Source organism: Callionymus lyra, chromosome 15 (genome assembly GCF_982586985.1).
Source record: "Callionymus lyra chromosome 15, fCalLyr1.hap1.1, whole genome shotgun sequence".
Taxonomy (NCBI): Eukaryota; Metazoa; Chordata; class Actinopteri; order Syngnathiformes; family Callionymidae; genus Callionymus; species Callionymus lyra.
Window position 1 is genome coordinate 17,192,397 of NC_141832.1, and position 144,179 is coordinate 17,336,575.

Consider the following 144,179-nt stretch of genomic DNA (forward strand, 5'->3'; position numbering starts at 1 on the left):
AATGACACACAAGCAATATGTTCCCGAGCTTGTGCGTGTCCATTCATGTATGTGGGGGAGAAAACTTTTTTTCACGAAAACACAGCGTTGCCAGACGTGTGATGGCTGGATTATCACTCCAGAGAATCAAAATTAAAACAACAACAAAAAAAACAAATAAAATAAAAAACAAATAGACTCAGGGACTCATTCATTCCTCGGGCTATTAAATTGTACAATTGTGAGTTCAGGGGGCAGGAGTGCAGTAAAAGTATCATGATGTTCTGTTCTATGTTAGTCTTTGTATCCTTTGTCTTTGTTGTTTTTCTTTGATCTATGTTCTTTATCTTTAGACTTAGAATGTTTTATCCTGTTTTCTTTCGCTTTATTTCTCTTTGTTCTTGTTCTTATGTTATTTCGAATTATTTTTTATGAAAAATTGCTGTATTTGCTGTGGATAATTTGGAAAAAAAAAACATTCAAGTCATTATCAATAAAGTTTTACCTTACCTTACCTTACCTTACCTTAAATTAGTTCAAGGAAATGATCATAGACCGGTCCAGATGTGACTGTAAGGTTTTGGTATTTCGGTAAAAGTAAAAAAAAAACGTCAACCATATATTGTAAAATCAGGTTTACGTTGAGGTAATCCATCCATCCATCAGTTTTTAGGTCATTCTACCAGTGAGTCTCAAACCATGCATAGGACGAACCTCAAAATCCAGGCAATATTCCGGGGGATATGACGCTGATCCAAGATCTATGGCCGTGATTTAAGTACCATATGTGTCGGCCTTAGGGGCAGAAGATAAGAACAGACTTCTTTGACACTTTTCGGGTGATACAGGACAGTATTAAGCAGGAGAGTAGGCTGTACAGATGGGTGCTGCTGTGCGCCAGTCAAAAGACAGTTCCCATGCACCATGCCAAGAATTAGGCTGGGCTATACAGTCGATGACCTCATAGCTATGTGGCTTGCGCAGCGCTGCTTCAACAACCTCATCGCAGCAAACCCCTCCAGTTTTGTGGTTTTTTTTCTCGTGACGGATCAAGAAAGCCCAAATGGAGCAAAGAACGTAGAGGTGGGCTGGCAGCGTCCGCACGAGCCCAGAGCCGGCCAAGTGCTTGTGGTCGTCTCGTCGGGTCACCCCTGGTCAGGGTGTAACATCACCCTATCCATCCAGCGTGGCAGGCTTTCGCTCGCTGGCGTCTGCGAGCGACTACATCATAAGAGAGAAAACCCCTCTCTCTCTCCCCCTGACCCGAGACCACACGAGCCCGAAAGCGAGGATGATGCCGAGGGTTGATGTAAAATGTTGGAGCCGCGACAAAAATAACAGCCAATTGTAAGTGGATGTGTAATTACCACGGCAGTCCTGGGCTTTGTAAGAAAGAGGGGAAATGAAAAGTTTACTATGTAAAAGTGCTTCTATTTTAGATCCAAATAATAATTCAACTGTCGTGGATGTTCGGTTGGATGTGAAGCATTCCTGAAACCAACATCACGGACATCGACTTTTTTTCTCAGGATATCGACTGCCGTTTTTTGAAGGGCACCTAATGTGAAAACTCTCCTGACTTATGTTGTAAATGTTGAAGTCGTCCTCTTCAAAATACAGTCGGTCGTTCATCATGACGTTGCTCCGTTTTGAAGTTATTACTTAATAAAGTTCTCTCCCGTCTAAAATCTCGCCAAACGAGATAACGATTTAAATTATACATTCTGATGTCACTCTGGTGCAAGTGTCCTCCCATAGAAACACCCTAAATCAGTTTAGTACCTACATCTACATGTTAATCGTGAAACAAAATATGGTGAGAGTTACTTCTGCCTTTAGGTGTTTTTGTAATGTGTACATCAAGCAGCGAACCCTATTTTTATTATTTGTTTTTAATGTAAAAAACGGGAGTTTAAGGGATGACTTTGAAATTTACATGAGTCCTTGAATGCAACTCGTGTTTTTGTGACCAATCAGAGGAGAGTGGGCGTGGTTTCTTGGACGAGACTTCTTCTGAGCCAAAACAGTGCATTTTAAGTGGGCGGGGCTTAAGCATATCTTCTAATGTAAATATCTTTATTAAATGAGAGTTTTATGCAAAAAGAAACTGATAAGTATAAAAGAAAAAATTTAAGAGACACTTAAATCTGCACATTAGGTGCCCCTTAAGGAAACAAGAAAGTCAGGAAATGAGACATTTGTTGGGACTTGTTACCTTTTTTATACCTTGATGCGAAACGTCTTTTTGAAAACTTTTTTATTAGTGAACAAAACTTCTTGACATAAAACTTAAATAACACTTTGTACCAACATTAAACGTTTATATCAGCAAAAAGACTCTTGTGTCTTTCAACCCAACAGAATGTGTCGGGGTTGTGACAACGACGACCCTGATTGGCTGAATCGTGTCCCATTCCACTTACCAGGTTTTCATTTCATTTCATAATTAGAACTTTTTTTTTTTTTTTGGTAATGTCTCTTAGTCATTTGAATATTTATATCGCATTGTATGGTTAAAATTGTGTTATTTTAGTCAAACACGGTTCATCGAATCAATGGTTTCGTCAATTTGTTAACATAAATGTTAAATGTTTCGTACAAAGTGTCCTTGAATTGCTCAGTTTGATTTCTGATCACTCATTACAAAGATTTTTAAAAAGACGTTTGTGTGACGTCATCATGTAAGAATGAAATGACAGGAACACCAGTCACGTAACAGAGGAGGTTTTTTATGTGAATCATGGAAAAGGTATTGAAACGACTCAGCCAGGTGAGCACTTTATGGGGCCCGTTGATTTAAGTTGAAGTAAGAAAGGGTCGTTCAGACGAAGAGTCAGTGTGTACCAAGTAATATGGATCGGAACAATCGTTCGTCAAAGAGCAGCATTTAAACAAATTTTGTTTAAATTTCTATTACTCAAAAACAGTTTTAGGCATCATTAGCAACATTTTGAAAAGCACTACTTTGGAATCTATCAATGTCAATTAATTGAAATTAAAATTGCTTTTTAACCCAATAAAGATTTCCACCTTAGTAAAAAAAAGAAAACTTAAAAAACATATATTTTTAAAATGTATAAATAAACAAATTTTCTTACATTGCTTTTATTTCCAACAAGATCTTTGTGTTTGAAACGAGTCATGTCAAGATTATCCGAATCTTCCGTCCGAAAAATACAATAGAAACATGTAGACTTGATTCCACATTTGACAGTCAAAGAGCAGCATAAAGAAACTGCTTCGCAGACTTTTGTCTTTTTGTTTTTTCTTGTATATGAATTCAAGAGGTAGTCAACTGATAGTTTTACTGGGTGGGTCTTGCCTGGAATACTTTGTAATTTATTGACTTTTTAATTGAGTTGGGGCCACAGTTGTGGTGTGTAGAAGTCAGGTTTAAACACAACTAACAGCTTTATTGGACAATTGTTATTATGATAAGAACCAATCCACTAAATTAAGTAAGTAAGTAATTTATATTTATAGAGCGCTTTCCTAGACCAGGGTCACAAAGCGCTTAAACAATAAAAAATAAATACTCGAAAAATATATACTAAAAAGAAAACAAGAAAACACAGGTGTCCCAGAAAATCAGGGAAAAGCCTGAAATAAAGTAGTAATAATTTAGTAAAAATTAAGAGAAACGAGTGAGTATCTGTTAAGGTGTGTCAGAAACTGTACAGCAAGTCATCCGGACCAAGATCCTCAATAGATACTGGTGGTTTACTTCATGAACTCTAACAATACGATGCCAAATAACCCTTCTTCGTTTTTCCTAAAATGCATCACGAATCCCTCACCTGTTGGTTATGAATCAGACCCCGATATGTTCCCCCCGGCAGTTTCATTCCACTACGCCTGCATCTCAGTCTTTTTGGGGTAATAAGGACCATCACTTTGACACGCCTAGATTGTTCTGGTCCAAATATGAACTTGATAAAACGGTTGATATACTTTAAACGCTATTATTTATGACAGAAACCGAGACCTCGCCTCCCGAGCGAGTCTATTACGCTGTTGTTTTTCATTATTTGTTAGCGACTAGCGCCGCTGTCAAGCTAGTGATGTAAACCCCGCTACGTTATCTATTGAGCATGTCTGACTTACTGAGCCTTTTCAAAGGGCGTGTGGCAGCATTTATGTCATGCTTACATTACTGTCTCTCTCTTTCTTTTTGCAACATTTCTTCCTCTCCCACTGCGCTGAAATCCGTCCAGCAACCTCCATTCCAGCCAGGATGCTAACCAATCCCAGCTGCTCGCGCGGAGAAGCTAGCAGCCGTAGGCCCACCTAGACACCCCGGGCTTAGGGTTACACCTCAAAACCACAAACCCCTCATCGAAAGGGTTTCAAAAACTATACCATAAAAGTGTTGCGGTTGAATCCCGCTTAAACCCCTTGAGCAAGCAGGTCCTGTCATGCATTATGAATCCATCTACGTTACCATCGGTGAATCTCAGTCGCTTTTTTTCTAACTTGAATGGACTGAGGTTGTTTGCTCTAGTTAAGTCCCGAGTAAGCTTCGAACAAAAGGGATTGCTCAACGGTCCCTGCCAACCAGCAGGGCAGCAAATACCAGATTATCAGGAGCAAAAGGATGCCAAAGCCAGAGACCCAACAGACACTTTCTGATCTAGATATATGTGCCAGCGCGTGGGAAACATGCCTCGGACCGAACCGGTTTGAAAGCTTGAACTTTCGCCGTATATTAGAACTTCCTGAGGTTAGACGGACGTCTTGTCCTTCAGGCTTCATTCATCGACTGACTCCGGAAACGTTTTGGTGAAGAGCTATAAGGGCCAAAAGAAGTAACAGAATCAGAATTTAAATTAAATAAAAAATAAGTTTTAATATGATGGATATTTTGAAAAAAACAACAACAAAAAAACAACAATAAACTGAGGTAATTAAGAGTATAATTATTACATTAAATCTGATAAAATATGTTGCAATATGTAAAGGTTTTATTTTAGATATATTTAATGTGAGATTATCTATATATTTATCAACTATATGTGAATATTTAGGGCAGAATATAATGTTACTTTTTTTTCTTCTCTCTAATTAACTTGAGGGAGAAGAAATACTAAAAAAAAAAAAAGGTTTGGATTTTATCAAGACAAGATCTTTTTTTTATCATTCTTTGAAAAGTTTCACATACAGCAGCAAACAAAAAGAAACACAATAGAACACGAACAGTGTCTTTATAAACTAATAATACTTACTGAATATGATGTGTAAACATGTATATTAAACACTTATATAAATAACTAAATGTAACAATAATACAATAGAAATAATGATCTATGTGGGATATGATATGACAAAAATACAAGAACATTAACCTAAAACATTAATAAATAGATAACAATTAAATTACAGAATTTCAAAAAAGGACTTTGACAATAGAGATTTGTTAATATTTGGTTGGGAATTTCCATGTATTTTTCAGTTTTATAGTTTAAATCGGACTTCATGAAGACAAATTTATTTTTTCTTTAGAATAAAACGAATTATTTCGGAAAAAAAAATCACTTGATATTGAATAACCAGTTTTTCGGGGACACCATGTACTTTTATCTCAACTTTACGGTACTTTATGATTCAAGGGACGCCACTGGCTCCGAGAGCTCCACAACGAAAACCTGGTTTTCCCGAAATCCCGAATAAACGCCTCGGAAAGACTCGAGTGACTCCCACTGAAAAGACAAGACACTCCTTTGTGTAACGTATGGACACGCGTGTGCGAAGACGAGTATGTCGTAGAACGAGCTCCGCGTCACGTAATCCCCTCAGTATCACTTTCATCGCGGCGCATCCCGTCCGCCTCGCTTTCTATAAACTCCTTCATTCAGCCTCTTATCTCGTCCCCCATTTTGTCTCCGACATGACGGACGCTGACATCATTGTTTACATAGCTAGCCTCTCCGTCGCTATCTCACCTGGCAGCGCGCCACTCCCTCCGCTGATGTCACATGGAACCTGATTGTCGGGACGGTTGACCTCCTCGCACACGGGCCACATCGCCCCAGACTCCAGGAGGGGATCCACCCTGCAGCTGCTCCGAAGAGACCCCTTTTTTTTCATCCATCTTTCTCTATCTGGCTCGTCCTCCAGACCATTCATGTGATTGGAACACACACACGTTTTCTTGCCATCGGTTGTCATTTTCGTCTGCTACTGTTTGTTTTCGTAACTCACACGGAGGCAGAGATGCTTGTCAGCGAGAGTGAGATCATCGCTCGGGCATCTCCTGGAGTGAGGCAGCAAGGGGAAGGGGGGGGCAGATTGTTGACGTAAAAGTAGAAAACAAATCAACAGCTAAAGGTGAAAGTCGTTGTCAGTGGAACCTTTTTTTTTTGGTCACTGGAGCTTTTAGGCGTCCATATAGTCATGGACTGGGAGGAAACTTGGAGTGAAATAAACTAACAGCATTAAAGCGACAGTTCACCCAAAATACAAATTTCACTCATTTTCTACTCAACCTCGTGTCGACTAAGGGTTGGGATTAATTTCAGAGTAATCTGTAACGTCTGTAACGTCCCTCTAGTATTGAAGCCTCAACAAGAGAAATAAAAGGTACCGAAAAAAAGGGTCTGTATATTTTAAACGTGTTTGTAGCAGAAGCTAAAATGCTAACATGCTACACAGGCCCCCTGATTTGTCCCATTTCGATATTTCTTTTCATATACAGTACGTGACAAAAAAATAAAGGACGGCCCATTTTTAGGCGGAAATTACTTTTTTAGGGTCGGTAATTATAAATCTTGACTGTATATTTTTGTAGTTATATTCTACACCGACTGTAACGGTGTTGTTCTATTAACAGTAGTAATAGTGGTAGAAGTAGCAATAGCAGCTAGTAGTAGTAGTAGTAGCAGTGGTAAGATTAGTACTAAAGTAGAAGTATTAATAGTGGTAGAAGTTACAATAGCAACAGTGGTAGTAGTAGTAAGATTAGTAGTACAGTACAGGTAGTAATAGTGGTAGAAGTAGCAATAGCAACAGCGGTAGTAACAGTGAGATTAGTAGTAAAGTATAAGTATTACTAGTGGTAGTAGTAGTGAGATTAGTAGTACAGTAGAAGTATTAATAGTGGTAGAAGTAGTGAGATTAGTAGTAAAGTATAAGTGTAAATAGTGGTAGAAGTAGCAATAGCAACAGCGGTAGTACTAGTGAGATTAGTGGTAAAGCAGAAGTATTAATTGTGGTCGAAGTAGCAATAGCAACAGTGGTAGTAGTAGCAAGATTACTAGTACAGTACAAGTAGTAATAGTGGTAGAAGTAGCAATAGCAACAGTGGTAGTAATAGTAAGATTAGTAGTAAAATAGAAGTATTAATAGTGGTAGAAGTAGCAATAGCAACAGCGGTAGTACTAGTGAGATTAGTGGTAAAGTAGAAGTATTAATAGTGGTAGAAGTAGCAATAGCAACAGTGGTAGTAGTAGCAAGATTACTAGTACAGTACAAGTAGTAATAGTGGTAGAAGTAGCAATAGCAACAGCGGTAGTACTAGTGAGATTAGTGGTAAAGTAGAAGTATTAATAGTGGTAGTAGTAGTGAGATTAGTAGTAAAGTATATGTATACTGAATTTCCCCTCGCGGGACTAATAAGGGATTCTAAAAAAAAAAAAAAAAATTAATAGTGGTCGAAGTAGCAATAGCAACAGTGGTAGTAATAGTGAGATTAGTAGTACAGTACAAGTAGTAATAGTGGTAGAAGTAGCAATGACAATACTTAAATAACCTCAACCCTTAGTCGACATGAGGGCGAGTAGAACATGAGTGAAAACTTTAATGCTCGGGAGTGTCGGGGAGTTTGAACGACAGGTTCAGTGCCGGGTTATATTTATCCTGCGAGCACTAAGGAGTGAAAAATAGTCGTAATAATGACAAAATAATCTGATTTACGACCTCGACGTGGCTGCGAGCACACGGTTATCTGGACGTGTCAGTCAAAACGTCGTGTGTCATTGTGAACGCCGTCTGTTGAAGTTGATTAGTGGGCGATGACTGAGCGAAGACGTGAGCAAGAGCCGAAGAATTAGACGAGAAAAACAGGTCAAGCGCCTTTTCTTTTATTTGTCACTGGTGCTTCCAAATGAATGGACTCGGACGTACTTCCACTTGTACACCTTCAGCAAACATCCAGGAAACACAGCTAGCTTTCAGTCAACAGCATTAAACTTGGATTCTATTACGGTTGTTTTTTAATAATTTTACTCAAGAAAAAAGTAGCTTGAATTAAGATTATCAAATGTTTTTCGAGGTTAAATACATTATAAACAATTTAAAAGAGTAAGGTAAAAGTAAGTAAAACGTTAAAAGAAATGAGCAGCTATTAAGAGGAAACATCTTTGTTACGATGAACGCATCACGTTTTTATGAAAAAACTTCTCAATTCTTGCAAAGATAAACTAATGTTTACCTTTATTTAAAACGAGAAAATGTTACTTTCGTCTTTTGTACGACTATTTTTCTTACTTAAGCGTAATTTGAGATAGTGGTGAACGAACGACATTAGCAGATGCTAACGCTAGCCTTAGCTGCAGTTGTGTTTTGTTTTAAATTTTTTATAATCTATTTGGGTGTTTATGTTTGACATACATTTTTAGTTTGGGTTTTTGGCCCTTGATGAAGACGATTTCATGTTTTGTTATTTAGATAATTGTTCAGCATGTTTTGAAGTATTGAGCAGCAAAGATTCTTTACCTTTTTTACTAGTAGCTGTTCAATGCTTTTACTAACCAGTGTTTTTTTTAACCTGGTGGATAAAGTTTCCATAAATGCTCTTGTTTTTACCGCATTTTACGGAATTAAAAATGTGCTTTTAGCTAAAGTTTGAATTATTAATTCTTAGATTTATTTAGAATAAATTCTTGAATTCTTGTCCATGTTCTGCAATTTTATTTAAAGGACTAAATGAAACAGAAAACAGTAAAAAAAAAAAAAAACAGTCAAAATTGGAACATATTACGAGAAAAGTTAAACAATATTGCTGATAAAACAAGTAACACAGAAATTAAATACAAATAAACTAAAACAAAATTAAATACACATTAATGATAAAATGGAATCATTAAAAATTGTAGTAGAGAAATCCATCCATCTATCGATTAAAAATTGTGTTTTTAAATCGATAGATAGATGGATAGATATTGTACAATATGGTAACGTACATGAAAAGAAAATACAAAATAAAAAAATGACTTTACTATCCTATTATATCTGTTTAATTTATGATATATTTTTGAAACATGTTCATGAAAAAAACAACGCAAAGTGAAACAAATAAGAACTTTTCATTAAGAAAGTCTGAGAATAACTCACATCGAACCCAAAGTAGCAAAAAAAAAATGTTTTAACTGGAAAAGTCGGTTCTGCTGGTGAAGTTTCAGGTAAAACGCTGAGTCGGGTAAAGAATTTTCCCCCAAAAAATGGACTAAATTAGCGTAATTGGTGGCGATAGTTTGCCGGTGAATCCGAAGCAGCAGATGTAACCTGATGTGCTGCAGGTGCAGGGGATCGCGGCTGCCTTGCTCAAGGGACGTGGGTGGCAGGGGTGGAAGTGCAGCGGAGATAATCCCCGGCTTTGGCGCTAAGTCCCCTGCACGCCGGGCAGATCAGGGACCGAGGGGAGGAGCCGTGCTACCCCGTGGCAGTCACCGGGCCCACGACCTGATCCACCTGACCGGCCCTGGTAGCCTCGCGGCGCGCGGGCCCCGGGGACTCAGCTTTCAACCTCCATCAGGAGCTGCCAAATATCTTGGGCTAAGTCGGCGTGAGCGGAACCTTAAGCCGGCCGTTGGCGTGACTGTGTCCTGAACTGCCCTTTGCATTAGCTTAGTTCTTAAGAGCCTATTGAGAGCAGATCACTCGCCTTTTTACCTATTATTACGTGAGTTCTTGAGCAACAAGGAAGACACACGGACGCCATTTTGAAAATATTATTTATACTTTTTTTTAATCATAGATGTCGCCAAGTCAGAAAATAATCATTTTGGCCATTTTTTGGCATTGATTCTGACGGATTTTCATAATTTAATTTAATTTTACCCAATATGTATGTAATATATATTTTTCACCTGTATTGTGTAACAACATTTTTGTTTTATATCGCTTTTATTATCCAAAGAAATTCAAGTTTTCTCAACAAAATCTGTGCGTTTGAATTGAGTCGAATCAAATCAGAACATTTTGGTTATATTGCTTTACTTTTCTAATAAATTTAAGTTTTTCCAGATTTTTTTTTTGTTGTATTCTTCAAAAAGAGTTTTAGGTATAGTGAGCACTGTTGCAAAAGCACTTTTTATGCATAAAGAGTAAAGATCTAAACTTGTACATTTGTAAAAATAGAACTTCAAAATGTATTTTTTAAACATAACAAAGTTTGTAGTATATTGCTTTTATTTTATTGCTTTTTAAGTTTTTGACATAAAGAAAAATTATATCCAATGAAATTAGTGTTTCTGTTCATAAAAACCTTCAACATGAAGCTATTTTTTTTCTTGTTTTCTTGTTTCTTGTAAAATTAAATATTTGAAGAAGTTTGTTTTTTATTCCTCACAGTTTTAGGCTTTGTTAGCACAGTTTCAAATCACTTTTTTGGCATCTTTCATTTAATTTTCAATTAATTGAAATTAAAATTGATTTTTACCCAAAAAAGATTGCCACCTTATTAAAAAAAATATGTGAAATTAGTCACATCAAAATCAGGGTTTCTGTCCTAAAAGACATAATTTTTTCGCTTATTTTTTCCAAAGAAATTTGAGGTTTTCTACAAAAAAAATTCTATTAAAGACAGTTTCCAGAACCAAAAGCATCATTTTGGCAATTAAATAGTATCTAAATGTAATTATCAATTTACTTTATAATTGTCCCACAATTCAAGATCTAATTTCATTTTGCAAAAAAATTAGAAAAGTTTTTTCCGACAAAATATGTGTTTTCATAAAGACAGCAGAGTCATCGTTTTTACTCATAATAGATCTATAACATGTAACAACATATTTTGAAATAAAGATTGTTTTTTATTTCCTTTAATATGTTTTTTTTTCTCTTCTCTAACTATAATTTCAAATAAAGTCACAGGTTTCCCTCTGTTTACTTTTATATCATTTTTAATCTTAATGATTTAGCTGTACTTTGTGTCAGGAAAGAAAAATCGTCCTTTCGTCAAAAGAAAAACTTTAAAACTTCTATTTTCATGTTGATCTCTCGGGGGCCGCTTTAAATGAGTTGTAAGGGTCTTATTTAAATACACAAATAGTCACCACGAATATGAAATAGGTTTTGGTGAAGTAGAAAAGTGTAAAAAAAAAAAAAAAGAAGAAGAAAGTTGACCTTTCGATGGCAGGAAGGTTGACGAGCTAATGGCTACAGTTGAAAAGGCCAAATCACTACACGGAATGGAAGCTCCAGCTGTGAAGATGAGCACCAGAGTGACAGATTTGAAGGACAGGCCACGCTTCGAATACCAGAGTGAGGATCAAACACTTTCCCCAAGAACCAAAAAAAAACGTTCCTTGCGTACAACAAGCAACAATGAAAGACACTAACTGGAAAAAAAAAAGTAGATTTCTCTCTAAATGAACTGGGTTCGAGTGGTAAATGTGTCCTGACGACACCGTGGCCTCGTGAAACTGGAGACGCTTGTGAAACAAACAGAGTCAAAGGTTCATTTGTGGTTCTGATTGTCCCGCCCGGTGCCAGGAGAAGTGACGGGCTCTGATGAAGGTGTCCCGGGCGTGGTTCTCATGGCTCTGGAAACCAGAAACATACGCTAATTGTCGCCCGGAATTACGCCTCAAAATCATCGTGAGACAAAGTAAGAGAAAAACTGGCTCAAAGGACACCTGTTGAGGAGTCGGTGGATGGGAGCGCTGAGGAGCGACCACTCTCAGGTGCGTCGTGAAACTTTATCCGGTCGTAATCAGGAGTTCAGTCGCGGCGTCAGACGTCACGGATCAAAAACACACCCACGGACTCTGGCGTCGACTCCCGAGTCATCATCAGTTTTCGGAGACGAACGCACTTTTTTTTTTAGGTGGGTTCATGCACTCGCTTTTAATGTGCCAGACAAAACGTGTTTTTTGTCAGATATAACACATTAAAAAAAATGACTTCCCCTGATATCAGTTTGTCTATAAGATATGACAAAATGATGCATCTTACAGTAATAAAAAATTGTGAAAAAAATGTAAATACAATAAAATAAATGAAAGAACAATAAATGCATTTTTTTTAAATGTATGTGAGATACAACACAATTTTTCCATTAACCTATCGTAATTAAAAATATGAAAAAAATGTGTTTTATTTTCTCAAATGTAAATATTAAAAAATTTGGATAAAATACTGAAAAAGGTTTTGTAGTCTATAATTGACAATTAGTCAAACTAAAATTTAATTTTACTCAATAAATATTTCCAACATAGTAAAAATTCAGGATTTTTTTTTTACATATAATTTTTCATCCAAAAAAAAAAAAAAAAAAATTTTGACGAAATGCTTGTTTTTTATTCTTCAAAGACAGTTTTAGGCATTGTTAGCACTGTTTAAAACAGTTTGGAACTTAAAGACTATCATTTAATCGGAAGTTAAGAAGGGTTGACTATAGAAAATCAGAAGAAAAAGGAACTAAAAAATAAAAATGCTTAGAAAAAACAATAAATTTAAAATAAATTTAAAAAAAGATTCACATTTTGTATGTAAGATATGACAAAAATATGCCATTACACTATCAAAATGAAAATAAGAAAATGGGTTGCATAGTATTTTATCCAATTTTAATCACCAAAAAAATGGATAAAACACTAAAAAACTTCTTTAGCTTCAGTCCGACCTCTTAAAAGCGGCCACATACATACACACAGTGGGCCACATCAGGCCCCAGGGCCAGCAGATGATCATAAAAAAAAGTATTTAAGTTTAACTATGATGATGATTATAATTTTTAATAAATGATTTTAGCTTTAAAAAAAACAATCAAAAAGAACGGTAGGTGAAGAAGAGAGTGCAGACAGGGTCACTCACACCTACAGACAATCATGAGTCACCAATCAACTCTATATTTTTTGGGGAGTGGGAGGAAACCGGAGTTCCAGGATCTAACTGAAGCAATAACAAGGAGAACATTGGAACTTGTTTGCTACAAACTCTAGAGTTTCCTAAAATTGGACTTGAAGCCATTTTTTTTTTCTTCTGGTCTATTGTACTCATCAGAAGTCACACTGTGTTTACGCTGAATCACCGACAGGTTTAACATATTTGGATTAAACAAAAAAGTTGCTTCCAAAGCAAAAAAAAAAACACCTGAAATGAATCATTAAGTGAAAAAACTGCTGCACAAACTCGACTTTAAAGAATACAGCAACAGACAGAAGGTGATATTTCGGGGGTTAAAGTGATCGTCGAGCAACATTTCCAATGAATTAAAATCACTGATGTCGACGCCGAGACCACTTCGTGGACATTTATTTGGCAGCGGGAAGTTCCTGGTCTCCATTTCAAATGCGGAGGAAGACAAAGCCGCCTTTGAAATACAATTACAAGAACTGAGTGTGCAGCATTCGATCGCTCTCCGTTTCAAGACGACGAGCAATTTTCAGGTCTTGTGTTTCCCACTTTTCTACCTACAGGTTCGTTGCGTGTTTGGACAGAGACGCTGAAATAAAAACAAGGTTTATTTACAAATGTTGAACGAGGCGTTGCGCAACCGTGGCTAGTTAGCATTAGCAGTAGATGACGACAAGAGGTTTTGTTTACAGTTATCATTGCATAAAATGTACCATAACTGACTAAATATGAGCTATTTTAGCCATTAAAGATAAAACTAAATAGTAAAGTTAATATAATATATTGTAAAATTGCCAAGAACGTTTAAATTGACTTGGAAGTTCAAGCTAATCCGACATTAACTCGACAATAATCCATGTTTTTAAATCGTTTTCCGACCTGAATATTGACACAAAAGTCTTCTTCTCTCACGGGTCTTTCACCCGACAGCTGCATATGTGACACACCAGCAACATCTCGCCCGTCCTTCGGTGGTGATCGATGGCCGTGCGAGCTCTCGTTGTTCCTCACCCTTCTGTCAGCTCCACGCATCGGGAGACGAAATTCAAGTGCTGCGTGTAAAAAGGAACTTTGAGAGTCGCGGGTCACGAGGTCGACACTTTCCCTGACCGGTAGAATTCTTGGTGTGGGAAGAGTGATAGTGACTGATGGCGACTACAGTAGTGCTGCGACTGTTGGAATACATTGAAATTTAATGTATATAAAGTAAAATATTTCATGTTAATCCTTGTTTTCTTTGGCGCACAATTTAATCTAAAACTATTTTTGTCATATATGCCTATGAAACTATACTATGTTTTATCAATAAAAGTAACATTTTTTTGACAAAAATCAACAAAAATTCCCTCACAATCTTCATATTTTACCCTGTAACGCTTCCATGTTGCCGTATTCAAAAGATACAGTTAATTTATTTAACGCCACAAATGACCAGGGCTGGGTATTGATCCAAAATCTTCAATACTGACACCTTCACTTCTCTACTGGTTTTTAAACAACGCTTTTTCCGATCATTTCTTTTAAAAAATACATTTATGTTCCACAAATCTTGAGTGAATTTTTGTTTTTTTCTTGGTAACTTTCCATTCCATGCCGTGTTAGTAGAGTAAAAAAAATAAGATTTCTGGTGTAAAACAAGTGACAGATTCATCTAATGTTCATTGCTATTGTCACTAATCCGTTTTTCTTTTCCGAAAACTCCAAACATTATAAAATTTTGATCACGTATTTTGTTCAGAGCCACAAAGAACCGAAGTTCGATACCAAGCCCTACCGGTGACATCACTGAAACCGGGGCAGGATCCAAGGTCAGAAGCAGGGATACCCCCAAAAAATGTATTTGGTCTTTCTTTGGTAGAAAGAGAGGGACATAGTGTATCTTGCTGTCTGTACCGGAAATAGAAAAAATGGTAGACAATTTGGAAATCAAGAATGGGAAAAATTAAAAAGTCAACTGACGTAAGATCGTCATTCACACTGAAGGTCGTGTCCCGGTAAAAACAACGTAAAGTCGGTTTAAGCTTGAAGCGGATCTAAATTGTTCCATTCTGGCCCGGATAGACGAGCTGGAAAAGTGAAATGCAACTTGTAATGTAGGGTAGTATTTACACTTTTACCTTGTAACACACAATAGAAAAGGTCACCTTTCAACTGCAATGTTTAAATTTTAAACCTTTTTTAAGACGTCAATAACAACTGAACATCACATCTTGATGACTCGTGACTCATTTGCCCCGATAAAGTTTTTCGTATTTTTTTCGGTGCTAAATGTTCCTTCTTGTGGTCATTTAAGTTTTGTAATGCTTTGTCCCTTTACCTTAACTTTCTTTGTGGTACTAAAAAAGGAGGAATTGCATGAAATTAGTTTTTATAGAAACCACAGGCTCACAGCTAAACGGTTCAAATGCAGATTGAAGCCGATTTTTTTCAACAGTAAGATAGAAGTCGTGTTCATGGCCGTGTCAGACAAGTTACCACCTTCTTCCTAAATTCACTGGACACCTCACGTCTCTATTAGGAACCTCTTCAGGGGGAAAAAAAATCCTTTGTTTGACTCCGCGTTGACCTTTGACTTCGCCTTTCTTTCCCACAGAGAAGAAATTAGGGTCATCGTTGAGGAAAAACACACATTTTACAGTTTTTAAAATAAAACAAAAATGTCATTTTTTCAGGCTGAATTTGTACTCTAGTGAAAAACAAAATGGGTTGTGATCATTTTCCGTGTCCCGGACAGATATTGGCCTCACAGCCAGTCGGCAAAAGTTCAAATGTGGTGTTTAGCAGGCTGGGAGTGACGCTCTAACTGCGAGGGGGCACAGGCCGGGGTGTTTGAGGTGGTCTCTCCGCTGAAATTCTGAGCCCAGGAGTGAAACAGCCTGTCAGGCTGTGATGTACGACGTAGCGAGGGCCGGCGTTTTTTTCTTGAGCTCGGGTTCGTCCTTCGTCCTACACCGGCTCAGGCTCACGGCCAGGAAGTCCACTTTCATTCCCTCACACTGAAGACATTTTTCGGGGGGTAGAGGGGGGGGGAGAATTCTTAAAGTTTTCATTCCACTGACAGCTAATGATGACTTTGCACATTTCCCTCATTGAACGCTCACCCTCGCTCGCGCCTCACCCTCCTTTTTTCCCTTTTGTTCCGAGCTCCGCGGCCAAAGTTAAAATGTCCGTCAGTGACCGCAGCGGCTACGGTTTCAGAATCCTACCACCAGAAATCACAACTGACTGGGGTAATTATTTTCACTTGTACAGCAAGTGACTTGGACTGAGTCCACCCCGTTACTATATCACTTTCAAAGATCTTAAAACGTCAGACATCGGGATCAGGCATCAGCGCGGGGAGAAGGGAAGATCTTAAATCTTTCTGTTGGAACTAAATCTGGGTGTAAATCTACTAAAAAACAGTGAAAAGGGAGTTGGTAATGGTCTCATGTCTGGATTGGAGACTTCCAGTTTCCCATCGATGTCATGCTATCCTTAGCAGGGTCTGCAAGAAAGTAGTTCTAGTTGAAGGGGTTGAAGGCACCGGTTGTACTGTATGTCGGTGAAGAACTGTGAAGGTAAATAAGGAATAAGAAGATGGTCATTCATTCGTGGACTTCTCATCCGATTGACCTCTGACTGGAAACCTCTGACCCTACCTTAATGGTGACCACTTTAAAACTCTGTTAAAGCAGGTCACCTCAACTATAAGATCCCTAATAAACATCAACGAAGACTATATATGTTTGGTTTGACAAAGTCGTGTCTCTAGTTCAACGCTGCAAAAAAATGGACCAAAAAAAGTTTCCTTCAACTGATAAAAAATCTGTAAACTCAAAGAAATGGTGTCACAACACTATCTGGAGTTTATAATCCATCTGTTTGCATCGTTTAGACTATTGTAACAGTTTATTTTCGTGTCTAAACAAGAAGGAGCTGTTTCACCTGCAGTTAATACAAAACTCTGCAGTGAGAATTCTGACCTGCTCTAGTAGGAGAACTCACATTTGCCTGATCCTTAAAACTCTTCACTGGCTGCCAGTTTCTTTCATGATCCATTTTAAAATTCTGGTTCTTACTTTCAGAACTACTCATGGTCAGACTCCTCCTTACATCAGTGATCTGATCCAGACTTACACCACAACTCGGGCTCTGAGGTCTGTGGATCAGAATCTACTGATGGTTCCTGAACACGCTTCAGGACCAGAGGAGAGAAATCCTTCCAGGCTGTTGCTCCTAAGCTTTGAAATTATCTTCCTCTTCTCTGTGTTTGATGATCTACTGACTCCTTCAAGAAACATCTTGAGACCTTTTTATTTGTGCAGGATTTTTCCTAATTTTGTGTTTGTCTTATGTTGTCTTGACCTTTTAAAGTATATATCTTAACTGTGTATTGCTTTTGATTGTTCGAGCTCTTTGTGACCCTGGTCTAGAAAGGTGCTTTACAAATAACTACTACTTACTTACTTACTATATGTATCGAAGGATATAAATCCTTCGTTTCGTTAAAGTAAATCTTCATTGAATTTTCTCCAACGATCCGTACGTATACCGGTCACACTGCAACAATCGAATAAAACAAAGAAAAAAGGGATTGTTCTGTCAGATGGAATATTCAGGGTGTGTACTCTACGAGGCGGGAGCAGATCGGACCACAGTACAATAGCGGAATCATTTAAAACAGGGCTCCCTAAAATGTCTTTGCAACCCACAGACCTTTTGACGGGGTCAAGAGGCACAAGAGAATGTTCCATCCACAATACTGGTCGGAGACCATTGAAGTGAGTCCCCACCCCCCCCCCCCCCCCCCCCCGACCCCAATTGTACATAACTAGATTTGGGATACCTCCTGCAAGGTGTCCATTATTAACTTCTCCATGCAAATAGATATTCCACTTCCACCATTTCCCCCCCCCCGTCCCCCGCTCATTACTGCCGACATGATCTACCCCCCTCCCTTCAAAACTCTCCCACACCCCCTTGTCCCAGCCCCACGCCTCGACACTGCCTCTCCGCATTGATGCTGATAATTACCAATGAATGGATCGGCAGATTCCCATGGATGTCAGTGGAAGCCTTTGGCCTGTTCTGGCTCAGCCCCGCATCCCTGCCCACCCCGGACCACCTCCTCCCCCCCCCCACACTCGTCCTCTTATGCCCATGCATTTCTCAATGGGGATTAAGTGTAGTGCGAAAGACTCGGGGTGCTTGCCCACTTTTCGAAAGAACTCCACTTCCTCATCTGGGCCACCTTTTGCCAATCCTGACCATGAATAAAAACCGCGAGTGTTTTCACAGAAGCCGCGACCACAACGTCACTATCAATTTGTGTCGATAAAAAAGTCCTCAGGTGGGGAAAATGTGACCAGTGGAAGGTAAATTCCGTGAGGCGTTACTACGTCTTTTCCGAGTGTGGAAAAAACGGTCAAAAAAAAGGGGGAAAAAACAACTATTTCGTGGATCGACGTCATGGTCGCTGAAAAATAAGCCCACGCACCTTCAGCAAACGCCAGAGGTAACCGATACCCCAGCGAGCGTTTCATCCGAGCTCAAAAGGGGCCCCCGGGGGCCAGCTCGCCCGCAAAGGGATCGGCGTCGAGTCAGAAATCAGACACTTTGAAAGTAACCGACACGGACGAGAAACAGACGTAAGAGAAGCAGGAATCGTCCGCCGCGATGAAGACACCGGCAGTCGTGACTTCTGAACGCAAAATGTTACATTCGACGGGGAAATCTTTTCCAAAAAAAAAGGGCCCTGCGGTGAGTGTGTAATTTTTCCTTCCGACGCAACTTCAATTTGTGGACGTGGTTTTGGACGGGGCTTGAAAAGGACTGTGTATGTGTGTGTGTGTGTGTGTGTGTGTGTGGAACCAAAGAGGTTTTTGGCTTCACGCGACTTGTCCGCCTCACTTCAAATTCTCCTTATTAATGACAAATCCAAAGGGGATTTTTAGCCAATTGTGTTTGATATCCAAGTGCACAACAGGTACTGTAACGGTCTTGAACGCACACCAGCGCGATGACTGGCATTTATTAGCCTCGGTCGCAGGTGTTAATAGATGGAATTAGACAGACTTACGGGAACAAATAATCTTTATTCAATCTATTTGTTTTGGACACACAACCTCACATTCAGGAGAACAATGGGGGAATAAGTTCGCCCCAAGTTCTGGTACCGAGGCCCGGAATGAAGCTAGCAATTCTGCGTATGAAAATAAATGATTGACGACTTTAACGACTTATCGGTTAGGAAATAAAAATCGGATAAATGTGTTCCAGGACGGAGTCCAGTTCGTCTTAATCGTTGAAAAGCGAACTTGTGCGAGAGAGTCTTGAGTTGCCACTCAAAAGTCGCCGTAAAGTCGGAGGCGCCATGACAACCCGACAACACCGCGCTAGCCATTGTGTTGGCTTTACTTTGCTTCTCCCTTATTTGTCTTTTATTTGCAGGTTTTTCCCTAGAAAAATGGAAAGAAATTAGAAGAGAAATATGAAAAAACTTGCTACCGTTCTTTTAGGGTTTATATTGAAAATGATTGAAATACGATTTTTATTCAATAAAATAATGCTCAATAAATGTACAATTTTATCGTAGCGTTGAAATGTCAAATAATACTGGTATTATATTCTTATTAAATATATTTAAAAACCAGATTTCTGATTTATTATGACTTTTTTTTTGTGGAATATTCTTTCTTTTTTGGTTGACGACCCCTCACGACACTCAGTATATAATAAATTGCAAAACTCTGCCTTAAAACATCTTTTTCCTAGTTCTAAAGAAAGTTTTTAAGAAAAGTGCCGACAAGAAACCATAAAAAAATCATCTGTTTCTCGTCCCAACATCTTCTGAAATGATACCCGAAAAAAATCACTTTTTATTATTCACCTAACAGACATACGGACACGATGATCGCATAATCTCCTCGGGAGAATTTAAAACAATAACACATAATTCCCTTCACAATCAAACAAAGTAACTTGTTTTCTTTGTTTCTTTGTTGCTCCAGAAACTCCGCGAATCCTCTTGGCGACTTGAGATGATTTTTTGGATTTTACTTTTCGCTATTAGCGGCTCAAGTCGTCAGTCTCGGTATCATTCAACGTGTGCTTGAATATCGAGTCCTGTGTTTGCCCAAAATGTTTTTTCGTCGTGTCTTAATGTTTACGGGTAACGGAGGCCTTGGATCTGGTCGTATCTAGATAGATCCAGAGGGAAAGGACACCCTGGAAAGCTTCGACATGTTTTTTTTTTAAGATTCTGGCCTTGATTAAAAAAAGAAAGAATCGGACTAAAGCAGAGAACGAGAAACATCTTCCAGTGATTTCTTGAACCCTTTTTTTTTTTTTTACACGGAATGTTTGTGGCTTGACAGTTCTTGTAAAAAGTTTTCACTGCGACCGAAAAAAAAAAAAAAAAAGTCTCGTAAAAAAAAACCGTGAAACGCGACACGCCGTGACCGTCGTCCGTTTCCTTCCACCTCTATCGTTTCTCATTATCATCGACCAGGACCACATCGCGGAACCGGTGCCAAGTCCTGCCCCCCCCGGCCGCCCACCGGGTCCAACTCCTGTCGTCACGGCAACACAGCATCCAGGAACAGAGGGAGGGGAGGGAGGGAGTGTTGGTGATGTGTTACAAGAGGGGGGGGGGGTTTGCTTATGATGTCATCCCGTGGCACGGAGGGGGCCAATCAAACCCTGAGAAAATTATGTCACCTTTTGTTAAGCCGCTCCATTCACGGCTATAGAAGTGCAGTGAATTGAGAGCGGCGGAGGTCATTTTCCCCGGCGCTGTGGATGTGTGTGAGAAAAAGCGGCGGAGAAAAAAAAAAAAAAACGGGGGGCGCTGGTGGTGGTGGGAAGGGGGGGGGCGGCAGAGGCAAGCAGGGAAGAGCATTGTGGCCATGCTAATGTTTTTGACCGTAAGTAAAGCCATAAAGATGTCATGAGGCTTCGACTTCCAAAACATCGGCGACGGGGCCTTTTCCGCCCCCTGATTCTTTTACAGATTGAGATGACTTTACCCCCTCAACCCCACACCACCCCGCCACCACCACCCCACTACCCTAACACCCCCCCGAAATCAAATCTGAGTCCAACTTTGCGCCGCTTTTTAACAGCTTGTCACAAGACTGTCAGGCTGAAACGTGGAACCCAGTGAAGTTTTTCTTTTTACCGGCATGAAAAAAAGAAAAAGTAGAGCTAAAGAAAACAATAAAAAAAAAAAACTGCTTGTGCAATAATCACCCCCCCGAGGAGCCTTCACGACCCACAATCCATCTCACATATCCACACCCTCACTGGGAAGCTGCTTTTGTTTTCTATTGAGTCAAAGTACAGCTGGAACTAACAGACCATAAGTCACGGCTGAATTATCAAACCACTTCAAACTGGAGGGGGAAAATACACATTTTTTTATGTACTTGAGGAATCAATCTGCGCCCAAAACATCCGGATTTACGTTACATTCCAAACTTTAATCCGACTGATCCCGTTGACAGATATCGAATCTCGTATTAAAATGTCGACCATTTCATCGTCGGTAATTACCACCTCGCGCAGAAAGTGTTTGTTGTTTGGTTCCCATGGCGACCGAGTGAATCACAATGTTTCTGCAGTAGCTGTTGGGATAGCCAAAATATTTGGGACTTGGCACAAAAAAACAACATGAAAAAAAAGGCTCAGTGGAGTTCGAAATGTACTGAATCGTGACATTTTTTTTTTTTTAACTTTTAATTTATCTAAAGATCACAAGAAAGTTGTTAATGGAAACACTAAAATAAAAAAAATAAAAATGTGAAGAATCTGAGTTAAAATAAATATTAATAGCTAGTCAGACAATGGGAATGCATAGGGTGATAAGCATGGGACACCCTGGACAGGTAGCCAGTCTATTGGATGGATGAAAAATCAACCAATTTTACTACAAACACAGTATTGGCACCTTAAGTAAAAAATGTACAATACATACACAAAAAATCCCACATAGTTTAAAATCAAATATACATTTATTTACTTTATAAACCGACAGAGTAAATTCCAGAATTCCTAAAGCTCGGAATGTTTTGCGTCGCAAGTAAGAAACTATAATTGTGTTTTTTTATTCTGCAAGTTCTGAACGGAGCAGCAGTTAGAGGCCATACAAGTGACTTCAAAACCTTCCAAAAAAACAGATGGAACTTCAAGAACATTGTCAAAAAAGGACCAAGGTTAAGAAGCTCTTAAGTTCTACGATCGTATTGAAAGTGCTCTTAAGAACGCTGTATAAGAAGGATGTGTTTCCCAGAGTCATTCTTAGCTTAAGAAGATCTTTCACAAAGAAGGAAATGTAAGAGAAATTAAAACCATGATCAGTCAATGATCAAATCTGGGAAACCTGGCAATCACCATTAAAATTGTATTTAAACACCTTCGTCCGTTTTTGAGTTATTTTGGTCAAAGGATCAAAAACATCCTTGCTGTCATAATGTTGCATTTAATCTTTGTTTGATGAATAATGTTCTTACAAGAAATATCTTAAGGAATAAAAGTAATTGATTTTGGAAGCGCTTTTGGGTCTTTTGATTCTGATTTTCGTAACAGGTTTGTTGCGTTAGAAACAACATGCCAAGTCAAAATTCAGGTTGTTTTACTGCGACAATCAGTTTAACGCGTGAAGTTAGATGATTGAGAAGTGAGTTTTACGTGAGCCAAAATTTTATACAACTATCAACAAAATAAATATGCATTTGCTGGAGTTTAATCCCAGCTACCTAGGGAAAGAGACAAGGGCAACCATTGTGATGTCGATCACATCTCAGGTCCCCTAGAAAGACATTTGTCGGAGAGATTTGAGCTTCAATTTCGTTCACGCAGCTTTCTAAAAAAGACATTTTGACAAGTGTCATGTGACACAAAATCGCTGAATTGTCAAATCTTGACCACAAGTCAAAACCTTGTGTCGCTTTAGCTTCTACGGGAAGGATCAAAAGCAGATGTCAAACACCGAAACCAGCTTTAAATTAGACTAAAATAAACACAAATTCACTTGGACAGCAACGTTTTTTTTTATTTTTTATCATCATTGAGTCGCCAACAAGGACAGATCAGCAACACAACCTCGATGTCACACTGGATGTTTGTCAAAGTGTGCGTCCAACACTCTGGAGTTAGCGCCGTCAGCGGCTCGCGCTGGAACGAACCGCTGGTCCAGGATCCAAAAAGAGAGATTTGGGGATTATCCCTAAAAGAAACAAAAACACAGGAAATTATTAAAACCTGGTGTTGGAAGAAGAAAAGGAGAACAAATATGGCATAGTTCGTGGTTATAAATAGAAGTGGAAAATAAAAAGTTATTTAGTCTAAATCAAACAAGAAAATAAACAAAACGTTATGGAACAAAGTTTCCGTGCAATAAATCGAATTATTCATTTTATTACCAACTTTTATTTTCATAGTAAACAGTTCATTAATATTTATAAAGGGTTAGCTCACTTGCTAACGTTGGTAGCTTTATTAACAAGTACTTATATTTAAGAGGGTTATTACGTTTTTATTAAGTTGACACGGATTCTGTTACACATGTTTTTATGTCACCATAATAAAAATATAAACTATTAAATTTGATTTTAATTTATTAGTCCCTCAAGGGGAAATTTTAGTTAGCATCAGGGAAAACAAGAATACAATAAGCAAAGCACACACACACAAAAAAAGATTGAATACATTCTTAAATAAGAATACAATATAAATGAATTCTAGATTTAAAGACTTGTTAAAATCACAAATATACAAATTGTACAATATTTACAACAGTACCTGTTGTTATTTTCTGTTGCAGTTTTTGTTCTGGAGTCTCACGGCAAAGTATTTGGAAATGTTTAACAAAGACTTTGTTAATACCTTAAAATATATAAAGTTTATGCATGTAAAGTTTACGTGAAAAAAACACGATATTAGAATTTTCTCAGAATAAAGTTAAAAGCTTCACTCTACACCCCGAAACGCATGAAAATCAGTTTTTTTTCGATTACATTTTAATTTAAGGTAAAGGAAATAACTTAGCTAATCGATAACAGTAAGAGATAATTAAATGTTTAATTTTTATTACTGACTTTTGTATTTTATTGTAAAAAGTTAATCAACAAAGTTTTTTCTTATGCTCTTCGTACTTCAGGCATGATGGAAATGATTGAAATCATCGTCTCCGATCCCGTAAAGCAAGGTGTGGGAAAATCTATTTCCTCAGGGGCCGCATTGTATACTGCGACCTTCGTAAGGGGCCGTCAAGCAAAAAGAAAGAACGAAGAAAAAGAAAGAAAAAAAAAAGAATAAATAAAAGGAAATTCGAATTCAAATTTAAATATGTATTTCATTTAAGATTGTAAAAAAATAAGAAGGAAATTCATTATATTTTTTAAATTTTAAATTTAGTGTATCAAACACATTTTGTAATATTTCATATAATACAATTTTTAAAATGTGATAGAAAAGCTCTTTATTTTTCTGAAAATGAAAAAACCATTACGAATAAAAAGATTTAGGAGAGATTTTTATTTATTTTAATTTTATTTCTTCTCCCCTAAGATCTTTAACAAGTTACATGTAGAGCTGTACACGTAATAAAATAGTTAAAATAGCACCACATTTAAAAAAAGGTTAGTTTTATAGTAGTATTTTGGGGCCATAAATTTACAGAAAAAAAAAAAAAATCAAACCTTCAATGAACTCACTGGAACCAGATAAGAAATCAAATGTTGGAAGATTAAACTTGCAAATCAGTGTTTCATAACATCCTGCGGTGAGGTCATGCAGGTAGGTGGTATTACAAGTCATTTTGACACAATGGTTGCCATGGCGGCGATGTGTGTGTGTGTGTGTGTGGGGGGGGGGGGGGGGGGTGTCTATCTCCATGCCTTCGGGACAACGAGTCAGTGAAGACGTGAGCCATCATGAGAACCTCTTCTGATCATTAGCCTTGTTTAGCTAACCTCGCTAGTTAGCCTTGTCGAGCTAACCTCGCTAACCTCGCCGTCCGTGGTCATCTTGAACCTCGCGAAGCGTTTTTTATTCCCTCGCTCTCTTCTTCCCACGTTCCTGCTCCGGCTTGGAGAAGATCCAGCGACGGCAACATTCAGATCCAGGTTCAAACCTGTCTCTCCGTCTGCCTGTCGGGGCCTGAGACCCGTCGCCCCGTATCTGCCTCATCAGCACATCTACTGTACTTGTCTGCTGGCACCCGGAACATAAGTCCACTCATGCCGGGGGGTCAAACATACCGGACCCCCCCCATAGACGTGAACACAGTGCCGCTCATTCAGGCGAGCGGCCGCCAGTCATCGCCCCCCCCACCCCGCCCCACGTTAATGGACGCCGCGGTGGGTCATCAAAGCATATCTGGGCTCGTTTGAAGTGATATCTCGGCGAACATTCTTCGGTTACACACATTAAAAAAGTTGCCGTCGACGATCGGTGTTGTCGGTGAAGCAGGTAATCCTCACCGAACGTCTTGACAGGATCCGCTTTCAAAGGTGTCGTCCTCACGGGTCGGAGCTGAGGAGGGTCTGGAAGATAAGAAAGTGACATCTTTGTTACTTTATTGATCATAAATACATGTACGAACAATCAAATCAATACATAAAGACATACATATGAGTGTCTTATTCACAGATAAAGGTTTATAAGACATTAGAAGTTTTTCTGATCCCAGAATTACAAATTTAAACCACAATTCAAGATACTGTTCAATACTTCATGAGGGACGTCCGAGGCATTCTCTTGTCAGAGTGCGTTCTTGGGCTACTCTGAGATTTTTGCATTGTAGAAATAAACGAAATACTTGAGTGATTTATTATTGTTTTTAATTAAAATTAAACAGCTGATATTAAAAAAAAAAGAAATACAATTTGTGTGATGTTTAAAAAAAAATATATATATATATATATATATATATATATATATATATACACGTTTTTTAATTGTTAATACAGAATTATTTTAAACTGAACAAGAAAAACATCATTGACAGAAAATAATACTAATTTATCTACAGAGAAAACAAAACAAAAAAACATAAATAAATCACAGAAAACAACATTGATTCATGTATTTATTTTTAAATACTAGTGAATCTACCAGAATGACAGATTAATGTACTAGGAAAATAAATCAATTGATAATTCTACCATAAATATCATTGATTAATGAACATGAAACGAAAATAATACAATTGATTAATCTACCGAATTAAATTATATTTGGATAAATAAATAAAAATGATGTTGATTAATCTTCGGAGAAAATAGAGAAAATCCAATAATCCCCAAAAATGACTTTGATTAATGTACAGGAAAAATATAAAAATAAAAAATCAAATAATCTACAAAAATTATATCAATTCATTTACCAGGAAAAAAAAAGTGGATTAATTTACCAAAATAAAATTGATGAATCAGCCATAAACTATAAAATAAATCCCCCCCCCCAAAAAAAACGAGAAATTTACTGAAAAAAACAAACAAATTAGATCAATGAATTTACTTAGTAAAACCAAAAAATAACATAAAAAAATATATAATTTATTTATATACTTGAAAACATCCATTTTATTCAGGAAACTACGTTGATTATTCTACATTGGGGAAAAAAACAACTGATTAATCTACATGAAAATATAAAAATAAAACAAAAAATTATATCAATTCCTTTATTAGGAAAATAAAAACAAAACAAAACATGGATTAATTTACTAAAATAAAAATGATGACTCAACTACATACCAGAAAATCTACCAGAAAATTAGATCGATCAATTTACTGAAAGAAAGAAAAAGAAACAAAATTTATACTGATTAATAAGCAAAAAAAAAAAACATTGAATAATCTACAATAAATGAAAAAAAGAAGGTTATTACGGAAAGATACATTGAATAACAATGTAATAAAGCTGTTGCAACCAACAGAAAAAAAGAGGTTGTTGGTTCACTTCTTAGTCTAATTCTTTCCTTTGCTTTGGTGAACTCACGATTATTTTTTATACCGAACAAAAGCCAAAAAAAAGTGTGGCTGGATTTTGATGATAAAAGTCTTCTTGAGACACTTTTTAAAAACTTGAAAACCACTTTGAAGGAAAGTTTTTAATGATCCAAAACAAAACAAAGTTTTTAGTTATTGCTTCCTTGTTAAAAAAGACTATTTGTATTAAAAAAAATGAAACAGATCATCAGTGAAATCGAGCCAGTCGTCGGTTCATTATCAAGTGAAACGTCAAATATAATCGAATTCGACAAACGGATGGAATTCTCAGTAGCAACTAAATTCCAAAATAGCTCCGTCCCTCGTCATGAATCAAGTTTTATTCGTCTTTAACAAGCAGAAGTTTCCTCTCGCAGTCGACTTGAAAGGTCGTCAGGTGCAAATCGATACGAGGACGGAGGCGGCGGCGACTCCTGGTTTAATACCAAAGTTATGAGCTGGATCAGCGACAGCTCGAAATCTGTCTTCATTCATTTTAAAGAAGTCGCTCGCGGAGTCTCACCGTCCCAGACCTTGTCGCCGTGGCGACCGACCCACTGTTTCCGAGTAACACGGGCTGAATTTAAGAACTCTTGTTTCGGGGCTTGAAAGAATCCAAGAGTGAAGGGGAAAACAGCAATAACAAGACGACGGAGAGAGAAACCCAACACCCGGCCAATTGCTTCCCAGAGGTTCTGAAAAAAATGATTCTTTCTTTCCTTCGCCTTTTTTTAAATACATTCACCTTTCCTTCTGTTCAATCCCTTCTTTTTTCTCGCTCCAGTGAGGGATTTATCAGGGTCATGTTTACGGGGAGTCAAGATGGAGGTCGGTCCGGTCGAGATTAGCGCCGTCGGTTAGCGGCTCGTATAAGACGCTCCTTTGTGTCCAGATTACTTCTTTATGAAATACTCGCCTGATGAGTTCTACGCCGAGGGGATCCCAACATCGTGACACAAGAAGAAGGCCTACTTTTTATTTGTATTTTACCGTCGCGTCATACATACGCTATGCTAGCTCCGAGTTAGCATTAGGAGCGGCCGTTCTGACGTACATTTTGTACAATGTTCCCTTGTTTGTGTATTTAGGAGAACAAAATGTACCTATTTAAACATCCATCAGGTTTTTATTGCCGTAACTCAACTTAAAATACCACAAAAATGAGCTTTAACGTAGGGATGGTACCGGCTAAATACGTAAACCTTCTTTTCAACTTCAAAAATATACTGTATTATTACCTCTGCCAAGGAGGTTAGGTGACATTTATGTTTATCAGCATGTCTGTCTTTTAGCTAAATAAAAATAAAATATGTATTTAATATATTTTCATAAACAATGGGACAGCAAGGACAAACACAACAAAGGAAACATTTCATTTCAATGTCGCCTTTTTGACCCTTATGTCTCAATCTTTTTACTGTGTTTTACTCTAATGCTATTTGCATTAATAAGTAAAATGTACTTAGTCTTGTATAACATTGTTGTTACTACTCTGTTTTTGTCGGTGTCATTTTTAAATTAGTTTTTTTTTAACGAAAAGCATCGTGACACCAAACTTAAGACAACAGAAAGCAAAGCCCATGATTATGTCATCATGGACGCCGCTCTCGTAACCTCTTGTTCGCCCAGATTGTAGACGAGGGGAGAACTTTATAGTAATACCTTCAGAATTACTGCTTCTTGGAGAAAAGACTTCAACACTTGAAACATGTGAATGACTTTTCACTTGAGTTACCCTTTGAAAAAAAAAACTAAACTAAAACAGTAATTAGTGAAATGAGCTCTTTGGCAGAGGTACGCAATGCCAAAGTGCGTTTCTGTTAACATGCACTTTTGAATAAAATAAATGTCAGTGCCGTCTTACAAAACAGTTTTGAATATGTTTTAAAAACAGCCCAATACTAGTCCACAAAGAATTTTTAACCCCAACCGAACCCAAAAAAAATCCTTTAATAATTTGCAAGTAAAAACATTGTTTCACAACACTATCGTAATATTCAACAGCGCTGTAAAAAAATAAATCTTGTTGTCTGAGGATGAGAGGATACAGTCAACTCCAGCAGCTTCAGCAACAACAACAAAAAATCCTCTTTCTATACAGTATCACAATATATCGTCAGAATCATGCCAAAACACACCCCGAACCAAAACAGCACATACCTTAGCCAAGGAGCAAATATCACTTGACTCATTCTTTAGCAAAGAAACGTTCAAATGTATAAAAAAAACCCTCATGATTCCCGATTGTCCTTTTTTCTTTATCCTCCTATTTTGAACTACTACAGCTAAAGGGGCGTAGCTTGCGCAACCTAGCATCGCAAACAACTACAATTGGAGTTTTAAGGAAACCATCCAAACTGATACAAATGAAAATTGTGAGGGTTTTGTTTTGCCCGATGGCAAGCATTTAAGGAACAATAAAAATTCTGCGAGATCCTGGCAATGACTGAGGACGAGAGGATACAGTCAACTCCAACAGCTTTGAAGCTGATGTTTGGACATATTTTAGTTTCGAAACAACTGAAAACAGTAACAACTTCGTCAAAAGTCATGTGGTCTGTAAATTCTGTAACACCAGAGTACTCGCAATACTACGAAAATATCCTTGTTACTACAGTACCAAAATATAGTTGACACCGTACTGCGATACCTATAGTATCGCCAGACTCTTGCCAATACACAGCAATGTAGTCTCTTCTTTTATCTGCTTAAAAAAAACACAGAGAAAATAAAAAGACAATTGCTAAACGGTTACAGGGCGGGAGGTCGCAGTTCAACCGGCAACTTTTCTGCCTCCGACAGTGATTCTGGCGACCGAGGACAAATGCGAGTCGAGATGTTGCAACACACGATCGTGCTTACTCATGCTTGTGTTGTGGTTCTCTCCTCCGGCCAGTGAAAATCACATAATAAACCACATCCAGCTTAAAAATAAGCAACCGGGTCTCCACGCTGCAGGGCGAGAGAGAGAGAGAGAGAGAGAAAAAAAAAAGAAATCTTGAGGGATTAGAACGTGTTTCTGTGCTTCTGGATGATTTCAATTATTCAATATCATTTCTGATGGTCCATTAGTCGAAGATAAAGCTCCGATTATGAGGGACGCGTAAACAAAAAACGTTTTTGTTCCAGATGTGTCGTACATACCCGTGTGTAAATAAAAAAAGCGGTACTTTCATGTTCCTGAAATCACTGTTTTGGTGAAGGTGGGGATCAGTAGCGTACGTGTTGCATTCTGCCTCGTGCGACCGCACAACAATTCCAACACCTTTTTTTTCTTCGTTGAGTCATCGGCGCTAACAAAAGAAAAAGGCCTCGGCGGCGGCGAGTGAAAGCAAATAATTGCTGCTTCTAAACATCCTTTTTTTTTTTTTTTCGCAGACACACACACACACACACACCAGTCCGGGACACTGGCACAAGCTTGCGCAAGCGGCTCGGTCATGTGAAACGACTCACTTCGCTCAGCAAATCAGATTACATCTGCGAGGTCTGCGAGTACACACACATTTAGAGCTCAACACAACTCTTAATCAGATTTCAACGACGGTCGGTGAAAGTGCAAACACCCCCCCCCCCCCCCCACCCCCCTTAATGTGAAGAAGAAGAAGAAGAAGAAGCAAAAAAAAAAACGGGTAATAAAAGCGAAAGGTAACGCGCGGAGATTGTGCTTAATAAGTGGAAAACAAAATGATTTCTTTGTCAAAGTAAATTACAGAAAGCTGTGATAAGCCTTTCGCTGGCTGCTGTTTGGCAGCTCGGCCCAGGAATGAGCACATGTGGAAACATGCTTTTAGTGTGTTTGGCAGGAATGCAAATGATAAATCATTCGCAATTTATTCTGTGCACTGATGTGTGTGTGTGTGTGTGTGTGTGTGTGCCGGAACAATTATATAATTATCTTTTTTTTTCTACTGTTGCTTCTTAATTATCGTATGGCTCAGACCAGCCGTTTGTCTGTATGTATGTGGCCCTCATGAGGTGAAAGATCAAGTAGAAACTAAATGTTATATTTTGTGTTTATTTCTTTTATTCTTGACTAGTTTCTAAATATTTCCTTTTAGTACTTATTTTGGGGAGTATTTATCGCCCCTCAAAAAGATTGATGGGAATAAACACATTGTGAGAAAGTAAAAAAAAAAAAAGTTATATAATATACAATAAAAAAAGAAACACATTCAGCATATGTGGCTTGATTTTATAATTGTATTTATGTGGCCCTCATGAAAAGACCATGTAGAAACTAACAAATTTATTCAGATTTATTTCTTTTATTCATTTTATTTTAGTACTTTTGTCATTTTTGGAAGTATTTATTTCACATCCAAAAAAAATTGTAAATTTGCGTATATATTTTATATATGTGGTTCATATGAGTTCAAAAATTATGTATGAACTAACAATTTGTCTCTATTAGTCTCTAAATATTACTTTAGGGTTTTTGTTCATTCATTTAATGACTTTTGTTACTTTGGGGATTATACATTTATTTGTGTCAAATATGTAGAAAACAATTATATTTTGGATTTATTTATTATTATTCATTATGAGTCACTAAATACAACATGTTTTTTTTTTTCATTTTTTGGAACATTTTTTGCCCCAACATCCTCATTTTAACATATTTAGCTTGATTTTTAAACTTTTTGCTCATTTACAATAGGTTTTATAAACGTTTACATTAGAATAGGTCCAAATAGAAAAGGAAAACATTAAGCAACAATAGCATAGTGACATTTTTCATTAGCAGTTTTGATGCTAATATGAAGTTACAACTGTTTGGTAAAACATATTCCAAAGTTACCTGAAATGGTCGACTTTATCAACATGTTTTGTTTTTGAGGAACCAAAATATCTCTAATAGAAACCATATCCCAAACACAATATTTCTATTTAAAATCAAAGTTAGCATCATTAGCTACTACTTTAAACTCGCTAACCAGTTATCTTAAATTGAATTAGCATCACATTAGCTACATTTTTAGCCTGCATGGCTTTCACAATGGCGTGAGTTTTATTATTAATAATTGGAACTTCATGGACAGTCAGTGTGTAAAATGTGGCCCCTGAGGAAAACGTAACCGCCCACCACTGGTGTAGCTGCAACCGGAGAAAGTATAGTTAATTTTAAAGACAGTTTTAAGTACTTAAAGACGGAACTTGTCGGTAACTTTCGAGTCACCGCGCAACTCTGGTCGGGTCTTAATCAGATCCAGAGAATTGGAGGAAGTACAAGTCCACGAGATCGACTCTAGGCTCCGCGCTGCTAATCAGAAAAGCTTTCAATTACATCAACATGTCCCTCTGGCGCAATCAACAAGCCAGTATTATTTATCTTCAGAGCTTCGGGAACCAAGTTTAAATTAATTCCCCCCTCCGAAAAAAAACAAATATTCCTCAATCCACTTGTTGCCCCGGAGGAGGTCAGCGCGTGGAAACGAGTGGGTGGCAGGAAGTGGAGACGCCGGTGCCTACGATGGAGCGCCAGGAGTCTTTCAGCCGACTTCACTGGAGCGGGTCGGTCTTTCTGCGCCGTGACATGCGAGAGGACGAGCGGTGGCATCATGGCGGGGTTGAGGGGTTGGGGGATTGGGGGGGGCAGACGTACCACACCCCGGGGATCGATTGCACCCGAAACGTTCCGATAAGAGGGAACTCTCCGGAGCTCTAGTTTCGTTCAGGAAGGGCTCACTCATCCCTCGGATCTACTGCCACACCTGGTGGAGGTCAGCGGAGGATCCAGGGGGCTCGGGACAAGAGGGTCTTTGATTGCTGTGAGGCCACCATCGACCTTCAGACGTTCATTCCAAAACTACTACGGGATAACGGAAATATTCGGGATCAGTGAGTTACGTCGTTATCTATATTTCGGACTTAATTTCACGTCAAAATTGCCCGAAAACATGGCAACATGGAAGAACAATTCCTCCAAGAGCCATAAGAACTTAAGGGAAATATTTGGGATTAGCGAGTTACGACGTTATCTATATTTCGGACTAAATTTCACGTCAAAATTTTGGCGTTTGGGGGAAACATTTCTGGGCAAAACAGGCCCAGTCCATAGACAAAAACCCTTCCTCTGGAAAACATGGCAACATGGCAGAACAATTCCTCCAAGAGCCATGAAAACTTAACGGAACAGAAAAGAGAAAAGCCGATCAGTACCTTAATCTATATCTATAAATGACTTTTGATTCAGATTTTTGGGCTCAAAATGACCGCCATGAACTGCGCTAACTCCTTTATTATAAGTGCTACAATAGTGTGATTAGGCAAATTTTCCAAGGAAGGTTTTAACTAAACTAACGTACTGAACTAGCTCGAATATAAAGCGAGTTTCAGCCTTTAAGAGTCCGAAAGTCCTCCGACATTTTTCGGCCTTCTTAAAGCCCATGGCGGATTTTGCACCGTCTTTTGGAATCTGGCATGTTCAGCCGAAGAATGACGCTGACACAATCCAAGTCCATTGAAGCATGTTTAATGGACAATAAAAGTAGTTAAAAGTAAATTTCATGGCCTTTGCATTTTCCTTTAAAATATTTTCGTTAAAGAAATCCCCGGGCAACACCGGGTACTTCGGGCTAGTGCTTTACAGTACATGTTCCATGCAAAAATGCATGACCGCATGTCCAAAACACACAACATAAACTAGAGCCTCCTCGATTGCCAAATTCCACATGGAAAAAAGGAAGTTAGCAAACATCAATTTCATTATTTGCCGCTTGTTTTTATAAGATGCCGTTTGTTCTTTCCACTGTCAATGAATTCAACTTTATTTCAAATGAATCTGAATACTTTTTTTTGTCATTGTGATTAAAACAAACTTTATTAGTTTAAAAATAAAACTAGTAAAATGTGAAACAAAATAAAAAGATCGTAAAGGGGCTTAGGATAAAATATTGGTTTATACATACAGAAATTGTCATATTGTTCTTTCAGTATTATTTCTTAAGTATTTTTTAAGATATGTACGAGTACTTGAGACAAGTTTTGGGGGCGTGTTTGTCATGATTAGGGTATCAGATAAAGTTTAAAACTTCCCCATCTTCACTTCTAAACGATAGGAACTGGCGTATTCCCAAGACATCATAACATCACGTACAATATGGTTCCTCGAGCTAGCATGTGGCTACGTCCTTCTATTCGAGGACGCTCGTCTCCTTGTATGGATCTATAAACATCCCTCAGGTTTGGACGATGCGGTCTCAAGCTTATGGTTTTTTGCACCATGAAACGACAAGATGTTAGAAGTAACGGTTAGATACCGAAGTGCGTCTTAATCCGAATATACGATTTTTTTTTTTAATGACTGGAGTCCAATCAAAGTAACCAGAAGCAGCGAAATGTTAGTGTGAAGGTAAACAGCTTCTCCCATGGTGGGCCTGTACCCTACACAGAGCGAGCACATGTTTCCCATTGTGGTTAAAAGGGAAGGGGGATTAAAGCGCAGTACGGCTAGAGCTGCAGTCATACACCCCATGGTGGGATCAGAGTACTCTCGGGTCTTTCAATAGTGCTGATGCAGTTGGAAGGAGCCGGTGCGAGGGGAGAAGCCCCGGCCAGATCTAACAGATGGGTTTTTGAGACCCCGGCGTGTTACCCCCGATGACAGAATAGTTCGACTCACCCAAACATTGGACGGGAAAGGATTATGAAAAGGTGTTGAAACTGAAAGTTTATTTTTGTCCCCCCCCCCCCCCCCCCCGATTTCTGTCTGGCTTTACCCGAAAAAAAGACCCCAGGCAGTGGGCTATATTAAGGGGTCACATCGGGCACATTCAGGTACCACAGGGGACAGGAGTAGGTGAAGCAAGAAACTGTGACTGTGCAGCCAATTAAAGGGCATTTTTTTTGTAAAAGGCTAATAATTAACGGACATTGGGGCAGATATGCATAGTGGAGCATATCTGAGCTAACCAAGAAAACTGCCAATTAACCAACACCCCATGAAGCCAGCTGTGACTGACACAAGTGAACAGTTTCCATCTGCGGGCGGGTAAAAAAAAAAAGAAAAAAAGAATCCTGCTCAAGTGGTTGTAAAAGCACTTTGGTCCTTGACAAGTTTAAATCAAACCACAATGTAGAATAAATCATTTCAACATGTCTAACGAAGCTAATCTTAATTTTGGCTACGGCTAAACTAACAGAAGGTTTAGCGAATCTAAATTGTCTACAAGGGAAACTAAAAAATGGCGAAGCTAATCCAAACTTGTGCACGTGTAAGCTAACAAAGAGTAAAACAAATCTAAACTTGTCTACCGTTAAGCTAACAAATGGTAAATTGAATTCAAACTTGTCTACGGGTAAGCTAACAATTGGTAAAGTATATCTTAACTTGTTCATGGGTAAGTTAACAAAAGAGTAAAATAAATCTAGGATAAGATAACGAAGGGTAAAATGAATCTAAACTTGCTTATGGGTAAGCTAACAACGGGTAAAACAATGAAGAGTAAGCTAACAAAGGCTAAAACAAATCTAAACTTGTTGTAAGTTTGATCTAACAAAGGGTAAAGTAGATCTTAACTTGTTCATGGGTAAGTTAAAATAAGAGTAGAACAAATCTGGGGTAAGCTAACAAAGGGTAAAACAAATCTAGGGTAAGATAACGAAGGGTAAAACAAATCTAAACTTCCTTATGGGTAAGCTAACAAAGGCTAAAACAAATCTAAACTTGTCCACGGGTATGCTATGACAGGCTGAAGCTAATTCAAACTTGTCTAAATGTAAGCTAACAAAGGGTAAAACAAATCTAAACTTGTCCACGGGTATGCTATGACAGGCTGAAGCTAATTCAAACTTGTCTAAATGTAAGCTAACAAAGGGTAAAACAAATCTAAACTTGTCCACGGGTATGCTATGAAAGGGTGAAGCTAATTCAAACTTGTCTAAGTGTAAGCTAACAAAGGGTAAAACAAATCTAGGGTAAGCTAACAAAGTGTAAAACAAATCTAGGGTAAGATAACGAAGGTTAAGTAACTTTAAACTTGTCTACGGGTAAGCTAACACCGGTCAAACAAATTTAGGGTAATATAACAAAGGGTAAAGCTAATTCAAAGTTTTCTAAAAGAAATCTAAAAATGGGTAAAGCTAATCCAAATTGTGTATGGGTTAGCTAACAATGTTCAAAGCTAATCTAAACTGGTCTACGGGGGAGCTAACGAAAGGTAAAGGTAATCAAAAAGCTTGTATGAATTGTGTTTTATTTATTTCTAAAAAATGTAAGTGGTTTCCTAATCAAATGTATCTTTAGAATCTTAAATTTAAATATTGCAGCAGAGACTTTGGGCATTATGGGAAATATATAGTTATGGACAAGTTTTTTTTTCTCACCACATTTGATGAAAACATTGACAACATACTAGCTGTTATCACATTCATTACTTCAAAACAAAAGCATATGAATCTTCAATCAGTTCAACACAATTAGGAACTTCTTCACGGACGGACTGTAAAAAAAGTTATCAGTATTTAGCAGTTAGCATGTAAAACTAGCAGCGTCAGGTTGTGGCGTTTTCCGTTTGACCCACAGATTCAACATTTGTGTGACATTTAAAAGTTTGGATTTTTACAATTTTCAGCAGGGCCACGAGGGGCCCCAGAGCAAGACTTTGGACATGTCTAGATAAAGGTTATGCTATGCATATCAAGCTCTGTCTCGGACAATGGTGTATGCTAGCATAGACATTTACGCTAACTTCCTTTTTTCCATGTGGAATTTGGCAATCGAGGAGGCCCTAGTTGACCACGAATTTCAAGTGCGGCCCATTAATAGCCGTTACGATGTGTCTGGACACATTTTTAATATAGTCTTTGTAACAGTCACAACTCAAAACATGCTTAACTATTTTCTTATAATATATTTTTGTCTATTATGACTCCACTACCTCTCTTAAACTTTATTTAGTCATAATCAAGACAGAAAAAGTATCAACCGTCCATTCTAAAACTGTTAAGAGACCAAAAAGTAATCCCTAAGCTATCCTGGCCTGTATTTAAAGACAATATATTACACATCATATTTGTTTCTTGTGACATTTAACCAGTGCAAACACCTGCAAGTGTGCGTGAATGCATCACCAACGCATACAAACAAACTCGCGATGAAAAGCAGTGCGAATCCACGAATGCAAATGTCAGGGTGGAAAAGTTCGGGATCAGGAGAGCATGGAAGCTAAGCCGGCCCAGGATTAAGAGTGGGCAAATATCATCAGTAATAAACAAATGACTAACAGTCTGCATCTACAAACCCTCCAGGCTTTGTTTGACCTCAACTGGGTTTGGATCTAATCCCAGAAGTTATCAGCCACCGCTAAGGAACATGCTTATGAGGGACAAAAATTACGAGCCGGGGATCATTGTCGGGGGCCATTAAACTATCGTAAGACATGGTGATGATTTGAATTTATTTTAACGTTTAATATAATCCAAGATAAACCCCGAGATGCGTATTTTCATCATCTCTTAAAGTTCATATAAAATCAACCAGGTTTTGTCCACAAGTTCCACAACAGGCTTTGTGGGATTGACCACAGTTACTCATAGAACTGGAGTTACATACAGGTAACCAGGGTGCACATTCACTACACATTTTCACTTAAAATACATGCAGATTTTATTTTATTTTACTTTTTTTTTTTTAATGTCTACAGCAGAGACCACATGTGGCCCTATAACTGTAAAATGAATCATATAGAAATCGTTCTAAAAGTTATAAATAATTTTTCAAGATACATTTGCAACTAATTAAACACTTAATTAATTTGAGTTTTCTTGCTGTTTTTTCTAGATTTCTTCAAAATATAGTTATTTATATATATTTAGGCTACTCGGTCCTCCATTAAATATTATTTTAGGTAATAAAGTGAATAAATTAAAAAACTAACTAAAAGGCCCGGGGGCCAAATCCGGCCTGCCAAGTCAATTAAAGTGGTCCTGCCAGAGGGTTTGCTTAAAGTAGATTAAAGTGAATTAACCTATGAAGAGGTTCAGGTGTTTAAGACAATGTCTACAACTATTATATAATTAGGTATAATGAGAGACTATAGAAGTTTAACTGATTTTTGAAGTGATTTATTTTTTTCAGAAAGTATAACAAACACAAAAGTAAGTTTGATTAATCCAACCTCCGAAAATGATCATCAGAGTATGGCTCGAAAAAAAAAAGTGCTTCGTCTTTCCGTGACAAGTTTTTGGTACCAACGTGGTCCAAACTTGATAATACGGAATTCTTCTAAAGAAAAACTGAAGAAAAGTCAGTGAACCCTCGGATGGATTTGTTACTCGTTCTTTTCCCCTGTAAATTATAAACCATTGGTTCTTATAGGAGCCGTCTCGCCTGCAATTGATAGAGAACTCTGACCTGCTCTAGTAGAAGAACTCACATTTCTCCAATCCTTAAAACTCTGGCTGCCAGTTTCTTTCAGGATCAATTTTAAAATTCTGGTTTTTACTTTCAGATCTATTCATGGTCAAACTCCTCCTTACATCTGTGATCTGATCCAGCCTTACACCCCAGCTCAGGCTCTCAGGTCTGTGGATCAGAATCTACTGATGGTTCCTGAACACGGTTCAGGACCAGAGGAGAGAAATCCTTCCAGACTGTTGCTCCTAAACTTTGAAACGATCTTCCTCTTCTCTGTGTTTGATGATCTACTGACTCCTTCAAGAAACATCTTAAGACACCTTTATTCTTGCAGGGCTTTTCCTTCATTCTCTGAGACTCCTGTGTATGCCTTAGTGTTATCTTGACCTTTCAAGTATATATTTTATTAAGCATTGTTTTGATTGTTTAAGCGCTTTGTGACCCTGGTCTGGACAAGGGCTCTACAAATATAAATGACTTGCTTATTTACTTATTCCGTAAGAAAAACCGCTTATAGAAATTTCTAAGCTTGTACATTTGAATTGATCTTGTAAAGTATTTTGTTCAGATCCCACGACTTCCATCTGGAGCAACTAAAAGACTTCTCGTCTCTACAATTTGTTTCATGGCATCAGATAAGACGCTTCTCTAGGCCCACGACTCGAGAGGATCCCCCCAAGTGGGTCAAGAACGCGGGCCTCTGTTTCTGTTTGTACGCTAAGAGACTTCCCTCTGCCCTAATCCACCTATTTTGTTCTGCTCCGCCGTTCATATTCAAGGTGGTAAAAAGGGCGAGACGGCAATGTTTTGCCTTCTTAGTCCGTCTGGGCTCACATTGTTTTGCCTGCTGAGCGCGGAGATTCACCGAGCGTCGAGGGGGTGTTGCTTTAGCCCCGGAGAATGTCTCCGGCCCGCCACAAAGCCAATCGAGGTGGGGGGGGTTGCAGCTGAGAGCTTTATCAACAAAATAACTCTTTCAATGTGAGCTCTGCGTGGTCTCGGGGGCTCTCAGGGTCGCCCAACGCTGGCTGGGACGTGTACCGGACCCTCCTAAAAAATCCCCCCGGCCTACATGAGTGACTCCGTCTCAAAGACCCCCACACGCCAGAGGTGGGAGCCAAAAAAGCAGGACTCGAGACCACCTGCTCACCCAACTAAATTGGACGGAACAAAAAAAAAAGAAGAGGGAAGAAATGGAAGTCGGCGTTCTCCAACTGTGATATCCGCGGACAAAGAAGAACAAATTGAATTTCTGTCCGATGGCACCCGAACGTCAAGACCCAGGCACTAGATCCCACTCTGAGGTGTTTGTTTTGCTCGTAAGGTTACATCCGTTCCCACACCGCGACCGTCAGCCTTTCATCTCGCTTTTCTTTTGTGCACTCTCTCCTTCCATTTGTTGCAGAATTGACTGTTATTATTCCAAACAGCATTATCTTTATTAATGCCACAGGTCTCAGCCCCCCCGAGCACTCCCCAGGAGCCGGAGGGGGGGGCGGGGGCCCAATCTCCGGAAGATAAAAGCGCAGTGGAGTGGCTGAATTTTCGAGTCGGGGGCCCCGGCCTTCATCCCAGAGAGAGAGAGAGCTGTAGCTTTAATCTTGGCACTTTGTTGCCAAAGCTTTCTACATGTCTATCAATACTCACTTCAGGATTGACCAAAACAAGCAATAAAACACCCATAAAGAGAATCAACCGAGCTACTTCTAACGAAAACACACACAAAAAATGTTTTTTTTCTGCAGCGTCTCTCGGAGTCGAGGCCCCCCCCCCCCCCCCCACGAAGTTCGGTCGTGCATGGCGAGTTATTTTAAAGACGGTGTGGAGAGCTGACGTGTGGCCGGGGGCCGGGCCGGGGCGGCCACTGGGGTCTCGGCTTAGTGCCTCAAGCCAGCTCGCTCCAGTGGTCACACAGCATCAGCTCCTGGCCCGAGCCCGGACACTGATTTATGGGACAAGGTGGGGGGGGGGGGGATTACCGTCAAACCAGCCGTGAGGACCACCCAGTCGGTGGCACAGAGGGACGGGGGCCGCATGAAAATACATTAGAAATATCGCCGTATATTAATCTATGTAGAGGCACGTGTGCTCCCTTGACTGGGTACAAAAAAAAGTACACTTATTTTTTGGGCTTACTTTTGGCGTTCATGGCTCTGATGACACAATTATATTTTGATAGTTTACGTCATCTGCTCTGGATCGGAAAATATATTGGGATTCCTACCAAAATAAGCAGAAGAGAACCTTCAGAAATGTCTAAATAAGTTATTATTATCACCTGTTAACCTCTTGTTAATGGGGTAAGGGTTGGTCACGTGTCTGGAAATGGTATCCATGTTGTTCTTCCTGTCATGTGACATGTTCGATCATCGAATACCAAAAAAAAACTCAATTCAATTTAAATGTGATATTGTTGACGATGCAAGAAACAGGGTATTTTAGGGGATAACCATCTGGATATAGACACTTTTTAAAGGGATTTGTCACTCTTTGGTGCAGAAGCTTTGAACAGTGTTACCCAGTGTTTGCGTTGTGTAAAACAGAGCGACATTATATGGATAATAATGGGGGGGGAGGTCATATTAAAATTATTTAAGAAAATACTTTAAAGTAGTTTGAATAATTCATAAAATGACAATAAAATTCCCCTAAACCTTTGAAATATGTGTATAAATTGGTAAATGAATAAATGTCTAAATCAAAATATATTGGAAAAATAAATACAAATATAAAAACATTATTCAGAGGATGCTTTAGAAAAAGAAATAAAGTAGAAAATATATGCTATAGATGTAGTTTATTTACTTCTTACATCACAGAGTTTTTGGAGATCAAAAAACAAGTATCCTAAGAACCTGCATTTTTTTAGCCTATGAAATGAAAACAAAGTAGGTTAAAGATGAATTAAAGATAGTTAAGAAATATGGAGAAGAAAGATGAAGCTACTAGAATAGTACCCGAAGAAAAGCCTTACAAAACCCTGTCATTGCACTGACGTCAGGTTTTTTCCTCAGATTTGAACTTTTTTAGTAAAAGACGACTTTAGCATCACAAACGAGATTAACGATAATTAAATTGAAGTTTAACATTTCAACGTCGGGGTAAGCATCTTAGCGCTAATTCAATGTCCTTAAAATTACTGTGTGTGTAGGTATTTAACCGTTGTGTGTACAGTGTACTCTATCAACGACTGAGGATAAATTAAAGTACACAGCTGGAGACGATGGAACCCTTAAGAACCGATGTTGACCAACATCAAAGGTCCAAACAGGAAGTGTTAAACCAACATCTCCATTATTTCGAGGGGTTTGAACAGGAAGCCGAAAACGATCAGTAACGACATTATAATAGCGACGAATAACAACGACCTCACGTCACGTTGAAAGAGCTTCGTGATCCTCGTCCTCATTAACCATCTCGAGATTCCCCTCAATCGCTTCATGCTGACTCGTCTTTTTTTCTTTTTGTAACGTTACATAAAGCATGATTAAAGAGCGACGGCTCGTGCAATTATCCATCCCCGCCTCATCAAAACATTTCCATGGCGTTACGTGAAAAACCAGAAGTTCGGAGAGAGAGAAGCTCTGGCTCCGATCTTCGCCGCTCATTTTTTTTTTTTCAAAAAACGACTCGAATCACAATATTTAATCGTTTCCACTCATTCTTCCCTTTCGAAAATCCGACATTTCCCACAGATGGACCCGCGGTGCGAGGTAATGACAAATCGGACACGGTGCATTCCTTGGACAAACACTGGCTTCATGAGCGGAGACAGGTAAGCAAACACTCACCTGCCCTGAGCTAATAATGTGTGCAGAGAACACACAAGCACACACTCGCCCGTCGATATGCTGGGACAACGTTGCGAATTAAAGCACACACACAAAAAAAGACAGAAGTAGAGGCTAAAAAAAAAAAACATGTGACTTTTAGTATAAGGGTCTAATGTAATGGTTAGATCATTAAAATGTGACCAATTGTGATGCTAAATGTAATAACCTTTCATCAAAATCCATCTTCTTTCTATTAAATTCAGAACGTTTTTTCTCTGTTTTTGGACTTATAATCGCTAACTTTAGCTCGGTTAATTTGAAAGACTAGCATCTTCTAGGCTCACTCACCTTAAACATGCTATTGCCAGATTTAGTTTGATATTTTACTGTACATTATAATTGTACAAATTTTTGTGCCTAAGGATGAGCGTTTTTAAGATGAACCCAAATGCTACTTTAGCACCTGAAGAAGAGCTATTCAAGATGTAGTTAAGAAAGTCTTAAGGCTAAGTACGTTTGCTTTCCTATTATTTTTGTATTTTAATTTTCATTAAAATTGTCTATTGAAAGTTTTTGATAGTGTTTTTGTTTCTTCTTCATGGATGCGAAATCTAGCAAAATTACTTGTTTTTGTCCAAAAATTTGCGAACACGCAACCTCATCAAAATCCACTTGCTTTCTTTTAAAGATTTTTCTTGGCTTTTGGAAATTGTTGCTAACATTTACCTTTTCTTTTTTGGTTAATGTGGAACACTAGCCTCTGCACAAGTTTTTCAAAAAAACAAAAAAGTTTTTGAAAAAGTTTAAGACATAACTCGTGAAAACTTTTCTGTCATATAACCTTTTTTTTTTTCCTAGATGCTAAATTTATCATCCGTGTTTGTCCTTTGTTATCTAATACGCAACCTCATATCAAAATCCATCTTCTTTCGGTCAAATCCCCCCCAAAAATATTTTGGTAATTTTTTTTATAATTACTGAAATATATTTTTTCTCATCTGATCTTTAACGTTCTCAATGCTTAGAATATCAATTCATCTGTATTGATTTACATTTTTCCACAACAACAACAAAAAAAATGAAACAAAACTTCTGAAAACTGTTCTGTGACAATGTCTTTTCTTCTTGAATGCTAAATCTAGAATAATTTTGTAGAGAACAATCAAAATCAACCAGTTTTATCTAACATTTCAAAAGGTTTTTAGGTTTTTTCTTTGCTTTTGGAAATTTTCAAAACAATATAATAAATATCTATTTCTTGTCTTAAACACTAACCATCCTAATAGCTCAGTATATAAATTAATTAACTTTTTTTTTCTCCCGTCGGGCCACCTAAAATGACTTGGCACGGCCAGATTTGGCCCCAGGACCATGAATTTAATGTGTGACATATACAAAGAAAAAAAAGGCAATTTCTATTTTTTTATTCTAGTTAAAGTTTCATATTAATCACCATAAAAAATGTGGTAAAATAAACTAAAATTAATGGTGAAACCTTTTCTTTCTTGTGACAATGTTGTTGCTTTTTTCCACCACACTTTCCGACCACGTGACTCCCGTCAGCTCGGACGTGCAGCATTATATAAAAAAAAGAAAAAAGAGGGAGCAGTCCTGGCAGCGGACGCTCGACAGAAAACAAATTCTTGCCCTAAAACCATGGAGATGAGTCAACAGCCTGCCGGGGAAAAAAAGCTCCGGCAGAGTCTGACACGCTGTAGTTAACAATTCATGGCTGTATCCGGCTCCCAAATGATGGAGCAAACACGGAGTCAAAAGGGCCCCGAGGGTCCGAGGCGGGGGGGCATCACCCTGGAGTGACATCCTGCCAGATGCACACTGGTCGATAAAACAACAGAAGTCAAGGCCCGTGTTTACTTTTACAGGAAGTGATTCTTTACTGGAGCCTTTTCAAGGAAAGTTTGATTTACTGAGTTAAAGATTCAAATCATGAGGCTGAGGTTTACGACAGTTGAATCTATGAATCTGAGCGTGTTCATTCGGTTTTATTCGTTTGGTTTTCATCATATCTTTGTGGAATTAAACCAAAAATAAGATAAGATGACAAAAGGTTTATCAGATTAAAACTATTGTCAATCAATATCTAATAAAAAATAGGGCCGATAATGTTTTCGTGTCATTTATGTTTGTATTTTTTTTATTTTTTTTATTTTATTGATTTCATAAATTGAAAAAAACTTTATTCTTCCTACTTTTGGGAAATTCAAGTGGCAGAAATAAATAAAATAAAACACAAATTAACATGAAATAAAGACACAATAAACATATTAATAATAAACAATAGTAGTAATAATTACAAATAATAATAATATTAATAAACAATAATACAAAAAATATAAAATTAATTATTTAAAAAACAAGAATACAAAGAATATATAAACATATTAATTTAGAAATAAACAATAATAATAATAAAAATAAAATAATATATAAAAAATATTTAAAAAACAATAATAAGTCTTAATTATTAATCAATTACTTTGAACATTTAAATAAATATTTGTTATTGTTTCCTGTTCTATGAAAGTATATCAGTGACATCAAAATATTGATAATGGTTTAATTTAACTTTTCAAATGGTGATTGGTTGCTTTTTTAAGCATTGACTTTATTTTGAATCATTTAATTCATTATTATCATCATTTTTTTTTTAAATTATTATTATTTATTGAAGAAATTAGAAAATCTTAATAATGAATGGATTTTTCTTTACCACATATATTTTAATATGTTGAATTTAAAAAGCTCCTTCTAAAAAATGTACTGAATTAATGAAATGTATTTATAAATTATTGAAATAAGAATATCAAACTCTACTTGTAGAAAAAAGTTTTCATTTTTCCTCCACAAAATCTTTTTCCGGAAACTGAAGAATCATTTTTCAAATACACATTTTCCAATACATTTCCATGTATATCTTTACCACAAATTATAAGTTCTTTAATAACATTTGAAATAACTACATGCTCAAAAACTCTACTCTTAAAAAACATTTTCTTGTGTTTGAATATATAATAATGTGACGATTTATGTTGAAGATCAATAGATACATTTTAATGACAAAGATAAATATAAAATAAAGATTAAATTGAAATTTTTCAGCTTTTTTCGCTAATAATAATAAAAACGTGCTGTACAGAAGAAACAATGGAGGAGTTACAAACTACAGACGAATGGTGAACAATTCCTGAAAAAAAGCTGATTCTTTTAGTAATAAGTTGATAAAAAGCACATTTATGTCAACGGTCTTCTTGTCAGTCGAGAACCAGGATGTTTGTTTGTCGACCAAACACTTTTCTAAAGTGTCCGCTCAGAAGGTGAACTCAGGAGAACCGCGATCGTCTGCCAACGAGTTAAACAAAGCGGAGCGTTGATGTCGATTCAAGGTATTTACGACGAGAGCAAGAGTCGTGTGAATTAGCGTCGCAGTAAAAGTACTAATGACGCTGCGTGTAGCAACCAGTTTGTCACATACTGTGTTTTACTACTTCGTTTGGTGAAGTAGAGACACAAGAGTAAAAGTACTAGGATCGTTTTAACCTTCGAACATTCCTTGAGTTCAATTATCGATGAACACGCTTCAGTCAAAAGCTGCTGAAACTGCAGGCAAGCATGTGACCTCAAGCTGCGCTCTCATTGGCTCCCTCGATATACCGCCTGATCACATTGGTTTGAGAAAGACATGCTTTACGATCTCATTTGACCAACTCTTGTAAAGTCTGTATCGACGTGATTGATAATCTGTATGGACTCACATGTTCCAGATTGTCGGCCCCATAAAATGACTCAGTGGACCTGATTTGGCCCCCGGACCCTGACAATCAAATTGCTACATATAAAATGACTTTAAAGAGAAATAATATAATTATAATTTCCTAGATGTGAATCATAAACGTGTAAAAAAAAGAAGTAAAATGACCAAAAGAACAAAGTGCAAATAAAAGAACAAAGTGCAAGGGATGACAAAGTGCAAACATAAAGAACATAGATCATAGGAAATAACGCAAAGAAAAGGATATAAAGATTAACGTAGAATAACATAATCCTCTTACCCTTAAAAAACTAAATGACAGAAGGACACCATGTGATATAAAGTTATCAAAGTACTTAAATACAAAAACTAAACAGTGTACAAGTATTTATATAAAAATAAAAGTACAAAATAAAAAATAAATGTTTTGTAGTTTTCCTACAACTTTTGCACTTTTTCAAATCACTGTTAATAGAGTAACGTTAAATATATTAAATATAAAGTTTCTCAATATTAATGAAAAAAAATCTTGTACTTATAATATTAATGATCTTTTTTTTCCTTTGGATGTATTTTGATGATTGAAATACAAAAAAGCATGAACTAGTAATTCACCATAAATAACAATAAAAGCACAAAATAGAAGAATTGCACACGACCACTTTTCTAATTTTATTACGACATCACGAGATCTACAAAAATACTATCCGAGGGCCAAATCCCCCCCTGCCTTAAGCTGACGTGAATACAAAGAAACAAGATGTTTTTTTAATAACTATAAAACACAATGTACGTAAAGTAAAATAATAGAAACATCCTCAATATTAATAATAAAAAATGTGATCAAAAAAACGTTTATTTATTATTTGGATCAACTACAACTATAATAACAAAAAAAAGAATACATTTTGAAAATGAGGTTGGAAAAGTCGCATGGTGTTAGAAAATTGTCTACCAGTTTTGTAGTTTTTTTTTATGACCCTAACGAGGGCCACAGCAACACATTTAAAGGGCCACATTTGGCCCTTGGGTCGCACTGGAAGAAAATTGGCTTCAAAACAAGCGTCTGGATAGTTCTGAGTCGAGAGGTTCTTGTTTCAATCCGACCTGACATCAGAAAAAAAAAAAAAAAAAACTAGAAAAATATGGCTGCATATACTCACAGTCAGAGAAGTTCAAGGTTGACATCTCCAGGAACGAAGATCCCATCACTGCGGAGAGAAAGAAACGAGCAAAACATCAGTTCATACGCCGACGACTACTGTATTTATTATCGTGTTTCTCCTTCTGCTTAAACTTTTCACTTCACATTTGCTCAGCTGGGCTCATTTGGGGAAAAAAAAAAACGAGCGAGAGCGTGTAACACGAGGTACAAATGGAAAAAATGGATCAAAAACCCTCAAAACCCGCAAGGACCCGCTTCCAAAAAGCACTGACCACTTAAGTGTGGAGCGCCCGGAGAAGAATGGGTTCAGAGACAGAAATAACAGCGAGGTTTGGATTTCATCGACGTCACGCGACACAAGTGAGGAACCGCAAAGTGTTTGGAAGTGTGAAAGTCTAGTTATCCGGATTCTGAGGGTATTAAGCGTCACATCGTCTGCGTACGGAGGGAGTGTCGGCGCTAGCGTCCAGCTACTGGTCGACGCTCGCGCTGACGTCGGAGCCGGAGTGCGTAAACCCAAGCACTGAATAATGTTCCTTCTTTATTGGGACTTGGACGTGTCTCTGAAGTAATCCACCCAACAAATCTCAAAAGTAAAAAATAAAAAAGAGCCAAAAATAGCCGAGAGTCATTTCTCGAAAAGGTGTGTCATTTTGGGGGGTGGGTGTGGGGGGGTTCGGAACCAACTCTTGGCTCCTTGCTTTGTTTCTAAATTTAGAGTCTTTTAGACGAAAATAAAAAAAAAATGGATTCCAGCCGTCGGGACTGGAAGTTTCCCCAGTTATGACCTCAGCGCTCCGGGGCCGGCGTCACTCGTGACGAAACCGTATAAAAGAGGAGGAAAACAAAAATACTCCTGGTATTTAAGCAGCAGAAGTGGATGTTGCGACAAGAGGGATGGTTATAGTTTTTCGGGGGCCACATGTGACCCTTTGTCTGTGTTCATTTGGCCTTCATGAAGTCACATTTCATGTAGTTATACACTTTTATTTTACTTTTAATTCATGAAAAGTCGCTAAATACGACTATAGGGTTTTTGTTTTAGTCCCTTTATTAGTATTTATTGCTCCTGAAAAATGTTTAGTTATATAAAATACAAAAAATATCTAAATTTCAGGCATATTTAGCTTGTTTTTGTGGTTGTGAATGTGTACATTAGAAAAGCTCCAAATAGGAAGTTAAATCACTGAGTCAGAGTAGCATAGCTACATCAACATTAGCAGTATTGTTGCTAATACCAAGTTAGCTAAACTGTTTGGTAAAGAAACAATAGGTGACACAAAATGAACGACTTCATAGTAAGTAAGTAAGTAAGTAATTTTTATTTATATAGCGCTTTTCCAGACCAGGGTCACAAAGCGCTTAAACAATCAAAACAATATTCAATAAAGTATATACTTTAAAGGTCAAGATAAAACTGATAACACAACAGGAGTTCCAGAAAATCAAGGAATAGACTAGTTTTGTTGTTTGTTTCTTTGTTTTATTTCCAAATATCACTAAAATAACTAAATAACTCATGTCCTAAACAACATTTATTTTTAAAATCAAAGTTAGCTTCACCAGCTACATCTGATATTAACTACTTTAAACTCGCCAACCAGTTAGCTTAAGTTGAATTAGCATCATATCATCAATACGCTACATTTAGCCTGTATGGATTTCTAATCTGTGTATGTTTTACTATCAATAATTATAATAAAACTATTATCAATTTAATGAACATCTATCGTTATTAGTATCGTTGGTAGTACAGAGTTAGCTTAAGTGTTTGGTTAGTAAACAATATCAAAGTGATTATATTAGTAAAAGGTTTGACTTCATTAACTAATTTTCTTTTTTACTACCCAAATATCACTAAAATAATCCATATTCTTAACAACATATCTCTTTAACATCGACGTTAGCTTCATTAGCTGCATCTAGACTCGCCAACCAGTTAGCCTAAGTTGAATTAGCATTATATCATCAATTTGCTACATTTAGCCTGTTTTACTATCACTAGTTGGGATTGGAACTCCTGTGTTGTTCTCAGTATTATCTTGATCTTTAAAGTATGTACTTTTTTGAGTATTGTTTTGATTGTTTTAGCGCTTTGTGACCCTGGTCTCGAAAAGCGCTATATAAATAAATATTACTTACTTACTTACTTAAAAGATATGTAAAAAGAAAACAAATATGTTTGTTATTTTAAGTTATTCTATATCTTTTTTGCATATGTCGCTTGATTTTTGCTACTATATTATTGCTTGACAATCCCTCACTATACAAAATGTGGCCCCTGAGACTTCGCAGCTTCTCGTCTTCAGCGGCGTTGAAATGTTTACTCAGCAGTGATGTGTGTGGCAGGGGCCCCGGGGCCGGCGTGAGCGAGCGCCACAGCAGAAGCGTATATGTATACACGTATGTAGCGAACACGAGTGTAAACACGGCCACGCCGGGGATTATACACGGCGCTCCGAGGAAGTCGGCGACACGTCGCCGCGGACGCTTCTTGTCACGGAGGTCTGAGTGACGGCTCGTCATCGCCGTCCAAACATCTGCAGGTGAGGAGGGACCCACAGGTGGAGGGATTACATCCAGACGCCTCGCAGCACAATACCACACATTCTCGCGCACACAAGTACACAAAGCACTTCCTCTCCTGCTGTCAATCTCTCCGGAGGAATTTCGAAAACAACCTTTTTCCAGGTAACAAATTAAAATGGCCGCCAAACATGATCCATATTTATGTGTCTAAAATTAAGATATATTTGTATGTTCCATATATTTTTTTTTACATAAAGTAAGTAATATAACTATTAAATACATTTATGAATATTTATTAATAATATATTTATTATATAGTAAAATAGGTTCAAATCATTCATGGTTTTTACGCTTTTTAATATATATATTGTGATTAAAACACAGTTTATTTCAGGTAATTAAACAATTTATTTTCTTTTAAATAATTTCATTTAATAATTTCTATATTTAAAAATTACTTTTATTTATTTATTTTAATAAGCGAATATTGTTATTATATTGTAAAATAAATTAAAGTCTTAAAACAGTCGGCATGATTTAAATTCTGAATATAACCGCAGAAAAACATTGACAAATAATAATCCAAAAACAATAATACAGAGTTTTTCAACCACAGATTCATTGTAATCCTTGAAAAAATGTGTCTTAAAAAGTAATAAATACTCAATCAACCCCTTTAAATATATAATAATAATAAATAATGGCGATAATAATACATTTAACTTTTTCTCATATTGGGCTTTTCTTGACCATATTATATATATATATATATATATATCATAGACCTCCCAGTAAAAAACATGGATCCCTTGGTAAAAAGTAAATAATATAAAGTTTATTTAAATGTATTTATTTAACTGACGTACAAACAGGTGACTCAGAAATCAGTCGTGTAAAAATTCTATCACACAACAAGTCAAACGTGCCTAAATATTGTATATAAAACAAAACTGTAACAGGAAGTACGAGTCATCAAACTTCCTGCCAAATCATTTCTACTCTTCTTGAAAGTAAAATTGTCGTAAACAACGACCTACTTCCTCAACATGGAGGGAAAAAAAACCAACCAGTCCTTTTTTTTTTTGCATCTTAAGTTTCTATTTTAAAAGTACAAAACATGTTGTGGTCTTGTTCACGAGTGAGGGAAGCGTTCCAGATTCACGAGACAAGCTAAGTTTAAATGCTAATTTCTAACATAACGTAAACCAAAAAATTGAAGGTTTTTAGATGAGAACTAGAAATAAAAACATGAACTCACTGGAGTCGACTCACACATGCCGACATGAACTAAATCAACTCAGTACCTGCCGTCTCAAGCCCCAACCCGTAGGTGTGGGGGGGGGGGGCTTCATTTCCCATATTTTTCCATGCCGTTAATAAAAATAGACATTTGCACCGTTTCAAAAGGTTTTGTTGGAATTCGGGGAGCACTTGGAAATCCATGGCTTTACGAGCGCTCCAAACTTTCCCACAGAATTCCCCGACGTTTTCCTTTTTCCACGCGCTGGACCCGCGTCCGTCGAGTAGTAAGTAAGTAGCACTCCATTAAGGACGGGAGGGAAGTGAACCTGCACACGTTACACCCATTTCCATGTGGTTCCCACAGATTTTTCCCGTTTCAAAACGATGGAAGCTGGAGCATGTTTTCGGGGGAATTCAACCCGAGTTGGTTAGCCAAAGGTGTGTGTAGCTAGTTAGCAGAAGGTCAGCGCGGTGAGGTATTAGTCGACTGTTTGCTCTCCTCACGGGTTTGTTTGAGAGTTTGAACGAGCGACGTGCGAAAACCCGTTGATAAACAGGACGCGGCCGTCGCTTTGTTTGCTCGAGAGCACCCGAAAAGGAATTGACACGACGAATCCGTCAAACCCGCATTCCTGCTGTCAATCAAACTTGGCTACCTGTTCCACCAGAAGCGACGGACAGGAAGAGGCGGTTTACAGGTGCATGATGGGAAGACTTCCGTCAGGGTTTATGGTAAATGTTTATCTGGCCCCAACAATGTAAACTAATAAACTACAATTGAAAGTAAAACTACTATAAAGTTCAATGACAACAAAGTTTATTACCTATAAATATTCTTCCTGTTCATGATTTCTTTGAAATTATTAAGACAAATGTTTTTTTTTTTAATTATATTTAGTATTTATCTTTCTAATACATTTCAAAACGTTTATTAAAAATGGAAAAATGTATCCCTTTCTCGTTTTATGCTTAAAAATATAAACATTTAATAAAGCATTAAGTTAGTCGTATTTATTGTTTAAAATCTCTACAAAAAAAGTAATTTCTGACATTTACTAATATTTAAAACACATTTTAAATTATATAGATTCTTTTTTAACATTTGCTTTCAGTTTAACTACATATTAAACATATTATACATACATATTGTCTTGGTGTTTAAATGACCTAAAAAAAAAGAAGTAAATATTTATATTTATTATAATATATAGATGTACACAATTGGTGTATAATTGTTTTTTTAATTGTGAAAAAAGGGTTTAAAAAACACCTTTATAATATGGTATTTTAAAACAATTGAACACTTTTTGTTCAGTAAAATTTTATTTATTTATCAATAAAAAATTAAAATATATATTTAACGAACATTACATCATTCATATGTATTATTTAACATTGGAATCTCAATATATATATATATATATATATATATATATATATATTTATTTTAAAAAGTTACTAATCAATGAGTCAATTCAATTGCTTTAAGTTTATCTTATTTTTAATTAATGATCAATGAAAATTAAAATATATATTTAACAAGACATTGCTAATTAAAATGTTTACAGTTTTGCTATGTATTGACTTGATGTTTAAATATTTACAAATATTTCTTGACATATATTTTCCTTCATTAATTGTGGAAAAATGGCACAAAAAACTAGTTTATAGTCTAGTTAGTTAAATCAACTGATAACTTGATCATACACTTTCACGTTATCATATTTCTATTGATTCGTTGATGAAAAATAAAACATTTAAAGTAGCATCGCTTTATTTTGGTTTGCATGTCAATATAAAGTTTTCCTAACATTTAATACTCATATTTGTACATCTTTTATTTTCTCCAACCTGTGCTCACGGTTTACCTTCTTATGCATTATCTTGATTTTTAAATAATTTAAAAATACAATAAAACCGAAAAAAAAGGATTTTGTTTTTTAGACGTAATATTAACAGTTTTTGTCCCAAAATACTTTCTATATATTTGATATTTTTTACATATTTTTGGAATTGTGTTAAATGATTGTTATGATGTTATTTATTATTGTAGACTGACAACAACAGATACATCTAGAGTAAGTCACCATAATATTACTCTTTGAAAGTACAAAAACAAGTTATTTATTGAAATCCATCCATCCATCCATCCATATACCGAGTTTAATATACATTTTTACATTAGTTTTCTGTGTCAGCAGCTGAGATGTCAGTCTTATCTCCGCATGTATTAATAAGCCAGTAAAACTCAAACCAACCCACCGGGAAAACCACTTTTTTCTCAACTCTAAAAGCTCTGGCTTGTTTTTGTTTTTCCAACTTTTCATCCAAAAAACCTTCAACAACATCATAATTCCTCAGGTTTCTTTTCTCCTAAACTGGATTTTACGATGTTTTCCACGAGCGTGCACTTATGCAACCCCTAAAAATAAAAGAATAGGATCCAGAAGTAACACCGTCGAGGAGGAAATCCATCAAGAGAGACAGATGAAAAGGAGGAGAGGCACCGTCGCCCTCATATCAGGGGAGTCCCTTTTCGGGAGAACGGGATGTGATTTGTATGTGTGTTTTTGAAGAGGGGTGCTCATAAACAGGCATGAAAGGGGGCCCCCTCTCTTCGGCCCACCAGCCGAGATGCGCTCCGGCGAGGCCGGCCCTTTTGTTTTCTCCGGTGCACAAAAAACCTTAATAAAAGATAGACTCTCTTGATGTGAGCGAACGATGCCATTACATTTGTGTCGGGGGGGGGGGGGAGGTGAGAAAAAAGGCTTCAGTAGCGATTGAAGTGATTTAGTTGCAAATCCTGTTTTTGGGGGAATAACGGTAGAGAATGGGGCGGCAACACGCGAGGTTCTATAGCGGCAGAAAAAAAAGTTGCTCTGGATGAGGTGCCGCCGTCGCCGCCGCTAAAACAAAAGGCCGCGGCCGCATTCCGGCGTCACGTGACCCGGGTCAATGTGTTGTGGTGCGCGTGGGGTCGGGAAGTTCAGCAAACTTCCCACGATGCCACGGGAACTCACTTAAAAAACTGGAGAGGGCTTTTCACAAAAGGCAGGTGTTCCTTAAGTGGAGCGGAGGAAAAAAAAAAAAAAAAAGAATTTGAATTTCTGCCTGTCAATCAAGTGTCTGTTGAAAACATTGTTTGAATTAAATTGATTTGATGAGCCAAGACTTATTTTTAAATGATTATTATGAAAAACTGACCATGACTGACTAACAGAACCCATTTTTTTCCCACCACAAAACCCTCTAGTGATTATGATCCAAAACTGCACATTACCGGGTACACGACGGTTACAAGCCACGACTACACGTGTAAAAAAAAAAGAAATGTAATAGTTAAATGTAGAAAATATTTTTACAAACTGGCAAAAATAAACTAACCTTAGCGGCAAGAAAAACAACATTAATGCTTGTGTTGTAAGTAAGTCATTTTTATTTGTATAGCGCTTTTCCAGACCAGGGTCACAAAGCGCTTAAACAATAAAAACAATATTCAATAAAGTATATACTTTAAAGGTCAAGATAACACTGATAACACAACAGGAGTTCCAGAAAATCAAGGAAAAGTCTGAACAAATAAAAACGTCTTAAGATGTTTCTTAGTTGTTGTTGTCTCAGGGTCAAGGTGACCCGGTAGCCTGGAAAACAAATGACCCAGAGACAACACAACAGATACCTCGGACACATTTGTTTCCGGGCCTTTGGGTCACCCTGACCCCGAGATGGGCCACAAGGGTTAAGTGCATGAAAGAAAACGCCGAATCAGCGAGAAACTCCAGGCCGACAATATGCAACAAGATGAACTGCGTTCATAGTTTTCTTTAAAAACTAATTTTCTTTTTAAAATATGTTTTTTAAATATACAAAACATTTTAACAACAATTACAGTTACAACTTGTAAATTTGGAGAAAATACTAGAGGCGAGAGAGATACTTTGTATATATATACTATATATATATATATATATATACACATATATATAAATATATTGCGATACTGTAGTAACAGATATATTTGTAGTATTGTCAACTACCTGAGAGACCACATGACTCTTGAAGTTGAAGTTGAAACTACTTTCATTTGTTTTGAAACCAAAATATGTCCAAACATCAGCTTTAAAAGCTTCTGGAGTCACTGTATCCTCTCGTCCTCAGTCCTCACCGAGATCACTCAGGATTTCATCATTTCTTATTTCTTTAGCTACAGGGGATGTAACGACTGCTGCCATCAACAAAAAAAATGGTGTGAATATTTGCATGCAAATACGTTATTAAAAAAAAAAAATCCCATAAAAGAAATCAATAAAATTTTAATATAATTTGAAAAATAAAAGGTTTTTTTTAAATTAATATAGTGCTGTGGAATATATCGATACAGTCAATATATCGGCAAATCAATATTTTCTAACACCACTAAAAAATAAGTTTTCCATATAACAGCCAATACAACTATTAACACCTTTGAAACAGTAATACTCAATACAATAGAGATAAAAGATATTATTTTTCTTCTTATTTATTAATTTTAAATGGTTATTATTATTATATTAGTAATCCTGTAGCCATTAGCTCACTATTCTTAATAAACAATATAATTAAACATTTTGGACGAAATATATTCTTCAAATTACAGATATATATATATATATATATATATATATATATTCTTGCTAATAAATATCTCCTGAAGAGGCTGAAGTAAAAATGTTTGTGTGTTTATTATGTTTATTGTGGATACAAACTATACGAATAATGTCAGTTTATATAAAGGGTTCTATGTGACCTGAAGAAAGTCTCCTGCGCAGCAGAGCAGGCGATGAAGTGGACAATGACGCGGTGCTCGGCCCGTCATGCTGCTGCTGCTGCTGTGTTTGTTTGCAACCTAATAGGCATGAGAACACGACGGCGTCAACAAAAGGGTCGGAGCCAAACAAAACCACTTGTTGTGAGCCAGAACTGGCCGGTTCTGGTTCCGGACGCTGCTCTCGATGGTACCGATGAGAATATTCGGTACCACTGGGCCCGACATGAGATGATCATGCGAGCGATGAGGAGCCGCTCAACGTTCTTGTTGGGAAACTAAAAATGTTATTTTAAGCGATGACTCAACGTCTAGATATGTCTCAAGGATTAACCAGGTCATGTGAAGCGTAAAGATTCTTGTCTTTGGCTAAATAAACTTTTGAACTAAACTTTATTGAAATTTTTTGATCGACAATTGGATTACGAAAAACTCCAACTTCCTGTTCGCCGAAGTTGGCTTAAGATAAATAAAGTCGTTAAACACATTCCTTGTTGGACCCGAGACAGAAATTAATCCATGAATGAATCACTGAAAGTTTGATCGACATAGAAAAACATATACAATCAAATAGTCTTAATCTTTTGATTGACATGTGAACTCTAAATCATAATCCGTTTAGAACAAATTGATAAACATCAACATGTTTTTATCTCCTTCATTTCTCAACTATATAAACATACTTTTGATACAATGGTGACCCAGAGAGTAATATTATTTAGCCCTGTGGAGTAATACTGTGGTGACTCACAGAGTAATACTAGGGAGCTTTGTGAAGTAATACTATGGTGACTTACAGAGTTATATTATAGAGCTTTGTGGAGTAACACTATGGTGACTTAAAGTAATACTATGTAAGTCACCATATTATTACTCCACAAAGCTTCATAGTATTACTTTAAGTCACCAAATATTACTCAGCCAAGATCCATAGTATTACTCTGTAAGTCACCATAGTATTACTCTGTAAGTCACCATATTATTACTCCACAAAGCTTCAGAGTAATACTATGGTGACTTACAGAGTAATACTATGAAGCTTTGTGGAGTAATACTATGGTGACTTACAGAGTAATACTATGGAGCTTTTTTGGAGTAATACTATGGAGCTTGGCTGAGTAATAATATGGTGACTTACGGAGTAATACTATGAAGCTTTGTGGAGTAATACTATGGTGACTTACAGAGTAATACTATGGCGACTCACAGAGTAATACTATGGTGACTCACAGAGTAATACTATAAAGCTTTGTGGAGTAATAATATGGTGACTTACAGAGTAATACTATGGTGACTCAGAGTAATACTATGGAGCTTTTTTGGAGTAATACTATGGAGCTTGGCTGAGTAATACTATGGTGACTTACAGAGTAATACTATGGTGACTTACAGAGTAATACTATAGAGCTTTGTGGAGTAATACTATGGTAACTTACATAGTAATACTATGGAGCTTTGTGGAGTAATACTATGGTGATTTACAGAGTAATAGTACAGTACTTTGTGAAGTAATACTGTGTAGCCTTGTGGAGTAATATGAGGGTGACTCGTGGAGCGGCTTTGTAGTTTTGACAGAATTTTCAGCGCCGTTTACCACAAAAAAAAAAGCTAAAGTCTTACAGTCCAAAAAATACAGTAAATAAAGTGATTTGATGCATCTTTGATAGTGACTTACAGAGTAATACTATGGTGACTTACTCTAGATGTATCTGTTGTTGTCAGTCTACAATAATAAATAACTTGTCGGATTTGCTGTAATGGTGTATTGGAGACCGAACCCTCTAGTGGTTATCAGGCAAAACTGCATGTTACCGGTTACACGACGGTCACCAGCCTGGACTACACGCGTCTAAATAAATGTAATCGTCGCGAGTACTAATGGATACAGAGGAGACGGGAGCACATTTTCAAGTGTCTTTGAAAACTACAAAAACACGACCAGAACCTCAGTCCCACGTGACCATGATGTCACGGGTCTGGCTCCTGCCGCAGATAAGATTGAGAGACTTCATCTGCAGCTACAAAGACGGCTTCAGTCTCGACGCTATCGAGTCCATCTCCGCAGCACATGTGGGCCGACTTGGACTCCAGGTCATCGGGGCCCTGTAGGAACTGAAACCAGATCCGGTTCTCCTCGGAACACTCTGATACAATAACAACAAGAAAAAAAAAAAAAAAACAGTCGCAGCACGTTTCCGAGGTGACCCTCCTTACACAATCACTTCACTCTCGGTCCAACCGGTTGGTGGCGAAATCACTGCTCGTCGCCATGGAGACGCCCAGGTGTCGCTCGCGAGCCAACGGGGGGGGAAGGATCGGGAGGCGCTCGCTAATCCTTCTTCATACCACCGTGTGTCAATAATCAGGAATGTACTGTCTAAACTAGAGCATTGTTACGCTGCCAAGAGAAGAAGAAAAAAAAAAAAAATCCCATGTAAGAAGCGACGGCGCCCGCGGACACCAGCGTCTCCGCGAGGAACGACCGTGGCAGGAAATTGACGCTTTGATTTCCTTACGAGCGGCTTTCGATCGTCAATTGAGAAACTCTTCTGTCAAACAATGTCCGGGGGCTTTGAAGTCTATGATCAAGTGCATCGTTTACAGAAAAAAAAACCTTCTTATTTCAGGTGGTTGTTTTTTTTTACACAACAACAAAGCTTTTTGTTCACTTAGTGAAGCCAAACATGACGATCCATCGACACCAACAGTAGTTTCTCAACGACGTTTGAAACATCCAACTTTGAATGAAAGTACAAAGAAAAAAATCTTATTACTATTGTTCATTAAACAACCAATATAAGGGTATTTTAAAATTCAATTTAACAAAGAAAATGGGTGTTAAATGGTTAAAATACATCAATGGAAATCATTTTTCAAAGATACAAAAAAATGGTTTAGTTTAGTGTCATGGAGATTTAGTTATGTATATATATTTAAAACATTTTTTTAAACTGGTTTTTTTTTTAACATATTTGTTAGAAATGTATTTTTTTGTTTCATTTTGTGTGTGTTTTATGCAGGGTTTTTAATCTTTTTTTTTTAGAGACCGGTTCCATCTTTACTATATAATCAAAACTATATTATATTATATATAGATATTTTAAATTATATTTGGTACTATTCATAAATCACCAATATAAATTAAATGTTCAAGTTTAATTTTTTTAATTTTTTTTTTTTAATGGTTTTTAAAGGTTAATAAAATGAAAATGTTTATATAAAAAATAGTTTTTGTATAATAAATCTAGATGTCACTTCATTAAAGTGCATTAGTGCAACATTAATGTATTTATTAATGAATGATTTCATTAATATAATGTCGATAAAGTGCATTTATAATTTACAGTCATTGAGATTTAGATAAAAACTCTAGGATAAGTAGAAAAGCACAATGACGATTCATACCTCCACCAAGGAGCTCACAAGAAAAAAAACATGGTGAAAAAGAGCAAAACTTCCATAGAGGGGGAAAGAAAAAAAAAGAAACACACTTAAAAAAATTAATCCGATCAGGAATCCAACATGCTTCTCTTTAGGTGTGCGATCCTTAACCACTAGATCACTAGTGACATTAGCGTGTTAGCATGCTACAGGTGTCAGAACAAAAACACTATATAGCAATTCCAGACTGACATCCGATTAACAAAAAATACAAGGTAAAAATATAATTGCCCATTTTCTAAAGTCAAGTTTTGCGATACAACGTTTTGCAAAGTAACGTTTTGCGATGTAAAGTTTTGCGACATCGATTTTGCGAAGTCAAGTTAAGGTAAGTTATGCAAAGTCAGGTTTTTCAACGTTGATTTTTGTGATATAAAGTTATGCTACGTAAAGTTACGAGACGTAAAGTTTTGCGATATAAAGTTTTGCGACGTAAAGTTATGCGACATAAAGTTATGCGACGTAAAGTTATGCGACGTAAAGTTATGCGTCGTAAAGTTATCAGACGTAAAGTTTTGCGATGTAAAGTTTTGGGACGTCAATTTTGCGAAGTCAAGCTAAGTTAAGTTATGCGAAGTCAAGTTTTTCAAGGTTTATTTTTGCGAGATAAATTTTTGCGACGTAAAGTTATGAGACCTAAAGTTTTGCGAAGTCAACTTTTGCGAAGTAATCTTTTGCGACGTCATCTTTTGCGACGTCATCTTTTGCGACGTCAAGTTTTGTGAGTTCTGAATCAACATTAAACCAAATTTCGAGAACGTCATGGATCATCAGTTATTTTGCCACAAGACTCCGGAACCTCCTTGGCAGACGTAACTATTGTCGGGGTTCATTCACCAGGAATGCAGCCTAACCTAAAATTAGCCCGAAAGTCTTCAGAAGTTCATCTATATGGAGTCATCCAGCACCTGGACATTCTTCCTGCGACCGCAGTCGATCGTCTAAGACGAGCAGACATGACTAGTCGAGACAATAGCTCGACTGTATCCCCCCTCCTTTACTTGCTCATCTTCTGCCTGCTGTGGTGGTCGAGCGAGCGAGCGAGCGGATGTGGCCGCGGTGGCGGGAACAACGTGGAACCATCCGTTGCTTAAAAGTCCTCCGGTGGAGTTCTACCCGCAGACTCTTCCCTTTCGCAGATCTGTCCCCGCAACAATACGAATCTTTGTCGAGCATCTTTAAACTTTATCGTCCGTGACAGGACAGGCTCCTGGGCTGAGGCTCCTCTAATAAACTCCAGGTACGCCAGGAGAGAAGCCAGTTCTGTTCCTCCATCTTTTTTGTTTTATATCGACCAGTAGAAACGCGTGATACTCAACAGCAAACCAAAGATGCGGCTCAAGAACCACCTAGAAATGTTCGTTAACAATGTATTTGATTTGATTATTATTGATGGTACTTCAAAATATCAGTATGTAGTATCATGTAAAAGATATTCTTTTTGAGATTTAAAAATATATATATGCTATTGTGTTAATTTAACAAGTGAATCAATTAACCATGTATGTATTTCCCCTCAAGATAATATTGGGTCATTAAATAAGTATATATATTTTTTAAATAAACTGTATTTCTATCTTTTTTTTTTACAGATCAACATCATATTTATTTATTTATAAGTAAGGTAAGGTAAGGTAAAACTTTATTGATCCCTCAGGAGGTTTTGTTTTTCCAGTAGCCAGCAATTTTTCATAAACAATAAAAAATAATACATAAAAAATAAGAAAAGAACATAAGAGGAAGAACAAGATGACACAATCTAAGTATAAAGATAAAGACAAAAAGTAGGGGTGAAACAAATGCTTACATTTTTGAAATACTCAATGACAAAGAAACAAAAAATATTTTTGGATTTGAAGTTGTATTTTAGATATTTTTAGGTATTTAGATCAAGTTTCGTGAAGTGAAGTTGGGTTATGCCAAGTCAAGTTTTTCAACGTCAATTTTTGCGACGTGAAGTTTTGCAAAGGCAAGTTTTTAGGTATTTTTTGTTTTTTTTTCCCTGAAATAATTCTTTACTATATTCATAAGAAAATACAAACGATATGACACACGTTTTTATGTTTAATTATTAATTAATTTCTGTTAATAAACACTGAAAAAAAGGTTTTATTTGTGTCTTAATTTCCTACTTGTGTTGTGAACTCAAACTTTTCTTTTATCTCTGGAAAACCAGTCGACCATTAATTATCAATACGAAATGTCATTTTAATTTTGAAATGTAAATATATCCAATAAGATGATACAAAGATTACATTTGTAAAGTATTTGAAAGCTGCAGCTCTATTTCTAATGTAAATAAAATATAATAGTTCGCTTTCAAAGAGTCACAACTGGATCACACTTTTTTAAAATCCATATTGCATTTGATGGTTTTGTCAGTAAGGATTTTTGGCAATTTTAAGGCTGGTCTTAACCATTTCTTTTGGTTTGATGGCCCTTCACAGGATATAATGAGACCCTCTGGGGAATTAAATAGCTCTTCCCTTTACAGCAGAAAGAAGTGATGGTGATGATGGTGATCACAACTTGAACTGTTGTAGTGTATTATGGGATAAACGGTAGAAACCGAGAAGCAACACCAGTTCACTGCGTCTTTTCTTGGTTTTTTGATGATGCATTTGTGTCTAAAATGCAAAACACGGGATACGCGGCACGTATTCTGCGTCAAAACTTCCCGAGATATAATTTACAACTGACCTAAAAAAAACTTTATTGACAAAGCAGACAAAGCGTACTTTTTGGCATCCTTTGAAAATATTTCTCTTGAAGTTTTGGGATACCGTACACACATTTTTGGGCACGGTTTCAAAGTACCAGTTCAGGACTGGTATCATATGTACCCAGCTTCGAGGTCAAACTTCTTTTGTTAAGAAATATCTTAAGAACTATCTTGAGAACTCTCTTGGGAACTATCTTGAGAACTACCTTGACAACTACCCTGACAACTATCTTGACAACTATCTTGACAACTATCTTGACAACTATCCTGACAACTATCCTGACAACTATCCTGACAACTATCCTGACAACTATCCTGACAACTATCCTGACAACTATCTTGACAACTATCCTGACAACTATCCTGACAACTATCCTGACAACTATCCTGACAACTATCCTGACAACTATCCTGACAACTATCCTGACAACTATCCTGACAACTACCTTGACATTTACCTTGACAACTACCTTGACAACTATCCTGGCAACTATCCTGGCAACTATCCTGACAACTATCCTGACAACTACCTTGACAACTATCCTGACAACTATCCTGACAACTATCCTGACAACTATCCTGACAACTACCTTGACAACTACCTTGACAACTACCTTGACAACTATCTTGACAACTATCCTGACAACTATCCTGACAACTACCTTGACAACTACCTTGACAACTACCTTGACAACTATCTTGACAACTATCTTGACAACTATCTTGACAACTATCCTGACAACTATCCTGACAACTATCCTGACCACTACCTTGACAACTACCTTGACAACTACCTTGACAACTACCTTGGGAACTATCCTGGGAACTATCCTGGGAACTATCCTGGGAACTATCCTGGGAACTATCCTGGGAACTATCCTAGGAACTATCTTGAGAACTATCCTGAGAACTATCCTGGGAACTATCTTGGGAACTATCCTGAGAGCTATCTTGCGAAATATCCTGAAAAATATCCTCAGAATTATCCTTGGAACTATCTTGAGAAGAACTATCTTAAGAAATATCTTAAGAAATATCTTAAGAACACCAAAATCTGAGCTCAAGAAAAAGATAAGCCAATGTGGGACGAGGCGTCGCATTCTCGGGACAGACGGGGGTCGCACTTGACCCTCAACTTGATCGCACTCCGTCTGAACTTGACCTCCCGGTCACCCCCGCGCCTCCCGCGCTCGCGACGAAACGCCTCGTAGCGAAGGATTTGACCCCAGACTCGAAGAACTTGCCTCTCATTACTTGGCAAGTGCTCACTCGTCTTCATGTCACGGCTCTAATTGCTCTCGCTGCGTGGGTTGGGAGTCTGCTGTTCATTGTTGGCCTTGCTAGTGTGTGTGTGTGTGTGTGTGTCACGGTGAGCCTGCAGCAATAACAACAACACACACACACACACATGTCTTTACTCGCCGCAACCTATCATTATCGCTGTCACGTAGCCACCTTCGCATCAGGCCTCGCAAGCCCCGACAACCATCGACACACACACCTGGAGGGCTAAACACTTAGTTCCCAGTATTGTGCTGTGTAAACACACACACACACACACACACACACACACACACACACACACACACACACACACACACACACACACACACACACACACACACACACACACACACACACACACACACACACACACACACACACACACACACACACACACACACACGATGAAGCTGTGCCCCTCCTCGAATCTGTACGTCTCACTTTTCTCCGCGACCACAAAAAGTGGCGTTGAATTATTTCGTCGTCGGGCGAGACAGAAAGTTCGAAAAAATATATATATTAAAAGATTATTATTTTCCCGTCACCCTAAGGGGTGTCGATAAAGTTTCGAATCTCACCGAGTCGGCGAGAGACAATCTCAGTCTACTCGCCGCTAGCTTAAACATCCTCATCTTTATTTACTCGCTTGAAAGAACACTGAATAAACAGCGTCAAAAAAAACACCCGAGTCCAGGCCTGACCTTTACACGAGCTTCACTGTGACAAATCGCACCAAAAAAAAAAAGAATAGATTTTTTTTTTTTTAAAACAACCTCTCAGGGACGTTTCATGCCAACAAGTGAATACACGACGCTAATCTGGGAAACAATAGCCCCAAGATTTCAACAGAAAGAGAAAAGGATGAGTTTTTTCTTCCTGGTCTTGAGAGGTGTGCGACATCCGAAACCCACAGGCTCAGACGGTGAAGTGGAAAATCGTGAAAAGTGACGAGTCAAACTCTAAAATTAAAAAGGTAGATTAAGGAGGATGTGAAGTAACGCAAGGACTTTTTTTTGACGTGTTTGAACAAAGAGACGGAAGACGTCAGTGTCTCACAATCATGTGGAACGATGAGTCGGAATTAAAGACTGGATGGTCGATAAAAAACAGATGTTTGATTGACAGGATCGGGTCCAGGAAATGGTTGACAACAGGAGAAAAAGGAAATGCCAGGGGTGTTAATTTGGATTTCTTAAATTAAGACTAAACCAACCAAAACAACTTGTCCGTGTTGAAAATAGCCTCAAAAGAATAAATGAAACAGTTAATCTAAAAAAAAAAACATATTTTATTTCAATCATGTCTAAAGTTTTGCAAACTTTCTAAATCAATATATATTTTAAAAAGTCAAAAACAAAAGACTTTTGCAACAAATAACTTTACTATGGGGTTGTCACGATGGAAAATACTTTCGATTTTCCAGGAAATAGTTCAATAACACAAGGATTAAAAAAACCAAAACCTAAAATGCAAAATAAATATTTGTACAACAAGAAAAATGGCAAAAAATAACCAAGGTTTCAATATGTAATGATTACCAGAATCAAATTTTAAAAAATAAATAAAAAACTATTTCCTCAGGGGTCACATTATAGCGGGAAAGGGGCCGTCACGCCAAAAGAGAGGAGCCAAAAGCCTAGATATGATGAAAAATTCGAAAAAAAAAATAATAATAATAATTAAAAAGAGCTAAATATGCCAATGAAGACTTTATGAACCTTTCCTAAAAAATATGATTTAATATTCGCTCAAATTATTTCAAGCGGCAATTAATATATTTTTTAAAAGGCATTAAAAAAGAGGAAAAACAAAAAAATTAATAATGGCAAAATATGCCAATAAAAGCTTTATGAATCTTTCCTCAAATTTATGATTCAATTTTCACTGAAATTATTTTGAGGAGCGATAAATATTTTTCTTAAAAAGACAGAAAAAAATTAGGAAAACCAAAGCAATAAAAAAAAGAGATAAATATGCCAATGAAAACTTTATGAACCTTACCTCAAAAATATGATTTTAATATTCGCTCAAATTGTTTTGAGGAGCGATAAATATTTTTCTTAAAAAGACAGAAAAAAAATAAAGGAAAATTTTGCTTATGAACTTTGTATTTTCAAGTTTGACACATTAATAAATACTAAATAAAATCCTTAGCCGACAGAACAACGTACAGTCAACGGGCTGCACTTTTCTTCAATCAAACCCATAAGTCTTTGAATATAAACAGACTTTTATACTGAACTCAATGGAGTTGATGTTGCAAGATCTTGACCCACTGATGCGTCCAATCCATTGTTTACCGTTATCATGCGACGTTTATAAATGACCTCATCAAACAGCGCGGGGTGGGGGGAGGTGACGGGGGTTTCTGGGCAACATCACTGGCCCAGAAACCCGTCTCTCTCTCTGCCTCATTACCATACGACAATAAACAAGTCGAACGACCCCCAAACACACACGAACAACTCCCGCTCAACTCAATCTCGGTCACGTTTGCGATGGTTTAACGAAAAGCTTTATTTTCTTTATCTGCCTTTCCAAACTTTTGAAACATGTTTTCCCAGTAAGAACCGGGGGGAAAGATCTGGCCCCGGGGTCGGGGGGGGGGGGGGGGGGTAGGTTCAGACATGATGGAACAAGGCACATGCAGGTACAGTGTTACCATCTGTGGCCTGACTCCTGCAGAAGAAATGCACCCTCACCTCACCCCACTCTCTCTCTCCATCCGAATGTGAGGCGTCAGAATGAAAGAGTCCTTGTCTGAGCGTCTAATCCTGCAGCGATTAGTCAACGCGTCGCCATCAATGGCTCCACGAACTGGCCACGCCCCCTCTGACTCGCACAGGTGTCCGCTCGGGTCCGACGCGTTTCAAAAACTTTCTAACAGGAACAAACTTTTTACCTTTATTTACCTAAGTTGGTCAAGTTAGTCAAGTTTTTTTTTGTGTTTTTTTGCCACCATGTCGTCGAAGTAGTGACTCGGTGATGTAAGGGTTCAATAAAACTGTAATAACCAGGTGTGTGTGTTTGGAGCACAAGGCCGTAAAACTTAATAATGTTCCTGAAGAAATCCGTTAGAAATATGACGCGTCTTATCTGAGACTTTGCTCCCTTTTATTATTAAGTTCATTCTTTAAACAAAAAACTGTTTTACGAACCTCTTATTAATCAGGATGAATCCGTTTTTATTTTTTGTAACTTGTGATCGATGTGTGGAACAAAACATTGTTTAAAACTTGTTATTCATCGTTTGAGACGATCGAAAAGTAGGAAATCCTTCAATGCACAAATATAACTGTCGTTATTTCACATTTTGTTCTTGTTGTTATTGCCTTTTTTTTAAATTAAAAATCAACTTGATTCATAAATATGAAATTTGTCTTATTTCATTGTTTTCACCTGTGATGAGTGAAAAAGCATATATAATAAATAAAAAAGCCACATTAATGTAGATATTATTTTTTATATGAACTGTTGAATTTGCAAAATCTTTTTGTTCATTCAAATGAAAGGGATTCATGTAAATTAAAAATAAATTTACTAGTTTTTCATTGAAAAGTAATCGACCTGTGATTAACCTGGTTAATCGCATTAGAGCACTAATAACTAGTGAATATATATATATTTGGGGTGTGTATTGGCAGGAATCTGGTGATAAAGGAGCAACGACAAGATACATTGCAATACTGCAGTAACAAGTATATATTTGTAGTATTGTCGAGTACTTGACTCTGGTGTTGCAGAATTTACAGACCACATGACTCTTGACAAAGTTGTAACTGCTTTCATTTGTTTTGAAACCAAAATATGTCCAAACATCAGCTTTAATAGCTGCTGGAGTCCACTGTATCCTCTCATCCTCAGTCATTGCAGGATTTCAGTGCTCCTTCAGCTGCGGATGATGTAAAAACTGCCGGAATTTAGCTGTCGGTTAAGTTGAATTACAACTCAAAAATAAATATATTCATGATAATTTGTTAATTAAAATGTAGCATAAAAGCAATATGATGAAAATAAAGTATTATTTGGAAGCCAAAAAAACAACAACGAATACAGTGATGTCGAATAGCGATGCAGTATCACAATGTATCAACATTTTCACCACAGTGCTACGATCCCACAGGATTTCCATGTTCCTTTAGCCGCGGAGGTCGTGACGACTGCTGCCACCTAGCGGCCGGGAGGTTTGATGGCAAAATAAAAATTAACTATTCAAACTATATTTTGAATATTTGCATGTTAATTATACTTGTAAAAAAAATGTGTTAATTTTTATAAACTATTAAATAACTATGATAAAAATTGCTTGAGCAACAGGAAGTGAACTTCGACCCCGCCGACTGACTACTGTACTTCCTCCAGATCCGTGGCGAGGAATCACTTAGCGTTCACCCCGAGAGACCTCATGGAATAGGGGGGATTCGAATAACAATAGCAGGAAGGGGGGGAGGTGCTTCTTGAGGAAGACCACAATCTTGCCAGCCTGGCGGCTCGTCTGGGGGTGTGGTGGGGGGTTCAGACCTCCGAAAGGGTCCACAGGGTGAGAAGAACACATGGTTCGAGTTTGGGTCGGCGCTGCACTGGGAGGAAAGAGAGGCCTGGTAGCAGGAACCCTCCAATTCTCACTTCCTGCTTCTGCGAGGAAACACGATCCCGGTTGCCCGCCGTTCCTCGGCCCGACACAGAGGCGCTTCAGTGTTTGTTCGGGCCGGGGCGGCACGAGGGATCGCATGCTGTCGCACCGGGCGCCCGTCAACGGAGCCCACCTGTCAGCGCCGCCCGGATGCTGCCTCAGCACCTCACTGTGGCCTGATGGTTTAAAGATGCAACCGACCCATGTAGAGAAACACCATCGATATGTGGAGATGGTCCATTTGTTTTCTCTTAATAAACTCTAATATATTTGCATTTTTAATGTATACATTTATAGTTCAGTCACAGACTTATTCACCCGCACTGCAGGAAGGAGAGATTCCGCAACTTTCTGCGATAAACATATCATGTTTAAATAAGTGTTTTTATATCCTGCCGCCATTTCTGTACCGTGTTGCACTTCAGGTACTATCGTTTATTTTTTAAATATATGTACTTTACACTTTTTCATTAACTAATGTGAATGTATTTGTCTTTTTTGTAAATGTTATGCTAGGAGAACTCACATTTTCTACTGTAGGAAGAATAAAGGAATCATTTATTAAGGTAAATTACATTTTTTCTTATATTACTTTTTTACCAACTCCATTGACAAATTCTATAAACAAAGTTTCAGGTCGCAATTTTACCAAAATAATCTTGTTTCCTGAATACGAAAATGTAATAAAGTAAAATCACAAATAACTATAGTAGGAATTTCCCAAATGTGGATCCAAAATAATAAAAAAAAGAAATTGTGAAATTCCTGTGAAATCACTTGTGCTTTTAGTTTTTTACATTTTTGTATTTAGGATTTTCAATTGAAAGAAGATTATTTTGGTAAAATAGAATGTGTCAATGGAATTAGTAAAAAGTCATAGTACATAAGAAAAAAGGTAATTTTTTAAACCTCAATTTTATTACACTTGGTTTGGAGGTCAAATTTTCAAAATTATTCAGTGTCTATTTGTCATTCAAATGTATTTCTTGTGGGATTTTTTCTTACTTAGTTTTTAATTTGTGGGCGACTGATTCCATGTGGTAAAATCATCTCTCGTCAGTGTTGGTGTTTTCCTTCTTGTACAAGTTCTTGGAATTTTTTTTATTATTTTTTAGCCTTAATATAACCTTTTATAATGTGTATATTTTTCTAATTATAGCGCAAATTTACCTCATGTAATGCTTATGTGTATACATTTGCATTGTTACATATTTATTGAGTAAAATCCATATCAATACCAACCATTTTTTTTTATAATTATATCAGCAAAATGTTTTATTTATGCACATTTGTAATAGTAATATAATGTAGAAATGAAATAGTAAGTATTTTTTATTTATAGATGGCCTTTCTAGACCAGGGTCTCAAAGCGCTTTAAAATAGTTGGATCTTTTTTCCGAATAACAATATCCTTTGAATAACTAAATAACTAATAAAGAATCGGTTTAATAGCGCCCCCACATGGCTTCTTTGGTAACGTGACACATGCTGCCGATGATATCATCGATCGATAAGAGCCACAGAAGGTACGCGGTGACATACGGGGTGGGGCTTTAATTATAGGATGTAGCAACATCTCAATTACCTACGGAGTCAAATCAATGTCACATCCCAGCGGAGAGAACTCCGGTTGACCTCGCCAGCCTTCGCTTGTTCGGCGGGAGATGAGTCATGTCGTGATCACAGGTTAGTGTAGGTAAACATTCTCGTGACACCCGTGAACAACAGGTTCATTAGTTTACTCGCCCACGCCGTGTCCGGGTCACTAATGGAACTCTTGAACAAGTGAAGAATTATTCCATTTTAAAATTAATTAAACGGTAGAAAAAGTTGTTGCGTTGTCTGTGACAACCTTAGCAAACATTTCTCTTGATAAAAAAAAACGGGTGAGATCAAAGTCGACAGACGTGCAAGTTCTGGCAAGATTGTCAAATATTAATAATAAATAAACAAGATTAAAGGAGGCACAAGTACGTTACTTTCTATCAGTCTTGATAAGTACCTTTGAGGTTTGTTGCAGATCAACGGACGCACTCAATCTTTTTAGAAAGCTAGCTCTCCGTTTTGCTATTTACACGTAAATAAACAAGTTAAAATACCCTCAATATCCGTTTGTAACTGCAAAATAAAAAGCTGACAAATATAGATTCACTTTGTTGTATGTTTTTAGCAAGCTAATCTGTTGACATAAAGCCATCTTACTGGCTAGCATAGAAGCTAACAGGCTAACTAAAGTTCCAAAGCCTAAATTCTACTGAGTTACTTAAACATATGCAAGTATGTGTTAATATGTGTTAAACAATAATTTAAAAGTATCAAAACTGTACTGCCATCTCTCATCGTACTGGTAAGCACAGAAGCCAACTGTCTAACCTAGTACTTTACTTTGCTATCTCTTGATATCCAGCCATCGTATTAGTTAGCTTAGAGGCTAACTAGTCGTCAGACACCTTAACACTACTAAGAAACATAAACATATCTGAATATCTAATAAATAAAGCATCAATCTAGTGACTTAAACTATTAATACTGTAATTTTCCATCCATTGAGATTCAGAAATTGTACTGGTTAGCATATAAACAAATAGGGTGACTAGCGGCCAGAAGCCTTATTACTACTGAGAAACGAATACAACAGAGTATTTTTTAAAAGCATAAATGTAGCAAACTTAAAATATGAATATTGTACTTTGCCATCTCCTGAGATTCAGCCATCAAACTGGTTAGCACAGAAGAAACCTAGCTAACTAGCTATCAAAAGCCTTAATACTACTGAGGAACAAATATATCTGAGTATTAAAAAATAAGCAATAATGTAGCACACTTAAAGATGAATACTGTACTTTCTATCTCTTGATATCCATCGATCGTACTGGTTAGCACAGAAGCTAACCGGCTAACTAGCGATCAAAAAGCCTTAATACTTCTGGGAAACATAAATATATTTGAGTATTAAATTTGAAAAAACACTTCAGATATTAATACTTTACCAGCGATCGTACTGATAAGCACAGAAGCTAACCGGCTAATAACGTTAGTGAGTATTTTTGTAGTAGGTAGGTAGGAAGGTAGGTAGAACTTTATTGATTGAGTTGTTTTTTTCCAATTAGCCACAGCAATACAGCACTTATTCATGAAAATAAATACAAATAAAAGAACAAGAACAAAAAGTAATAAAGAGAAACAAAGTACTCTTAAAGATACAGAGTAGCTCGTGGATGTCGACGTGAGCGCGGCGGACAAGCCGACTTTTGTCGCAACAGTCGAGGGGCAGCGTTCTGCGCGGTAAAAAGAACACGATAAAAGACTTAGTTCCGAGATGGTTACTAATCCTCCGACAAACACTGCAGCCACTTCTGCGTGAACCTTCCCACACCGGGTTCTGGTCCGGAGCCAGTCGATTCAGAACCTCGCCCTCGTTCTCCCTCGTCTCCATTTCACCCCGACTGTACCTTCCTTGTGTCTCCGAACAAGACGGAGCATGTTGACGGTAAAACTCTTGGGGGGGTGAAGCGGATTGGAAGATTAAATTTATTTTGAATTCCTTCACCTTAATGTGGTAATTAACCTCCCTCTCCTCCCTCCTTCTCCTCACCCCTCCTTCTCCTCTCTGCAGAAGAACATCTGAAATGTATCTTTTCTTCACAGTCGCGTTAATGTGGACATTTAAAAACAAAACATTGTTACAAGATCATGAAAAAGGCAACTTTTGAAGGTTTCGTTATTTAATTCTATTAATTCTTATTCATTAGGCGTCGACGCAAGTCGTTTCTTATCTTAAGTAATCGTACTAAGTAGATCAGATGTTTTTTTTTTCCCCTCCTTCATCCGTGACAAAGGTTAAGAATGCCAAGTTCAACAGCGAAAACACGAGGATCTGATTGTGACGTGGAAAATCTGCCGACTAAGTAGTTTGCGTAACAAAAACAACCGCAAATAACTTTAAGTACTTTAGTTTTTTTTAAGGCTTCTCATTTGATTTTTTACTCTTTTTTTTTTTTAATAATGTTTCGCAACGACACCGACTATTAACATATAAAAAATCTTAAACACATAAACCAAGCGAGTGGCAAAAAATTGTTTAAGTTTGTTATTGATTTAAAGTGTATTTGTGAATGTAAAAATATGAGATTCAAAATCATTAAAATACTCAATTCCTTCATCTGTTAATTTTATGTGGAATTTACAGTCTTATTTCAGTACATATCATATCAACTATCAACCGTAATATACAGTGAGAAAACATATTTCTTGTTTTAATTATGGATGTCAAATTATGCGATTAATCGCAATTAATTAAATAACTTTTAATAGATCTGATGTTTTGTTTTTATTTTCATTATCTCTCTCTTTTTTCTTTTTTTTTTCTATTTAGACAAAACACAGCGGAACAAATGTGTTTGTGGTAACCCTTGTGCCAACTCTGGTTCAAAGTGACCTGAATCCCCGAAGACAAATGTGTTTGTGGAATCGCTTGTGCCATCTCTGGGTCAAGGTGACCCAAAGGCCCGAAAATAAATTTGTTTGTGGTATCCCTTGAGCTATCTCAGTGTCAAGGGGACCAGAAAGCCCAAAAACAAATGTTTTTCTTGCATCCCTTGTGCTCTCTATGGGTCAAGGTGACCAGAAGGCCCGGGAAAACAAATGTGTTTGTGGTATACCTTGTGTTGTCTCCGGGTCATGCTGAACGACCTCCACCACTGCATATGTATTTATAGAAGCCAGGAAGGTCGTTCACACACAACATAACACATTTGTTTTTCAGGCCTTCGAGTCATCTTGACCCAGAGATAACACAAGGGTTAAAAAGTAAGTAAGTAAGTAAGTAATATTTATTTATATAGCGCTTTTCGAGACCAGGGTCACAAAGCACATAAACAATCAAAACAATACTCAAAAAAGTACATACTTTAAAGATCAAGATAATACTGAGAACAACACAGGAAATTATGAAAAAGCTTTTTTCTCTTATCTATTAATCTTTTTAATCTGCCACAATGGTGAATTCAAACAGGGTTGAGGGATTTTCTCAGACTTTTGTGGGCGAGATTAAAATGTAGATTAATTAGATCGATTAATCGCAGATCATGATCAATTAATCGATTCATTTAATCTCTTGACCGGAGTCATTTTTAACACGTTATTATCTGGAAGACATTTCTTTGAATTAACTTTTTTCTTCTGCAACTTTCTAATCTCTTATTTTCAGGTTGTGAAAGAAGTGTTCTGTAGCCAGCTCTCCAAAAAAAAAAAAAAAAAAAAAAAACGCTCACCATGACTAAGCACAAGAGGGACCGGTATAATGTATAAGCTTACATGGACCGCCTGTGCCAGCCGCGCCATTTGCCAGAACGCCGAGCCAGCACCGACCGGGGTCTCTTATAATAAGGCTTGGATTTATAGGTGTGGCGCCTTGTGTCCGATATCTTGTTACATTTCTTTTTTCACGCTAAAGAAGAATCCAAGACTTCGCCTGTAAACACCTTCGATTTAATTTCATCCGAAAAAAAAAAAAAAAAGGTGATACGTTTCTTTTTCCACCGACGGAGAGAAGTCTGGATCCGCCTTTGATTTTCAATCTGCCTTTGATTTCCAGGCTTATCGCTCCGTCTCTTTTATCTCGTATTTAATAACAAGAAGGTGCAATTAAGCGACATTCTTTTGGGCTGTTTTTAATTCGGTCGAACAAGACGAAAATGGCCTCCTGACTCCAGGGAAATTCCAGCCGGGGATGACAGGAGCTGCGAGGGGATCGTGGGGGGGGGTTTGTAGGGGGGGTGTCTATGAAAGCCGAGCTTCTTCTGACAGATTGGTGCAGACACCGGGAAACTCTACACACTGTTTATTTGACCGCGTTTTCCGCACGTATGTATCGTGTTATGGAACCGCAAGTGTCGGGAGAGGAGTCGGGAATAAAAAAAGGACTCGACAATAGTCCAGCTGTTTTGCCGGCTGATTTATGCGCGGCGAGGGGGGGGGAATTTGGTCGAGGCCGCGGTGAACACATGTATGTGTGTTGTGTATATAAGACGTACACAACACAAACGTGGACACACACACAAATGCACACGATCGTGAATCATTTGTCGCCTTCTGAACAAGAATTTTGTTTGGATTTCTGTCCGTTTCTTTTGACATACTGTATAGTATCGGCGAAGACTGAGGATGAGAGGATACAGTCAACGCTAATATTTTATATATAGTTTCTTTTTTTCATTTTCTTTGTTAACTGCTCGGATTATTTAAATATCCCTAATGTGGCTAGTATAAAAGGTACATATATATGTCTAAAATAAAAGCAAACAACTTCTAAGGGTGCTTAGAAAAAAATCGAAGTGGCTAGGTTTTCCGCGATACTGTATCGATAATTTATTTTTTATCCATTTTTGGCTTGCAAATTATATATATATTTTTTTACTATATTATTTTATTAACTATAGTTATTTAATGGTTCAAAGTTTGATAAAATGTGTGTAAAAGCTAAAGGAAAATTTAAATCCAGCAAAATCCCGGCGGTGACTGTGGACGAGAGGATACAGTCGAGATTTTACAGCTGATGTTTGGACATATTGTGGTTTGAGAACAAATGAAAGTAGTTACGACTTTGTCAAGAGTCATGTGATCTGTAAATTCTGCAACACCAGTCAAGTACTTACAATACTACAAATATCTACTACAGATACTACAGTATCACTACATATCATATCGTGATATGTATCGTATCACCAGATTCTTGACAATACACACTTGTATTTAGGTGATTTCCGGTTTATATTTTATGTATATATTATTCATTAAAAAAAAGGTATATATTTTTTTTTTAAATGTCCAGTATCTTCATTTTTTTGTTTAAGAAAAAAATAAAGGACAACAAATTCAGTGAAGTCATCTCTAACCTATGAACCTTAAAATAATGTTATTAAAATTATGAAGTATTTTAGCAACTCAGTGACTCTAACAAAAACTTTTAGCCATTTAACTTCATGCTGAATTTAAAAAATGAAAATTTGTGTTTCTTTCTTTTATTTATTTTAAGCAGCAGCACTTGGAGGTGATACAAGACCATGAGCAATTCTTCAAAACCTTCCTGGAACCAGATGGTATATATATATATATATATATATATATATATATATATATATGATACTTAAAAGAACAACAATTAGATTTTTTTATTTTACGAGGTCCAGATACTATTTTTTAGATCATTTGTTTCACAATACAGACAATTATATCCTTGCAATATAAAATTTGCTTTTACAGATTATTTATTTATATTTCTGAGCGTAGAGAAGGGAAATCTGTAGAATAAATTGTCTTTTCAACATGTTTTTTTCAGAGATTTCCGTGTTTTTGTAGGCGTTACTGTTTTTAGTTTCATCATATTTAGATTTTTCTCATTATTAAGGTATTTTTCTTTAAATTATTGAAACCATTTCAGTGGAATTATCAGTTTTTAAGCTTAAAATAATACATTAGTGAAAAGTACAATAAAAAAAAAAAATCTCCACATTCATTTTACAGTAGATTTTTCACATTTGCGGAGCAGATGTCATGACGGTCGCATGTAACGTCTCTCAGAACAAACTGGAACAGACGTGTCGGGGTCAAGAAAACACGAGGACGGTTTTGTTTTCTAAACATGGCGCCGCACAGGCACCTATGATTGACACGTGACGCCCGTTTATAGAAATAAAAGAATGGAAATGTGTGCGAGACGACGCCGGGAGACGTCAAGACCACCCATGTTTGCTCATATATATAAAAAAAAAAAGAAAAAAAAAAAAAAAAGGTCCAATCACGTATCATAGATCAGACTGTTTACGAGACAACCTGTAAAGACCAGAGGCTCGACCACATGTTTTACTGCGCGGCTTGAATAATCACGTACAAGTAAAACAAACAGCTACAGAAAAAAGGGATGTTTAGCAAAAGAGCTCAAGGATCCAAACGCTGCGGTAATAAGTGTTCATTAGTTTTAATGGCCGAGCTCCTGCAGCAAGTCAAATGAAGACCAGAAGACCAACATCCCGCCAAACTAAATAAACCCCCGACCTCCGACTCACTCCAAATACTTTTTTCGAGGCGCAGGTACGAGGGGGGAGGGGCCGACATTTGCGGGGTCCAAGAATTGATGGGGGGGTGGAGCTTCATTTGCATACGGAAGGAAAATAAAAAGATATTCCAAAATTGGATTTTTAGCTTTCATTAGCATAATGTAGCTGTTTAACTCCATGTTTTGACGCATAAAACTACATATTTACATGTTCATTGAACCTTATATCAGACCTGATTAAAGTAAATCTGTCAATACGATACTTATCACAGGAGCAACGATACAATATATTACGATACTGTAGTAACAAGGATAAATTTGTAGTATTGTTCAACTACTTGACTCTGGTGTTGCAGAATTTACAGACCAAATTACTGTTGACGAAGTCCTAACTGCTTTCATTTTGTTTTGAAACCAAAATATGTCCAAACGTCGGCTGTAAAAGAGTCGACTGTATCCTCTCGTCCACAGTCACCGCAAGGATCTCACTGGATTTCAATTTTCCTTTAGCTTTAACACACTTTATAGTGTACTATAGTGAAAAAAATATATATATTTGCAAGTCAAAAAATATCAATACAGTATCATGGAAAACAACATTGCGATATATCGCCATATTCGATTTTTTTTTTATTCATTTTATATTAGACATATATATATATATATATACAGACATTTATACTGTAGTAGCCACATGTGGCTATTTAAATAGATATTTAAATAGTCAAAGCAGTTCACAAAAATAATAAAATTAATAATAATTTAAAGTGCACACACTACAGTACTACACAGTAGGTTAAGGGAATACATTATATCATTCAACTTTAAATACAACTTGTTAAAAAAAACCTTTTTGTCTTTTTCTCTTTTTTTTTGCATTCGTTGCTCAACATTAAATACAAGGAAAGAAAATATTTATTCTTCAGTTTAAATACTTTATTATTGTTTTCATTGATACGCGGATCTGGCCGAGCCGAGAATTCGTCCGGTCAAAGAGGTACAAGTCTTTGGTGGTGTTGAGTAAACCTGGAGGTGCCTCAGGGTACTGTCCTTGTCTCCCTGGTGTTTATTGTGTAAACATGTGATTGTGTTAGTGGTTGTTGGGGAAATCAATGACACAGATCAGATAAGCTACAGAGAAGTGGGAAACTTCGCACCATAGAGTTGTTCCCGCTCGCCTTCTACGAAAAATTCCAAAAAATGAGAAAGAAAATCACCAAATACTATCCTACTTTATTCGCCTTTTTTTTCCCAACCAAACTGCGACACCATGTTATAACCACTAGCAACTGGTAATGAAACTTATTGAGTTATCTTGTTAGAAACTAACCCAGTGGTGAGCGATTTGATTTTCTCAAAGGCCACATATCATACAGTGACCGTTGTGAGGGGCCGTCAAGCAAAGTTAAAGGAGCGAGAAAGTATAAAATCAAATAATAAAAATCAAGCTTAATATGATACAATTTCCATTTTATAACATTTTTGTTTTGGTTATATTCACTTAAATCTGATTGAGGTTCAAATAATTCTGACAAAAATGACAAAAGTCCTAAAACAATAATCGTATATTCCTATTAAAGACTAGTTATGAATAATTTCTACATGAACTTTGACCTCATAAGGGCCAAATATAAACAAAGGGCCACACTTCGCCCAGGTCTGAATCAGCCTTTTTTTTTTTCCAAAAGAAAAGCAACAGAAAAAAACACATGAAAAAGTAAAAAAAACTAAATCCCCATAGTAATATTTAACAACTTTTAATGAATAATAAAATAAATACAAATAAATGATAGTTTCTACATGAACTTTGACCTCATGAGGGCCACATAAAAAAGGGCCACATGTGGCTTTGCCCGAGTCCCGTTATTTTCAAAAGTAATAAAAAACCGCTTGAAAAAGTCAAAAAATAAAAACCCTTTAGTCACATTTAAAGACTAGTAATGAAATAAAAATGCCCTTATGAGGGCCAAATAAATACAAAGAGCCACACTTTGCATCTGTCTGAATTAGCCTGTTTCTTTTTAAAGAAAAGTTTAAAAACCAGCACGAAAAAGTCAAAAACCAAAGTGAAAAATAGATCATTTGCTTGAGTTCAAAGGCTAAAAAGGGAGTTCAGTGAACTGTTGGATTTAATAACATATAAAGAATCTCTAATGGGCCAGAAGTTCTGTTTTTGGAGTCGTGTGGCTCCATTAGGCAGCTGCTGGTGCTTCTGGCACTCATTTGGTGGCAACATCTTGAGTCCACCTGAGTGGTCCAGATGCCCCCCCCACGCACCCCCCCGACACCGACCTGAACATAAACACCGCTCAGGTCTGCTTGAGAAAAACGAGCCCCCGTTTATTTTTGGACACGTCTGGGTCCGAGACGCGACCACAGAAGCGGTGGAGACCAGAGACCGGACGGTCCAGATATACAGGATCGACCCGAGCCTCGGACGACCTGTGACGTCAGAGAACCGAGGCAAACAAGCCTAAGTGCCCGGCGGCGGTTCTGGCCGCGGGGCGGCAAAAGTGGCGCGAGGGTGCGATGCCGGGGGAATTTGAAGAATGTTTCCCTGTGACAACTCTGGCAAAAAACACAAGTTCATGAAAGTATTGCGGGAGCAAAGTTCCTCCTTTTCGCTGCACCTTCCTCCTGCCGTATCGCCCTCGATCGGAGGTTTTACGGCTTAATAACGACAGCAACCCAGACATGGTGAAGTCGTCTTTATGGCCCTCGCAGCTTCTTTATTACCTGGACTAACGTCACCCTTTTACTGTCGGACTCAGGTGCAGCGTAACGTAGTAATCGTGGTTGACATGATAGCGTTTGATCTCACGTTTCATTTGACTTTGATGGTCATTGTAATGCAGCAAATCTGTGGGACACCCTGGAAAGGTGGCGAGTAGATCAGCCAACTAATACAGATAGTGGACTTTCGATGCAAGTTTAGTTGTCAGTATTGTTTTATTTTTCCGGCAGAATTTTTTTTCATTTTATATTTCTCCCTTTTTTTTTGGAATCAGGAATTTTTTTAATTTAATTTTTTTTACAAAAATACTGATAAATGACGTAAAAGGCATCAGTTGCATTATAATATGACATTTAAATTGAATACAGATCAATCCCTTTATGATCCAAACATTTAAAAGATCATCTAAATATATTGTTTAATAATAATAATATAACAAAGTTTATAAAAAACAGAAAAAAAGAAAGAATTACCAGATTATTGAATATAAAAAAAATATACATTGATCCATCAAAATATTATTGAACAATTTGCTTTAAAGCAAAAGTGTTTTTCGAATTTTATTTCTAGTATTTTTATTAACATTTTCTTGCAAATATTTTACATTTATTTAACAATAAAACAAGTATAATTGTATCCAAAATGTAATGCAATATAAATATCATTTTATATTTATATATACTTATAAAAAAAGGAGATTCTAATGAAGGAAACATCATTTAAAACTAACCCTTTTTAAAATCAATTAAAAACATCTGTATTATAATTGCAACAAAAAAAAATGTAATGACTGCAAATGTCATAATGGTACAAACAAAGTTATATACAAATACAATAAAAAATGATTAAAAAGAAGATGCTTATGAAGGAAAACTACATTGTGAAATTAACATGGTATAAAAAAATATAAATAGTGATAATATTTGCACACAGTACTTTATATTTTATTGTCAAGCTGCAGTCAGGAAGTGTCATTTTTTCAAACTGTAAATAAAAAAGTGGGAGGTACTCATTACCGCACCCGTCTTACTTATGGTGCCAACAAAAACGGTGACTTCCCACGATGCCTTTCTACACACTGCTATATTAAGTGACGCTGAGAAGTCCCTACAACAATGTGTTCAAACCCTACATCTGGGTCGCTTTGTGAGAAGCGATCGACGGCTGGGCGGCAAAGCATTAAGGGGGGGGGGGTGTTCAGCTCACCGTTACATAGAGGGATGTCGAGAGGGATTGCGTATTAAAAAAAAAGGAGGAACATTACAACGCAGATTTACTTTATAGACGTTTTTTCGGAATGGACGCAATAAACGAGACACCACGATGTTTGTCAACGTAAAAAACTGAAAATAATAATATATATATAAAAAACTAGTACGAAACTACCCTTTGGTTTCATGGAGTCACGACTAGAGGGACGTTAAACTCCAGTCAGGTGATTAACAAAGACACACACACACACACACACTAACACACACACACACACACACACAGCTAATGAAGACCATGCTAGCTCGTGACGCCTGTTTACACTCGGCTCCCGAAACGCCGGCCCTGCAGCTCCGTCCGTCGACGAGGCGATGGTTTTCGGAAACAAGGAAGGAGGACGTGCCGATTATTTGAGTTCCCTTGAGCAAAGGTTATAGAAGTCAAACAAAAAGAGTGAAGAAAAGTTCATTGTTGGATCCTCCAGGAACATATTTGCAGAAGCAGCGTCGCCTTAAGATAATGTTTAGATTATTAGAACCTGTTTCCTCGCGGGCGGTTGGATCGAGATAATCGAGCGGCGGCGGCTCCTGCGTTTGATGCGTCTGTGAATGAGTGACGGAGGCTTTTTATTGGACGAGGAAACGACATCGTGGTCCGGGGATGAAGGTGGAGGTGTCATGGTGGGGGGAGGGGGGGGTATCATAGGGAAGAAGAGACAGACGTCTGGAAGAAGAAACTCATCCAGAAAGGTTTTGTAAACAAAAATGGGAACACACAGGAGTATCTTTACACACCACACACACACACACACACACTGAGGTGGAACTCATCCTCACTGCCAACGTCGTGTGTGTGCGAGTGTCTTTTATGAAAAATATGTATTTATACTCCCATTTTTTTGCAGTTTTCCACATTTATAAAGTCTTTTTTTAATCAAAAAAATGTGTTTTAGTCAATATAATATACGCATGATTCTTATAAAGAGAATATTTTTGTCAATGTTTTCCCCATATATATCATATATATAACACATTTGTCTTTTCTAGATACTCAAGGTCACTATAGTGATACATTAAAACACATTAAGACAGAAAAGCAGTGTTAAGAGTATCAATTTAATCAGGTTTATATATCTATGTATAATTTTTTCTATAGATATTTATATACAATTGTATATTCATTTGCTTTTACTGATAAAACGGTTTATTTTATTCATATCTTTTCTGTACATATTGTATTTAAGATTTGTTTTTCAGCATATTTATATGTATGAGGAGTATTTTAACAAGTATATTTAGTCATATTCAGTGCAAAAAAACAGTCATTGGGGTAATGATTATTAAAGAATAAAATACAATTACATATATATATAAACCGGTATATATATATATATATATATAAATTTGTTTTATAATTATTTCATTTGCATAATTTATGATTTATAATTCAATGAGGTGTGTAAAATATATATACTGTGTATAAAAATTTTACATGTCCTCCGCAATGAAATCCAGCGAGAGCCCGGCGAGGACTGAGGACGAGAGGATACAGTCGACACCAGCCACTTTTAAAGCTGATGTTTGGACCCATTTTGGCTTTCAAATATACAAGTGTATTGAATCATATCTACTAATCAAGAATAATAAATTAAATTTAAAACAAACTCATCAGAAACATAGTCGGACCTCGTGAGGGCCACAGAAACACAATCAAAGGTCGCACTTTGCTGCAGTCGTACTGTCAACATTTTTTAAATTATATTTTCAATGATAAATTGTCAATTATATGCATTTAATCTCGTTTTTTTTTGCGTTTAAATACTGAATTTCCTACATTTTTCATACTTCTTCTTTTACATCTTCTGCACTTAATTGCAGAAACAAATTAAATATTAATGATGTTTAACTTCACTTTTATTGCACGTTTTTATTAGTTTCAAACCTCTAAATAAAAATCGCACCATCAAAACGTGTATTTAGACGCCAAGATTTAAACATCTCGCGTCACTTCTCGTCCACAAAAGTCGAAAACACACACCGACGACGGTCCGAGTCAAAGTTGAGTGTGTTCTCCCCTCGACGTGGACAAAGAGCGAGGCGGTGAATGATTAACAGTAACAGTAGGAAGAAGTCAAACAGCCCATGAGACGCCGAGATAGAGACTCCGAGCTGCTCCACCTTCACTGAGTCACCGGCTCTACCTGCCCGGGCCGTTCCTTCGCAGATTGAGGCAATAAAAGCGACGAAAACATGGATCCAGTTCCTCTTGAGAAACACGTCAGACTTTTACTTCCCTATAGATGACCAGGAAAGTGTTGAAATAGATAGATTAGATAGATACCTTTGTTGGTGAGGCTGATGTTTGTACACAGTCCTTGCAAAATAGAAAGTTTTGATTTCAGAAGTTTTTTTATTTCTTTAAATCAATTTTACATCCTCATTATTACAGAAGCTTCTTTACAATAAGAGGTAAAACTGCAGGCAAGCATGTGACCACAGACTCCTCCATTATTGGTTTATCACAGATTTATGTTCAAGATTAGTTCTAGGATAAAGATAAATAATGACAATACATTTTGTTGGCTATTTTTAATATAAATAACAATGACGCCACTAAATTCCAGAGATTTTTTTTTTTTTTTTTTAACCGCAAAATGTCTTTAAAGAGTTTTTTTGTTGGCTGTCGTTTTTTTTAATTTTTCAATAAAAAAATGAAGTCGCTGGTTTTAAGTAACAGGTGCTAAAACCTCCGGATAAGCATGTGATCCGAGAGTATTATCGGAGAATAAATAATAAACATCTTTTTACCAAAAGAATGCGGATACTCTACAAGGACCATAGAGTTTCTTTCGTAAGGCTACAGAACTTTTCCTTAAAAGATCTATAAAAGTTTGTTTACCTTTTTTCCTTAATCCTAAATGTACGAGTTTGCTTGTTTACTTTTCAAGGTGCTTAAACAACAGGCAAGCATGTGACCTAAAAAAAAAGTATATTGGCATGTTCCAGAATTTTTTTCAAGATGAGTTACAAATGTACTTTTAAAATACAGTACATGTTGTTGCTATTCTAAAATACTTAAGAGTTCCCTTCAAGATGCCACAGAACTCCAGAGATTTTTTTTTTACCTTTAGTAGATTATAAAAGTAGATTTTTTTTGTCATAATCATATATGCGCTTGTTTACATTTAGCTAAAACTACAGGCAAGCATGTGACCCGAGTCTCCTTTATTATTGGCATCTTTTAGGGTTTTTCTCATGGTGCAAAAAAGTTTTTTTTGGTCATTTATTTACCAAAATACAGGGAATTATGTTGCTACTCTAGAAGAACCTTAGTTACCTCTGCAATGAAAAGTAGGGTTTTTTAGTTGTCCTTTTTCCCCCCTGATATCATAAATGTAAAGGTTAGCTTGTTTACATTTAGACGTGCTAAAAGTACAGGCAAGCATGTGACCCGAGTCTCCAATTGTATTGGTAAAGGATTTTTCTTAGTTCCAAGTGTCAAAAAAACTATTACTTCACTTTAGAAGGACCTTAAAATGACTATCATAACACCAGAGAACTCCAGAGATTATTTATTTTACCTTTACATTTCTATAAAAGATCTTGTGTTGTTGTTTTTTTCATAACCATTAGCACCAGAAAGTCATTTCACGACCATGTGTGACCGACCACCGCCAACAGGACCAGAGAGATGTGCGGCAGGAGATTGAAGCATATCAAGCCGAGACAACCTGCACGGAAGAATGAACAGTGGATATGCCCATCCCATAATCTCCGGCTGACAGGGCGAACAGAAGTGAAGGCACTCGCTGAAAGAAAGTTGGCCGACGCTCAACTATGTGTACACACACACACACACACACACCAGCGGAAGCACAACTTTTCAAACAGAACATTCTGAGAAACTTGTATTTGTTGATTCAATTATACAAACAACGATGAACACGTTTGCGAGATGTCGGAATATCTACGAGATTTAGCACAAGTGGAGCTAGCTAGTTAGCTGCCCCACCGGTTTCTTCACCTGAACCTCTCGGTTCAAACACCCAGAGGAGGGGCCTGACAAGAAAAGAAAAAAACAACTCAAGTATTGCTGAGCGTATTTTAAAGTAGGAGCGAGTCTTATAATCATGTTATTAAAGTGAACAAAATAAAGATGCCAGAGAGCGGTTGGTTTTTATGGAAGTTCAATGGGAGTTGATGTGCACGACACGTGCACGCTCTCACAAACACGGTGACTTTGATCTTCAAAAGAGAGTCGAGATGGAATGAGGGCCAATAAGAAGATAATAATCTCACTTCACGTCCATTATTGCCCCGCGGATCACAAGAGTGACCTCCACGTGCGGAGGAGCGACACGACAAGGGACGCTCAGCGCGGTACCACAGTGCCACCCAGTGGACGAGGAGCATCACGACTATCTCAACCGTTTGAAGAGTCAGTTACGATTTGATCGTTCTTTTCGTTTTCTTTATTTTGTCATCAAAGTCTGGAAAAAACAGTGAACGTCCAACATGTCATTTTTTTTAAATATTATGTAATTCTTAATGTTTTAAGACATTGTTTTACTCAAATTACTATTAACTTTCCTTTAGAATCCTTTTTTTTTTTTCATTGGAGAGTATATACATTTTAAATAGAATTCTTGTAACCATCATGACTTATATTATTATATATGGCATATTTGCTGGTAGTTTTATTTTGATATTTCGAACTTTCGTTCAATAATTAAAACACAACCTTGACTCAAACCCTGGCTAAAAAAGTGACACTTTTTATGAGATGTAATAAAATGATAATTTACAATGACGTTATTCATGTTAGTTTCAGGAGTTTACTGGGTTTGTTTTTTTTAGGAATACAGAAAATAACTAAATCATTTCAGGCCAGAAAAGACAGAAATACATAATTAAATTATTTAAAATCTAAAGAAAGTATTTATTTTTAATAGGTAAACTACAAATGAAGAGAAAAAAAGACATGGTAATGTATTATAAACACAAATATTGTGATTATAATTGAAGTCAAAATAAATCATTTTGAATCTATAAGAGTCGAAATTGTGTTCCAAAAAATAAGTTACGAATAAAACAGTCTTCAGTTTTTAATTTTACTAAAAAAACAAAACACCTTTAAGTCATATATACAAGTAAGGATAATCTCAACACAAAAAGGGACTTTTTCATGGTCAATCCTGACCTCTAGTGGCGACTTGAGAAAATCACACTCCAACTGAGGTGTATTTTTTTTTTTTATAGGAAAACAAATTTTGTGTGCATCTCACTTTCAAATTAATCTATACAACAACTTTTTTGAATAGCAAACAATGCAACAATGTAGCTTTTAGTCCAGAACAACAAAAGACAAATAAACAAAGAATATTGTCTTACCCGATTGTCTTTGCTCTATCTTTAATAGATAGAATAAAATAGATTAAGATTAAGATAAGAGACAGAGATAGACTGCAAAGGATTTCAAAAGAAAAACAAACTTAATATTAACGTCATTGTAAGAATGTATAGAAAAGAAATCAAACATTTTGATTTAAAAGAAATTGTAGAAAAATTATAAAGGAGAAAGTTGCAACATTATTTATAATAAAAGACACATAAAAGTTTGATATGATCAAAACATTGACTGTGTTATGCATTTTTTAATGTATTATATTATAACAGATATAACGGTATATATATTTTTTGTACTTTAAAGCCGGGTATCATTAAATAATATTGTTCCCTTAACTATACTGGTTTGAACAAAAAAAACGGTAAAAAATGGAATAATAATGACTTATTATAGTCATTATTTGTAAAAACGTTTATTTTTAGGTATGTTGTGTTTATATTTATACGGTTTTAAAACTATGTATTGACCTTTACGACAGACAGACAGACAGACAGACAGACAGTTTATTGATCCCTCAATAACAACACCTCAATTATATTGTTTCGTTTTTCTCTAATACATTTTTCACCCAATTAAAATGTTGAGAAAATGTAATTAATCTTAAAATGAATCATCATCATTTTCTATTAACTATTTTACAAGAAGATCATTAATTATTTTCAATTGTGATCTTGCGAATTAGCGCTATATGCGCCTTTGTGGCCAAACAAAGAAATACATCCAAAATGATCCGGTATGCTATTGCACGTTTTAACCACTAGAGGGGAGGAGAGTATTATAAAAAAAAATCCTCATCTATACCGTTATTTTTCCATCTTATGGGATCGTGGGGGTTAAACCTAAACCTTGAGGCATCTTCTTCAAATAATCACCTATTTTTCTTGAAGCAAACTTGAGACATCTTAAAGCGTCGCTCACACAGACTCTCTCGCCTTAGTTGTGTCGTGAAGCCTGGTGGTCTGGCGTGTCCTGGTGGAGTCACACAGGAAGATTTCACGCTGCTCTTCACACCGAAAATGTCGCCTTTATCCTCCTGACTAAGAAGGAAAGAAAAGCAAAGAGGCGTGAAAGAAGTGGACGGAAGGAGAAAAGACCTGATTCTGAATGAGGTTTTAGCTTGTGTAGGTGCGACAGGCTGAGAAGACGGCGACGTTTCAATGGCGACCCACACCCCATAATAAGAGAAGGCTGCGGTTTTGGGGGGAAAGGATAAAAAAAAAGTTGCAATTCTCCATCAAAAAGAGCTTTAATCTTATTTTGTAAACAAATAAAAATGGTGGCAAGTGTCAAAAGAGGTTGCAATTTCACTGGTCTGACACTAGAGGGAGCCGGAAACAATGTTTTCCATCGTGCTGCTTCATTATAGTGCTGGTTTGGTTGTTGCTTTAAATATATATATATATATATATACACACTTATAATGAATAACTTAATCACTTTTTAACGTTTTATTTATTTTTCTAGTTCATAAATCATTATACTGATACTGATCTTAATTCGTTTTTAGAATTGTTTTAGTTTATTAATTTAACAACTTTGAAATGTTTTACTATGTAATATAATCGTAATTAATTATATAGGGATTATATAAATAAATATTTGTAAACTTTTTCTAAATTGTATTTTTTTGTAGTTCATAATTATACTGGGTTTTATTTTGATTATATATATATATACATATATAATTTTTATTTTAATTATTACAATAACATTAAAATGTTTACGTATCCAATATAATCTTAGTTATTTTTAGTTTATTCATTCATTCATTCATTGTCTACTGCTTTATCCCTGGGTTGGGGTCATGGGAGACTGGAGCCTATCCAAGTATCATAGGGCGAGAAGCAGGGGACACCCTGGACAGGACGGCACTCTGTCGAGGGCACACAAAGACAGACAACCATTCACACACACTCTCATACTTTAAGGTCAATTTTCGCAAAGTTCTCCATATGTTTTTCTCGGCCTGGAATTGAACCAGCAACCTTCTTGCTGTGGGGTGACCGCGCTAACCCCTGCGCCCCTATTTTTAGTTTATAATTATACTATTTTTTTTTAAATTTATATTTCTTTATTTGAATTAGTATAATAACTTTCAAATGTTTCGTTTATATTTTAATATTAATAAGATTTGCGATGCCATCAATATTAATTTGTTTTTAAATTGTGTTATTTAGTTTATAATTATACTGTATTTTAAAAATAAATATTTACTTTTATTTTTTTCAATAATAAATTAACCTAGATAATTGTGTAATAAAATGTAAATTTGTAAAATGTGTTTTTTAGTTTATAATTATACTGTATTTTTTAAGTGAATATTTACAGTTATTTGTTTATACTATTAATATTAACTTTAAAATGTTTTAATATGTAATAAAATGTGAATTCTTTGTTAAAGTGTTTTTATTGTATACTTTTTTCTTTTTTTTAATCAATATTTGTTTGTATTTATTTTAATTATTAATAATAACTTGTGATGTATTTTTACTATGTGATAAAATGTAAATTTGTTATTAAAATTATTGTTTTAGTTCATAATATTCTGTATTTTTTCAAGTAAATAACTACTTGTATTTATTTAAATTATTAATAATTACTGACATTTGTCGCCATGCACTTTCTTCTTAAGATGATTAAAAAATAGCGTTTATAATATACGCTCGTGTTTACCCCTCCTTTAAGCCCCGCCTCCATCTAAGGTCGCATCACTACAGTCTAGAGCCATAAATAAAAAAAGTATTTTAAGGCCACACAGGAAGTGGCAACGATCCAGGAAGAAAGTAGAAAAAAAAAGCTAATTAGTCTGAAAGCATCGTCTGCATCACTTACAGTCTGGAGATTTCCACTCGCACATATTCCAAAGTGTGGGAACCGATGGAGCAAAATTGAGAAATGGAATGAAAATCACTAAAAGTATTCAGTGAAAAAAAAAAAAAAGCTTTTCATTCTCACATAAACACATACACCTCGAAACAAAGGTGCCATTTTACTCAGGAAGGGTCAGCAGTTCTCTCCATCAGACAGAGGCTTGTTCTTGGTCAGAGGCTGCTGCCCAATCTCAGCCTGAACCCCCCCCCAACATTGCCCCCCTCTGGCCCCCGTCGGGGCCCCCACCACCCCGGAGACAAGCTCCCCATTGTTCCTGCGACTACTAATAAATGACAGTTCTGCTGCTCCACGATCGGAGGCCCTTCATGAACCTCCGATCCTGCATCTGTTGACGCTGATGATGTCATCCATCAGCTGCTACCGAGTCAAAAATAATAATATTTTCACATCCAGACTGAGGTCAGCAGAGGGTCACGCACCCCCAAGCACCCCCCCCCCCCCAGACACATGGTGCCGTCACTGGTGTGGATTCTGGATGCAGAGGCAGCGAGGGAAAAAGTTTGGAAACCATAAATCACCCGCCGACTTGAGCTCATAAACACGCCATTAACACGCTTCACCGCAGCAACGCGATCTGTTTACCTTCGCCGGCGAGGACGGCAGGTATTAGCACGCCACGGGAGAGACGTCCACTTCCTTGTCCGAAGCTGCCGGAAAAATCCTCGCGTCTCTCTTTATTTATGTCTACTTCCTGAAATATTTAAACTATTTAAATGTAATATGTCAAATTAAACAATAATTTATTTACTTTTATAAGTATTGTTTACACTGCAATTATGCGATTTGTCTTAATTTATTTATTGGTTAAACATTTTAAATAATATGTTTTAATCTTAATTATTTGGGGGAATTTATCAAGAATTTGTTAATTTTATTATAAAAAATTACAGAATTTTGACATAAATATACAGTTTTATTTAAATATAAACGTATTGATTAAATTCTAAATAAGTTTGAAGGTAATATAATGATCATTTAAGGGGGATTTCTTGAAAATGATTTGTAGAAACATATATACATTTATAAATATAAAGTTTAATACATTTACATTATGAAATTTGTTAAATAATAACTTTGAAATGTTTTACAATTTATTATCTTAATATTATCTTTGATTTTTTTGATAAATATTGGGGAAAAAAAATGTTTTTAGGGTTTTTTGTTATTTTTAACTTTTAAATATATTGACTTATTTATTTAAATGAATAATGATAACCTAACCATTTTATCATGTAATATATTCTTAATTATTTGGAGGGAATATTGCGATACTTATTCGTATTATTCTTTAAACCAAAAACCCTGTATGTGACAAAAAAAATGGCTATAAAATTATAATTTATATCCAACAACATAAAGGAGACAGGAAAAAGACACAAACAGACTTGAACTTGAACCAGATATGACTTTAAGTATAGATTTAAAGAATATGCCACGTAAAGCACCAGTGAAACGGCTATGAAAGCAACAGTGGGAGCTAACACTAATAGCTAATTGTTAGCTTAAAAGACAAAAAAACAGACGCATAGAAGTTAAGACACAAACTAGCAACCACATTTGAGTTCAAGCCTAGACTCATAAGTTGGCTGAAGCAAAAATGGAATGGCCATTAAAGAAACAGTAGGAGCTAAAGCTACCAGCTAATTGTTAGCATACAGAACAAAAACAGACTCAAACTAGCAACCAGATTTTAGTAACAGTATAGACTTAACTAAAGCACTTGTGAAACGGCCATGAAATCAACAGTGGGAGTTAAAGCTACTAATTAATTGTTAGCATACAGGACAAAACCCCCAAAAGACAAACTACCAACAATAATTATATTTAAGATATAAACTCATAATAATATACGATAACTAAAGCAACACTGAAAGCTAAAGCTGCAAGCTAGTATTTAGCTAAGAAGACAAAAATGGAAAGTTTTTAGTTGAAAGCAACAGTGGGAGCTAACGCTAACTGTTAGCATACAGGACAAAAACCCCAAAAGACAAACTACCAACAACAATTATATTTAAGATAAACTCATAATAATATACGATAACTTAAGTAACAGTGAAAGCTAAAGCCTTACGCTAGTAGTTAGCTAAGAAGACAAAAACGGACAGTTGAAAGCAACAGTGGGAACTAACGCTACTAGCTAGCAGTCAGCTAAGAAGAGGAAAACGGACAGTTGAAAGCAACAGTGGTAGCTAACTCTACTAGCTAACTGTTAGCATACAGGAAAAAAAAACCAAAAGACCCAAACTACCAACAATAATTTTATTTAAGGTATAGACTCATAATAATATACTAAAGCAAGAGCGAAGGCTAATGCTAGCAGTTAGCTAAGAAGAGGAAAACGGACAGTGGAAAGCAACAGTGGGAGCTAACGCTACTAGCTAGCAGTTAGCTAAGAAGACAAAAACGGACAGTTGAAAGCAACAGTGGGAGCTAACGCTACTAGCTAGCAGTTAGCTAAGACAAAAACGGACAGTTGAAAGCAACAGTGGGAACTAACGCTACTAGCTAGCAGTCAGCTAAGAAGAGGAAAACGGACAGTTGAAAGCAACAGTGGGAGCTAACGCTACTAGCTAGCAGTTAGCTAAGAAGACAAAAACGGACAGTTGAAAGCAACAGTGGGAGCTAACGCTACTAGCTAGCAGTTAGCTAAGAAGACAAAAACGGACAGTTGAAAGCAACAGTGGGAGCTAACGCTACTAGCGAGCAGTTAGCTAAGAAGACAAAAACGGACAGTTGAAAGCAACAGTGGGAGCTAACGCTACTAGCTAGCAGTTGGCTAAGAAGACAAAAACGGACAGTTGAAAGCAACAGTGGGAGCTAACGCTACTAGCTAGCAGTTAGCCTACTGGGCAGAAACAGAAGTAAACTATTCAAGACTTGAAAAACTAGACTATTAATAGCTTAATTGGTTGATGGAAGTTGAGTTGAGATGCCCATGAGCAAGACTCCGAGAGCTGACCTCAAAGGTAAGACAGGTAGAGACACAAACAGGTGAGACGCTATAAAATGATCAAAGGAACACATTTAATAATAAATAAAAAAAGTGTCGACCATTACTGCGATGAATCCGAAGGTTTTATGGAAGCAAGTCGCCCGTCATGAGAAAGTTCTAAGTTGTTAAGTGACCCTGGTGTGTAAATGTCTCCGTGCTGTGGTTAACCACAAGCGTATCACATGACCAGACCTGCCGGCACGAATCCACATCCACCGGAGAGAGAGAGAGAGAGAGAGAGAATTCCAGCGTTCCCACTTTCTGGCTAAAGTGCCCAGACATAAACAGAAAAACAGAAAAATAAACGTCGCCTTTGATGTCGGGGCGGGCGTGCGGGTGGGTGGGCGTGCGGCTCGCTGACACAGCACACACTGCTGATGTTGGGGCGAGCGACAGAGAAAGAGAGGGAGAAAAAAAAAAAGGGTCACGACACCGACAATAGCGCGAGAAGGAAGACGAGGCAGAAGTTGTGAGATGGAGAAGAAGAAGAAAAAAAAAACCCGGCCGGGCGTTTGTTTGGTCACAGACGCACAAAGTCCGTCTTTGTCCGCCTCCCAGGGTGCCCTGATAAAGGAATTCTTGTGTGTCGGGGGGCTCTGACCGAGTTTATTTGACACTTCAGCCCCTTTTGTCCGGCAAGTGTCCCACCGTCAATGCTGGCCATGAGAGTCACTTGGCATTAGACAGAGGGTTCCTCTTCAGCCGGAGAAAGGGGGTCTTGTTTGGAGATGGGTCTTAATGGCGGGGGTGTTTGTGTGTGTGGGGGGGGGGGGGGGGGGCGAGGAGGGGGTCTGTGTTCTACTCTGTATATGAACTTATACTGGAGCTCTGTGTCCTCAACAATGAGGGATTTATTTTTCCAAATTTGAGGGACGACAACAGCAACTGGACGGAGGAAAGTAAACGTTGCCAACCTCTGGGTGTATTTCGGTGACCCTTGTGAGGTCAAATCTCTGGCAGAAACTCACCATTATTTTTGGATTTATTTAGTTTATTGATCACTAGTTGAATTATAAATAGAAATAAACATACAAGTAAAAAATATATAGTTGTTTTATGGCTTTTACCCTCCAATTTTGCTTTTTTTTAAAAATTATTAAACGATTTTAAATGAATATAAAACATTTTTTTGTGCGTTTTTGTTCGTATTTTTATCGAATGTATGTCTTTTAAAGTAACAGTTATTTGAATAAAAAAAATTATATTTTTTAAATATTTACCTTTTATTTCACTCCTTTTATTCTGGACTACCACAACCAAAAATAAATAAATAAATAAAATGTTGACGATAAAAGATTCTTATATATATATTTTTAGTTAGTATTTCTTTTGTTTGTTTTTTTAGTTCGACCCCTCAGAACACTCACAAAGTATGTCATGGATTCTAATCTAGTATTAACTGGATTCAAACGAGTGTCCAGGTTGTTTATAAACCTCAGCTGCGCCGTTTACGTGAGTCCGTGAAGGCACCATTGTGACTTCACGGACAGGTGTATCACCGGGACAGGTAGATCCAAAGACGATAAGATGGAGGGAGGTGACAGGTGTTGCTGACTATAACGGTAACTTAGCTCATTTATAATACTTAAGAATTAAAAAACGCATTTTGAATTAAAAACAAATATAACAAACCTGGTGAAGAAGGAGGAGCAACGATGGATCTCATAGTATTCCTCGAGTCGATCCGTTAGAAGATCCAAGGCGATCACTTTTGTTTGTAAAGTTTCCTCGGCGGGACATCCCATAAAAAAACATCATCCAGGTCCAGACTTGATAAATCCATCAGCCATCTTCACGGTGATCCTCGTCCAAGTGGAAATAAACTCCTCCACGTGTGTTCGTTTCATCCACCTGAGGGGTCCAGCGTTTTTTTCTTCTTCCGCCATTCGATCAATAAATACGATCCGAGTTGAAAAGTAGGTCCAGAAAGTATCTTTTTTTTTTTTTAAATAAAGTTTAATCCAGAAGATACGGTGTAAAGATGCTCCGGGTTCTGATCCTCGGTGTCTGCAGCGATGTTGCTCCGTGGAGCTCCTCAGCCGCACTGAGCCATAGTTACTCTTTCACAGCAGCACATGCGGCGCTCAGGCGACGTAGGGGCGCGCGTTGCATCCTGGGAGTTGCAGTTTGTTGTCTATATGACGTTTAAACCGAACGTAAAAGTTTTAAAACTGGAGCGTATTACCATTGTTATTGTTTTTAAAGTTGTTAATGTGGCGACACGAGCACGGATAGAGTATTATTTATGTAATTTATGTGTTCAACAACGCCACCCTGGGAATTTCACCCAGAGGATATTAATATAAAGTTCAGCACATAGGTTCATTCGTGGGAAGGAGCAGAGACAGTAATTCAGAAAGAATATTTATTATTTCTATATATTAATTTACCACAACAATAAAACAGTGCTGGTTACGACTACCCTTGCTCAGGGCTGACACCTACGGTGAGAGATGCCCGACGAAAAGGGGGGATCCCTGGGAACACTACAAACAAAACCCACGTGCAAAAGAAAGGGGGGAAACACCACCACCGGGACACCAATCCGACACCGCAGTACGGCAGCTCCTGAGCAGATAGAGAGTGAAACGTTAACAATGAGTGACGACAATGACGAACAAAATACAAATGAATATACTTTAACTGTAAAACTAAACAAATGACAAATCAATAAAACATAGAATGATCAAAATAATCACACGGAAAGAAACAGACAGAATTGAAATAAACGTAAACAAAAATGAACACAAGAACTCAAGAGTCCGGGGTGAACTGCGACACCGAGCCTCAGTCCGCTGTCGCTCGCTCGACTTAGTGCGATTAGCCAATCACACACACGCACAGTCGGCCGTCGGGACACAGAGGTGGTCGGGAGGGGCGAATCGTTGCCACCCGATCCGTCCCAGCAGTTCCGGGTGAAGTTTAAATAAAACAACCCAAGACAAAACAGCAGTGAAATAAGCGGGTGGTCTTAGCGGAGGCTGCGCTAAGTGACCTAGGGGGATCAATAAAAGCAGAGTTAAAAATAAACTAAAAAACCGGAGGAGGAAAGCTCCATATGTGCTAATCACCTAGCCACATAGCGATCAAAACATTCCTGGGGAGCACGGCACGAAACGGCGTCACCCACTTCGTAAAGAAGTTGCAGAGGGGAAGCAACACGCAGCCAAGCACACCCAGAGAGGAATCTATCAAAAGGATCAATGAGCTTACCACAGAGCTGGACAGAACACCACGAGAGAACCACAGTCGTCGCTAACACCCTACCTCTGACCCCGGAAGCGGAAGCGTAGGTGATTGAGGTGGGAACTCAGCCTCCAGCCATTCAGAGCGAGGGAGAAGTGTGCGCACCGCCTCCTTTTAACCAGCAGGCTAAGACGGGATTGGCTGGAATGCCAACAACCTCGCCCTGCTACAATCTCCCCCCAACAATTGAATCGTCGGCCCGACGATGGAATAACCGGACACAATGACCGAGTTTACTGCCACGGTCTAAACAGTGCAGCAACAGAGTTAAAAACTGAGTTGGAAGGACTAGTAGATCCTTGTTCAGGGTCTGCTAACGGCCGTGGAAGATGGTGAACATTAGAGTGCTGACCCGCAGTTGACCTCACTGTACGGCGCACAGTTTCTCTGCCGACCGAAGGGAGAAGACGGGGCCTGTCCACCATAGGATCAGGGTGCACAGAGGTTGAAGGTTTACCTCTGGGGCTAGTATGGATTGGAGCTCCAGCCTGGACAGAAATGGGTGAAAAGCTCTCGGTCCTTAAAACCAGCCAGTCACATTCAGATGAAAGTTCATCTTCTGACTGAATTGACTCGGGCGGAGATGGAGAGGGAACAGCGGGAGGTACACACGCAGGATCGACACCAACTACGGCTTTTAACAAGGAACGATGGACCTGCCTGGTTCTATCTGCATCATCTTTTGGGGCGATGGTGTATACCGAGCCCCCTTCTTTCGGTACCCTCAAGACAAGGTGTATGACAGACGACCACTGATCTTGGATCTTGTGGCGGCCCCGCACACCAAGCTCCCGCAACCAAACGAACTGGCCCTCCTTCAGAGGAGCATGCCGGACATGTTGATCATGATTTCTCTTACGGCGCTCCGCGGCCACCTTTAATCGGTCACGGGCCCCCTCAAATGCCATCTGCAGTCGGGTTTGATGCTCCTGAACCTACTCATGAATATAACCTCCCACGGGGGTCTCAACCCGACCTAGGAGAAAGTCAAGAGGGAGCCTGGGCTCCTGGCCAAACATTAACAAGAATGGGGACTCACCAGTGGCTTGATGTGGTGTGGTGTTATAGGCATACAAGACCTGGGGTAGACATGAGCTCCAGTCATGTTTCCGAGACACTGGCAAAGTACGCAGAAGATCATGGAGTGTTCGGTTGAACCGCTCACACTGACCATTTCCTGCTGGATGGTATGGAGTGGTGCGAGATTTTTCAATGCCAAAAAACTCACACAGTTGTTTTATAATGGTGCTCTCGAAACTACGTCCCTGATCCGAATGTATCCGAGCGGGTACCCCAAACCTGGAAAACCACTCAGTCACCAGGACCTGGGCAACAGTAGTTGCCCTTTGGTCACGGGTAGGGACCGCCCAGGTATATTTACTGAATACATCAGTCATCACCAGGATGTCTTCGAAACCATTACGGCTTGGCTCGAGGAGAGTAAAATCAATAGCTAAAATTTCATTAGGCCGAGAAGCCATCAAGTGGCCCATGAAACTACGAGCGGCCGGCTTACAAACTTTTGCTACCTGACACCTTTCACATGCCTGACACCACTGTTCCACCTCAGCTGTCATACCTGGCCAGTAGCAACGCCTGCGCAAAAGTTCCAAAGTCCTCTCAATGCCCTGATGACCATGACCCTGATGAACCTCAGTGAGGACCTCCTTTTTTAAAACAGCAGGTAACAACAACTGCAGCATCACCTCCGCCCCATCTGGTCTAAAAAGTTGCCGATAAACTAAGCCGTCCCTCTCTGTCAGACGATCCCATTGACGGAGTAACACTAAAGCAGCAGCGGACATCTGCCTCCACTCCTCATTATTGGGTCATCTTTGACACCTCCAGAAGGCCAATACTTCCTGGATAACTGGGTCAGTAGCCTGGAGGGTAGCAATATCAGACGGCGAACGATGAGGTAAGGCTGCAGCTACCGACTGGGTGGCTACAATTTTGCCGCATTGTAGCGCTTGCTGCAAGGGCTCAGGTAGCCGGGTGCCACGAACCATAGTATGCAGGTCTGGTGGCTCCGGTGTGTTCTGGTGGGAGAGGGCGTCAGCATTCTTATTACTTTTTCCTGACCGATACTTTATTTCGAAGTTGAACGAGGCCAGCTGAGCTGCCCACCGCTGCTCCGTGGCCCCCAACTTGGCAGAGGACAAGTGGCTCAAGGGATTGTTGTCGGTGTAAACTACACACTGGTGACCCAACAAATACTCCCTAAACTTTTCAGTCATGGCCCACTTGAGAGCCAAGAACTCCAGCTTCACGGAGCTATAGTTCTCAATCCACGGCTTGCATAAGCTATTGGTCTAACCACATCATTTTGTCGTTGGGACAGAACAGCACCTAGGCCACCATAGCTGGCGTCCACTTCCAAGATAAATGGAAGGGAGAAGTCTGCATAGGCCAACACTGGTGAGGAGATTAATTTGGCCTTCAGTGACTCGAAGCTAGTGTGACATTCGTCGGACCAATGGGATGCAATGCTGTTGCTGGCCGTTTTGGGCTTGGCACCCGCCAGCTCTGCCACCAACTTGTGCAGAGGTGCAGCCAACTTTGCAAAACCGTCCACAAAGCGACGGTAGTAACTGGAAAAACCGAGAAAGGAGCGAAGCCCCGATACGGTAGTAGGGGGTGGCCAGCGGGCGACCGCTTCAATCTTGCTCGGGTCTGTGGAGACACCCTGATCAGAAATAACGTGCCCCAAATACCGCACTTCCTGTTGGAAAAAGGCACACTTTCCAAGTTTCACCTTCAGTCCTTCATGGTGCAAACGCTCCAGTACCAACCTCAACCTCTCTAGATGTTGTTCAATGGTAGAGGAGAAAACTACAATGTCATCTAGGTAGAGCAGCAGGGACTGACACTGCTGGTCACCAAAAATGCGCTGCATCAAGCGTTGAAAAGTGCTAGGTGCGTTGCAAAGCCCGAATGGCATACGATTCCACTCAAAAAGGCCAAAGGGTGTGCAAAAAGCAGTTTTGGCACGATCAGGCTCCGCTACAGGGACCTGATTGTAGCCACTTGCCAGGTCCAACGTGGAAAACCAACGGGCTCCACTAAGGGCGTCTAAAGACTCGTCAATGCGTGGCAGTGGAAATGCATCCTTCTGGGTTTTACTGTTAAGGAGCCTATAGTCGACACACATACGGAGGCTGCCATCTTTCTTTTTAACTAGCACAATCGGGGAAGCATAGGGGCTGCTGCTCTCTGGTCCTTGACTACCTCGTACTCAGATGGGGGAATGCGGCGATAGCGCTGCCGTACTGGAACCTCATCCAGTAGGGGGATCTCATGGGCGATCAGGTCAGTACATCCTAGGTCTCCATCATGGGCAGAGAAGACTGATGAAAACTGACCCAGGAGGGCCCTCACCTGACCTTGCGCTTCTGCCGGAAGATGACCAAACTCCAATTCAGCCATCTGATCACGCACTGGGAAGGAAACAGACTGAGAAGAAACTGTGGCCACCGCAGACGGAACCTCAGTCACACCATTAAACTTGTTGTTTTAAGTAGAAAGTTAAAATTCAATGAGAAAATAATATAAAAAAAAAAAAAAAACGAAATAACTTCATAGTTTCAGAAAAAACGTATCATATAAATAAATAATCAGATACAAAACGAACAGTTTTTATGAAATGTACTATAAAAAAAACATTTGAAAAGTATTGTGAAAAAAATATTCATAACAAAACGTATTTATTCTTTTACTATAAAGTTGTTTTAAAGGTTGTTCTATTTTATGTTTACTTAATAAAGTTGGAATATGAAGAAAGAAAGGAAAAAACAACAATTAAAAGCAAAAAACAATAAATAACATGATTTATTAAAAAAATTTAAAAAAAAGAATTTTGGATTAATAGACTTTTAAATAATACGAATATTATCAGATACAAAATGACCAGTTTTTATTAAATATAATATTTGAAAAGTGTTGGAAATATATATTATATACTGTATATGTAAAATAAAATAATAAACAATGTCCCCAATTGTATTTAATTATCGTACGAAAAAATGTGAACTAAAGCAAATTTTAAAAACCTTTATTGCGAATATCATAAAAACAACAGTATTTATTTGCAGTGTATTGTACGAATAAAGTATAATATACTTTTTTTTAATTTGTGTTTAGTGCATTCTTAAAAATTATATCCATAACAAAATAAAGATAATGAAGTAAAGATAATCAAGGGAGAGGAATTTAAAACACGGTTATTAAAAAACGCCTCTTGATTGATTAATTATTGATAATTGTTCTTCTTTGTCTTTGAATCTGGGTCAAGTCATAAAACCACATTTAAATAATTCCTAATAAGATGATATAATGGTCATATGTACACATTTAAAGCGATATATTTCAAATGTTTGCTCTAATTTAAACTACAATGAGGTGTAAATAAACGATGAAACGTTCTCAGGGACGTGACGATGGTTCTCATGGTGTTTACATTGGTTATTATGTCAGAACCTCGCGTGTGATGAAGACGCTGCCGTCGCTGCTCAAGTGTCAGCTCGCTGCGAGGGTTGCGTGTGAGCCGGGTGTGAGCGGCGCGAGTGAGTAATAATGATCATCCGTCTCCTACGTCGACACAGAAGAGGTCGGTGCCTTGAATCACCTTCCCATGAATGAATCTCTTGTCTGTCTTACCTCACTTTCATGTTCTAACCACCTCCAGGCTTGCTTGTATTTCTGGAGCCATTCCTGCCCGGGGAGGCGCAAGACCCGGAGTGGATCGCCTGGAAAAGAGCGGAGCAAAACATGCTTTTAGTGTATTTGTTGTTGTTGTTGTCTCTTCACTGAATATAAACAAGTCTTTCATGTTCTTTTCAATATCTTTTTTTTTTTACATTTTACCTGAATGATAAAGTTGAAATATTATTAGGGAAAAGAAAGAAAAAAGTAAACAGTTTTGGAACAAAATTGAATATTTTAAGAATATTCTGGGGAAAATAATCTATAGAAATACAAATATAAATGTTTATTATCAGATACAAAACAATACATTTTCCATTTTTCTCTTCACTGAATATTGTGACATTTGCCTGTTTTGTTTATATAAAAAAAATGGCATTTTTCATTCAATGAAGTGTGATTTTTTTTGTTAATTAAGTTGAAATTCTAGATAGAAAAGAAAGAAAATAATAATGTATCAAAAATATTTTAGCAACAAAACAGAATAAATATTTCTGGTAACAAAGATTCTTGTGAATACATATAAATGAAGTTTATTGTGAGACACAAAATGACCAGCAACGAGGTATTTTTCTATTTGTCTATTTACTCAATTAAATGCAATTAAATATCTTGTTCTTTCTTCATCAGTGACAAAATTTAAGTGGAACGTGTTGTTTGTTTTATAAATTAAAGAAAGAAAAACATAACATTAAAAACAACAAACAAACATGATAGCTAGACAGACAGACGTGACTTATATCAGATACAAAATGAACAAAAATTAGATATTGGTCTCTTCACTGAATAATAACAATATTTTCACGTTTTTTGTTTGAAGATCTTATTCAATATCTATGTTGTTTTTTTCTGTATCATTGTGACCAAATCTCTACAAAGTATATGAAAACGCCATTTAAATCAAGCAGTACATTTGAAAAAAATATATAAAATTTAAATGATTATTATTATGTATATTATAAACAAAAAACAAAATAAGATGACACTTTGGGAAAAAAGAGTGTTTTAAAACATTTTCCGGACTTAAATAAATTATATAAATGTATATAAAAATGACAAGTTTATTATCAGATACAAAATACTCCAACTACTACTAAATGTTCTATTTGTCCCATCGTTGACTATTAACAATACTCGTTTGCGTTGCATTCAAATAACAAAAAATATTATAAACAACAAACAAAATAACAGGATCGTTTATCTTTATTATTAATTTATTATTATTTTTACAAGTATTTATTGTTCAATATTATTTATATTTATAATGGTTTTGTTATTATTTTTAGTGTGTTACTGTAGGTCTTGTTGTGTTTTCATTGTAATCACTGTTTTATGAGCTACTGTGAAAACCTAAATGTATAACTTGAATATAAGTAACAAAATTACTATCAGATACAAAATCATCAATTAAGATAATATATAAAAAATATTCATTCATTCATTCATTTTCTACCTCTTTATCCCTTCCCGGGGTCGCGGGGAGACTGGAGCCTATCCCAGTATCATAGGGCGAGAGGCAGGGGACACCCTGGACAGGGCGCCACAAAGACAGACAACCATTCACACACACACTCATACCTTTCTACAATGTCCCAAAGTTCTCCATAAACCTCTGTATAAAAAAATATTATCTTTAATTAAAATCAAAACATATATACATATAACAAATATTAAGAAAAACAACGGCAGCTTCTTCATTCCAATATTTTAAATTATATTCAAAATATTTTAACATCAACACACCTCAGCGATCCGAGCGACGTGATCCGGGCTCCGTGTTTCCCCTCCCGCCCCATCTGGCGCTCCTCCAGCTCCTGCAGCACCTGAATTGCACGCGATTCTGTCAATTGCAGGTACTTGACGTGTTCTCTGGTGCGTCGTCGCTCAAGAGTCGCTGCAGGTTCACAGCGTTGCGTGACTAGAGCCGAGCAGGAAAACACAAAGACATTGTTTTGGGTGATCACTGACCCCCTTTAAAGTAACTCCGCCGCATTCCTGTCTCGCATTCCTCAGCCACCGCTGCATGTGAAGACTTTGTTTTTTTCTTTCCTTTTCGGGGGAAAAAAAAAAAAGGAAAGAAAGAAAAAGTACTGTACGATTGTTCCTTTGTAGTTTCCACTCGTTACGTCTCACATGAGAGGGAAATTCAAGATACTTTCTTTTTTTTACCACTTTCCGAGTCATCAACATAGATTTTTTTTAAATCAAAAATGTTCTTTTTGTTTCAGCGTGTTGGTAAAAATTGGGCGTTTTCCAAAAAATAACTATTTTATAATAACTAAAGTTTTTTTTGTTGTTACCATCTTTAAAAAAAATAGTTTCAAACTCTCAACAATAATTTTAAAAAAATTTAACAAAAATTATTACATTTTGCAGCTGCAATTTTCTATAAATACTTGGTTCCAATCCAGTTCTTGGTGTATCGACTAAAGTTCTCATCTAAAAAAACAAAACAAAACAAAAAGTTTGATGAATATTTAAGTTCTTAAGAGAGAAAGAATTATGTCAAAACCTCATAATACATTTTATACAAATATTTTTTTATTAAAAAAAAACATATTTCACCTCATTACCTCATTTAGCCTATCCCAGCTAGTTAGGGTGAGAGGCAGGGGACGCCATAAACACGTCGCCAGCCTCTCCCAGAGTCACACAACCATTAATACACACAATATATCTATATTGTGTATTTTATCATGTTTAAAAAATTTGAGTTTAAATCTCTCAACAATCATTTCAAAAAAATTCAACAAAAATGATTACATTTTATGGGTTAAAAGCAGCTGAAATGTGCTATAAATACTTAGATATTATATAATAATAATATATATATTTTTTCAAAATATATCAAAAAATTTCTTTTTGTTTCACAGTCTGTTGGTAAAATGGGGCGTTTTCAAATGGGCCAGGAAAAAAAACATTTATAATTTTGTCGTGAAGTTTTGTTTTTTTATGTTATTATAATCTTAAAAAAAAATGTTTCAATTTCTCAACAATAATTTAAATATTTTTAAACAAAAATCATTACATTTTGCAGCTGAAATTTGCTATAAATACTTGCTACCAATCCAGTTCTTGGTGTATCGACTACAGTTTTCTCAGCTAAAAAACAAAAATAATAAAAACAACAACCAAAAAACAAAGTTCGGTAAATAATTAAATTCTTAAGAGAGAAAGAATTATGTCAAAACCTCATAATAAATTTTATACAAATATTTTTTTTATAAAAAAAACAACATATTTAACCATTTAGCCTATCCCAGCTACTTAGGGTGAGAGGCAGGGGACACCATAAACAGGTCGCCAGCCTCTCCCAGAGTCACACAACCATTAATAAGCACAATATATCTATATTTTCTATATAATAATATTAAAAAGAAAAAAATAGTTTAAATCTCTCAACAATAATTTCTAAAATTTTCAACAAAAATGATTACATTTTATGGGTTAAAAGCAGCTGAAATTTGCTATAAATACAGCTTGAGATCATCGTCACTGCTTTGAATCCAGTTCTTGGTGTATTGACTAAAGTTTTCTCAGCTAAAAAACAATAAATAAAAAACGATTAAAAAAATCCCCCCAAAAATCCCTTTTTCAAAAATGTTTCCATAAATCTTTGTAAAAAACATTTCCAAAAACCTAAAAACAAAAACAATTCCAAAAACTTTTCAAAAAAGGTTTCTAAAACATTTTCCAAAATGTTTTCTAAAAACCTTTTCCAAAAACATATCCATAAAAATTTCCTAAAACTTTTCAAAAACATTTTCACAACCACGCAAGCCAAAAGCTTCTCGTGTTGCATCATGGGTAAAACTCATGTTCAAAAGCTCAATTGGTGATTACAACCGCTGAAACACAAGGCAACACAATTTTTTTTAAAGTGTATCGTACGAAGCTAAAAATCCACTCGTAAACGCTCTCATTATTTACCATCCAGATCTAATATTTGCCGACGTTGACCTCTGCGCTCGACGTCCAGGACAATGGAGTCACTCATATGTGTGTGTGTGTGGAGAGCGATTAAGACCTGAGAGGACGTTCATTACCGGTTGTGTGGACACACAAGAGGAGCTTCGCTTGTTTGAGCGTCGCTTCTATCTTCAACACAAGGCTCCATTCAACTCCAGCAACAAATGTTTCCTTATGTGCTCCGGCTAAAGACAGATGAGACGCAGAGACGCTCACACCAAAAACCCCTCTGTGGTGTGTAGTGTGTGACAGGTGTGTGTGTGTGTGTGTGTGACATCATGGAAGTGAAAATAGTGTTTGAGTGATTATTGGCTTGACCCTTGTTTTAAGAACCTGCCACAGTCCGTTTCCTCTCCTGGTTTTTCTTTTTCCCACCTTTTCACGAGCGGTGTTGCTTTAACGCCTCAGACTTAATCTGGTATTTTTGTCAATGAAAAATGTTGTATTTTGAAGGTTAAATGAAGGACACGTACAGCTTCAAGGTCACTGCTTCATTAACCTGGTCAGTAAAAACATTTCTCAGGTGAAGAACATGTAAAATAAGTAAAAATGACCATAATGGAAAAAAAAAAACACTTAAAAAAGAACATTCTTAGGAGAGAAGATTCTAAACATGACTTACATGAAGGTCAGGTTTGATTATCTTTGTGTTTTTTGCAAACAAAACATTAAATTAATGAACACATTTTTTTTGTTTTTATTTAAAAGCCCAATGAAATCAATAGAAATGTTCTTAACCCTTGTGCAGCCTCTAGGTCAAGGCTCTCTGTTAAAAACTTTAACGAAAAAGTTTTCAAAAATCTTTACAAAAACGTTTCTACAACATTTTCAATCCCGTTTTCAAGCCTTTTCCAAGTATTTAATTTTTTTTAATATGAATCTTTCAAAGACGTTCCCAAAAACATTTCCCAACACTTTCAAAAAAGTTTTCCATTAAACAATTCCAGGAACCTTTCAAAAAACTTTTACAAAGACATTTCCTGAAATGTTTTCAAAAACTTTTACAAAAACCTTTCCCACAAAGCTTCTCGAAACCAAAAATCTATCCAAAAACTTTTCCATCAAACCTTTCCAAAAACAATTCTAAAACCTTTCAGCCACTTCCAAATACCTTTTCTGAAATTCTTTCCCAAATACTTTTACAAAACGCTTTCTGAAGCCTCCTCAATAAAGATTTCTAAAATCTTTTACAAAGCCTTTTTACGAAAACTTCGCAAACATTTTCAAACCCCTTTCCAAAAACCTTAAAAAACTCTTCCAAAAGAATTTCCAAACACCTTTCTAGAACTTTTTCAAAAACCTTTGCAAAAACAATTCCTTTCAAAATATGATTCCAAAGACCTTTCCTGAAATGTTTTCAAAAACTTTTCCAAAACTCTTTCTAAAAACCTTCCGCATAGAGCTTTCCAAAAACCTTTCCCCAAAACTTTCCAATTAAACAGCTTTTTCAAAAGCATTAACGAATACTTTTCCAGAAAAAAATCCAAATACCTTTCTAGAACTTTTGCAAAAACATTTCCAAAAACATTTTCTCTTAAGCCTTTTCAAAATATTTTCCCAAAAACCTTTCCAAAAACGTTTTAACCACCTTTCCAAAAGCATTTTTAATAAGCATTCCAAAACTTTTACAAAAACCTTAACAAAAACTTTCCATTAAACCTTTCCAATAACAATTCCTGAAATGTTTTTAAAAAACTTTTCCAATGCTTTTCCAAAACACTTTCTAAAAACCTTTTCCATAGAGCTTTCCAAAAACTTTTCCCAAAAACCTTTCAAAAGGTTTGATTCCAACTTACTCAATGTCATTTATAGTTTAAGTATTTATTCACAGACCAAGACATCCAGAAGTCCAAAGTTACATTTTTTGGCAAATTATTAGTTTTAATAATGTTGTTAAACATTCCTTAAAGATTTCGATGCAATGACGTCCCGACCAAATCCAATGTTCCCATGTCATTAATAGTCAAAGCATTTATTCCCAGATCACACACCCACACACACAGGAGCTGCCCAAGGAACAAAACAACGAAAGACACTTAATATGTCAAGAAATCACTTAACAAAGTGAACAATCCACACTCTAATTGCTTTCTTAACAACTGCGGTGTCACGTTCCCTTTATCGAGTCGGCCGATCTTCAAGATTGCGTGTGGTTGTCACCAGGGAAACGCCCCAGTTGTCCCTCGTTCACCTGCTCTCACGTCCAACTGTGTCACGTCTGTTTACTTACACACACTTTTCCCCACTCCAGCTGAATATCTGAACTCTCCACTTGAACTCGTGACTCACTCCTCACACACTCGCCCGTCGAACTGGAGGGAAGTTTGTTTGGACAGATTACACACATGCACACACACACATGCACACACATGCACACACATGCACACACCTATTTAATAATCAATCATTTTGTCACAACAAAATGTGCCAAATATAATTCTAAATGAAAAAATAAGAATATTTTCAACTACAGAAGACCTGATTTATTCACATCCATTACACACACCACCCTTTCCATATTCTGGATATTACAAAGACACAGTTTTTTTCCCCATTTAAAAATATATCCTTATTATGATACTTTTTGTGTTTAAAAATCTCAAGTTTTGATCTCTGAAGAATATGAGCGATGCATATTAATTTTCACAGACTGCGTCCCTTTCCTATTCTGTATATTACAAAGACACCGTTTCTTTTGTTTTTAAGCCACGCATAGGGTAATCTGTTTTATACCCCAAGTATAATTTATCCTTTTTTTTTTTTACACACCACTATGTGCTCACATTCTGGATATTACAAAGACACTGTTACTTTAGATGACATCACAAACATGACAATTTGCAAACCCTGGAAGGAGCCAAGGTCCCAAGCAGTTCCAACATAATTTCATATAATTTATGTGCGTTTTGTGGTTTGTTATATAGAGCCAATTAAGAACCCCATAACATACAATGCATCAATAACTAGTTGATAATTTTGTTGAATTTAGAGTTAAATGAAAGAGACTATTAAACCTATGCTATACTGGCTAGCTTAGCTAGTTGATAACATAACAATTTGTCAGTTATACTTTTAAGACAAACTGTAAACATTATAGCAGATAAAAGGTGTTCAGTTTTGGTTAATTCCAGTATTTACTACTCAAGCTTAAAAGTAAACAAAAGTTATGAAATATTTTTATTATTTTTTTATTAATTTAAAGAAAACATTTGATAATTGATTATGTTTGTGGTCATGAAAGCTTAATGAGCTGTGTTGACCCCGACTAGCTTGGACTCACATATCAACATTAACATTCCTAAGTATAGCGTTTTTTTGGTTGTTGTATTTTAATTTTTGATCACAATTGTCTGCAAAAATATCAAGAAATATTTAATATAAGTGTAAGTTCTTTCTATATTAGTAGATCATTTCACCACATTTTTACCATTTTTAAAATTAAAATAATAAACAATTTTCTTCAGTTTTACACGTATATAAAGAGTAACACAATATAAGTATTACTTATTTCTTCATTAGTGGATCATTTCACCACATTATCGCAATTTTTCAAGTGAAAGCGATTGAATGTAGTTTGTACACTTATAAATCCCATAATTTATAATAAAACACAGATTATAATAAATGATTATGTTTATTTAAAAATAAACCTTAATTATATACATATATTAAATATATAATATAAATTAAATATTTTATACAAGCAGAAAATGAAAGGGAAATAAAATGCTATGGTTGTAGATTCTGCTGCTCAAAGGTGAAAATAAAAGATCTACGTGTTCGTTTCAGATCCACCAATAAACCGTGTGTGTGTGTGAGTGTGTGTGAGAGTGTGTGTGAGTGTGTTTGTGTGTGTCGGCAGCTGGGAGTGTGTCAGGGCTATGCGTGACTAGGAGAAATACACCTGTCTCTGGGCTCAGGTGAAGAGGGGGAGTCTGCACGCACGGGCCTGTCGACGAACAATGATCTCTATTGTACCTGTCGACGCTCTCAGGAGAGGAAGCCCAGTGTGTGCAGAGCTCGCTCGCCCACTCTCCCTCTCTCTCTGCGCTCACACACATCACACGACACACACCGTCAAATTATTTATAGTACACATATCGCGCTGACCGCAGGCGCCCTGGGCTAAATCCCAATAACGCTGCCTTTTACACGCAAGCTGTCAATCACAGCGGGTGATTGACGGACGCGACAGCCAATCGGAGAGAGAGAGAGAGAGGCCGAACACCAAAGAACAAAAACATACTTTATTAAAGTATGATTGGAAATTATTGTTAATAAATGACTTAAATAGAAGATCAGTTACATTAAATCAATGTATTAGTTTGTTTGTTTTTTAAAACTATAAAGAGTTGTGGTGATGGCTGCTCAAATGCTAATGCTAATGCTAACATTGGAAATCACAGGAGCTAGCTTGGTAGCAACAACGAAAATAAAGTTGAAATGATCTAGTTTAAATCCCAGTGAGGTAACTAGTGCGAGATGTATAAATAGTATACATATATATACAAAAAATAAAGTATTGTGTATAGTAGAATGATTCAATGTATTATGTAAATATTTGTTTCAAAAGTAATGAAATATGTTACAAAATAACAATATACGGTAGTGTGGACAACATATTGAACTGATCAAATATTTATAGATCTAATCAAATTTATATTAAAAAAAAAATGTATTTGATTACTTTTAAGAGATGTGGTGATGACTGCTCAAATGCTAATGCTAACATTGAAAATCACAGGAGCTAGCTTTGTAGCAACAACGAAAATAAAGCTAAAAGTATTTGGTTTAAATCCCACTAAGGTAACTAGTGTAGAATTTTAAAGAATTTTAAAACATAACAAATTGCACAATAAATACAATTTATACATAATATACACAATTATACAATAAACAAAGTATTGAGTATAGTAGAATGATGTAATGTATAGTAGAATTTTTTTTTTAAGTAATGAAACATATTATAAAATAACAAATATTTTATAGATCTAATTCAATTTTATACATACAAAAATAAAATCGATATAATATATTAAATTAGGATCTAAAACTATATTTGATTCTTTTAAGAGTTGTGGTGATGGCTGCTCAAATGCTAATGCTAATGCTAACATTGAAAATCACAGGAGCTAGCTTGATAGTAACAACGAAAATAGTGTTTAAAGTATTTGGTTTGAAGATGCTTTAAAATATATATGAATATATATATTTTCCAGCTAGAATTATGTCGAAAACCGAGTTACTTGACATATAACTTTCTTAATACGGGTTAATCAATAACTACATGCTATTTTGCTAACAGCTACATGATAACAGACTTAAGAATGAAGTGGAGATTTATTTATTCTTCTTCTAGTGTAAAATTAAGTCCAAGATCATAACCATTAATATTTGTTTCTAATTGTAATTATCGATAAACTTACACATCGCAATGTTTCTTTTAAGATAATGTATCAATATTCAGCTGCAATCTATCAATTTTAGTTTTCAAAAAAAGGTAATTTTTTTATTTAGTTTTTGGCTTTCAAATCATGATTTATTTTTATTGTAGTTATTTTACCGATTCTATTTCAATTAAGTGTCTAAAATAAGTTTAAAAAAATTAGAGAAAAAAGGTGTAATTAACAAGGAAATATTCATGACATTTATCCATTTTTGTGTTTAAATTTAATTCCGGCCGCTAAATGGCATCAGTTTTAACGTAGTCTGCAGCTAGGACGTAATGATGACTGAGGACGAGAGGATACAGTGGACTCAAGCAGCTTTTAAAGCTGATGTTTGGACATATTTTGGTTTGAAAACAAATGAAAGCAGTTACGACTTCGTCAAGAGTCATGTGGTCTGTAAATTCTGCTACACCAGAGTCAAGTACTCGACAATACTACAAATATATCCCTGTTACTACAGTATCACGATGTATCGTATCGTTGCCCCTGTATCGTGATATGTATCGTATCACCACGTTCTTACCAATACACAAATACAATGTCAAACTATATTGGGTAAGTCAGTAAAAGGTACTTCGGTTAAAAATACCAATAGTCAAGTACTCGACAAGATACCAGAGTCAAGTACTCATCAATACTATAAATATACCCTTGTTACCACAGTAGCGCGATATATCGTATCATTGCCACTGTATCATAATATGTATCGCCACATTCATACCAATACACACATCTAATGTCAAATGTCAGTAAAAGGTACTCCGGTTAAAAATACTAATAGTTTTCTTCGTCTCTTAACTTCGTGATAAACCTTCAGAACATCCGACAAATTTGTTGAGCAATTACATGAAAATAAGTTGTCGGAAAAAACAGCTCAACATCTGCCTTTATAACTTTTTTTTTCTTTAGTTCTGGGCTTCATTAAGTACAAGTACCCCCCCCCCCTCCCCAAACACCCCTCCTCAGTATCTACAAAAACTCCAGCTGTTTCCCAGATGCTTGTATTTTCGGAGCCACAAAGATAAAAGAATTCCAAATATCTAGACGTTTTCACATGAATATCAGCCATAGTTTGGTTATCTACCCGTGATAAATTCCTCCTGTGTGTGTGTGTGTGTGTGTGTGTGTGTGTGTGTGTGTGTGTGTGTGTGTGTGTGTGTGTGTGTGTGTGTGTGTGTGTGTGTGTGTGTGTGTGTGTGCGCTCGCTGACTAACGCAACACAGTCTTCATAAAGGTAGTATTGTTAAGTTGCGTGCGAAGCTCATGCTCTCGGCTTTGCGTCTCCACCCACTCTTGTAAACCACGGCCTTTTTTTTCCCTCTCTGTTTTCCCTCCTACACCTTCCCCTTTCTTTTTGTTACAGGTAAACATTTGATGTCCGCACGCAATCCCCGGAGAGTCTCCTCCCCTTGTTCTCTGCTGGCTTCTCTGGCTGCTGTTCAGAGTTACTCACACACTCACACACACACACACACACTCACACACACACACACACCGCCTTTCCCTTCTCATTCTTCTGACATTCCAGTCCAGACTGACTCAGCACCTGCTTCCTTATGTGCGACTGATTCTGATTTATTGAAATATTTAAACATCTTTTCATTGGAATTTAAACCATTTCTCATTCAAGAATTATTTTTGTTTAATTTACCTCTTTTTTTGTTTGTTTTCTATCATATTTATTTTTTAATGAATAGTACTGCAAGAACTATTTGCAACATATACACATCTGCAAAACTATCAATAAAATTCATGGTTTTGGTTCTACATGTGTATAAAACTAAATACTCAGCTCAGACACTGGACAATAAATGCTTTTTTATACATATTTTCATTTAGTTTATCTCATTTTTCTTTTTTTTTCCCCTTTTTATTACATTTTAATTACTTCTTTTTTTTAGATTTTGAATCAATACAATACTTATTTTAAATTGTGCAAATACCAAATTATTAATTATTTATTTAGTTTGGTTTACCTCTCTTTGTGTTTTTTCTTTTTTTTTACATAACAAAATACAACTTTATCTCTAGATTTTTAAGTGTTTGTTGTATTTTGATTTTTTTCTTATCAAAAGTTTCTGCAAACATCTGCCAAGATATCAATAATAATGTTAATTGTTTAGTTTTTACATGTATATAAAGTTAGTTTATCTCTTTTTTTGTTTGTTTTCCATCCTATTTATTTTTTAAATTAAAAGCACTGGAAGAACTATTTTAATTTTTTTTAACATTTGCAACATATACATTGAAAACATCTGCAAAACTATAAAATTAATGGTTTTGGTTCTACATGTGTATAAAACTAAATACTCAGCTCAGACACTGGACAATAAATACTATTTTTTTATACATATTTCCATTTAGTTTATCTCATTTTTTCGTTTTTATTACATTTTAATTGATTTGTTTTTCTTCTAGATTTTGAAACTACACAAGACTTATTTAAAATTGTTATCACACATTCTGCAAATACCAAATTATTAATTATTGTTTTTTGCTTTTTGAGATACGAGAAGAGAAAGCTTGTTTTGGACAATTTTAGATTAATTTACCTCTTTTTGTGTTTGATTTCTTTTACGTAACAAGTACTATTTTATCTCTAGATTTTTAATCATACAAAGGTTTGTTGTATTTTGCCATTTTTTTCATCAACGGTTGCAAACATGTGCTAAGATATCTATTATAATTTTAATTATTTTGGTTTTACATGTACATAAAGTTAGTTTATCTCTTTTTTGTTTGTTTTCCATCCTATTTTTTTTTTTTTTTAAATTAAAAGTACTGCAAGAACGATTTTACATTTGCAACATATACACACAATTGGCTGCAAACATATGCAGAAAATATCAATAAAAAGAACTGTATATAAAACTAAATAGTCAGCTAAGATACTGGATACTTGTGTATATTTTTTCTAAATTATAACTTGTTTTTGCATGGAAGTATGTCAGTGCCATCAGAATATTGAATGGTTGAATTAATATTTAAAATATGGAAAGGTTGAATACGTATTATATATTTGAAATATTAAATTCAACCATTCAATATTCTGATGGAACGGATATACTTCCATATACAACATCGGATTATTAATTATTGTTTTTTGCTGAGATATGAGAAAAGAAAGCTTTTTTTGGACAATTTTACTTCAATTTACCTCCTTTTTGTTTGTTTAACTTCTTTTTTTTTCATTACAAGTACTACTTTATCTCTAGATGTTTAACCAATACAAGAGTTTGTTGTATTTTCAACAAGTATCATAAAAAGGTTCTGCAAACATCTGCTACAATATAAATAAAAAATAATTGTTTTGGTTTTACATGTATATAAAGCTTTCTTTTTTGTTTGTTTATCATTCTTTTTTAGTATTAAAAGTACAGTTTAAAAATGTTAACCTATAGAAGAAGTAATAGTTTGATTTTTGATCACAATTTTCTTCAAACATCTGCTAAAATACCAATAAAAATAATAATAATTGTTTTGTAAATAGTCAGCTTACTTGGCAAGAGATATTTATATTACAATTCCTTTTTTTATTTCTACATTTTTAACCTATACACAAATTTGTTGTATTTCTTTTACTTAAAAAAAGCTAATAAGAAAATATTGCTACTTTTTATTTAATTTTGAGGCTACTGTCATTTAAAATAATTTAAAAGTAATTGCAAATACATAATCTTGCTCAAAATTACAAAAGCAGTTCATATAGAGAGAGTTCTTGTGAATACATCCGATTGTCTCCTCGACCCAGCTACACAGGGTGAGAGCCAGGAGGTAACTCCATTATAAGCGATACATTTTTTTAAAATGTAGCCATGAGTGTGATGATGCTATTAGGCTAGCTTCAGTTCTCTTTCATTCGTCCCGAGGCTCAGATCGGAGCCGATTCATCAGGTTTCACATGATTTATGTTTAAGAAAAGGTCAAATTATGACTTAAAGGCTATTAAAATAACACGGCGTGTACATTGTAGGTTCCCTCGTGTGTCAACGTATAAAAAGAATGTCACTCACAAGTTATGACTCACGTCCTAATCGTTTAAACCAACAATCTTTTTTTTATCTGCTTTTGTCTGCAAAATAAATTTGACTATAGATGATGTGATGAGCTCATGACCAGCACTTCCTGGTCCTGTTCGACTGGTGTCACGACTCCTATCATCACCTCCTTCATGCGTGGGTTGTGCGAGCGAGTCACTGAACACAAAATACTAAAATAATCCATCAAAATATATCAATAAAGTAAACGTAATATTGTTAGAGTTAAAAATTGAAAATTAAAAAAAAATGCTTGGGGGAGGTCTGCCCCGGATAAGTGCTTTCTTTTCCAATACTACTTGCTTTCACCAGAGGTTGGCAGTTTCATTTCCTATATACTGGGACTGTTTTTGAGGGTCTAAAATGAATGTGAAGATGCTTTAAATGGGAGAAAAATAAGCTACAAACAAATAAAACAATTCCAAAACTTTTTCCGTACTCCAATAATTTTATGTAAATTAAAATGATTTGTGAAGTATTAAATATCTTGAAAAATAATTGGATATAAAAGCCACTTTTTTATGTATGCGTTTCATTTTTCTTTCTTTTTTATGTTTTTACTTTCATTGTAATTTTGAAACAGCTGCATCCGACCCAGGTCACCTTAAAAAAATCTCTCTTCATACCCCATAACCAAATATGCATTGAAAATGACACTTTTACCTTTTACAAAAATACATCTCTGACTTTTGTTTTTGTTTGGAAATGTTGCAAGAATTAAATTAAAGGAAACATGTCACATAAGAACACAAACAAACATATATTAAATTTATAAATCTATATAAAATCTATATATATATTTTTCTTTCTACGTGAATAATTGTTTTATTTATTAAATAATAATTAATGATTTAAATAAAAATAAACAATCAAATATTTGGAAGATTTTTTGTGACATTTTTTAATAGTTTAAATAGAATTAATTAAAACATTTTTTTTAAGTTTTACAGCCGAGCGGCGTCTAGAAACAAATTATTTATGAATAATAAAATGAGTCAACAAAGTAAATTAAATATAACCAGAAAATAAAAATACAACAACCGGGGTAAAGAACTGCTATCGTTTATGTTAGAAAAAGAAAAGATGATTCATATAATTTTTCTTCTTTTGATTATTACTGTCTGGAAGGTGCTTAGTTTTTTTAAAAAAAAAAAAGGTATTTTCTCTGTATTAACGTAAGCCTGGAACTCTTTCCACTTGAAGAAAGTCGTTGAAGTCAAGTTTACTGCAAAAGAACAACAATTGTAAACTATAAAAAACAAGTAAAACACAAACTCTATGATTAATTTTGACTGTTTTTATCCTTACCATGAATATAATGTCGACATTAAAGGTCGTCATCGACTGCCATCCTCGCCGTACGGACAGAAAATTATTTCAATACCTACATTGTTGTGTCTCTTGGGATAATTAACGACCACGACTCGCTTTCACCGCCGACGGCCCAATTAGCGGCGGCGAAGCGCTTTATGCTAATGCTGGGCGACTGTACCGGCGGCCGGTGCGCGGCTATGTTAGATGAACATTACACTTGTTGTCCCTACAACAAGTTACCTATTGTTGCACTTGTGCTCTGGAAAAGCCATTCAAACAAGATAATCTGTCTGTGTCCCGTCAATGCACTCCACTGTTGCCCCCCCCCCCCCGGCCCGCCCCCCTCGCGTTTGGACTCCAGACAAAGGGCCCGTTTGATTGGGGGAATATGAAACAATCGTGAGTCGGAGGGATGAACGCCCGTGAAGTCTCAGCTGATAAGGTCAGAGCATGTTTTGCCTGCAACCTGACGCGAGGCTTAAGTCGGGATCATCTGGCTCCCCTGTCGTCGGGGACAATCGCTTTGTTGTCGTCGGGAGCCGGAGGACGTCCCGGATAGAAGGTGTGACAGTTGGGTCAGAGCTATGAATGAGACGCTTTGTCCTGAGCAAAGGTGTGCTTGGAAACACATTTACAAGCCGCTGAGAGAAGATCTATGCGAACGACACGTTCGCTCGTGGCTTCTTTAGTCATTCGATTCACTTTATCGACAAGACGCTCTTGACCCGTCACTGAAGGAGATTAATGCCATCCTGAACGACTCGTTTCTAGAGTTATGACTGTGTAACTATAGACAAATGTTGAGTTTTTTATTGAGCGACATGATCACTTTATAAAGGCCTGTCAATCATTCTGCATCAGAGATCGTATAGAATATAACGATAATATAAAATGTGTTAACTGACACTGCAACAAAAGGGAACAGAAGTATTTTTTCCTGGAGGAATATTACAAAAAAAACGTCCAAAAATACATTGATTATTGATTTTTTTTCAATAATTAAATAATAAGGATTGTGATAAACAGATAGAAATAAATGATAAAATACAACTTTTAAAGAAAAGTGTAATAATACCGCAAACATTACTTTTTTACGTTTATCACCGTGATTTGAAAAAAAAAAAAAAAAAAAAAAGACTTCTGCTTTATAGAGATTTTTTTATTTAATAAATAAATAAAAACATATAAAAATGTGTTAACGTAGTTATTCAATTTAAATCAAACTACTGAATTATAATGATTATGAATTAAAAATATAAATGTTAAAAAAAAATGTTAAGGTTTTGTGGTAAAAAAAAGAAGGAAATACAGTGTAATAGTAACACAAAAAATTCAATGGATTTTATGTACCATATTAAAAGAAAAAGGTAAATAAATACTTCTGATTTCTGGAGAAGACAATATTTGTTCTTAGGAATATTACACCAAAAAATGAAATTATATTACAATTAAATTAAAGAATTAAATAATATTATACATTTAAGATAAAAAGAAATTCTCAGCATTGATTGAGTTGTGTTGACAAAAATAGATACATTACAGGTAATGAAGGAAATTGTAATAATACAGAAAAGCTATAAATGTTTTATGTGCAACATATTTAGAAAAATGATTACTTAATGGAGAAATTAAATTCTGCCAAGTTTTCGCAGAAAAAAATAAAATAAAACAATATAACATTTTTTTTTTAAAAGTAAAATTACATATAAATTACAACAATTAAAGAAAAATGTATCAATACCACAAACCTTAAAAAGCTTTTATGCGCCATAAAAACAGCTCTTGCATCCATCCATCTATCATCTACGTATCTATCTATCGATCCATCTACGCATCGATCTATCAATCTATCTATCTATCTACCTATTTTCCCATCTACCCATCTATCTATATACCTATCATTCTATGTATCCATCTATCTATGTATCCATCTATCTATCCATCCATCTATGTGTCCATCTATCCATCTATCTATATACGTATCATTCTATGTATCCATCTATCTACGTATACATCTATCTATTCATCTATCTACCTATTTTCCCATCCACCCATCCATCTATCCATCTACCTATTTTCCCATCCACCCATCTATCTACCCATCTATCTATCTATATACGTATCACTCTATCTATCCATCAATCTACGGATCCACCTATCTATCCATCTATCTATGTGTCCATCTATCCATCTACGTATCTATCTATCTATCCATCTATCTACGGATCCACCTATCTATCCATCTATCTATCTACGTATCTATCTATCAATTTATCTATGTGTCCATCTATCCATCTATCTATCTACGTATCTATGTATCTATCCATCTATCTACGGATCCACCTATCTATCTATCTATCTATCTATCTATCTATCTATCTATCTATCTATGTATCTGTTTCTATCCATCCATCTAAGTATCTATTAACGTATCCATCTATGTATCTATCTACGTATTCTTCCATCCATCTATGTATCCAACCATCCATCTACGTATCCATCCGTCCATCCATCTATGTAAATAAATATATAACATTATAAGGGGGCGGGGATGAATATGGGTTTACAGTTAAGTTGTCACTAACACAAATGATTGTACCATATAGGAAACTACTAACTTGAATTTCAGCTGCTAAAAAACATACTTTATATAGAAAGAAGGCGTTGAGGTTCATATCTTCACCACTATATGTGACCAGATTGTACAACTTCTGGTCACATCAAAATCTTTCAGAATGAAAAAAAAAAAATCACTGTGGCTTCTTTCTTTTTCCACCACACAACTTCTCTTGGATGCACACATAGCATTTACGCTAACTGCCTCATGATTGTGTGTCAGTTCCTCTGTGATCGTGTCAAGAAGCTATTTGTAAATTCCAGCTAATGATGGGTTTGGAAAACAACCGCGGCGGCGTCGCACGCTCGAGCACAAAGTGGAATGACACAGCAAAAGTGTGAAAGTGTGTTTACATTAAACGCATGTCTATAGAAGTGTATTGATCGGCATATTCTTTGATATTATAGGTAGTTTTACGTAAACTAAAAAAGAGACATGTTTATAACGGTTACTCTTTGAAAATGTCCTTCGTGGACTTGCTAAAATACAAGTCTTTTTTTTAATTACTTAATTGTTGTTATGTCACCCTCATGAAATGAAAAAAGAAACATTAGTTTCATTGTCACATAACATTTGCTCTAAGATTAGATCCACAAGAATTTTGCAAAAGTATCATAACACAACATTGTGTCATCGGCGTATAAATCCAACATAAGTGATTCACCAAGTGAATAACTAGTCAGAAAGTTTGTGCAGAACCTAAAAAAACTGTAATAATTCATCATAAAATGTACAATAAGTTGCTTTATGAGAACAAAAAGTCAGATAAATAAAGGTTTTTCCGTCACTTGATGAGTTCATAAGGAGCCATAAAGATTTTATATAGTGACAGTGGTATGCTGAGGTTCAGTTTTTTTTTTTTTTTTTTTTAACTCGACGCACACTCATTTAACAGGGAGCTAGCGTGACAACAGAGGCAGGTTAATGTGTTTCCCCTGCAGACATGGCCTGTGAAATACGACTGAGTGACTGCTGCCTGCAGGCATCGACACAAGGTCCCTGCTCGAGCGTTCACTTGGTTTTCTTTAGAAAGTCCTTCGGTGAGACGATCGTTTTACGGGGATTATCTGGTCTTTGTCTCAAAGTGGTTCGGAGCTTTTAGCGTGATTTGACACACTTACGTGTGCGTGTCAGCGCACAAATTGAGAAGGTGTAGTTGTATCAATCGACAAGTACGTGTAGATCCCAGAAGCCAAGTACCTGATCTTGGGAATCGTTACGGACGTTTAATCCGATAATAGAGGCTGTCATTCGCGAGCAATGTTTGCGTTAGTTATTGCAGGTGTGTAATCTCTCACATTAGCTTCCTATTCATTTGGATCTAATTTCAAACACTGACACTAATGGTTGTTTATATCAACAATGTACAGTACGATCGCTAAAGACGAGCTAGCAACATCGATAGCTTGTTCTTCAAAACGTATTTCAAAACAAAATAACTTTACTGAACAAGGTAAATGTCGCTCAGATAACCTCTTGAAAATGAAGCTAGCTAGCTGGTTGTTTATATCAACAATGTACAGTACGATCGCTAAAGACGAGCTAGCAGCATCGATAGCTTGTTCTTCAAAAAGTATTTCAAAACAAAATAACTTTACTGAACAAGGTAAATGTCGCTCAGAGAACCTCTTGAAAATGAAGCTAGCTTAGGCTTTAGTACCATTAAGTGTCTATACATTGATGATGCCACAATTCATTATGGGATACATTTACTGCTTAGCAAATCCTGCACGGCCCAGTCCTCCCCCGCTATACATTTATATGGCTAATGTAAGTATGGTAGGTAAGAATATTATGAATCTAGACTGAACAAGTTCATGTCTTGAGAAGTGACGTGAAGGCCTCCTGCCACTAGAGAGCAGTGTCTCTGATTTAGCAAACAAGTAGTACTAGAGTTAATAATGCCATGAATTTTCATTTATTTTTTATGGTTTTGGTTTCCAAAAATTATACTAAAATGTAGTTTTGCCATATGACGGTAAAAGCGAATACGTTTTTCCCAGTGACCTTGGGAAGGGGTAAAGGGGCGCTATTTTAAACCCACCAGTCAATAGTTTAGTCCTGTATAGAACATAAATTCTGTCCATGTATGTGTTGGTTTTTGTCACTCAAAATGGTCCCTAAATAAAGTGTAAAAAAATCAAGATGCTATATAAAGAAACATAGAAATGTTTGGTGTTTATATACTATATTAAATAGGGGTGTGTATTGGAAAGAATAGATATGATGAGTATCGCGATACAATATATAACGATACTGTAGTAACAAGGATACATTTGTAGTACTGTCGAGTCTGGTGTTGTAAAATTTACAGACCACTTGACTCTTGACGAAGTCGTGACTACTTTCATTTGTTTTGAAACCAAAATATGTCCAAACATCAGCTGCTGGAGTTGAATGTATCCTCTTGTCCACAGTCATCACTAGAATTTCAATGTTCCTTTAGTTGCGGACGTAATGACCGTTGCCATCTAGCGGCTGGACGTTGAATTACAAAAAAAAAGAACAAATGCTGTAAAATATTGAATCATTTCATTTTATAAAAAAATATTTAAATATAAACTTTAAAATAACAAAAAAAATGTATATGATTTGAAAGCAAACATATATGTTTGATACAGAGCTGTTAAATATCAATACGGTATCGTAAAAAATACATTGCGATGTTTAATGGTATGTTGTTTCACCACTAGTATTTACAAGCTAACTTGTTTGTTTAATTTCATTTTACAAACTTTTATTAAAATATAAACAATAGAAAGAACTTAACAAACAAAATATGATTTGAAGGCAAAAAATAAAAATCTTTACAGTTCCGTGTAACAAAAGATAATATCGCGATACATCGATATTTTCTCACGCTCCTAAAAATGAAAAAATCTCATAAATTATTTGATACTGTCTTATATAATTTTTATTATTGTTATAAGAATATTTTTCTACATCATTCCTTGGATTCTTTTGTGCTGACGATCACTTCAAACACTGAGAAACAATCGCACACTCAAGTTGTCGATGTCATCAGACGAGCAGCGACACAAAGTCCAGAGTCTACTGCCAACACAGCGACGGTTCAAACACTCGGAGCTAATTACCGGGAGTCGACGACCCGAGGTCCGTCCGGGGTCAAAGGGCGCTGGAAGGGACTTGACAGGAGGAACAACAAAAAAATATTTATTTGAACAACCATCTCCTAGAGTGACGCGTTTGTGCGTTTATGTTGCTATAAGCGGCTTATACGTCGACACGACATACATGTGCACTCAGGCACGTCTGTTATGTCTGCAGGTTAACGTTTACGAGTGTAGGTGTGAGGTTGACGCGAGCCCTTTGTTGGTGTGCGGCCCGGGTTCGCCCCAGGTTCGCCCCGGGGCCTCCTCCGCGGTGCGAGATAACCTGCCGCTTTGAAAACAAGAAAAGCCGCTCTGGCTTTTCTTGCAGGTTTTATTTATTTTTTTTGGTGTTGGCTTTGAGCGAGCGCTCGTCTGGCACTCGGACAAGATCCCGCCCCCGAAAGCGAAGATTAATGACAGCTAGTCACGGAAGGGTTTTTACCGGGAAGAAGAGATGGGGATGATGGGGGGGGGAAAGGGAAGTGGTCATGTGACTTCTCTCTGATCAGCACTCTGGCGGAGGAAGGTGTGGGGGAGGCTAATTACGCACATGTTTAGCTAAGGTCTAGACGTCAACTCCCTGCTGCTGCGGTTAAAGCCTCATATTTGACACTTGAATGTGTACCTGGAAAATCCGTCAATACATTATGACCAGCTATTTAAATTAGACCACGTTCTGCTGTGTAAATTGAGAGGCCCCCGGGGCCACAAGCAGACCACCGACCCTATATTAGATCTCTTGAGGTCAGTGACGACTGTTAAACTGTTGAAATGTTTCTGATAAATATCCAACAATTGTATTTCTACTTCACCTTTGATACTAGTTTAAGTCCTTTGTTTGTCATTTTCATTAGAAAAATAACTTTTGCCATCATTTGATAATTGTTTGATTTTAGTTGAAAATCTTTAATCAAAATAAAAAATGAATGTTTGGTTATGGTTGATTATGTTTAAATAGATTTGATTTCCGGCGAAAATAGTTTGTTTTAAGATGAAAATTGTTTGATTGCAGTTGAAAATTGTTCGATTATAGTTGAAAATTGTTTTCAGGCGAAAATTGTTTGTTTAAAGTTGAAAATTGTTTGATTTCAGGGGAAAATTGTTTGATTTCAGTTGAAAATTGTTTGATTTCAGGCGAAAATAGTTTGTTTTAAGTTGAAAATGGTTTGATTTTAGTTGAAAAAATGTTTGATTAAACTTGCCAATTGTTTCATTAAATCTGAGTATTGTTAGATTTAGGTTGAAAATTGTTCATTTTTAGTTGAAAATAGTTTGAATAGTGTTAGGTGACAACAAACATGATACAAACTGACAAGATGAGATTGAAATTATTTCTTAACTCCTTCTGTCGTTCCACTCGACGACTCCTTACAACCATCAAAATAAACAATTTAATCGTCTCCTGCTTTACTGGGTCAGCAATTATAAAAAGCAACTCACGGAAGGACAAATATCTTGTTCTGCTCCAAGTCAAGGGGTCAGAGGTGGACACGGATCGGCACTAGCATTAGTCCAGAGCATCAAACACTCATCATTTTAAGCCTTTATTTCAAAAGAACTGTGGAGAAAAACCAGGGTTACGTCACTTTTAGTTCAAAAAAGTAGTCGATGCTTCCCATCCAAACCAAAAAATGCTCTGCTCGAGGGCAGACACGGGTCATTGTGAACTCATTTTCTTGTTGCCTGACCACAGAGAACATGACCTCATCTCTTCTAAAAGTCCCGGAGAAACCAAACTCTTTGTACGCCAAAGAAGGGAGAAAAAAAAGATGAGCTGACAGAACCAAAGTAAATTCAGAGAGAAGAAAAAGGGAAACGCAGTTACATGTCGAATTCTCCACAACAGAGGAAAGTCTTCAGTGACATGTGGCAGATTTAAATCGACTTTAACTATTAACATCATGGGATGCAGTTGGATTCACAAACATCTGCAATTAACGTGTCAAACTCAACGACCTTCGGCCAAATCTGAACCGCCAAGACTTTTTATGTTGCCCACTGGACGGTTGGCTCAAAATCAAAGTAGATTCATGTTCATGTGGTTGACCTATTGAGAGGTGTTTAAGATAAGATAAAGAACATCAACGATCATAGAGACACTTCCAATAAGAGTCAAGTAGAAAAGATCGAGCTTTTAAGAATGAAAAGACAAATCATACTCATAGTTCCTGTCTGTACTTACTAGTTTTGGCTGCGACCAAGTTGGCTAACAGATTTAGGCCCATTGTGTTATTGAGTTGGACGCCCTCGTGCTAAAACTATCAGCTGAAAGTGGAAGCGTGGTACCATGTCACTGAAGCAAGGGTGCCATAGCGAGCAATGCCATCCGTGCTGTAGTATCTACAGATGTCACTTGATTGACCAAATTATTGGGACAATAAACCGGGACATTTTATTTGACCAGTACGTCTCAGGTGTGAGATTTTGTACTCCTTTTCTGCACAACAATCTTGCTGTCCATGCTGGTACATATCAGCTCATACTGGAGATTGTGTATTTTGTCAGATTGTGTTTTAATTTGGAAATGTACCAGATCCTATTGATCTCACTTTTAGCTGGAAAGATCTACTTTTTTTCTATCGCAAATCGGTCAGCCGGGGGAATTCTAACCAAGCGCCGCAACACTGACCTGCTAGCTTATTTTGTGCAAACACTCTTATGCCTCCTCAACTGAGTGGTAAGCACTACATTGTTCGCTGGAATAAGTCTCTACAACACTGAAATGTACTGTATTTTTCGCACTATAAGGCGCACTTAAAAGCCTTTAATTTTCTCCAAAAATGACTTATAAGCCGGAGCGCCTAACATATGAACATTACCTGGTGGGTGACTTGTCTACAAACACTTTCATGACTCTGCGCCGACTGAGCCGAGACGCGGGGTGGGATTACGTCATTGCGTCATCACGGGGTGGGATTTACGACGCACGTCACATCCTGGCGGATGGCTATTGAGTGATAATAATGCCACCGGTTTGAGCGAGTGTGTCTTGGTTGATGTACACTCAAAATCACTCTGCTGCGCGCTCAACATGTCATACACGTGTGCTCTAGCTGTCATACACGCGCTCAACTTCACTGCTGCGCGCTCAACCAGTCATACACGTGCGTTCAACATGTCATACGTGCACTCTAGCTGTCATACACGCGCTCAACTTCTCTGCTGCGCGCTCAACATTTGTCCGCTCACTACACCAGTCTGAAAACAGAGCTATGCTTGGGGTATCAATAGATGAGTTTTGTGGCACGGCGCTAAAGTAACTTAAAACTCTACTCCATCTGGTTTCCTTGTTTGGAACTCTGACTATGACCTGGATGAATGAGAACCTACACGGATATACTTGAGGTACAGTTTGAGGCAAAGCCTGTATGACCCTGTGAAACAAATATCTTATTCCAGAATAATCTCCACATTGGTGCCTGACAATGCTTTGCACAGTGGATTCAAATTAGATCCAAAAATCTAACACATGTTTCTCTGAACCTGTGATCACCCTCACACCTGCCAACGAGAGAGCAGGGTGAGAGTGTGGGTGGCAGTGGGAGAGAGAAAAGCAGGATGGGGTTGCTGTTGTTGGCACACCGGTAACAGAACTGCAGGCAGGGGGAATGTGTGGCGAGTGGGAGGTGGATTAAAGAGAATAAATATTATTCTGCTATGGGATTTTTTGCTTGAGTCTCTGTAATACAGAGCATTTAAAGTCCTACGTTATGTTGCGGGAACAACTGCCACGGTGATGTACAACATCTCAAGATGCATTTACTCCAGTATCTTTAAAGGAATACCTGGATAACTAAAATGACAATTCAAACGTGTTGTTAAAAGTGATTTAAAAGTATTTCATCACTGCAACTTGGGGGCTGGTAGGGAATCCCCCCGATACTGATGTAATTGGTGCAGTGAGTGGCAGTTTTCATCGCCCCTTTTAAGGGGTCAGTAATTCTTTCATTGTACGTTTAAGTCAACTCAGTGCAAAGATCGCACTTAAGCCAATGGCCCCAGGTAAAGTGCCGATGAAAATGACATGATTGTAACCTGACCCAGGTTATTATTAAGTAAGTAAGTAAGTAATTAATTTATATTTATATAGCGCTTTTCCAGACCAGGGTCACAAAGCGCTTAAACAATCAAAACAATACTCACTAAAATATATACTTTAAAGGTCAAGAAAAAACTGAGAACAAATTCCAGAAAAGTTCCAGAAAATCAAGGAAAAGCCTGCACAAATAAAAATGTCTTAAGATGTTTCTTGAAGAAGTTAGTATTAATACGTTTCCAGTCTTGATTGACATTATTTTACCAATATTTTAATCCAAACTTTAGGTCATCAAATACATGCTGTCCAGCATTCTGTAAAGGTTGCCACCAACAACGGCAAAATAATTCATCCCCACAAATAGAGAGACAGTCTTGGAAAAAACAGTCTTCTGCCAACTTGAAAATATTCCTTTTTACATGATCCAAGGTTCTGGAGATGTGGTAATGCAAAGCAGACTCACATTCCTCCGCAGAAGAAACTACAGATAAACTATTGTTGTTCCTCGTGCAGCAAAGACACTCTGCAATCAAGTGGTTTTGGAAAGACATGCCCCTCTACCCCTAATAGACACTTTTGCGTAAACAGTGTGGCTATAGGGGTCAGGAGACAATCACTCCGCAATGTCTCTATGTTTATTCAATAGCATTCTGGGTAGGATGTTCAGCGTGTGAAAGATTACGTTAACCACAAAACCACCGTTGTCAAAATGCCACCTATGTTGGTACTTAATCAACCTCCTGCCATGTCCACTATAAGCAACGCAGAGGTCTCTAACCTCATGCCCTCCGTGGCACCTTTGCCCCTTGGACTGGCCCCATTCATCTGGCCACCCCTTTTTGGACCAGGAGAGCTGAAGGCCCTCTTTGTACCTAGTCCCTGGGAGATATTAACCCCCTGTCTCCGTGCTCCCGCAAAACAAAGGAAGCACTTACTAACCGCTAAAGCCTTAACAAACAGTGCCTTTCAAATGAACCCTGCTCCATGCGGTGCACAGGGATTGGTAAACACAAAAGACCAAAAACATTCGCTTGTTTTGGTAAATAACAAAAACACGGGGTGATGTACTTGGATCTTATTGAGGGCACCAAGGGTTTTATTAAGTCCAAGGTGGTGTTGTTAATGCTAGTAGAATCTCAGCCAACAGTACTTACGATACCAGACAGCCGGAACAACTTGCATTACTCTTCTACTATATAGTTGTCAGGAGGTGGTTGAACATAAGGTCAACAAACCCTAAAATTGATAGAGGAGCAGCAGGAAATTCTGCCTCGAAAGCAGTAAAACAATCACACGATTATTGCGTGATCTTTAAACCACACCGACAAAGGGTGTCAAGAATGTGGCCATTGTGCTACCAGAATAGATGGCCTGACCCCGAACTACACACTTGCATTGTATTTGCGTGTTAACTTAAAAGTTTGAATGCCAAAGACATCAATATTGTGTAGACAACAAATATACAAGTAAGGGGCCCCCCCCGACCGCACTTAGCCAGGCTCTAAAACAACTCCTGTGGACAAAGAAGAATTGATTCTATCAAAGAGAGGCATTAAAGTGACAGATGATAACATCTTCCAATTGTTTTACCCAACCTTAGACCGAGCCTGTAGGCCAACCGTTCACAGGCCAAGTGATACTGGGAAGACTAAAGCTATCTCAAATCACAGCAATCACCATTGCCATTTTTCTGCCAATGAATGACTCTTTTGTCTGCGGAGGTATGAGATCCATATCTACCATTTTGGCATTTTTGCACGTCACTAATCAGAAGCAGATGAGCAGACAAGTCGTGCTTTACACAGTATGTGTGGGTAGCGTATGGAGACGACTCGGGCATCAATCATTTCTACCTTACTTGGTGCATCTCTTCCGAGAGCCTTTTGATCGGCGGTGGGACGAGGTACTACAAACATGCCTAAAGGTGAACTGTAAAACAAATATGTGCTGCAGATCATGACTAGGATATGCGTGCTGCGTGTTTGCTCGCTCTGTCCTTAGGTCATGCATTTGCAGAGTAAAACTTGACAAGCTTCCAAAAAAGCAGCTGCTTAGACATATTTGCTGATGTGTTCAGATTCTCAAGTGATTTGGCCTTTTGGTAAACGGTAATCTCAGCGGGGAAGAACAAACAAAACATGAACTGCTCTTGAAAGTAAAGTCGTATTAAACCCATAATTGCCGAAAAGCACTTGTAATGGAACGTTTTCAACGACATCCACAGAACAAACTAATAAACAATGTGGAAAGGGCAGGGCATTGAATTGTCCTGACAATACCTCTTATCTAAGTTTAAGTTGATCAAAAATAGTTGTTATTCTACTCTTTGTCACCTACTTACTACTGTTCGGTCACCTACCAGGTCGTCCTTAATCCCTAGCTTGTTTAGCCATTGTGTTGGCAACTACAGACAATAGATAAAACTTTATTTATTCATACGTTTGAAGCTCCAAAATGTAAGTAAGTGAGTAAGTAATTTGTATTTATATTACGCTTTTCTAGACTAGGGTCACAAAGCGCTTAAACAACCAAAAAAATACCCCAAAAATATATACTAAAAAGATCAAAATAACACGAAGAAAAACACAGGTGTCCCAGAAAGTGGTTTCTCAATCAGCGATAAAAACAAATGTTACACAAAGACGTGAAAACATTTAAAGTAGAACAGCACTTTGACTGTGCATACTTCTTCCAAGGAGCACATTTCTCAAATAAAATGAAAAACAGCTAGTAAGATAGATGGATGGATACTTTATTGGACCCAAGAGGAGATTTTCTTTGCGATCATGATGATTTACAGATGGGTGTGGAGCAGAGGATGTCCTAGGGTACGACCGAGTCAACAGTTGGAATTTATCCCTGAACCTAGCCTAAGGTTCAGTACTTCAAAGGTCACCAAAACAAGCATCCATAAAAGGTAAACCAACACCTGGGCCACACGTCGAAGCAGGATTTATTTGACTGACAAAGCAAAGTTGTACAACCATTCCTGTATACTGCATACAACATATTGTACATTCTAGATGTGTACCTCATTTCTTAAATCCTTCCCTAAAATTCATCGACATAACCTGCAACTCACAACTTCTTCCAAAGAGCTCCCAACAAAGAACCAGTCAAACATTTCTGAAACATGAAAACTCCAACAGTCGTGTCTCGGCGAAATAGTTTCTCACACAATCAGGATTAACCAGCTAAACAACTGTTTATAAACCACCTGAAGCCTTAATTTGAAAAGGTGACGATAAATTGACTTCCTGTCCGCCTTGGTCCTCGTTCGGATAGTTCGACCCACAGGTTTACGTCGACCCCACGCTCCGCTCTAGGAGCTAGATGGTTTTTCCGCTCGCGGGTCTTCTTAAAAGCAACTTTGTGATGTTTCTCAAACCATGCTGTTCCCAAACTTCTCATGGCCACATTCACTCTGTACAAAGGATCTCTGTTCGCTCTGGCCTCTCTCAGTATCCTTTTGTGAACTTAGCCGGCGAGTCCTCGGCTTTGGAATGCCTGTTCTCAGGGTTAGGAGGTAAAACGCACACGGAGACGCACAAATACTTTCCCACACATTAGTGCGTTTAATTGTACAGAAAGTGAGCAGATAAGACGGTCAAACATGAACTTTGGGGATTTGCAAGTCTCTTGTTGGAACGTACAAAAACTTTATATTTCATTTTTTATTTTCATTTTTTTTATAAAAAGATATGTGAATCTTATTCTTGGCTACTTATATTATTTATTATTTTATTTATTTGGAAAAAATACAACTTTGGTAATTGAGTGACCACAAAATTTGGGGTAAAAGGCATATAATGTTATCTATAACAGTCAATGAATATAGAGTTAAATTGTGAGGAACTTTAATGAGTTTAGTCATTTTTTTTAAAATAAAAACATTGTTTTTTGAAGCCTTTGAAGATATTTTTCCAAGTATTTTTTCCTATGTGATTATCTGCCTCCATTTAGAAATAAAAAACAATTTGCTCAACTCAAATCAGTGGAAATAAAAGTAATATTTGCGATAAATAGTAAAGGAGCATAGCCAAAATAAATTGATGTGAAAATTAAAGAGCTGAAATCAGAAGTGAAATGTTGAAAGAAAGCAGTGAGAAATGGATACACCTGCCAAGGAGCTCACCTCACACGGTTTTATTGTATTTGAATAGTTATCAGAGCTCTAAAGATTTTACCTTCCAATTTTAATATAAAATATATTTAATTGTACGCATTGGCACAAATCGAAAACCATCAGAAACTTCGATCCACAGAAAACGAATCACTTCAAACCAGGAAAAAATGTAACTGTTGTGTCCTCCGATTATCTGGAGGAGTATTTTTTTAAGCTCAGTTATTTTCCATCAGTAACCTTCTTGTTATCCAGAAGAGGAAGTCTTCTGTTGCCAGGGTACCCAGCATGTGTCTGCCATTGAAAAAGGTTTGGTCAATAAAGATATGGCACAGGCAGGTGTGTGTACCTAAAGTGGCCCGAGAACTGTGTACTTAATATTGGTTCCACGGGTATTCCCAAACGTTTGTTCCTCACTACCAAAAAATTGCCAACAATAAGTTATTGACTTCTTAAATCCTTATATATTGTCTGGATGTCAATATTTTAATCTAAAGCATTTGGTGTCAAACTTCCCATGGCCTACAAGAGTTTTCAACAACTACTATTTTTGCTCTAAACTAAAACTAGACCACCTAGACCTCATGTTAATTTCAGAACCCGTTTCAGGACAAGCTTTTTTAGCGTTGAGTCAGAGGTGGAAGATAATTTTCTTTTTTTGGTACTTTTTTTTTTGATGTACGGACAGAGTATGCGAAAAGTAACCATTGATAGTAAGACTTTTAGAAGACAACGAAATTTCATTGCTTGGCAACCGTTTAAAAAACAAAGCATGGACTGATTGTATAAATATAAATATTAATAAGATATAACCAGAGCGATATAATATAAACAGAATAAATAAATGTTTTAAATATTGCATATAAAAAATAAAAAAAAGTTAAAATAGACACTGTCTGTTTAAACTCCTTGACTTTGTTTTTAAGTTTAGAATTTTGGCCCCTTGATTAATGGACCCACCGGTCTAGAGTTTTTTCGTAAATGAGGTACTATCTGCAAGACTGACAGGGGATAAATGGAAGGTGCAAAAGAGAACGCCTGAGAGCTTCGGGCGACCTCTTCACCACGGAGAGGCTGCAAGAAGAAGGATGAATATCATCCTTTGTACTGGGCAGACTGCAGGCTCCGATCTATGTGTGCACGAGCAAGAAAAAAAAAAAAAAAAAAGCGAGTGCACTCAGCGGGCCAGACTCGGGTCCTACAGATGTCTGAAGCTGCTCCGCTCAACCCCGGCCTCCGCAGGCAGCGAGCAGCTGTTGTCAGAGAGAGACAGGCGGCCCCGGAGAGACTGGGAGGGGGCCAACGGGCCAAAAACACAAGAAAGAGCCTCTTTCACAGCCTGGTATGTCCTTCTGGATCCCTGCACAATGTATCCTTTGAGAGCCCAGAATAATAACATTTAGATTTAAAGTTTTCTCATCCTGGGAAGTTCGGGTCGGGTCGGCTCGCCCCGGCCCTCGGAAACTGTCGAAGGGATGATGCTTCGGTGAAAGGGTCAGCGCTCCGGTCAGGGTCGTAAAAGCCAGGCCGTGACTCCAGACTTTAATCTCGGAGAACCGGGTCGAAAACCTGGCCGGGTTCAAAGGAACCGGAGGGTGAAGTACATGTACCCCCCGCACCCCGACGGCTGTCAACAAACCCTTTAATGCGCACACAGATGTACTTTTATTTACACAGCCCAGTATCACAGATTGGCCTCAAGGGTTGTTAAAATCTGTCCAGCATGTGTTTATGAACCTGCACCTGCAGAGCCCAGGGAACTGAGCCACCCTGTTTCCTTCCTCTGGACTCAAACTATGCACAACGTTCTACTTGTTGTAGAGCCCAGTGTGGAGGAAGTATTGGATCCAAGCGGCTAGGCACTTTCCACAGAAGAATTAGGAACGAAATGTGCTTAAATATGACCAGGAAGCAATGGTTCTGTGCCGTGGCACGGTGGACCTTTAAGTCCTCGACCGTTTTTGACAGTAGGAACCCCGTTCTTTCCACTAATTAAGTAACTTCATCAATATCCTGACTACCCAGAATCTACTGAAGGTGTTCCGTTTGTGGATATCAAAACCATCCCCCCCCTGATTCTAGTTCCGCCTGTAAGTGGATCACCTTAAGTCAGCAGGTGAAAATTACATCCAGATCTGGGACCGGGGCACCACAGGGGTCCGTCCTCGCCCCTCTCCCACTGTAAACTGTCTCTTGCACCGTGCGGCTTGTGGATGACCCCAAAAACGACTGGTGATATGATAGGGGCCCTAATATGCCCCCCTACCCATCAACCAGAATTTCAAAGGCCTACCTGAGAATATACTTCCAGCCACAATGGAGGAAGTGTTGCCTTAAGAGCTAGAGTTCTATACTTTTTTTTCTATATTTTTCTGTTCGCTACAGATTATCTTCCCCAAGTCCACACGTCGAAATCAAGGCATAGGGGTCCAATCTGGCACCCTTAATACATGTATTAAGGGTGCCAGATTGGACCCCTATGTGGACTGGAAGACGGTAAGTGGGGTTGCAAGACTTATCTAGTTAAACATGGTGAAAAAAAATACTAATTTCCTCATATTTGACTTGTAAATAAAGCACGATGAACCGTGATTCGCGTCCTAGTCGCGAGGTATCTCTCGACAAGGTTAGTATCTCTCATGAACCGGGTGACACAACATTTCTCAAGAGAACATTAGCGTGGTTGTAACAACTGTCAATGACGGCTTTACTCAGAAGGGCAGGGCCGCGAAAACAACCATCCTAAGAGCGAGAGATGCTCTGCCAACACAAATACGAGGGTGAGTCAGGATGTCATAAGGTCTCCAGTCATATATGCTCAGGCTTAACCAGAATACGGCGTGTTAAGGCAGAATCTAGGAATCGAGCAGAGGCCCCTGACAAGGTCCTTGGCACAGACAAACAAACAAGATATTGTTGCGAAGATGGTGGAAAAGTTGACGATGGATTGATTATGACATCAGTTTGAAAGACAGTTTCTAAGAAGAGAACAAAGGCAATGGGATGGAATATGAAAGTGGTTTTCCAGGACACACAATAGGTGCGAGCAAGGAAGGAAGCTTGTCTTTCAGCAGACAGAGTGAAAAATCCTTAAAAAGACGTTTATTGAATATTTCGTTGAAATCGTACAATACGTTGTTTTGCTGACAGACACAAGGTTTAGAAAATGTAATTATTCAGAATTGGATTAAATTATTCTTAATAAAATCTGGATTTATTATTAAACCATCCGTATATTTTTGGGTTGTTTTCTCATGTTCACTTAAACGTCAATAATATCAAGATATTTTATTCCATCACCTAATACATACTTGGAAATATAGACTTGTTTATGACGTCAACAGTTTTTAAAATAAGAATCTGGTGATACGATACATATCAAGATACCAGGGCAACGATATATTGTGAGGAAAGTTTGAATAAAGTTTCATTGTTTTCGATCAGTGCTAGTTAGCTGTTAGCTAAGCTGACTTTTTTGGTTTATCTCCGATTGTGGGATTTCTTAAGGTTCCATAGTCAGAATGGCACAGTAGTGGATAAATAATTTGTAAATGATAGTTGTCTTTTTAAACAAAGTACCTTTTGAAAACTTACCTAACATTGCTTGACATTAGTGGTAGTTATGGGCAAGAATCTGTCGATACGATACGTATTACGATATAGGTGCAACGATACAATATATTGTGATACTGTAGGAAAAAGAGAATATTTGAAGTGTGGGAACTGCTTTAATCCAAAATTTACCTTAAAATCTGCCTTGAAAGTTTTAAAATGTAAATATATATTTGTATATATACATATATTTTTTTTCAATACAGTAATATTTAATATTTGTAAAGTATCGTGAAGAATAATCACAATATATTTGTGTATCGGAATTTTCTCACACTCATTTCTTCTATTCCTTTTTTCTACCCTTTTTTCCCCCATTCACTTGAATGATAAAACTCTTCAACTCATGTTTCAACTCCTTCCACTTTGACCTTCAGGTACTTTCATCTACTCACACCTAGATACTTCATTCAACTTTAAAAACACTTTTGTCTACTTACTTCTTCTAATACTACTACTAATACTAATTCTACTACTACTTATACTTTAACTACTACTACGTATTCTACTTTTACTACTACTACTACGTATTCTACTTCTACTACTACTACTACGTATTCTATTTCTACTACTAATTCTACTACTGATTTTACTAATTATACTTCTACTACTAATTATACTACTACTTCTGCTAATACTTCTACTACTACTTCTACTTTTACTACCAATTCTTCTACTTCTTTGACTACTCCTTCTACTTCTACTACTAATTATACTACTGCTTTTACTACTTATACTTGTAAAATTAATTCCACTACTAGTTTTACTACTTCTACTTCTACTACAAATTGTACTACTAATAATTTTACAACTATTTGTAGTTCTACTTTTACAACTAATTGTACTTCCACTTTTACAACCAATTGTAGTTCTACTTTTACTCCCACTAATACTTATTGCTTACAATGCCCCTTCTACTACAAATTCTACTACTTCTTCGACTTCTACTCTTTCTTCTTCTCCTTTGTATTCTTTTTTTTCTTTGCAACCTTTTTTCAGTTTATTTTAACGTCTTCACATCAGACTTTCTTCGTCATGCCATCATTTCAACTGTTTCCACACATTTTTTAATTTGAATACTAATTCAATACTTTCAACATTTCAGTTTACACATTCAGCATTCACACTGCATTTTCTTCCGGGAATTTGAGTTTTCTAGTTCAAATAAAAAAACACTTGTATATGTATAGTTGGAAAAATAAGACCAAACCCTAACTTTTTTAATTTTTTCAACAATTGCTGTTAGAATTTCTTCTATGTTTTGCCCTTAAATGGACAATCCAGACAGGAGTCGGGAGGACACAGACAAATACCCCCCAAGGTTGAGCGAACAGGGCGCAGGAATGTGGTGGTATGAGTTCTCGCTCTGGCACAAGATGGTCCGTGTGACTGGGTTTAGAGACGATGGCTGCCACAAAGACTTCTTTCTTACTGACCTCAACTACAATACAATGCGCAGTCACGTACAAGCAACTGCTTGTTAGAGAAATTACACCTACAGTTGTGCAACACTGTGAAATATAGACACATGCTCTTTTGGGTTTTTTCCTTTGTTTTTTTTTACATTTTGATTGATTTTCATTTTTAGTAAAATAATCCAACGTACAGGAAAAAATCCAGCCTATTCTATTAGATTAACAAATATTCATTATTTAAATAAATAATAATACATTTTAATATATTGTCACAGAAACAATTTATTCAATTTTATATTATGAAAATAAGACTTTATTGCCAGTGATGTAAGAACAAACAGGATTTTCTTGTTTTTTTTTCTTGTGGTGAAGTGGTAAATAAGAATGATTTTTCTTGTTTTTTATTTTTGATAGATTTTCGCACATGTTTTTCTCACTGAAAACACAATATATTTTTTACCTATAGTTAACATTAACATTTAGTTTTCAAATATAATTTCTCTTATTTGACATATTTTCCTCCGTAAATTCTGTAACAGACAGAGTCAAGTACTCAACAATACTACAAATATATTCTTGTTACTGCATGTATATTTAACAGTTCTGTACCGGTTTAAAAACAAAGTGAAAATTGTGGGGAAAAAAAAAAAATCTTGTTTTATTATTCGTTATTGCTTGTTCATAGTTTACAGTTCAATAAAGTTTGTTAAAATAAACACAAAACAAATTATTTTCTATTTAAAATTAAACATCAACATCGAAATATTGACGGCATTTATTTATTTCTGTGTTGCACTAAACTTCTGAGTCAAGTAATAATGAGATTCTGGCTATGACTGAGGACTAGAGGATACAGTCCAGCTTTTAAAGCTGATGTTTGGACAGATTTTGGTTTTAAAACAAATTAAATCAGCTACGACTTCTTCAAGAGTCATGTGGTCTGTAAATTCTGCAACACCAGAGTCAAGTACTCGACAATATTACACATATATACTTGTTACTACAGTATCACTATATATCGTCCTTTTTTTTAATACACATCTTATTTTTCCTCTTATTTTAAATTAAAAACATTTATATTTGTATTATTTTTTCATTTTAAAAATCACTTTTTTCATTGTCTATGAGGCAAGAATTTGCATTTATTTGATACATTATCTGATTTTTTTATTTTAATGTATTCTTTTTATCCTCAAAACTAACAAATTATTGTATTGCTTCATTTAAAAGTAATCGTTCTGGTTATATCTAATGTACTATCGATGAAACATCTTTAGGAAGGTTACATTAAATAATGAAGAATCATTAAATGGCACATAAAGGTGAAAGAGCTGAGCTAGAAGCCATATTTTCCAGGAAGGATCGATTTCGCAGATACAAGTGACCATTATTTTTTCCTGCAGCGTGTCTCAACTACCTTCGGACGAACTAAAGTTTTCCACGCGTCAGCCTCCATCCTTCCCTCATGATTACTCATGCTAATTTGTTTCTTGTTTTCACTGGTCAAATTCCAGTTGAACTCTTTTCTCATGGCTCTCCAGCAGCTCCCCACCCAGCCCGGCCACATCTGGACAGCGGTTTCCCCGAGAAACATTCCACACGGTCGAACCTTTCAATCGCTCCATTCAGACCTCATGCACCTTACATGTGTGAATTCCCAGCCTTCCCAAATTTCTTTTTTTTTTTCTCTCCCTCTCTTGAAAAATAAAGCAGCAGCTGGTCATATAATACACAACCTGCTAAGTCAAGGGTGTACTTTACGCTCCCTAATGCTTCCCATCTGGACTGAAAATAACGTGGTAGTGTTTTCAGGGTTCGAAAAAGTACCTGGATCGCTTACAGCCGATTCCAGAGGAACATCTGCGACAGATGATTTTCTTTTTTTTCTTTTAGCTTAGATCAGTGCTGGGCAATTAAACTTCCTCAGGGGCCACATTTTATACCGTTATGAGGGGCCGTCAAGCAAAGAATGAAGAAGTGAAAAGCTTAAATACAATGGGATGAATTTTAAAAAGAACAATAAAAATAGTTATGTAATAGGAATCAAATAAAATCAAGCTAAATATGCTCAAATAAGTTTATTGTATTTTATATAAAAGGAAAAAAATATTGCTAGAAAAGCACATTTATTCCAAAAAAATAGATAGATAAATAATCGGATTAAAAAAAAAATCATATTTACAGTGGATATAATCATAAATAATACAAATAAACAAATCAATTGTAATTTTCTATGATCTTGACCTCATGACGGCCATAAAAATAGGGCCTAACGTGGCCATTTGTTTTCGTGCCTTTGGGTCACTTTGACCCCGAGATAACAAAATGGTTCAGAAGAAATAAATAAAAAAGAAAAAGCAGAAAAAAAAATTAATGCTTGGAAAAGGTCCTAAAAAACATATATTCATCAGAGAGGTAAAACTAAATGTTTTCAAATATAATTTCTCTAATTTGACATTTTTTCCTCTGTAAATTCTGCAACAACTAGAGTCAAGTACTTAACAATACTAAAATATAGTACAATACATATCCTTGTTACTGCATGTATATTTGGTTTAAAAATGTGGGGGAAAAAAAGAAGTTTATTTTTGTGTTCCAATCAAACTTCTGGCCACTAGTTAGCAGCAGTCAAGTAAGAATTGGATCCTGTGATAACTGAGGACGAGAGGATACAGTTGACTCCAGCAGCCTTTAAAGCTGATGTTTGGACATTGTAAGGTTCTACAATCTTGACCTCATGAAGGCCATAAAAAAATTGTTTTCGGGCCTTGGGTCACTTTGACCCTGAGATAACGCAAGGGTTCAGAAAAAATAATTAATAGATAAAAAAAAAACAGATAAGAAAAGGTCCTAAAAAACCAAATAATCATATTAAGAGTTGGTATAGTCACACAATAAAATAAACACAAAATAAAATGCTTAGTTTTTATGATTTTGACCTGATGAGGGCCATAAAAATAGGGCTGTATGTGCCACACTTTTTCTAGGTCTGGCTTTGATCAAAAGGGTTTGAATAAAAAAAATGTAAATACATATGCACAAAATTATTTCATAAATGCTTCTCTTTAGGAAGAAATAAAAAATATGGAAATGTAAAAGAAGCTGATGTGAAAAGTTCCTCAAAACCCTATATAATCATATTTAAGGGCCACAAAAAATAGGGCCGTATGTGGCCCCAGGTCTGGCTTAGATCAAAGGTTTGGACTAAGATAAATGACCATCTAAAAAAAAAAAAATCAACATTTAGTGAATTACATGAAAGTAAAATGATCGATCATGTACATTTTGTCCTTGTGATGTTCTCTACAGTGACTCATCCGAAACTCAAGTTTCTCCGAAGACATGTTCCCGATCGGTTTTCCACCTCTCGCCACCTTTTCAGGTGTCGCCCGCAACAATAGCCATCTTGTCCGCGCTGTCATCCGCGACATTCCTGCGCCCGTGTAATGCAGCTCGTCTACATCATAGTGTTACCGCAGGTGAGGAGGATCTGCTGCAGACACACTGGGCTCTTTGTTTCCCGGGAACGCTTTTTCCTTCTTTTTTTTTAAAACAACCGGAGCAGACGCTGGCGAGCGCCGCGACGGCTGCTAAGGGATTTCTGCGTCAAAGGCAGGTGTGCGGCGTCCAGACGGATATCCAGCACCTGCTTATCAGATCATGTGGACTCTAGTCTAAATATCGGGATGGATTCCAGATGGAGCGTGAGAAGAGCACGGATGGAGGGATGATCTTTTTGTTTCCCTAACATCCTCCATTAAAATATTAGAACCTTATTTGTTCATTTGATTTTATATTTTTCAATTTTTTAATTAAACTAGATCATGTTGATAGTGTGACCTTTAGAGATACCAGTGTTTAAGATAAGAAACAAGGTGTTTATTAGCAAGAAACTGGTGGACAACAATACAATATATCGTGATACTGTAGTAACAAGTATATATTTGTAGTATTGTCGAGTACTTGACTCTGGTGTTGCAGAATTTACAGACCACATGACTCTTGATGAAGTCGTAACTACTTTCATTTGTTTTGAAACCAAAATATGTCCAAACATCAGCTTTAAAAGCTGCTGGAGTCTACTGTATCCTCTAGTCCTCAGTCATCGCCTGGATCTTGCGAGATTTAATTCTTCTTTTGGCTACGGAGGACGTAATGACTGCTGCCATCTAGAGGCCACAAAAATGAGCAAACGCCAATTAACCCTTGTTTTATCTCAGGGTCAAGGTGACCCCGAAGGAAAGAAAACAAATGTAACTGTTTTATAACTTGTGTTGCTTTAGGGTCAAGTTGAACGACCTCGTTCTTGACCTGATGTTGATCAGTCATCGCCTGGATCTTGTAGAATGTAATGACTGCTGCCATCTAGTGGCCCAGCATTTAAATTTAAACACAAAAATGGATAAATGTTTTGAATGTTAATTGCACCTTTTTTCCCCCTTTAAAATATAATTATTTGATGTCAAAACATCAGCTTTAAAAGCTACTGGAGTCCACTGTATCCTCTCATCCTCAGTCATCGCCGGGATCACACAGGATTTCATTGTTCCTGTAGCAGCGAGAGCTAATGACTGCAGAAGTTTAATAGCGACACAAAAATAAAAATGGAAAGCACTACATTTTTGCATGTTAATTGTAAATAAAAAACATTATAAATATAAATATATAAATATAAACCATGAAAGAGCTTTAGAAAGATGATTTGAAGGCTTTTTTTTTTTTTAAATAACATGAATTATAATGTCTTTAAAAAACAAAATAATAATCGATACAGTGCTGTTAATTATAGTTGAAGTATAGAGAAAAAAGATATAACGATATATCACTATATGAATATTTTCTACTATGGGGGGACGTCAACAATTATAAGGAGGCCTCCAATAAAAGTAAAACTGAAATCGTAAAAAAAATAAATTTGATGAGAGAGAAAATTATAATTATATTAAATCAAGATTGAGAAAAACAAAAAAACTCAATCATTTTGACATTAATTTTGACTATTTTCATCGCATCTTTAATTAAAACCAGTCAATAGAATTTTTCAAATCACAGAAACAAACAAGTTTAATTCATATAAAATAAAACTGAATTATTAATTCAAATCCATTTTTAATTAAGAAAAATATATTTTCACTCAGAAATAAATACACCTTTGGTAATATTCACATTAAAGTGCACAACATAATTATTTTAAGTTATCATTTAATTTATGATTTAAAAAAATGCTCCTACATTATTCATTTTTATATTATTTTCTAATATATAATGAATATTAATATCATTATTTTAAATGTTTTAATCACTGTTCTAAACCAAATATTGGTTTATATTTATTTTTATATTAGGTTAAACTACTGTATTTAATGATTGTTTTACTTAATATGATCCTAAAAAAAACAAATAATTCCACTTGAGCTTTGTCTACATGTAATATATCCTAGTTGATGATAATAATAATCGTCTCATTGTTTTACTGATAAATTAAATTAAAGTTAAGTGGAGAATATGTAACTATATGAACAACAAATTTAATTATAAATATACATTTTTCCTCTGGAAGTCGACGTGGATGTGAAGTTGTGTATCGGCGGATGTGTGAGTGTGTGTCACATCTGATATTGTTGACTAGGGTGTGTTTGGAAAGGTGTTCTATTCCTTTATCAGCTGCTCATGAGTCCACAGAGGCAGTTACAAGAGGAAACAAGTTATAAATCAACTCCCAACAATGAGGCCCTTGTCCCGCTCGCGGCCCAGAGAACGTCTTGGGCAAACACCTCACGATCACCCGGGTTCAATAATCAACATGGATTCAACGTGTGCCGTGAACTATAATGTCCTTTTTATCCATTTATTTACTCGACACAAATATAAACCATAATATCTCCAAAGTAAATTGAGATTTTATTCATATTTAAATTGGTTCATATTTTTATTTTTTCACATCTTTCTCCTATACTTTTTAAAATATTCAACAAATGTGACAAATTGCTGAAAATAACGTACATTTTTAGCCTTTAAATACAATTTCTCACCTTTATATGACGAGATAAACACTCTTTAAGGCCTGTATGAACACGAGTTTGCCAATAGGTGGCACCAAACACACGGTAATTCCTAGTCATTTTGAATTCTACCCTTTTTCTACAAGACACGCTTTTTTTTACTTTTTCATTTTGGCCATAATTCAACAAGAAATAATGCATCACATTAATAAGAAATAATAATAGCTTAAATAAAGTGGAAAAGAACATTAAAAAAATGGAATTTATTAATCTATAAATATCCACATATTCTCTTCTACTTCTTCTCTAAATGTGCTTTTGCTGGACTGGTCCCAGCTACAAAGGGTCAGAGGCATAATTCCATTAATCAGTACTGGCCCGACAGGCATTTGATCCCTGACTGCACAGGTAATAAAAAAGTAAAATATGTATATTTATGATTTCTGTGTATAATAACTGTCTGGGAGGCTTTTTCATTTTGAGGAAATAGAAAAAAGTAACATTAGCCTGTGACAATCAAGACACTTTGCTTAAAGTTTACTTTAAAAAAACGAGCCTGTAAGATATAAAAAATATATAAACCACAATACTACTATAACTCTTAATGGGATCTTTATTACAGTGACACTAGCTCTTGGCTTCTGCTGATTCAGCGTTTTTGACTGTCATGCCTTTTTCTTTTCTTTTTTTATTTCAAAACAATTAACTGTAGGTGTAAGAAAATATCAACACACTTAAATATCCCAATATATATATTTATTTTAACCCTTGTTTTATCTCAGGGTCTAGGTGACCCGAAGGCTCGATAACAAATGTGTTTGTGATACCCCTTGCGTTCCCTCTGGGTCAAGGGGAACGACCTCCCTGGCTTCTGTAAATACATATGCAGTGGTGGAAGTCGTTCACCTTGACCAAGAGGCAACACAAGTGAAAAAACAGTTACATTTGCTTTCTGGCCTCCGGGTCACCTTGACCCCGATATAAAACAAGGGTTAATTGACGTTTGCTCATTTTTGTGGCCACTGGATGGCCACTAGATGGCAGCAGTCATTATGACCTCCACAGCCAAAGGAAGAATTCAATTCTGCAAAATCATGGCAATGACTGAGATCGAGAGGATACAGTCCGCTCGATCAGCTTTTAAAGCTGATGTTTGGAAATATTTTGGTTTGAAAACAAATGAAAACAGTAACGACTTTGTCAAGAGTCATGTGGTCTGTAAATTCTGCAACACCAGAGTCAAGTACTCGCACAATACTACAAATATATACTTGTTACTACAGTATCACATTGTATTGTATCGTATCTTTGCCTCTGTATCGTGATACAGATTCTTTCCAATACACACTCCTACAATCCACCGACATTGTTTTGGGACCGTGGGAGGAAACCAGAGTTCAAACACACAGAAAGCAAGCTTTGATCCACCAAATGTTTTGAGATAATCTTGTTTATATGGGAAAAATGGGCCAAAAGCTACCAAAACGACAATTTTACTAACAACCAATGTTGTGTTCACCACTATTCAATCCTCCCGTAGCGATTGTCGGAGAATTTTTTCAATGAAGACTTTCATATGGTCTGAAGAAGGAAATAACATCGGGCGTCAACAGGGTTTTTTCCAGATAAGCATCGTTCCACGGACTTCCATCCGGCCGGCTTCGGAGAAACACCAATCCCTCTCCCCCGATGCACAGCCTGCCGCTTAGTCGGCTGGAAGGTGCGCCGCTTTGTGAACAATCTCATAAATCTATCCGAGGGTTTCGGAAAAGTCTGCGGGGTAATTAAAGATAGAGGAGAGCGGCATCGCGCACGGAAGAATGTGTCGAGTTGAAATCCATTGTTTTATGAGTGAGTTGTTGCTGATAACTTGAGCCGACAACAGAACAGCACACTTGAGGATGGAGATTACAAATGTGGAGCCGGCAGAGATTCTATCACCGTGATGGAGGAGACTAGAGTCAAAACTTCACTCTGGATTGATTTAAAAAAAAGATACTTACATACTTTATGATTCTGGTTAAGGCTATCAATAATGTCTAATCCAGACTAATAATTTATGATTCGTGATTAATTGATCTAATTAATTGATATTTTAATCTAACCTTGAAAAAAACCGTTTATTTTTATTTTATCTAATTATCGTGGCCGATTAAAAGATCGAAAAAAGTTCCTTTTAAATATTATTTTATAATTTGTACATGTTTGCTGTATTTGAAGTTTATTTATTTATTTAAAAGGACAATGTGCAGTTACATTAAAAAGATGGCTGCACCAGAATTAGCCCAATGCTTATTTCTATCTGTAGTAAGAAGTGTTGCATGCAATGTTAGTTTTCCGCCAGCAGGGGTGTATGTTCAGGTGTTTTTGTCAGAAAACCATTAGAACATTAAACTAAGATTGAACATGAAAAAAAAGTGCTAAAACGGACCAATCAATCTCGATATAATATATAGTGATACTATAGTAACAAGAATATATATTTGTAGTATTGTCGAGTTCTTGACTCTGGTGTTGCAGAATTTACAGACCACATGACTCTTGACGAAGTTGTAACTGCTTTCATTTGTTTTGAAACCAAAATATGTCCAAACATCGGCTTCAAAATCTGCTGGAGTCGGCTGTATCCTCTCATCCTCAGTCATTACAGGATCTCACAACTCAAACACAAGGAAATGTATGGAATAAAAAAAATTGGTTAAAAATAAAGCGATTAAAACATACACTATATCACTCGTTTAGTGCATTTGTTTTTATTTTATTTCATTGATTGTTGTTGTTTTTGGCAATTCCTATTCTTTTGTGTGTTGTTAATTATTAGGAAAATAAATACAATTTAAGCTTAAAAATATATATATGAATTAAACGTATCCCTCTTATCAATTAATCGCAATTATTCGCATCATTTCTCACCCCTCATTCTGACATTACAGGTGGAGAGGAAAGTAAGATTTTTAAGCAACAAAATAATCCACTTCATAACTTCTTAATTAAAGATTGCTCTGCTGTTTAAACCGAATTTCCCCTCGCGGGACAAATAAAGGATTCTGATTCTGATTCTGATTCTGATTCTGAAGATCATTTTATCAGCCTGAAGGCAAGAGTCGTAATCTTCTAATTGCCTCAAACCAATCTAAACCTCACCAAGAAAAGAAACCGTTTATGAATAAAGACTTCATTCAAACATGTGAAGGGAATTAGCAGTGTTTGGTTTTAATGACAAGACCTTTATGTGGCTCTTCATACTGCCTGACATTTAGCTTTATCGCTTTCCAAGTAATTGCCACGATGTCTCGGAAAACATCCATGACAACATTACCTCCTCTTATCTCACCGAGTGGAAACACTTCTATTTTTAGGCGAGGCTACAGGTTTATTGAGGGAAATGGATGGTAAAAAAAATCGGAAACATTAAATTCCTTCATAACCCGAAGATGTTTACCGTTGTCAAATGTGATTAATTGCGATTAATTAATCACAGTTGTAATAAGTGCAGTTTTTTTTAATCCCATTAATCTCAATTTTAATCTATATCTCAACTGTGTTTGTTTTCAATTTGGCATTGTTTTGTAGGTGTTGTCATGTTTGAGTGGACATTATTGGTCTAATTTGATTATAATTTTGACTTTTGAAATTTTTAATTTAGACAAAAGAACAAAGCAGGGTTTACCCCTGAAAGTGGAAACTAAAGGGTTGCAGACATCAACACAAGTAAATGAATAGAACTGAATCTGTTCAAGTCTGCTAAAACAATATCATAACTATATTATACTAATATAACTATATTTTCTTATGTCAATCATTTAATCCCTCACAATTGTGAAATGAAATGAAAACAAAAAGAAATGGAGTTTAGGGCTTGGGGTGGGAATTGGAAATAATCTGGCGATACGATACGTGTCATGATACAGAGACAACGATACGATATATAGTGATACTGTAGTAACAAGGATATATTTGAGGTATTGTCGAGTACTTGACTCTGGTGTTGCAGAATTTACAGACCACATGACTCTTGACGAAGTCGTACCTGCTTTTATTTGTTTTGAAACCAAAATATATTCAAACATCAGCTTTAAAAGCTGCTGGAGTCCATTGTATCCTCTCGTCCTCAGTCATCACAGGATCTCATTCATGAAGATAAAAGTGTTAAAACTGACCAATCAATTTCCTTTTCACCCCAACAACTCAAACACAAGAAGACGTATGAAATGTATCCTCTCGTTCTCAGTCATCATAAGATCTCATCCTTAATTGACTTCTGTCATCTAGTGGGCGGAAGTTTAATTGCAACTCAAAAAATGAACAAACGCCGTCAATATTTCAATGTTAATGTTTAATTGTAAATAGAATATCCTCCTGTGTGTTTATTTTAACACAATTTATTGAACTGTAAACTATGAAAGAGCTATGACGGATAATAAAATACGATTAATTTATTTTTTCACAAAGTTGTAACTGCTTTCATTCGTTTTGAAACCAAAATATGTCCAAACATCAGCCTTAAAAGCTGCTGGAGTCTACTGTATCCTCTCGTCCTCAGTCATCACAGGATTTCATTTTTACATTAGCTGTGGAGGACGTAACGAATGCTGCTATCTAGCGGCCGGAAGCTGAATTGCAACACAAAAATGACCAAACAGCGTAAATATTTTAATGTTTAATTGTAAATACAATTCCTTTTTTTTTGTTGTGCGTTTATTTTAAAACACTTGAACTGTAAACTATAATTAACTCAACATTTTGTGTTTGTTTTTTAATCGTTACAGTGCTGTTGAAATAAACATGAAACTAAAATCACTATATATCACCATATCTATATTTTCTAACACACCTAATAGGGCTTTTCGACAATATTTAGGTAAAATTTAAATATATCAATTAACTACTGATCAGATGATACGTTCAGGATGTCGTGAGAGCTCCAGCAACAACACAAATTCCTCTCAGTGAGACAACATGGGAGAAAGAAAGCCCACACAAAAGGCTGGAGTGAGTTGCCTCTCACGCCTCGTATAATAACACCCTGTCAGCGAAGCGTGTCCCCGATAATGACTAGCTCGGAAGATTCACAGTGACAATGATCACCATCAAAGGAGTCAAGCCACAAGTCTGTCTCTTTCCCTGACAACATGGTAGCTTGATGTTTGCACCGCGAGTCATCGGAAGAGTCGTCTTCGCTTCCGAGTCAGTGAATCTGACAGCACAGCCTGTTGTGGTCGTGATGGGTGAGTAATAAATGTTAAAAGGTTACTGAGAAATGATGAACAAGCCACAATTGATGATAACCCTGCTGACTTCTGGATAAAGTTGCCTTTTCTTTAAAGCAATTTTCATTGCATGACAGTCAAATACCTAAAAATCAATCAGATTGATCACTGGATTATTTTGTATTAATACAGATTAATCACAATTACAAAGCATTCATTTCAATCCATTTCAATCATTTATTTTTAACAATTTTTCTACAAAAAAGTAATCTTAATATCTATCTTAATATCTAAG

General features: G+C 36.7%; 1 protein-coding gene across 1 annotated transcript; it reads right to left on the minus strand.

The window, feature by feature from the left end:
- Positions 1-23,073: 23,073 nt before the first annotated feature.
- Positions 23,074-93,261, minus strand: LOC148065153 (uncharacterized). Its single transcript, XM_087808585.1, has 4 exons — positions 92,672-93,261; positions 47,094-47,141; positions 25,463-25,580; positions 23,074-23,260 (listed from the first exon to the last, which is right to left on the minus strand). Exons 1-4 carry the CDS (start codon positions 92,703-92,705, stop codon positions 23,086-23,088), a joined length of 375 nt encoding a protein of 124 aa, XP_087664711.1. The 5' UTR covers positions 92,706-93,261; the 3' UTR covers positions 23,074-23,085.
- Between the last annotated feature and the right edge of the window lie 50,918 nt (positions 93,262-144,179).

Excerpts from the sequence above, each read along its gene's own strand:
- LOC148065153 (XM_087808585.1), bottom strand. The coding sequence starts at position 92,705 with ATGAGATCCATCGTTGCTCCTCCTTCTTCACCAG. Across the intron at positions 47,142-92,671 it reads TGCTCCTCCTTCTTCACCAG|TGATGGGATCTTCGTTCCTG; the intron begins GTTTGTTATATT and ends TTCTCTCCGCAG. Across the intron at positions 25,581-47,093 it reads AACCTTGAACTTCTCTGACT|ACCCTCCTCAGCTCCGACCC; the intron begins GTGAGTATATGC and ends CTTATCTTCCAG.